This window comes from Chionomys nivalis, chromosome 4 (genome assembly GCF_950005125.1).
Source record: "Chionomys nivalis chromosome 4, mChiNiv1.1, whole genome shotgun sequence".
Classification (NCBI taxonomy): domain Eukaryota; kingdom Metazoa; phylum Chordata; class Mammalia; order Rodentia; family Cricetidae; genus Chionomys; species Chionomys nivalis.
In genome coordinates this window covers 66,054,550-66,168,339 of record NC_080089.1, presented here as the reverse complement: position 1 = coordinate 66,168,339, position 113,790 = coordinate 66,054,550, and the positions used below count along the sequence as shown (strand labels likewise).

Below are 113,790 nucleotides of genomic sequence, written 5' to 3'. Positions count from 1 at the left end.
CTGATGAAAAGTACAAGATACCCGTCTATAGCCTCCCCCCAATCTTTCCACCCCTTTGATTCTATTAGATGTCTGTGGACCAGCAGTGGGCTGGCTGAGAGCTCGGAAGAGGAACAATCTTATTTGATCCTTCCTAAGTTCATGGAGCCTCGGACTCAGACTTCCCTTCAAGCAAACAGCACTATATCAAGAGAATAGGTCACTAGGATCCTCACCTACTTGCCACTTGACAGACTCTCCACCCATCGGCTCTTCAATAAACAGAGGTTGAATGTCAGCGAGAGGATGTCACTGTCTCTAAATAACATCATGCTCCACACAGGTGCTGTCAGGAGGGAAGATGCTGGGGAGTATCTCCAGTGGGACAGTTCCAACCAGAGTTTTCCAGTTTGCCTAGCTTTTATCAGTGAGTGACCTCACCTCTTATCCTATACCAGAATGGGGGGATTTATTAAGACACAGAGGCAGCCAGCATGGTGACAAATGCCTGTAATCCTAGGATAAAACATGGGACAGAAAGAACACGATTATGAAGCCAGACCCTATCTCAACAAAACACAACAAAACCCAGCAGGATATTAACATAATGAACAGAACTGCAATAGGAAGAGTTTAGGTTCTGAACCAATTACATAGTTAACTCTCAGAGCTATGGAGTACTAATTTCAAGGTGCCCACTGGATACCAAAAGCTATGGCTCTTCTGAGACCCTGTTAAAAATGGTGCAGTGTTTTGCACATAGCTAAATACATTCTCACATATACTTAAAACACTCAATATAGCCGGGTGGTGGTGGCACATGCCTTTAATCCCAGCACTCGGGAGGCAAAGGCAGGCAGATCTCTGTGGGTTCGAGGCCAGCCTGGTCTACAAGAGCTAGTTCCGGGACAGGCACCAAAGCTACAGAGAAACCCTGTCTCGAAAAAACAAAACAAAACAAAAAAAATAAAACAAAAAAAAAACACTCAATACCTAATTCCCATGCTGGGTGACACTAATGACCCATACTGAATAAGAAATAATGACAGAAAAACTACTATTTCAGTAGGGACATAATTTGCGATCCACAGAAGCCCAATACATGGTTATAAAGGACCCATTGGACTGAACTTCCTATCGTGAGACTGGAGTTTACAGTGTGACCTTGCATAGCATTCTTTTTGTGTTAATAATTTTCTGTGTATGGTAAAATTGATATGTTATGATTTTAGCCATTTTGAGGTGCACAGTTCAGTGGAACACAACACATTCATATTATGTGTAACCATCTTCACTACAGTCTGTTTCCAAAACTTTCTCTAGGTCTATCCCATCTCTTACAGCACCACAGTCCTTCTGTCTCTGTGCAAGTAGCAAGAAAATCTCATTTTTTATTGTTAATATTAGCATGTAAAAATAAAATTAATTTGGGCACGTCCATTTTGTTGCCCTTCTAAAATTTTTAGAAATTTGAACATATAAGTTGATGTCATTGAAGACACATATTTCATTGCCTTGAAGTAACACACACACACAAACACACACAAATATACAATAAAATATATTTTATACTTTTGGAATTCTTATTATTCTGAAAAATAGTAGCCTCAAATCTCACTTCAAATGTTAGCAATTATAATCTATATTTTACCAAGTTAATCAAGATAAATGTCAATGTTATTTTTAAAACACCACCTTTTGATAAATTGATTTCTCTACTGTAATCCAGTCTCTCTTTTATATTTGTTTTATTCTTTCTTCTCCTCCTTCTACAGGGTGTTCAAGGGTGAAATGTTCTTTTATTTCTTCATCTAGAGATGGAGGGAGGATCTTACAGTGTTGTTTTAAGGATTTACTGAATCAATAAAGTAACCCTTTGGCAAAATACCGCACACACAGGAACTGTTTCGCTACTATTAGCTAAAATTAGTACTACCATTCTGTGTGGGTTTTGAAGTCAAGTTACCAGGTCCATCTCTGATTTAACATACAAATTCAGGCCTTTTCTCCACTCTAGATGGGAATTATTTCTCTGTGACACAGGCAGAAATGCATTCCCTGAGAGAACAAAGAGAGACTGCAGGTCCTGAGAGTCTGTCTCTAGGATCCTCCCCCCCCCGCCCCCCCCCCCCCCCCCCCGCTGCAGCACGCTTTGCCTTTCACTCCTGCTTCTATTTTCTTTCCCTGACAGTTGGTCCAGGACAAGGATGTTCTTGCCTCTCAGCTGGAACCTTTGCTGGCATCATTCTTGGAACTGGGGCTGGGGCGGTTCTGATGGGAGCCCTGGTGTACTTCCGGTTTTCCAGGCGAATGGCAGGTATGGCAATCTTACCAGTAAAACATGCCATGCTTAGGAGAGGGCAGTATTTATGCACCTCTGCCTGAGAACTGTGTCTCCTATCTTCCTAAACTTCTGTTTCCCTGTACTAATAGGTGTGGGCTCAACCTTCCTGTCCTTTACGGTCCCTGGATTCCATTGTCTCTTCCGTTCCCATCCAGTGTAAAGAAAGAGCTCCATCACATTCCTCTGCGCCAGAGTCAGGAAGCTGGGAGCCAAGAAAAAAGAAATAAGAAATCAAAGGACTAACAAGAGAGCAAAGCTCGCGCCCTGCTGAGCACAGGAGCAGCAGGAGGAAGGGTAAGACAGGAGAGAACCCAAGGTAACAGAATCACCAGAGTCCTCTTGGAGAAGAAAACGACGCAGAGAAAAGCAGAGTCTGCCTGTAGAAAGCACAACAGGGGCCATGTATGCAGAATGAGTATAGAAGCCTCAGAATAAAAGAGACCCACGGTGCTGGGGGTACAGCTCAAGGAGTAAATCATTTGCCCTGAGTGTAATCCCGTGTTCCAAGGAACAAATTAGACGAACACTTACCACACGGGAAAAGAGCAAACACTAGAAGGGATCATGCTTAGGTTAAGGCAGGACGTGCCATGGTATCAGAAGCATCATCGACATTAAGGAGATCCCAGGAACGATTTGGCTACATTGTCCTTCCTAGTTCAAGGAGCAGAGGTCCTGTGCTTGGGAAGTCACTAAGACTCACTAGGAGAAGTGACCAGGAGGATCTAACAATGGACAGACACTCAGTCAAGCCTCCAACCACACAAAGAAAAGCCACCCACTCAGTGAGAATTGATCCCTGCTACCTCAGGTCCTGCTCAGCCTGGGGGCCTAGCTTCACAAATCACTCCCTCCTTCCTGAATCTTTCCGAAGGGAATCTCCACTTCCCAGCCCTAAGGAGCTCATAGGTCCTAGCCACTTCCTGCCTATAGCTGAGTCCCCTGAGACAGCTGTGAAGGACCAGTCACTCCACCTAGGCTAGGCAGGCATAAGGGAACCTCGTTTCAGGGAGCCGTTCTCATCCTGACACCTTTCTTCCTGCCTCTAGTACAGATGCAGGAGATCCTCTCAGTTAAGACCTTCCTTGTTTTGTGCGTTATCTGGGCACTGGGGCCTCTGTGGTCTGCCCTATTGCTATAGCCTGTCACATTAAAGCACATCTGAGGAGAAATGCCCGCGAACTGAGGAAATCAGAGACGGCTGTCTGCTGCTCCTTCTCTGATACTAAGGCAGTGGGCCTGGAGTGAAGATTCTGAGGGAAGCTAATTCCTAATCTGATCTTGGGTCCCCTTCCCAGCAGCCCAGTCCCTCCACCTGTTACCCTTCTTCAGTCAGAAGTCGCAAAGATTCGGCCATCTTTGCTTTACTATCACTGGTAACTTTTCTCTCGCTCCTACAGACCATGACAGCTTTGACAGCTCCATTTTATTTATTTATTTTTTTGAGTTAAATATGACCAATTTCACTGCCCGTTTTCTCATGGGAATGCCTCTAGAGAAAATACGGTATTTTTATTGTCTGTTTGTTTGCTCATTTATTTGTTGAGACACGGTCTCACCATATATTCTAGACTACCTCCAAACTCACTGTGCAACCCAGGCTGGCTTTGAACTTGTGGCCATCTTCCCATCTTAGCCTTTCCAGTTCTGTGATTACAAGTGTATGCCACGACACTGTGTGTTCTCGGAGACATTTGATCATGTTTAGCAGTCTATTCCTCATTGCCACAGTAATAAACGCTCGCCTAATCTCTTTCTTCCAAGGGATTATGCAACAATGGGTTTCGTAAAACTCTGAAGGCTGAGTCAGGAGGATCTTTGTGAGTCTAAGACCAGCTTGGTCTATACAGTGAGCTCCAAACCAGCTCAGGCTATATTATGAGATCCTATCTCAGAAAAAAAAAAAAAGTGTCTTGAAATAATCTCCACCCTTTGTTCAAGTGCCTGCTTGTCTCTGTGTCCCCTGGAAGGGAACTGGATGGATCTCTTTGCTCAGTGTTGTCAGCTCTAATGGGCGTTCTCTCTACTGCACAACAAGGCTGAGAAACATTTTCTAGAGTCTACAAAAGGGAAACTACATTTAAGAGCAAAGCCTGAGGGGTGAGCTCCCGTTTGCAGGCTAGGATGTAAGTGAATACATTTAAATCAAACTCTCATGCTATACTTCATTTGATACTAGAGATCTTGGTTTATTCAGATTCTGCTTAAATACCTATGCTGCCACAAATGGGTTTGAGCCTTTTAGTTTAAGGCACTAACTCAAGCAAAGTTTTGCTGCCTGAATTTGCTACCATGATTAAAAAGTGGAACATTTGTACCCATTTTTATAAAGCTTTGCAGTCAAATAAGCTTGTTTCATGAGTGAGGACTCAGGAGCAGTCACTACATGGTTAATGAATGAATGAGGGATTGTAACTGTCAAACGGGACAAAGCCTTGCACAGCGAGAAGTCGGCCTATGGCTGCGATGCTAGCCATTTCTGACAATTTCTTAACATTTATTTTTATCCTTCGTGTATAAATGTTTTGCCTGCATGTATGTCTGTGTACCGTGTGAATGCCTGCTGTCCAAGAAGGCCGGAAGAAGACAACAGAACCCTGGACCTGAAGCTACAAACAGCTGTGAGTCACATGTGGGTTCTGGGAATAGAGCCTGGGTTCTCTGGAAGAACAGCCGACACTCTCAGCCACTGGGCATTCTCTCTACCCTTTCCACACAAGCTTTTTAAACTTTCAAGTTGTTTGCCTAAAGCCTGCCACTGCCTTAAAAACATCTCCAGTAAACTCCTGTGTTGTCTAAAACTGCTGTATGGTGCCTGAAATATACGGGAGTTATGGATTTTTAAAAAAATACTTTTGAAAAATAGCTTGCAAATTTTGCAACCTAATTCAATTTTTTTCATACTGTTGTTACAATAAACATTTTGTGATTTTAGAAAAATCTTATATTTACAGAAAAGTAAAAAGCTAAGATAATCACTACTACAGTTTTGGTGTTTTTGTTCGTGTCTGTGTTCTATCCCAAGTGTCCCCTCCACTTGCCACCCAGGGTCCTGCCACGATCTAGGCAAGAGTTCTATCACTAACCTATACTCTCATCCCTGTTTGGGTCTCTTTTTTAGAGGTGTCTTTCTGTTTTTTTAACTTTTCTGAAATGGTGTGTTAAGGGAGCTGAAGGTGTAGCCCCAGATTTAATCCCCTCTTAAACTAGGCATGGTGGTACGCCTATCATCTTAGCTACATAGCAATTTTGAAGCCAGCCTAGTTACATAGACCATCTCAAAACAACCAAGCAAACAAAGAAAAACAAAGAGCCCAGTGCAGAACATGTGCTTGGTGTGTGTGAGGCAAGGCTTTTTAGTTCCTGAACCAAAGACAAAAATTACTGCTAGAAGGGTGAGAATGGCTTCAGTTCTTCAGTGTGCAAGACAGAAGAGCGATAAGCATAAGTAGAGTCATGGTGGAAAATACAGCACAATGCCAATAATTTGAAGAGAATGATCTGAGACTTTGGGGAAAAGAAAATTCAGAGTGATATATCCCTCAGGATAAAAAAAAATATTCATTGAGCCCAGAAATTAGAGCATCGCTTTTATTACTATTAAACTCAATTTCCTACTGGTTTGTTACTGATATTTTAATTTTTTTATTTTATGGAAACATCAGCTAGATGGAGTTGGTGGAAATCTCACTTGACTTCAGTTATTGAAAATGTGCTAGAAGGGGGCTGGAGAGATGGCTCAGCAGTTAAGAGCGCGGACTGCTCTTCCAGTGGACTGGGTTCAATTCCCAGGACCCACATGGCAGCTTATAGCTGTCTGTAACTCCAGTTCAAGAGGATCCTACATCCTCACACAAACACACATGCAGGCAAAACACAAAAGTTTTTTTTTAAAAAAAAAATCTTAAAAATAGGAAAAAAAGCAAAGAAAATGTGTGAAGGCTGGATGTGGTGGCGCATGCCTGTGATCCAGTACTTGGGAGGCCAAGCAGAGGGACTTCTGTGGGTTCGAGGCCTGCCTGGTCTATATAGTGTGTTCCAGGACAGCCAGGCTATGTAGAGAGAGCCTTTCTCAAACAAAACAAAACAAAACAAAATGAAACGAAACAAGGCAGCAAAACAAGCAACAATAAAAAAGAGTGCTGGGTTTCACTTAAATGGATTCTTGATTGCAACATGGCGTGTAACCTGATCAGAAGCCTCCCTAAGCGTCTAGTTCTGAAGGGTACTGTGATCTGCTTGATAAACAGCTTTTTCTTTAAAAATAAAAAATGTGTTTTTCTTTTAGAAGAGCCAGTAAGGGTTTGAAAAGCGTAAGTGCTGAGGAGACAGCACCTTCAGTGCGCCTGCTGGCCTATGGTAAGTTAGAGCCTGTGGTGTCAGGAAGAAAAGGAATAGAAGTGCTGGAGAGATGGCTCAGCAGTTAAGAACACCTACTGCTCTTGCAGAGGACCTGAATTCAGTTCCCAGCACCCAGATGATGGCTCACAACCACCTGTAGCTCTACTTCTAGAGGAGCCAACACCTGCACAGCCTGCACATGGCACACATAAATTAATGCAGGCATGAGTGCACACACGCACACACACACACACACACACACACGATCCAGGTCTTCACAGTCTGGCTACAGTAAACCAAAGCCAGGGCCTTCAGCACATTACCCTCTTCTTCCTCTCCTTTGGTCATTGACTGTTACATCCTGTGCTTCCTTTCCTCCTCTCCTTTCTCACTTAGCCTTCCAGCTTTCTGAGGCTTCAGCAGCAGCAGGTGCACCCTGTTCCCTGCAGTGAAATAGTATTCCCCAGTCCTTGCAAATTAGATTTGAGCTGAACGCATAACAGGAAAAGGGCTTAATGGTGTTTTCCTTCCTCTTTAGTTTCTGGCTTGGGCTTTGGAATCATGAGTGGAGTGTTTTCCTTTGTGAACACCCTGTCTAACTCCTTGGGGCCAGGCACAGTGGGCATTCATGGTGATTCTCCTCAGTTCTTCCTTAATTCAGATGAGTTCATCTTTCTCTGCAAAGATGTAATAAAAAAGGACAAACTCTTTATTGATTTTCATTTACCAGCTACAAATTATGACACAATTATCACAAGTTTGATATATAGTTAGAAATAATTTAATTTCACTTTGTTTAAAAATAGAGGAGAGCCGGGCAGTGGTGGCGCACGCCTTTAATCCCAGCACTAGGGAGGCAGAGGCAGGTGGAACTCTGTGAGTTTGAGGCCAGCCTGGTCTACAAGAGTTAGATCCAGGACAGGAACCAAAAGCTACGGAGAAACCCTGTCTTGAAAATCAAAAAAAAAAAAAAAAAAAAAAGAGGAGAAATGTGTTTGTCGTTGTCTAGACCAACAGTAGTTATGTCATTGAAATACGTGAACTCACATGCCCATTTTAGCAATTAAATCAATGTTTACATCCAGACCAAACCTCATTAAGGAGCTTACCATCTTGTAGGGGAAACATGATTAAGAACTAAATATTGTTTCGATAGTTTTTTAATAGAATAAAAAAGTTATAATGAGAAATGACCAATTTAAAAAGCTGCCATAGTTTAGAGACATCATGTCCATCCCTGAACCCAGAGACAATCCTCCACCACTTTTAGTTTCTTTGTTAGTTCAAATCTTAGCCTCCCCTGTGGACACTGATGCTGTCAGCTTCTCAAGTGAATCCATCCTCTGTGAAGCCAGCAAGCTAGTCTTCCCTGTTTGAAAAGCCTTTGACTCTCTGAGGCCTACAGTATACAGTGCAGACCCTTTAACTCTGGCTGCGAGCTAAGGGAAAGTGTGTTAGTGGATCGTGCTTATTAACGTTCCCTCCAACATAGCAGATTGTCTTTGTGAATATTCCTAACTGGAACATTCTTGGCATAAATTTTAAATGTTAATAATTCCATTTTTGTAAAAAATGAAGTTTTAATGACTAATGTCTGTCAGAGTCCAGTAGAAACTAATATGACACCTTCTGAGTGGTGAATTTCCTTACAGTTTACATTGTTACAGGAGCTGTTTTCTTTCTATCCTCGTGTACTGCTGACTTTTGTCCTCTAGATGGTGCTAATTCCCTTCTGTAAACCAGGCTGTGTTCCTGGTCAGCTTAAATGAGTCCCTTGGAAGGGTAGATTTGTATCTAAAATGGTAATTAGAATAAGTAAGGAATATGAGGTAGTTAATTAGCATCTCTATCTATCTATGTCATTGTATTTCAATAATACACATATTGTATGTACACGAGTTTTTATGGTACAGACAGGCATAGTTTATGAGGTGCATATGCAAGTTAGTCTTTGTTATCTGTGGTTGTGGAGCAGGCCAGCAGTAAGTTAGACTCATTGCCATTTCTTTGAAATGCTTAGTTGAGAAGGAAGTATGAAATTGAGGTTCCAAGTTCAAGTCTTATCATTGATATAGTATTTGGGGACAAATCCTTTTGATTATTTAAATTCTAAATAATTATTAAAAATTTCTCCTTACCTTCTATCCATGATATATATAAAAACAAATATCCAACTGCACAAAATATTATATAAATATTACAGCGAGGAAGAGAAGTGTAAGGACACTTGTGGATAGTGCAGTCCTTTGCCTGTGTCCCCAGCTGTGATTAACTGACGATGAGACTATTGTTTATTTGTGTGCTGTAAGCAACAACTATAGCTGTCTTGGTTATGGTCATATCCCATCCATAGAGCCTTATGGAGTTCTCCATTACTGGAACAAATCTGATAAATATTGATTAAAAAATAGAACTCACTGTTTATAGTTATAGAGATTTACGTAAAGATAAATAATAGCTATGCTACCAAAGGAAGGGACTGAAGAGAAAGCTGTTCTAAATTCAGGAAGAGGACATCTCTCAGGCCTCCATTTCCGTATCTTTCAGTAAGGCCAGAGGTAATGACCAAAAGCCAGGCATGGTGGCGCACACCTGTAATCCCAGCACTGAGGAGGCAGAGGCAGGTGGATCTCGGTGAGTTTGAGGCCAGCCAGATCTACATAGAAAGTTCCAAGTGATACAGGGCTGCATAGTGAGGACTTATCTAACTTTAAAAAAAAAAAAGAGAGAGAGAGAGAGAGAGAGAGAGAGAAGGAGGAGAAACCCAGATTAGGGCCTATAAGAGTTAAATAAAATTAGCCAGGTTGTTTGTGGCCGAGGTGGTGACGGGAATACACACCTTTAATCTCAGCACAATAGAGGCAGGGGCAGGCAGAGCTCTGTGAGTTTGAGGCCAGCCTGGTATATAGAACTAGTTTCAGGACAGCTAGGGCTGTTACACAAAGAAATTCTGTATCAAAAGACAAATGAAGAAACAAAGAATTAAGTAAAATTAAGCACAGTATTATAAAATATAACAAGAGCTCTTAACCATGGGGCCATTTCTGTAGCCCCATGTTAGAATAAAAAAAAATTAGTGTTGCAGTCTCTGAAGGACGTCTAGGATTTTATGTATAGGACCATGAACTGAGAAAGGATTAGCAACGAAAATGGGGGACTCTACAGATGTTGTTAGCAGGTCTTCATTTCTGGTTGGAACTCAGTCCTTTTGTAATGAGGGATTCTCTTCTGTATGCTGTGAATATCAATAGTTAATAAATAAAGCTGCTTTGGGCCTATGGGAGCGCAGAATAGGGCAAGGTGGGAATTCCAAGCAGATAGAAGAGGAGAAAGTAAGTGGAGTCAGAGAGAAGCCATGTAGCTGCCAGAGGAGAAAGACACCTATGTGCTGGTACTGGTAAACCACGAGCCTCATGGTAAAATATAAAATAATGGAAATGGGTTAATTTAAGATATAAGAGTGAGCCAATAAGAAGTGTGAGCTAATAGGCCAAGCAGTGTTTTAATTAAGAGTTTGTGTGTGGTTATTTCAGGTCTGGGCGGCCAGTAAACAAACCAGTGGCCTCCGACTACACTTGTGTTAATAAGTGTCAAAGGGCATGCATGCAGTGTAACCATTTGTATGCGGTAGGATGGTTTAGATACTCAGGCCCAGTTTCTTACCAGTTGTAGATGGAATAAATGCTCTACAATGTTTGCCATAGTAAAACTTAGCTCATGGCCAGTGTTGGAATTTTGAAATAAAAGTCCCATTTCTCAGAGTCTCAAGACTAGGGCTGGCCAGCTGTCTGCTCACCAAGTCAGGAGGTGAGCAAAGTGAAAAGTTCAAGAAAGAGATCGATACTGTGCAATGGGGAGAAGATCCGTCATGGGGCCCAGTGACCCCAAAATCCATCTTGATCGCACTGACAAGAGCTTTAGGCTTGAAGAGAAGAAGAATTGAGGTGTGGGGGCAAAGGAGTGGGCAATGAAGCCATCAGTGAGTGGTCCTGGTTGGTCAGTGTCTCAGTTCTGGTCCTGCAGGGTGGTCTGAAGACATCTTATGGCTTGTAAGGGGTAGCAGGTTCTCGTGAGGTGATTGCTCCTGGCTCAGGACAGCATTAGAATTGCCCCAATCTGGGAAGTGTTCTCTCCAGCCCTGGAATCCAAGATGACTGCTTGTTTAGGATGGTGACTGGGGACACGCGAGTGCCTTCTGGGGCCTGCAGACTCTCCTTGAATGATTGTCATGCCTACTACAGTGGTAAACAGATACCCAGCAGTAAAAGCAACAGGCATGAAATGAAAGGCAGAGATGCCAGGCTATCGATCTGCTTTCAGTTACCTGAGTAAGAAGTGATTTTAACAGAAGCAGTTTTGGAATATCTGCTGTATGGTGCTATCCAGGCCAGCCAGAACGTAGGGATGTTCAGTCTTTCAGTAACATTTGAGTGATTTCTTGGATATTACAGCAGTAAAAGAGAAAACTGATGGTGGGTAGCTTCTATGAAACTGCTCCAAACATTGCAATAGCCTCAGTGCTTATAGTGCCTGGCCTGTATTGGTCACCGAGAAAATACTTGTTGGATTCTGAAAGAATGAAAGAAGAAAATCTGATAATAAAACAAAGTCAGAGGAAGAATAATCTGTACAAGAGAGAGGAATGGGTTTTAATCCATAGCCACGCGCCCAGAAATCTTGGATAAATGTGGTAACCATATGTTTTCCACTTTCCACCTGTCAGTATAACTAAGATCTACGGTATGATCTATGAGTCTGTAGAGCAGCGGCTCTCAACCTGTGGGTCACAACCCCTGTGTCAGTCAAACAACCCTTCACAGGGGTCACATAGCAGATTTTACATTATAATTCGTAGCAGTAGCAAAATTACAGCTATGAAGTAACAATGAAATAATCTTACAGTTGGGGTCACCACACATAAAGAACTGTACGAAAGGGTTGCAGCGGTAGGAGGCTGAGAGCCACTGCTGTAGAGTGTAGTGGACACTGTTTTGCTGAAAAGCTCTGCTCTTCCAGTGCTGTTCCTCCTTGCAATAGGTCTGTAAGATATTAGACATTTTAGAAGTAAAGGAAGTGTAAGCTCAGAGAGTTAAACAGCTTGACCAAATCCACACAGTGGGATTCTAATCCAGGGTTATCTGACTTCAAAGGTACACAACAAGAATATTCATACATGACTGTCACCATGCTCGGTAAATGTATATTGGGTGTAACCTGAATTGGAAGCCAGACATAGTGGTTCACACATGTAACTCCAGCACTTGAGAGACTGAGGTAGTAGGAATACCACGCGTTCAAAACCCCTGGTGTACAGAATAGGAGTCTCAACAACACATGTAATAAAACCACAGAGGAGAGCATGTGTGGGGATGCTTACTGAAGGAGTAATGCTGCATCTCTAAAAGCTTTTATTGCATTTTTGTGTCTGCGTGTGCGCACACAAACGTGTGTGCATGTTAGAGGACAACTAATGAAAATCGGTTCTTTCCTTCAACAATGTCTATCTGGGTATTTAACTTACATCATATGTTTGGCAGCAAGTACCATTACCTACTGAACCATCTTGTTGGCCCTAGGCTGTATCTTAAAGCGAGATTTGGGTGTGGTAGAATGGGGAGGGGTGAATATTCAGGTTAAAGGGACAATCTGTACATGTGTACATACACACACATACATACACACACACAGAGGGAAGAGGAGAGGAGCGGGGAAGGAAAAGGAGGAGAGGAGAAGAGAAAAATTCGAATTTTAAAGATAGTATCTCATATAGCCCAGGCTAGCCTCAAACTTAATATGTAGGTAAGGATGACCTTGAACTTCTGAGCCTCCTGCCTCTGTTAAACATCCAGGGTAGAGGTCAGGCAAAAGTTGGATGGAAAGGGGTAGCTTTGGGGAGGAGTTTGGTTGAGAAAACGTAGCTCAAAAGTTGTGGGTAAACAGAGAAGATGCTCACAGAGGCCCAGGACGCTCCATCCTTGAGATTAGACTAAAAAGGAGGAGTCAGCAAAGAAACACAAAGGGTAACTGAAAGTAGGAAATTAGGGCACCCAGAGAGCTGAGTGTCCTGGGAGCCAAGCACACTGAGGAGAGACATGGTATCTACCTGTCATTTTTTTTAAAATATTTATTTATTTATTATGTATACAATATTCTGTCTGTGTGTATGCCTACAGGCCAGAAGAGGGCACCAGACCTCATTACAGATGGTTGTGAGCCACCATGTGGTTGCTGGGAATTGAACTCAGGACCTTTGGAAGAGCAGTCAGTGCTCTTTACCGCTGAGCCATCTCTCCAGCTCTACCTGTCATTTTTTTAATGACATGCTTTTACTGCGTAGCCTTGGCTGGCCTCAAACTCACGGAGATCCATGTACTTCTGTCTCCCCAGTGCCTGGATTAAAGGCTTGCAGCACATCTGCTGCACCCAAAGCACTTCACCCACTGAGTCATAGCTTTAGTGCTCTAGTGTTTAACTGTTGTGAAGAATATGGCTCTAAGTGTTTGCACATATGTCCTTCAGCAAAGACGTGTGCACATTTCTCTTGGATACATGCCCAGAAGCACTCTGGCTGGGCTAGAGGAATCACCAAGTCAGCTGGTGGTATCACTCAGTTTTCAGCATGGTTATGGTGACTTAAACACTAACCATTTATTCATGAGCTTTAACTCCTCTATGTCCTTGCCAACACTTGTTATAACTTTCTTATCATTCCAGGAATATAGTAGACACACAGAAAACTTCGAACTTTTATTCCCTTGGTAATAAACACATCTTCATATGTCTGTTGTCAGTTGGAGAATTCTTTTCAAAGCTGTTGTTCAAATATTTTACCTACCTCCAACTGTCTTTAAATTTTAAGGAATTCTTTATATTTTCTTTAAAAGAATCTTCAGTCAGGTATATGTATATGAATGTTTGTCTTTGTTTTGTTTTTTTTTTAGATAGTCTCATTCTATAGCCCAAACTGGCTTGGAATTCGCTCTTTAGCTCTCGCCAGTCTCATTTATGGCAATCCTCCTGTCTCAGCTGCCACATCCAGCTTTTACATTGTTTTTGAAGGCTTTGTGTGTGTTGCTCTGGGGCTCCCACATGCACACAGCAAGTCTTTCATGAGTTGCATGCCCAGTCCCAGTTTTCATTTTATATTGTCTAATTAACTTGGTTTTATTATTTATTTTTATATTGTGATGAGTAAATAATCTAAATTTCAAGTTTTAAAAATTAGTTTCCTCATTTGTATGTTCTCATTTTTAATAGTAAAGTTACATTGTTTTTTTTGTGTGTGTGTGTTTGCTTAAAAGAGAAAACTGGCTCTAAAGAAAATAAACTGAAGAAAATGCAGAAGACTTCATCATTCTGAAATATAAATGAAAATTTTATGGAATTGTCTATAGGATTATTCTAGAAAAGAATCCATAAATTTCTCAACACCAGACACACCCACAGATGCCTCTAGAATGCAGCATTCTTCCTGTATGAGGTGCTGTCTGCAAAATGAACCCACTTCCCTGGCCAGAGCTGATAGGTCAAGTTCTATGCCATGTACAGGTTGAGTGGGGAAGAGAGGGAATACTTAGGGAATCTCAAAAACTTATTTTAAAATCATCTGGTAAATAACTGTATAGCACGAATTCTAATTGTTATTAAAAAAAAATCCAGAGTCAGATATTAGGGGGTGAAAGCAGAGAGCTCAGAGAAGCAGAGCGGCCGGTCACTAGAGAGACCTTTTACCCCTACTGATGTACAAACCAAAGGGGCTAGCCTGTCCTCAGACTGCACTGAGTTCCTGTCTCCTCCCGCCTTATATTCCTCTCTCTGCCCAGCCATATCACTCCTGTCTCCACCTCCCTAGTTCTGTGATTAAAGGCATGAGATACCAAGTGCTGGAATCACCTTTGTGTGAACTCTGTTTCTCTTTTAGACAGATTCAATGTTAGGTAGCCCAGGGTGGCCTTGAACTAACAGATCCCTCTGCCTCTGTCTCCTGAGTCTCAGGAATAAAGGTGTATGCCACCACTGCCTGGCCTCTAAAGGCTTAGTTCTGCACTCTGATATCCAGGCAAGCTTTATTTGTTAAAACACAAAATAAGACTACATAATTGCCATAGTCAGATTTTCTCTTTTTTTAGGAAAAAGCTGGGGCTAGATGGAAACCTAGGTTCTTTTTTTTTTTTTTGCCATCTTTACTCTTTTTTTTTATTTTTTTTTCCATTTTTTTTATTCTTTTTTAATTAAAATTTCCAACTGCTCCCCGTTTCCCATTTCCCTCCCCTCCTCCCACACATTGCCCCCTCCCCCACTCCCCTCCCCATCCCCACTCCTCTTCTCCTCCCCCCAGTCCATTCCCCCTCCCTCTCGATACTGAAGAGCAGTCCAAATTCCCTGCCCTTCAGGAAGACCAAGGTCCTCCCACTTCCATCCAGGCCCAGGAAGGTGAGCATCCAAACAGGCTAAGCTCCCACAAAGCCAGTTCATGTATTAGGATCGAAACCTAGTGCCATTGTCCTTGGCTTCTCATCAGCCTTCATTGTCCGCCATGTTCAGAGAGTCCAGTTTCAACCCATGCTTATTCAGTCCCAGTCCAGCTGGCCTTGAAGAGCTCCCAATAGATCAGTTCCACTGTCACAGTGGGTGGGTGCACCCCTCGTGGTCCTGATTTCCTTGCTCATGTTCTCCCTCCTTCTCCTCATTTGGACCTTAAGAGCTCAGACCATTGCTCCAATTTGGGTCTCTGTCTCTCTCTCGATCTATCGCCAGTTGAAAGTTCCTGTGCCATTCTCCTTGGCCTCTCGTCAGCTCTCATTGTCCGCCACATTCCGAGAGTCCGGTTTTATCCCATGTTTTTTCAGTAGCAGTCCAGCTGACCTTGGTGAGCTCCCAATAGATCGGCCCCACTGTCTCAGTGGTTGGGTGCACCCCTCATGGTCCTGACTTCCTTGTTCATGTTCTCTCTCCTTCTGCTCCTCATTATAACCTTGGGAGCTCAGTCTGGTGCTCCAGTGTGGGTCTCTGGCTCTATCTCCATCCATCGCTAGATGAAGGTTCTATGGCGATATGCAAGATATTCATCAGTATGATTATAGGATAGGTTCATTTCAGGTTCCCTATCCTCAGGTGCCCCAATGAACTAACTGGGGACATTGCCCTGGGCATCTGGTAGCCATTCCAAGTTCAAGTCTCTTGCCACCCCTTAGGTGGTTCCCTTACCTAAGGTATGAGTTTCCCTGCTCCCCTATCCAACCTTCCTTTATCCCCAATCACCCCGATTCCCCCAGTTCCCCTCATCCTCTCCTTCACACTTTTCTCTCCCCATCACCCCTCATCCCCATCCCACCCCACCCCCAAGATTCCAATTTTTTGCCCATCAGTCATGTCTATTTCCCATAGCTGGGAGGATATCTATATGTTTTTCCTTGGGTTTACCCTCTTGTTTAGCTTCTTTAGGATCACAAATTATAGACTCAGTGGCCCCTATCCATGGCTAGAAACCAATTATGAGTGAGTACATCCCATGTTCTTCTTTTTGGGTCTGGGTTACCTCACTAAGGATCGTATTTTCTATTTCCATCCATTTGCATGCAAAATTCGAGAAGTCATTGTTTTTTACCGCAGAGTAGTACTCTAATGTGTATATATTCCACACTTTCTTCATCCATTCTTCCATTGAAGGGCATCTAGGTTGCTTCCAGGTTCTGGCTATTACAAATAATGCTGCTATGAACATAGTTGGACAAATGCTTTTGTCATATGATAGGGCATCTCTTGGGTATATTCCCAAGAGTGGTATTGCTGGGTCCAGGGGTAGGTTGATCCCAATTTTTCTGAGAAACCGCCACACTGATTTCCAAAGTGGTTGCACAAGTTTGCAGTCCCACCAGCAATGGATGAGGGTACCCCTTTCTCCACAACCTCTCCAGCAAAGGCTATCCTTGGTGTTTTTGATTTTAGCCATTCTGACAGGTGTAAGATGATATCTCAAAGTTGTTTTGATTTGCATTTCTCTGATCGCTAAGGAGGTTGAGCATGACCTTAAGTATCTTTTGGCCATTTTAACTTCTTCTGTTGAGAATTCTCTGTTCAGTTCAGTGCCCCATTTTTTAATTGGGTTAATTATCCTTTTAAAGTCTAGTTTCTTGAGTTCTTTATATATTTTGGAGATCAGACCTTTGTCTGTTGCGGGGTTGGTTAAGATCTTCTCCCAGTCAGTAGGCTGCCTTTTTGTCTTAATGACAGTGTCCTTTGCTTTACAGAAGCTTCTCAGTTTCAGGAGGTCCCATTTATTCAATGTTGCCCTTAATGTCTGTGCTGCTGGGGTTATACATAGGAAGCGATCTCCAGTGCCCATATGTTGTAGGGTACTTCCCATTTTCTCTTCTATCAGGTTCAGTGTGTTCAGATTGATATTGAGGTCTTTGATCCATTTGGACTTGAGTTTTGTGCATGGTGATAGATATGGGTCTATTTTCATTCTTCTACAGGTTGACATCCCATTGTGCCAGCACCATTTGTTGAAGATGCTTTCTTTCTTCCATTGTATACTTTTAGCTCCTTTATCGAAAATCAGTTGTTCATAGGTTTGTGGGTTAAAATCCGGGTCTTCTATACGATTCCATTGGTCGACTTCTCTGTTTTTATGCCAGTACCACGCTGTTTTCATTACTGTAGCTCTGTAATAGAGTTTGAAGTCAGGGATGGTAATGCCTCCAGAAGTTCCTTTATTGTATAAGATTGTTTTGGCTATCCTGGGTTTTTTGTTTCTCCATATAAAGTTGATTATTGTCCTTTCAAGATCTGTGAAGAATTTTGATGGGATTTTAATGGGGATTGCATTGAATCTATAAATTGCCCTTGGTAGAATTGCCATTTTTACTATGTTGATTCTCCCAATCCAAGAGCAAGGGAGATCCTTCCATTTTCTGGTATCCTCTTCAATTTCTTTCTTCAATGCCTTAAAGTTTTTGTCAAATAGATCTTTCACTTCCTTGGTTAGAGTTACCCCAAGATATTTTATGCTGTTTGTGGCTATCGTGAAAGGTGATGATTCTCTTATTTCTCTCTCTGCTTCCAGATCCTTTGTGTATAAGAGGGCGACTGATTTTTTGGAGTTGATCTTGTATCCTGCCACATTACTAAAGGCGTTTATCAGCTGTAGGAGTTCTTTGGAGGAGTTTTTGGGGTCGCTCATGTACACTATCATATCATCTGCAAATAATGCAAGTTTAACTTCTTCCTTTCCAATTTGAATCCCCTTTATCCCCTTATGTTGTCTTATTGCTATTGCTAAAACTTCGAGAACTATATTGAAGAGGTATGGAGAGAGTGGACAGCCTTGGCGTGTTCCTGATTTTAGTGGGATGGCTTTAAGTTTCTCTCCATTTAATTTGATATTAGCTGTCGGCTTGCTGTATATAGCTTTAATTATATTTAGGTATGACCCTTGTATCCCTAATCTCTCCAAGACTTTTATCATAAAGGGATGTTGAATTTTGTCAAATGCTTTTTCAGCATCTAATGAAACGATCATATGGTTTTTTTCTTTCAGTTTATTTATATGATGGATTACATTGATAGATTTGCGTATGTTAAACCAGCCCTGCATCTCTGGTATGAAGCCTACTTGATCATAATGGATAATTTTTCTAATGTGTTCTTGGATTCGGTTTGCCAGAATTTTGTTGAGGATTTTTGCGTCGATGTTCATGAGTGAGATTGGCCTGTAATTCTCTTTCTTGGTTGGGTCTTTGTGTGGTTTTGGTATCAGAGTTACTGTAGCTTCATAAAAGGAATTTGGCAATGACTCTTCTGTTTCTATATTGTGAAATACATTAAGGAGAATAGGTATTAGGTCTTCTTGGAAGTTCTGGTAGAATTCCGCATTGAAACCATCTGGTCCTGGACTTTTTTTGGAAGGGAGGTTTTTGATAACAGCTTCTAATTCTTCACGACTAACAGGTCTATTTAGGTTGTTCACCTGGTCCTGGTTTAACTTTGGTAAATGGTATTTATCTAAAAAAAAGCGTCCATTTCTTTTTACATTTTCCAGTTTTGTGGCATACAGGCTTTTGTAGTAAGATCTAATGATTCTCTGAATTTCCTCTGTGTCTGTGGTTATGTCTCCCTTTTCATTTCTGATCTTATTAATTTGCAAATTCTCTCTCTGCCGTTTGATTAGTTTGGATAGGGGTTTATCAATCTTGTTGATTTTCTCCAGGAACCAGCTTTTTGATTCATTGATTCTTTCAATTGTTTTCTGTGTTTCTATTTTGTTGATTTCAGCCCTCAGTTTGATTATTTCCAGTCTTCTACCCCTTCTAGGTGAGTCTGCTTCTTTTTTTTCTAGAGCTTTCAGGTGGGCTGTTAAGTCTCCAATGTGTGCTTTCTCTGTTTTCTTTAAGTGGGCAGTTAGTGCTATGAACTTTCCTCTCAGAACTGCTTTCATAGTGTCCCATAGGTTTGAGTATGTTGTTTCTTTATTTTCATTGTCTTCAAGGAAGAGTTTAATTTCTTTCTTTATTTCTTCCTTAATCCAGGTATGGTTCAGTAGTTGACTATTCAGTTTCCATGAGTTTGTAGGCTTTCTGGGGGTAGCATTGTTGCTGAATTCTAGCTTTAATCCATGGTGATCTGATAAGATACAGGTGGTTATTAATATTTTTTTGTAACTGTGGATGTTTGCTTTGTTACCGAGTATGTGGTCGATTTTTGAGAAGGTTCCATGAGCTGCAGAGAAGAAGGTATATTCTTTCCTATTTGGGTGGAATATTCTATAGATGTCTGTTAAGTCCATTTGATTCATTACCTCCATTAATTCTCTTATTTCTCTGTTAGGTTTCTGTCTACTTGACCTGTCCATTGGTGAGAGAGGAGTATTAAAGTCTCCTACTATTAATGTGTGCGGTTTGATGGCTGCCTTGAGTTTTAACAATGTTTCTTTTACGTACGTGGGTGCTTTTATATTAGGGGCATAGATATTCAGGATTGAGACTTCATCCTGATGAATTGTTCCTGTTATGAGTAGAAAATGTCCCTCTCCATCTCTCCTGATTGATTTAAGTTTGAAGTCAACTTTGTTAGAAATTAGTATGGCCACCCCTGCTTGTTTCTTAGGTCCATTTATTTGATAAGCCTTATCCCAACCCTTTACTCTGAGTAGGTGCCTGTCTTTGTGGTTGAGGTGTGTTTCTTGTAAACAGCAGAATGTTGGATCCTGTTTTCGTATCCAATCTCTTAGTCTGTGCCTTTTTATAGGAGAGTTGAGTCCATTGACATTAAGTGATATTAATGACCAGTGGTTGTTAACTCCGGTCATTTTTTAAGTTGTAAATTTTGTGTGTTCCCCTTCTTTGTGTTGCGCTGGTGAAGGGTCTCTAGTTGTCTGAGATATTGTGGTCATTGTTGGACTCCTTGGTTAGTGATTTTCCTTCTATTACTTTCTGTAAGGCTGGATTTGTGGCTACGTATTGTTTAAATTTGTTTTTATCCTGGAAAATTTTGTTTTCTCCATTTATAGTGAACGAAAGCTTGGCTGGGTATAGTAGTCTGGGCTTGCATCCATGGTCTCTTAGTTTCTGCAGTACATCTATCCAGGACCTTCTGGCTTTCATGGTTTCCATAGAGAAGTCAGGTGTAAGTCTGATAGGTTTACCTTTATAAGTAACTTGGCCTTTTTCCTTTGCTGCTCTTAGTATTCTTTCTTTATTCTGTATGCTTTGTGTTTTGATTATTATATGGCGAGAGGATGTTTTTTTTTGATCCAGCCTATTCGGTGTTCTGTATGCTTCTTGAACCTTCATAGGTATATCTTTCTTTAGGTTGGGAAAGTTTTCTTCTATAATTTTATTAAATATATTTTCTGGACCGTTGAGCTGCGCTTCTTCTCCTTCTTCTATTCCTATTATTCTTAGGTTTGGTCTTTTTATTGTGTCCCATATTTCCTGAATGTTTTGTGATGAGAATTTGTTGGCCTTGCTGTTTTCTTTGATCAGCGTGTTTATTTTCTCTATGGTATCTTCAGAATCTGAGATTCTTTCTTCTATCTCTTGTATTCTGTTGGTTATGCTTGCTTCTGTAGTCTCTATTCGTTTACCTAGATTTCCCCTGTCCAGCTGGCCTTCTGTTTGTGTTTTCTTCTTTGCCTCCATTTCAGTTTTTAAGTCTTGAACTGTTTCCATTATCTGTTTGATTGTTTTTCCTTGGTTTCCTAGGGTATCATTCACTGATTTACTCAATTCTTCAAACTTTCTGTTATACTTCTCATCCATTTCTATAAGGGCATTTTTTACATGTTGTTTAAGGGCGTCAATCACTTTCATAAAGTCAATTTTATCTACTTCTTCATGATTAAGGTGTTCATGTCCACCTGTTGGGAGGTCGCTGGGTTCTGGTGGTTTCATATAGTTTTTCAGATTGTTAGGTGAATTCTTGCATTGGCGCCTGCCCATCTCTTTCTCCGAATGCTCCCCTCTGGATCTTCTTTTACCGGATCAGGTCTCCTTGCCTACTGATGTACCTTCCCAGTGATGGCTCTCTGCAGTGCTAGCTCTCCTGGTGTTCTAGTGATGTCTCTCCTTGCTTGTTGCAGGCAGGCCAGTGTAACAAAGGAAGTCTCGCCTGCCTACTTGCCCTGAGGATTTGCCCCCAGCGCCAGACAGACTGAGCTGGATGGTGTTATGTGCCCAAAGAGGAAAGGGGGCAGAAGGAAGAAGGGTTCTGGATGCAAGCTGGGTGGGACAAGAAGAGAGAGGCAGTATGCGGGGTATAGAGCCCCTGCAGGGAGCCCAGGGAGTATAGGGAGGGGGATGAGGAACTTCAGAGTTCCCTGTCCAGGGCTGCTTCCGCCGCCGCTGGTCACAAACTCACCGCACTGCTGTCTCTCCTGGTGCCGAGATCAGATCTCCGTGCAGGTTGGGTAGTTCGTAAACAAAGCGCCTACCTTGGTTGGTGCAGGCGGGCCAGTGAGACAAAGGAGGTCTCGCCTGCCTACTTGCCCTGAGGATTTGCCCCCAGCGCCAGACAGACTGAGCTGGATGGTGTTATGTGCCCAAAGAGGAAAGGGGACAGAGGGAAGAAGGGTTCTGGATGCAAGCTGGGTGGGACAAGAAGAGAGAGGCAGTATGGGGGGGTAGAGCCCCTGCAGGGAGCCCGGGGAGTATAGGGAGGGGGATGAGGAACTTCAGAGTTCCCTGTCCAGGGCTGCTTCCGCCGCCGCTGGTCACAAACTCACCGCCGGAAACCTAGGTTCTAACCTTAGCTCTGGTTCAGTAGAGGCAAAATCTGACTCCTAGGTTAAGACCACTCTATTTAGGCTGTAACCTTAATCCATCCTCCCTGCCCTGAGTACTTCCCTCCTTTGGGGTGCCACCATCATCTAGGTCCAGTCTGTCTCTCTCTACAGTCAGACACGTCTTACACAAAACTTGTTGATATGACTTTCCCTGCTCCTACAACATTTTCTGCTTGCATCACAACACCACACATCTCAAAGTATAGTCTCCATAAATTCTCTCTCCACTTTTTAAGAGAAATTGTTATTTGTATGTATGTATTTGTGTGTGTGTGTATGTGTGTGTAGTATGCACACACGTGCAGGTGTGTGTGCATGTTGTGGAAGTCAGAGGACAACTTGGTCTGTCCTTCCACCACGTGGTTCCAGAGAGTCAAATTGATATCATCCGGTTTGACAACAAGAACCTTTATCCGCTGAGCCATCTCACTGGTCCTGGTTCTTCTACTTTATCCCTCAGACTTCTAGTCCAGTCTGGCTTCTGCTCAAAGCACCCTTCCAAACCCTCACTTTTCCCAATCTAATGATATTGTTCTTTGTTCATCTTGGCAGTCTTTAAGATTATTTTATTTTAACTATGTGTATCTGTGTGAGTCAGTGTGTTGCGGGCTATTTGATCACACTGTGAACCCTGAGTTTGCATGTGGAATAATTAAATGAAATCAACCTTGGGCCAGGAAGCAGAGTTAGCAACTAGTTGACAGAAAATAATCATAGAGAGTCAGAGGGTGTCTGTAAGACAATAGAGAGATGCACAGGAAGGAGTACAGAGGGACTTTGTGTGGCATGGGCTTTATTTATTTATATTTATTTGGAGCAGAAGGACTCTCTCTTTCAGAGACACCTGCAAAGAGAGAAAGTCAGCTAACTGCTACTCAACCTCTCTGAGCTAACAGGATTTCACCCCCTCACACTTCCACCCAGCCAAAAAAGAAAGAAAGAAAGAAAGAAAGAAAGAAAGAAAGAAAGAAAGAAAGAAAGGAAGGAAGGAAGGAAGGAAGGAAGGAAGGAAGAAAGAAAGAAAGAAAGAAAGAAAGAAAGAAAGAAAGAAAGAAAGAAAGAAAGAAAGAAAGAAAGAAAACAGATCAGAGAAGCCAAGAAGCAAGCCAGTTGACACTTTTTGGCCATAGACCCAGCAAGAGACATGTCTCTTCACTGCTCCTGAAACCAAAAGGAAGTGCCAAACCTTGCCCTTTCTTTCCTATGTGTCTTCTCTATCAAAACTGCTCACTTCTCTATGACGAATTCCGGTCAGCTGGTTGCTAGTGCAGTCCCCTGATTCAAGGTAAACTTCATTTAACAGGCTCAGAGTGTCACAGCAATCAAAATTCCTGCAACATCAGTGTATGCACATATGCACATGTACATGGGGATGAAGAGAGGCCAGAGAGCGTCACTGGAATCCCCTGGAGCGGAGGCAGAGGCATCAGATCTGGAGCCAGAGGTACAGCTAGTTGTAAGCCGCCCTTCATGGGCGCTGGGAACCAACTCCAGTTCTCTGAAAAGAGCAGCAAGGGAGCCACCCCACTAGCTCAGCAGCCTTTAAAAATGCTCTTATTTTCTTCTTTTGTTTTCTGCTGCAACACACCGACCTGATTTTTCAGGGCTTCTTTGTTGGCTCTTAGCATCCACTACTGCTGTTATTGGATGCTTATCTAAGCCTAGACTTGAACAGTGGGAGTCCATTCATGTTGACAGAACTCTTTATTTTATATATATATATATGTACATAGAAAAGTGTGTAATATTTCTCCCCCTATGGACAACCAAGAGTTCACATCAATATCTCTAATTCTGAATCATCACCACACAGTTCATTTTTGTTCCCTGCCTTTCCATACTGGGTGCCTTGCTGTGACAGTGGCCCACCTGCTAACTATCAATTTTAATGCACTTATGCCACTAATCCCACTCTAAACAATAGCTTGCTGCCTTCTCTTCTGCAGGCACACCTGCCTGTTCCCTTTGCCTGAGCACTGTGGACGTGACAGAGGAAATGACAAACAGAGCAGGAAGGCAGGGTTGGGGAATTGTGCATGTGTGACTCAGGATTTCAGAGCGGACATGGAATGTGACTTGTTAGTACCTAAGGGTCTTAGACTGAGCTTTACAGAAAGAGAAGGAAAGAGGAACAAATAAGGAGAAAGAAAAAAGAAAGAAGGACTTAACAATGGGGGGGGGTAAAAATATGTTCTTAACAAATATACAAACAAGTTTATACTTTAAAATATCAAGCACTATATCCATAATCTGTACTAAACTATAGTCACTTTTTCTGAGGCAGGGTTTCTTTGTGTCCTGGAACTCGCTATGTAGACCAGGTTGGCCTCGAACTCAGAGAGATCCACTGGCCACTGCCTCCTGGGCTCTGGGATAAAAGGCGTGCGCCACCACAGCCTGGCACTGCATTAGTTCCTAAGCTTCCTTTAGCTTTATGGTGACATGTGGTTCTAAAATCATAAATCTTTACATTAATTGGCCAAGTCATTCTAAGTCTTAAAATCTTAAAATCTGCTACCCAGAGCCATGGTGACATCGAGGCCCAAGCTGTAGCTGGGTCCGTGGTCCTGCTGCTGGGTCTGTGTTGATGTCTGTTGTCTGTGTTAACACAGGGGCCCATGTGGACCTGCATGTTGAAGCCCAAGGGCCATGCTGAGACAGCCCCGCCCCTCGCTGGCCCCGCCCCTCGCTGGCCCCGCCCCTCACAGGAGAGCTGGTCCCAATGACCCCAGAACAGAAGAGCTGGCCTTTGCACTGGGGAAAGCTGGTCCCACCCCTCATCCACAGTTGTGGAGAAGCTGTCTCCACCCGTCACCTGAGGGGGGAGCAGCAGCCTGGACTGACCAAATCAGTTACCGCCCTGGACCCACCTCCAGGGCTTAGAGTTGGCCTGATTCAACGTTTACCCCATCTATGACCTGCTGGAGTGTGTGGAGGGTCTGACCCTACAGAACCATAGTGGCAGGACCTCCATGACTCCGGGCAACAGCAGGATATCCGGTAGGAGTTTCGCTGAGAGTCCAGTATTGGTGGTGTACCAGATGCCGGAGCCCTTGAACCAGACCAACAACTACTTACACAATGAACATTTGGAAGCAGAGCTGAGCGGACAAAGGGTCCCGTGTGTGACACACCGCAGCTCCCACCGCAGAGGTGATGGAGAGGCTGGAAAGATGGAGGAGCAAAGTGGTTTTTTCATTTGTTTTTGTTTGGCTTTTCGTTCTTGTTTTGTTTTGCATTTTTGTTTGTTTGAACTAATGTATTTTATTTTATCTTTATTCCTTTTTAAATTTTCTTTGGGGGTGGATGCTACAAGATAAAGGGTAGATATGGAGGAACTGGGGAATAAGTGGGGTTGGGGTGCATGGTGTGAAATTCTCAAAGAATAAATAAAAAACTATGTTCAATAAAAAAATAAATGTTGGAGTCTCTCAGGGCTCAGTTTTGGCATTACCTTTGCTTGTCTCTGCAGTAGCTCCTTGGGTAGCTGCACTGATGGAATAGCATTAATTACCATGTGTAGGCTATGCTTGTATTTTATAGCCTCTGTCTCTCTATGACTATCATGTTCAGAAATCCAAATAATTATTTGACTCTGCCATTTGAAATCTCATGACCTTACTCTTAAACCATGACATCTTGGGGTCTGATATGCACCATCATTGCAAGCTTGTTCCTGCCTCCGACTCCCAGTCTCTTTCAAGTCTCCATTTACCACAAGGTAGAAATATAGGAGTCAGTCTTGGCATCTGCCTCACCTTCAATCCATCAGCAAGCCCTGTGACTCTTCCTGTCCACTCGCCACCTCCACTACTACCTTCCTAAGTTACCATCCTATGCTCTCCTCACCCGGTGCAATCTCCTCCTAACTCATCTCCTCGAGTCACCAGAATCTCCTCTAATCCACTTTATGCAGTTTGAAAAATCAAAATCAGTCATTATTATCTCAACCCAAACCCTTCCCAAGCCCTTGCATTGCAGAGACTACCATTCACACAGCTGGCCCACAGGTTTCTCAGTAGCTCTACCTCACCTGCTCCTCCGTTCCTAACCTAGATCCATAGCGGCTCTAGCTTCACCTGTGTCCAGCTCTCTGCCCTCATCTTCGCTCCTCCACGGCCAGCCTCCACAGCGTGAGTTCATTCCTCCTGCTCGGTGTTACTTAGTAGTATATAAGTTTCATTATGGTGGAGACTTGTCTTCAGTAACTTCACTCACTGCACCTTTGGACACTCTGTCAGTCACACTTTGGTGCTGTGGATAGAACCCAGGGTCTTCATGCACAATAGGCTTGCATGGTACCACTGACCTGTGTTCCTCTTCGTGTTTTATAATGATTAAACTTTTGGAATCCATAGCAATTGTACAGCCAAAATGCTAACTCTATTTCCTCATGTTCCTTTGAACTAATGGTTCATCTTAAAGTAATCTAGATGTACCTGAGTTTGTTACAAGTTTTAGGGCCAATTCAATTAACACAGAAATGGCTATAAAGCAGGGCCAGGTGCTCCATGTGCTTTCTGTTCATTATCCCATTAGTTTCTGGATATCAGCTGTCTTCTGCGGTTGCGATTTGAGTCAAGCAAAGTGCAGGTTCACAGACCAGTGTCTGCTGTGCCTTCCTGAGGCTTTAACACGTGACAGTCAGCCCATATTTATGAGATGCTGTCCAGCTTTTGAAAGGTTCTGTGTTTTCCAGTATCTGTTTATTCCACAGGTTTTAAAGGCTTATGTTTTTAACCAGGCTGATTTATTTTTCCTTTGCAGACCTTCCTCAGTCCTCATTATGGAGTAAATCTGGTATCAGCATACATAATCATGGTGCTCATGGGCATCTGGGCATTTTTTGTTGCTGGGGGTAGCTGCCGAAGCCTGAGACTCTGCCTGCTCTGCCAAGACAAAGACTTTCTTCTTTACAGCCAGCGCTCCAGATAACCTCTGGCAGCCGGCACGCCAAACAGCAGCCTGTGTCTTTAGAGGAAGCACAACTGTGTCCTTTTCTAAAAAGACCCTTTGCTCCTGGCACTTGGAAGCAGCAGAACTGCCTGTGTGCTTTCATGCAGCAGCCTCTGGAAGAGCTGCTGTGTGGCCTGCAGCCTGCTGCACATTTGAGGCATCCTGAAAACAAAGACTGATGCTTCTGGACTTCCCCTCCAGATTTGATTGTCCTGAGTGTGCAGCGCAGTGAGAATCACAGATCCAATGGAAGTTCTGAGAATCCCCAAAGAGATTGAGGTTTGGTACTTAACTGTATCCTACGCTAACTTCTGCTGAGCAAGTAAATTTCTCAGTGTGGTACCCTGGGTAGCCCTGTGTTTTATGTACTGGCGTCACACAAGGCTGAAGGGCTGTTCTCTCTGTACACAGCTTTCATGTCCTTCACTAGAACCGTAGGCTGTGCCCTTAAATGCAGTAACCTACACTGACACTATTACTTAGCCAAGGCAAAGTCTGTATATTAAGTATTCAAGTTTTTTTTTTTCATTTTACATTTTTCTTCTTGTAGGATAAAATTATTCTTTTTAGTATAAATCCAGGCTCCTTAAGAGTGATGACATGCTGGCTTCCTTGGGGGAGTTTAAAATTGTTCCAAGTCAGTGAGCCTTCTCAGCTAAAAGCTGCTGCGTGTGCTGTCTGGAGCTGGGCTGGTCGAGGTAAAGCTCACTGTTCTTATCTCTGAGAAGCCAGACAGAGAGATAAATGATGTATCACTGGCAGAATGTCACTGGACCTTGTGAGAGCAGCTAAAAGCACAAAGTAGTGTGACGTTGACACCTTTCATTTGCTCCGGTGACACTAAACAGCACCATCACCCAAATGCGACAGGGAGAAATTGAGCTGCCAGATTTCAAGCTGGCATGTGACTTTTACTCTCCAGCAGGTTTGTCTCAGTTTTGGTTACAGTGAAACAGTTCCCTTTCTAAGAATACCCAGGGGCTTTGTTGGTCTTCTAAATAAGTCAGCTCACTTTCTTCTTACAATGAAATGCTACTGAATTGTGAGTGTACTAACTGGAAATTGTTCCCAATCCAAGTTTTTTTGGGACTTAGAAACTATGTCTTCCTGAAAGTGATGAACCCAGCTCACCCGTGCATCTCCTGAAAGAAACAGGAGCAGCAGTGAGAGGGCTTGGCAGTGACATGGAAGATGAGCCTGACAGCACTGTGCTGGCACCAAGAACCTGTGTGGTTTTTACCCCTGAACTAAACCTTAATTGGTTAAACATGTGAGTGTCTCAGTGCAGAGATGCGAGAGCAGTAAAGCTCCTAGGAAGACTACAGATCACTGAGGAACCCCTGTGGTTACCCCTAAAGGTTACTCCAGCACTGTCACCCCAGTGCTTCTGCGGGAGCTGGTGGGTTTGCAGCTTCATATAAGGCTTTCCCTGGACTAGAAAGGACAAGGATACAGAAACCAAACAGTGAACATCGCTGTGGAGAACCAAGGGCCAGGAGATGCCGAGAGAGCTGGAATGTGTTCCTACCGAACCATGGTATTTTCTTTTGTTTAAGTAAAAAATAATGTAGTTGATATTACTGCTGTCTTATAAGCCCTGTGTGTAGATATTCTGAGGCAGTGTGTGTTCATCTGAAGAATGGAGAACCTGAGAACTTTACTGCTAGTTCAAACTTGAACTCTAAGCAAGGACCAACACCATGATATGAGAAATGGGAAGATGGCTCAGTGCTTAAGAGCATGGAATATTCTTGCAAAGGACCCAAGTTCAGTGCCCAGCACCTACTTCGAACAGCTGCTTGTAACTCCGGCTCCTGCAGATCCGAGGAATCTGGCCTTCAGCTGCACCTGCATCCATAGCCTCACACAGACAGGAACTTAGCATATTTAACAACAGCAAAACCATCACACATGAGATGACATTTTACCCAGTGAAACTGTTGTCTTTGTGAGGAAATCATTGGCCAGTTGCCTGTGGTTGCCTGTGGGTGTTCTTACACTGTGTGTGTGGTGGTAGCTCAGGCACAGCTGTGTCAGACAGCCTGCCGTTCCTTCTCCAAGGCAGCCTCAAGGGAGGTGGAGTCTAAGCATGTGCGTGGAAATGATGTTCTTACTAATAACTGAAGAGGAGTGGGGCTTGGTGTTGTATGCAGTCCTTCAGACAGGTTTTCTCTGAAGAGAGGAAAGTGCACATAAGAGTGACCTTGGGATTGTGAGTATTGCTTTAGTGCTCCAGTAACAAGAGTCAGCAGCCACGTGAATTATAGGAATAGACATTTTTCTTCTCTAACACAAGCCACATTTCTCATCAGCTCATTTGAACTGGACGTGTGCGTCGTCACGGTCCGTTCCTCTGGCCTGCCTGCCTTGCAGTGCAGTGGCTGTGACCTCTTCAGAGCATCTCGGTGGAACGTGCTAAGGGAAGTGAGGATGCTATCTGCAGACTGCACAGAAAGTGGCTGCTGCTGTCTGTAAGCACGGTAGTGTGACAGAAGTTCTCCTACATCTGTTCTTGTTCTGTTACCTTCATCCCCATAGCCAAGCAGATGTTAGCAGGTGATGTGGGCGCAGAGTAACCGTGAAGCCTTGCTGGGGAGCATAGGCACGCAATACCCACCAAGCTGAAGGATACTATTTATTATTACAATGTTTATCTTTTAGGCTAATAATGGGCTTTACTTCAGTCTTCTTTAGTGTTTAGAGGAAATGTGTACCGTTTCTGTGCATCATACATTGGGTTTTTATGTTAATCTTTATCTCCTTCATTCTGAAGCAGCAGACCTGCCTCCCATGTCTGTAGTTTTCAAAGGACAGTAAAAAGATTGTACGCACTTCATTCTCTGCATCTCCTTTATTTAGAATAGAGCATCCTTCAGGATCTGTTACTATAGTTATTGCCTCATTTGAACCTCGGCTGTACATTCTGTTGCCTATTATCAATCAGTTATGAGACTCTTTAAAGTAAGGGCCATTTGCTTATCTAAAATTCACAAAGCTTGTCTCATATCTGTGTGTTCATAAACACTTTGGCGCTGAGATGTTCCTTGTGGCTTCTTAAACCAAGTAGAGAAAAATTATCAAAGATCTTGGAGTCTTTGAAAAATCTAAGAAATTGTCAAAGAGTAATTTTACAAAACATCACCCAGCAGTAGCTGAAGACCAGAGGCAGGTGAGAAAGAACATGATTTTAGATTCTCCTTGGTAGCTTTGGGTGGGTTCATCTTTTTATTTGCCTCCCCTTGGAGAGATAGGGCAGCTGAGAGCTCGTTGTGACCTTTATTCAGACAGGAGATTCAGGGAACTTGAGGACCAATCAAGACTCCATATGGTGGCAGCTGGCTATGTTTGAAAGGAGGCTGTTCCAGGTTCATACTGATCATGTTACTGGGTGACCCAGCCTCAGGGACAATGGCTCTGAGTTTCCAGCTTGTAATACAGGTGAAAAGGTACACATTCCTCAGGTGTCAGCCCAGAGTCAGCTACAGCTTCATTGGCCCTTTCTCAAGAAAGCTGTGAGTCTTGTTGGTTGTCATTTGTTTGACTTTAAGTTAGAGTGGAGATTTTCCAGTGACCAACCTCGACCTGTGAGAAACCTCTAGTAGAAAAATATAAAGATCTCCTTTTCATCTCATCAAAAATTTGAACTGAAGAACCACTCAGCTGACTTATGGTCCACATTTGAGCTGAACATTTGTATTCCACTCCACACACACTGACTTGTGAGTCCCAATGCGATACTTGTTATTTAAGTGTAAACCATGGTAAATCTTGTAAAACTATATTTTTATGTACTTGTGTAAAGTCAGAAATGGAGTTTATAGTGCTGTCTTCAGGTTTGCCATTCACACAGCAGTATTTAGACAGGTTTAAAGAATGGAAGAAGCAAGATAGTATAGAGATGTTTGTTATTGGAGAACTTGTAGTTAACCACATAGATTAAAACATCTAAGTTTTAGCCAGTCATGTAGCTCATACTTGTAATACCCATGCCTGGAAGGGTGAGTTAGGAAGAGCATAGTCATTCAAGGCCAGCCAGAGCTACAGTGAGACCCTGACTCAAAAGTATATAACGATTGTGTTAAAGGAAATTAGAACATATACTGCAAATTACGAGTAATACAAAAAGCTTGAATAGATGCCATTTCAGATTTGAGGAGAATGAAGGGCACTGGGCAGTTTCTATAGGCACAAAATAACAGGTGCTAGCTGAGAACTCTGGAGCAGGAACCAAAGTGGGGACTGGAAAGGGGAGGAGGAAGAATTGAGGGAGGGGAAGGAGGGAGGGAAAATCAGCGCTATGCTGGGAGCAAGAGCAAAGGCTGCCAAATGTTGCTGACTGATGAGTAAGAAGAGCAGGAGAACATGGTAGCGGGCAGGGGGTGAGACGCGCTGCTGCCCTCTATGAAAGCAGCTTTGCTGTGGAGATAAGGCTGACTGCGCCAACGGAGCGGGTTCTAGAGAATGGGAGGACTCGCCAGCCTCTGGGTACAGTATGGTAGCAGGGCGGGTCAGCCTGCGAGGATGTGGGAGCCGTGGAGGAGGCCTTTGTGTCATCATGGGGATGTAAGTGTGGTGGGAATGTATTATGATGGGAATGATTCAGCAGAAAGCAAAGAAAAAGATAATGTAGGAGAGAGGAAAACAGTTTCTCAAAGTCGCCAGGGAGTGAGCAGAGAGGGATATATTTAGCTTCAAAAGCTTGTTAGATAAATAGAGATGCTCAAAATCAGAAAACAGGAAAAGCTAAAGTTAAAGGAAGAAGAAAGTAAACAACATAGATAAGAACAAAAATAAACCAAAGAACAGCACCGAAACAGTGGAGAAAAAGAAGCATATATCTGGTTCTCTGCAATAAAATCAGTAACAGCAAAACCAGTTAGATTGATTCAGACAAAAGAAAAGTCACCAATGTCATAAATGAAACATCACCAGAGATCTTACATTAATAGATAAAAAGGAAATATGATGATCAGCCTAATGTCAATAAAATTAAATTCTCAGATGAGGGGCTGGAGAAATGGCTCTGCAGTTAAGAACAGTATACTGCTCTTCCAAGGGAACTGAGTTTTAGTTTCTAGCAACAGTGTCTGGCAGCTTTGGATCATTTGGAATGCCAACTTCAAAGGGTTCTTGCACCCCGACTTCCGTGGGTACCTTTGCTCACATGCCTATCCCCACATATAGGCATTTATACATGTGTGTAGTTAAAAATGATGATAGATTAAATGGACCAAGTCCTTTAAGAAACACTAATAAAACTTACTCAAGAAATAGAGAATTTGGGGGGTAGGAAGGCAGCTCAGTGGTTAAGAGCACTTGTTGATCTTACAAAGGACACAGAATCAGTTTCCAGCATCCATGTTGTGGTTCACAACTTTCTGTGACTTCAATTCCAGGGCTTCTAATACTCTCTTCTTTTTTCTGAGGGCACAGCATTCATGTGGTGCTTATATATGAAAGCAAACACTCATACATATTGAATAAAATAACATAATTTTGAAAAAAATGTAAGAATCTATATCTTTTCAGACTTGGCTTTTTTTCTTGACTCTTTATTTCCATGTGTGTTTGGTATGCATGCACGCACATGCATGCGTGCGTGTGTGTGCGTGATGGTATGCTTGTGGAGACTCATGCGCATGAATACTGAGGTTGATGTCATGATTCACCCTTGGTTCAGTTGTTCTCCCATCTTATTGACTGAGGCAGCATCTCTCAATCAAACTCAGCACTTGCTAACATGACTCCTCTCCATACCCAGCTTGCTCTGGGAATCCCGTCTACCCACTGAGGCTGGGATTATAAACAGGCCGCCACATCGACCTGGCACATACATGGGTTCTGCAAATCTGAACTCCTGTTCCCCCTCTTGCACAAGTGCACTAATCACCGAGCAGTAACCTCTCTCCTTGCCTCGTATCTGCTGAGAGCTAGAGATCACTTGGTAAGTAAAACAAGCCATTAGGGTGAGCTTCATGTTACACTGCATAGGATCAGACTACATTTGATGTTTGCTGGTCATTTGTACTGGAAACTTGGGGTTCTCTTGCTCTTCCATCCTCTTGGCCTTCCTTAAGAGCTTATTTAAGAGACTATCTGTGTCTCGCAGCTCATTCTGCTGTAATGCACTGTTGCATAACCGGAGTTCTACTGTTGCAGCAATAAGATGGGGATCATATCCTATAATCTTAAAATTAAGTATCAGCTTTTCAGTGAGGCTTATCCTGGACTTTCTCTTAGCTTTCTCCTTGGTGGAGGAGACAGGAAGAATCAAAGGGGAGAAAAGTTGGAGAAACCCCCTTTATCCACATAATACAAAGTTCTGATAAACATTTTTTTTTTCTGAAATCAGGAATGAGGAAGACACAAGTATCCACTCACTCTACTCTTACATGTTTCAGTAGCTGAAGTCAAAGAGCAGTAAAGGAAGAGAAAGAAAAGACAAGAAAGGAATAAATCTGGCATAAAAACAGGCGGGTGGATCAATGGAACTGAATTGAAGACCCGAATATCAACCCACACACCTGTGAACACCTGATTTTTGACAAGCAAAAAATATCAAATGGAAAAAGCATACTCAACAAATGGTGCTGGCACAACTGGATATCAACATGTAGAAGAATGAAAATAGACACATAACAAAACTCAAGTCCAAATGGATCAAAGACCTCAACATAAATCCAGCCACACTGAACCTCATAGAAGAGAAAGTAAGAAGTACGCTTGAACGCAATGGCACAGGAGACCACTTCCTAAATAAAATCCCAGTAGTACAGACACTGAGAGAAACAATTAATAAATAGGACCTCCTGAAACTGAGAAGTTTCTGTAAAGCAAAGGACATGGTCAACAAGACAAAATGACAGCCTACAGAATGGGAAAAGATCTTCACAAACCCCACATATGACAGAGGCCTGATCTTCAAAATATACAAAGAACTCAAGAAATTGGTCATCAAAAAAACAGATAACTACGGAGAAACCCTGTCTCGAAAAAAAAAAAAAAAAAAAAAAAAAACAGATAATCCAATAAAAAATGGGATACAGACCTGAACAGAGAACTCTCAACAGAGGAATCTAAAATGACTGAAGGACACTTAAGGAAATGCTCAACATCCTTAGCCATAAGAGAAATACAAATCAAAACAACTCTGAGATTGTATCTTACACCTGTAAGAATGGCCAAGATCAAAAACACTGATGACAACTTATGCTGGAGAGGATGCGGCCTAAAAGGAACACTCCTGCATTGCTCGTGGGAGTGCAAACTGGTACAGCCCCTTTGGATATCAGTATGGCGATTTCTCAGAAAATTAGGAAACAACCTTCCTCAAGACTCTGTAATACTATTTTGGGTATATACCCAAAGGGTGCTCAATCATATCACAAGGACATTTGTTAAACTATGTTCGTAGTAACATTGTCATAGCCAGTACCTGGAAACAACCTAAATACCCCTCGACTGAAGAATGGATAAGGAAAATGTGGTACACTTACACAATGGAGTACTACACAACAGAAAAAAATAATGACATCTTGAAATTTGCAGGCAAATGGATGGATCTAGAAAACATCATATTGAGTGAGGTAACCCAGACAATTATCATACGTACTCACTCATAAGTGGCTTTTAAACATAAAGCAAAGGAAAAACAACCTACAGTTCACAATCCCAGAGAACCTAGACAACAATGAGGACCCTAAGAGAGACAGACATGGATCTAATCTACATGGACAGTAGAAAAAGACAAGAACTCCTGAGTAATTGGGAGCATGGGGATCATGGGAGTGGGTAGAAGGGAAGGGGAGAGAAAAAGAGGGAAGAGTAAAAAAATATATAGCTCAATAAAAAATGTAAAAACTATTTTTTTAAAAAAAGAAAGGAATAAATCAAAATATCATGTACTTAAAGGGTTTAAGGGCTCTATCAGACGCCTTTTCAATCTGAAAACAATTTCAGTAAAGTCACATAATATAAAACCAACATACATAATCAGTTTTTCTATGTACCAATAATGAACATGCTGAAAAAGAAATCAGAAAAACAGTCTAAAATATTCCTAAACCTAACCAAGAGGATAAATAAGATCTACAATGAAAGCTTTAAAACACAGGGAGGGAGAGAGAGAGGGAGGGAAGGAGGGGAGAGAGAGAGACGGGGGGGGGCGAAGAAAGAAAGGAGAAAGAAAAAAGAAGGAAAGAATGAAGGAAGGAAGAGATAGAGAAAAGAAAGAAGAGAGAGACAGAGAAAAGAAAGAAGAGAGAGGGAGAGGGAGAAAGGAAAGAAGGAAGGAAAGAAAGAAGGGAAGGAAGGAAAGAAAAAAAGAAAGAAAGGAGAGAGAGAGAGAGAAAGAAAGAAAGAAAGAAAGAAAGAAAGAAAGAAAGAAAGAAAGAAAGAAAGAAAAGCAAGCTGATGGAGACAGTAGAGGGGAAGTCTACAATGTTCCCCAGTCAGGAAGTTATATTATGAAGCTAGGAATGGGAGCACAGAGCTATAATCCCAGCACTTTGGAGGCAGTGGCAAAAGGTCACTACAAGTTTGAGGCTAGCCTGGTCTGTCCATACAGCAAGTTCCAGTCATGGCTACAGAATAAAACACTTTTTAAAAAAGATATTATTGTAAAATGGCTATATTACTGAGAATGATCTATAAATTTAGTGATGTCAGCCAGGTGGTGGTGGCGCACGCCTTTAATCCCAGCACTCGGGAGGCAGAGGCAGGCAGATCTCTGGGAGTTCGAGGCCAGCCTGGTCTACAGAGCTAGTTCCAGGACAGGCTCCAAAGCTACAGAGAAACCCTGTCTTGGAAAACAAAAACAAAAACAAAAAAAATTAATGAAGTCATCATTACAATGCCAATTACATTCTTCACCAAATTAAAAAAAAAAAAACCTAAACTTCATATGGAAGCAAAACCCCAAATTGCTAAAGGAATCCTAAACAGAGAGCAATGTTGGGAGTTTCACAGTGCCTGGTTTCCAATTACACCACATATCCATAGTAACAGGAACAAACAAGAACAGACATATAGACAAATAGAACAGAAGAGTATTCCAGAGAGAAGTCGCAGAGCTATAGTCAGCTAAATTCTGACAAAGATGCTTTGAAAAATACATTGGAGAAAAAGCCAGCCTCTTTGAATAAAGCTGAGAAAACAATATTCACAATAAAATTAGAAGATCTCACCCTGCATAAAAATCAGTTCCAAATGAATCAAAGGCCTAGCCTCTCTTCTTGGATGCTCTCAACCACACCTCTGGGGCTTCCTTTATAGGGTTGTTCCTGAACTTTCACACCTCCATGTTTTTATTTGCTTTAGCTCCAACTTGGAAGTGCCTGATTTCAAGTCCTCAAGTGTCGTTTCCTGTGACGCCTTATTTGACACAATAAGGGGGTAATTTGCACACAATGAAATAATTTGTGCTTGAATGTATGTGCACATTGGCCCACGCACTCGTGTGTCCATCCTCTGCTGCCAAGACACAGCATCTCCTCTCCCTCAAGGGTTGCTCTTCTCCCTTTCAGGTCACCCCACACTGACACAATCAGTGGCTCTCGTTTCTATCATCAGATATAAATTCTGCTTGTTTTGGGCCATCAGGATGGCTCAATGGATAGAGGTGCTTGCCACACAAGCATGGTGGCCTGAGTTCAACCCGCAGCACCCATGTAAAAGGAGGAGAGAACTGACTCCCTCTGGCCTCCATGTGCCCACTGTGCAGTACATGCCCCTTCCCCGGATACGCACAAAGATATATATTTTTAATTTCCAAAGATATCTTGCTTATTTTTGAACTTTATATAACTAGAACAACATGAAGTATACTTCTGTCTCTGGCTTCTTTTGCCCAACAGTTTTCTGCGATTCATTTGTCTTTGCAAATATCAGTATTTACCACTTTTTATTGATGAATAGAATTCAGTTTCGTTCATGTGCCATTATTAGTTTAGCCATTCTTCTGTTGATGGACATCGCAGCATTATGTTCAGGTGATGCTGTCGTTAATGGCTTTTGTCTCCCTAAACGAGACTATGAGGTGGTTGATGTAGAAACCCTGTCTAAATCGTGCTAGGATCCCCATCATTTACTCTGCACTAAACAGACACTAGTTGCTCATCAAGTCTCTGACTTCAAATGAGATGGTCTAGGAGAAAGTCAGTTGCAAATGACTTTCATTGATAGGAAGGTTGTTACCTTCGTTTCACCTGTAGTTAAATGAGAGCGTTAAGCTCCTGAGCTGTGTTCGTTAATGCCTACATGACCCTCCATGGGAAGGATTCAAATGGGTCTGTGTGAGTCATAAGGAGAGACACTAAGCTGTGAACCCTGGTTTAATCAGATATGCTAACTGGTTGTTATATATGTCACTGAACAAGTCTTTGCTTCTCCAGGAGAAACCTGAAGATCATGCTGCTTCCCATAGTGGGAGTCCAAGGCAAGGGTGAGGCCAGCCCTGTCCAAACCTCTCCTACTTGGTGGCCAGGAGGAGCTAATGTATGGTTTGCCTAAAGTATGGTTTCCATTTCCCCCTTGTTTACTAAGCTATATAATTATAATAAGGCTTGCATTTAAAGTGTAAAATTTGAACATTCCTGACATATATGGAGAAACCAAGATAATGAACATACTCACCAGTTCAACCATTTCTCATATACTTTATATTATACTCGTATAGTCCTTACACATTCACACACAAACACACACACACGCACACACTGCTCCACCTTCTCAGGCAGCCATTGATCTGTTTCCTGTCACTATGTTTGTATTCTTTCAAATTCTCTCATATAAAATGGTATCTAAATATGGACTGAGAAGCACACACTCATACTATGTATATTTAGTCTTTTTGTCTAGACTTGCCTTAGAAAAAGAGAAAGTCCAATGAAAGTGGCCTTGGGAATTTGGTTCTACTGAAATAAATGGTAAAGATAATAACTGCTCTGGGAACTGAGCCAACTTCTCCACACAGCTATAGTTGGTGATACAGAATCAGACCATATGTAATGGAAGTCAGAATTTAATGCCACCAAGAAGGCTGGAGGCAGGAGGTTGTTGGCTTCCTGGAAATCATTTAGTGCCTTCAGGCTCTGGGATCACTGCTTGATTGAGATAAGGATGGTGAGTTGTATTATAAGAAAGTGATTCCAGACCAGCAAGATGGCTCTGTGAGGAAAAGTAGCTTCCGGGAAGCCTGAAGGCCTAAGCTAGACTCACAGGACCCACATAATGGAAGGAGAAAAAAGATTCCTGCAAGTTGTTCTCTGATCTCTGTGTGTGCCCCATGGCAGCTGCCTGGCAAGTTATTCTCTGATCTCTGTGTGTGCACACCACAGAGATGGAGATAGAAAGATAGATAGTAGATAGATAGATAGATAGATAGATAGATAGATAGATAGATAGATGATAGATAGATAGATAGATAGATAGATAGATAGATAGATAGATAGATAGAAATGAAATAAGATGCTTTCATGTGGCATGTGGAGGGGACCCCCGTTCTGAAGACAATGATGCTCTTTAGCTAGCTGGATACTTGTTTCCTACTTAAGAGATGGAGGCAGTGCTACACCTTTCCCTGGATGACTGCATCATGGAATAAAAGAACATTGAAACAGTTGGGGCTGTTTAAGGCACTACCAAATTGCTGGGTGACCTACACCAGGTGTGTCACCTGGTGACGAGTACTTTTATGGCGAATCATTCAGTACAGCAAAGGACTCTGGCCCTTATCTGTGCCAATTCATTATATAACGAAGGCGTGTAAGTGTGACAGGGTTCTCCCCCATGGCATCCAGCCTCACATCTCCCTGCAAGCTTGCAACAGCCATGCCTGAGTCATAAGAGCCACTGTGAGCCCCTGGCTGGGTGACCTTCAGAGTGGATAGCAGCTCAGTGTGACCAGACACAGATCTACTCTGCAGATGGTGACTAAGGATTGTGCCACTGTTTTTTGCAAATGGCCCAGAGGTGTCTATTCCTCCTGAGAGCGGGCCCTGTGGGATCTGTGACTCCCTGAAGGAGCACTCCTTTCTTCACATCCATAGTGCCTGACTCTTCAGCCTGGATGGCACCCAAAGCCAAGACATTCCTTGTAGGTGAAGGGCCGAACAACTTTAAGGAGATGGGAGGAGGGGAGAGGAAGGAGAGACCAGGTTCTACTGAGGATAATCAGGCACCAGCTACAGTGGGAGTTAGACGCTGGGACACCCTAGGGACAAGTCACTCCTCAGTGCCCAGGGTCAGGAAGGCTGCGAAGCTGCTGCTACTAAAGGAATAAGTAGGGGGAGGAAGTCTGGTGCCAACTTGTTCACCTTGGCTTGATTTTCCTCTTCCTCCTGTCTCCTTCCCTCTCCAGTGTCCTCTGTAATCTCTCCCATCTCCATTCTTCTAAGCCCAAATTGGTCCTCTAGACCTGCCCCTCCCTGTGTAGTAAAATATGGTGCACATGTAAAATACACAACAGATTTTTAGGATAGATGATAGTATAAACAAACTATCCCATTAAAGTGCTGATTACACACTGGAATGACACTGTCTCAGGTCCTTTAGATATATAAGATTATTAGACTGTCACTGGTTTCTTTACCCTTTTGTGTGGCATCTACAAAGTCTAAAATGTATGGCATTATATTTTATCTCTATTGGATGGTACTTTCATAATCCTTTGGTTTGGCATGCCTCCTTCTTCTCATCCATCTGTTCAAATCTACTTTTTTTTTTCTAAGATGGGGCCTCTTTATGTAGTCAAGGCTGGTGTTGAACTCTTGATCCTTCTTACATCAGTATCCTGCAAGTACTCAAGTATCCTGCGACTTTTTCTTCAAGGTCCAGCTTAGGTAGTTTTAGCTATATTTAGAGGAGGGAATGACCAGGCTGAGGGAAGAATTGAATGCTTTATGCCCCAGTAGCTCCTGCCTCCATGCTTTCCTGGCTTAACCCAGATGACCCTTGATTTATAAAATGAGGAGAAAGGCTGCAGACAGAGGATATACTCATTACCTGATTCAGGAAGTGTCTTCCTAGCTTCCTGCCTAGAGCAAGCCCAAAGCATGGGCATTTCAGGGAGCTCTGTGTCTTGCTCCCCACCTGTCTGCATCCCTGTAAATGCCTGTGACACCTGGAAGGATGTCAAGGCATAGAGATGGAGAATGATTTGGCTCTCAATAAAGCAATCATCAATACCCACGGTTTGTGGTGTTTCTAATCCAAAGCTGGGTCAGCTGCTGTGCCACCTCCCAGAGCATGTAATTCCTGGATAGTTCACTGTTAGAGTGAAAATTAGAGCTTCTCTAAATAGCTCACACAAACAATGATGGGACCTACTGCCACCTGCACGGCACCTCCTCTTTAGCAAAGGAGAATGTGAAGTCTGGATTTAGGCAAAAGGTTATTTGGAGGTGATAGCATGTTTTGCAAAAGGATCCAGACTAAGGAAATGGCAGCCAAAGAGGCCAACCACTGACTGCCTGCAGTATTCTCAGAGGAAGAAGAGGCACAGACCTGTGCCCCATAGTCATAGCCCTTTGGTTTGGGATACCTCCTCTTTTTCCATCCATTTGTTCAAATATAATATGAGTATGGGTACCCAAAAGCCCTCAGAGGGTGTCGAATAACCTGGAGCTGGAGTCACAGGTGACTGTGAGCCACTGGACATGAGTAGTAGGAACCAAACCTCAGTTCTCATCAAGTGCGCTTAACTACTTAGCCATCTCTCCCATTCCTGGCCTTGGCCTCCTGATGCTGCTGTCTCAGCCTCTCAATGGCCAGGAAAGCAAGCATCCTGTGACTTGCTCTTCATGGACCAGCTTATACCGTTTCCCTCCTAAGCCCTTCCCTAATTACTCTGGATTTCCCAGGCTTACATGATTAGCAGCTACATGACTCAGAGCTACATACACCATATATCTTTATGCCCCTCCATCCTGGGCGATTAAATCCATTTGTCTATTTTCCTTTGGCTGCAAAGGGAAAGACCATTTGTTCTAATTAGTTATTCATCACCAATAGAAATGCTTCATCCACTCTTACCTTTGGGGGAAAAATCAGTCTAATGTGAAAAACATTTTTATTATAATTTTTTATATTTTCAGTGTATGTATTCATTACAATCATTGGTACAATAAATATAGAAGTGCTAAACAAGCCATCATCACAGTGGCCTATGGGATGAGAGGCACAGGGACCCAGGGATACTATATCACCCCTGGTACTTTGTCAGGGCCAATCAGGAGGCCTTCAAAGATTATCGAGAGGAAGAGGAATAGAAATATGATTAAGACAGTCAGTGCAGCAATTTCTAGAATGTCTATTAAAGCCATGGGTACTAAAAAAGAACAGTGAGACTTGAATTCTCCTCAAGTTAGAGGCAGAGAAAAGACTGCAGAAACCAGTGCCCCCTCACGCCCCCAGTGCATGCCCCACCCCATGCCTTGTGTTGGTCTTCTTCACCTGCCCATGTGCCCAGCCCTGTGCCCACCCAGGCTCTCCTAGGCACCCACCTTACACCTCACACGACCGAGATAAGGAGTGTAAGGTAAGCTGCGCACACACCACAGCACTGGTCCCTCAGTGGCGGCCCCGTGTCCACAGAATGACGGGGAATATGAAGAAAGCTGCATCTTCAGGAGCTAAAGGTTGACGGCGCTGGTTCTCGGAGCACTCTTTCTGCCTCCCCGGCTTCGTTTCATCTCATCCATGAGGACTAAACGAGGACTGAGTGTCTGGGCCATGCTGAATGGGAAGAGGGGAGGAGAAATGCCACTGTTGTCGCCTCCTCGCGCATTTCCTTTCACGGCCAGTCTCCATGCCAGGCACGACGAGCTCGCTGCGTTCTCACACAAGCTGTTGGGGTATAGTTCTTTGGGACAGTCTTGCTGTCCTGGCGTGTTTTATGCTAGTTTCCGGCTGACAATTCTGGCCCACTAAATTGTGTTGCTGTCCTTGAGGGTTGTCCTTACTGTGGTGATACCATCAGGCACATCGGTTGCAAGGCTGTGTGTGTGGGGTGGGTATCCAGACTCCAAGGCTGTCGGAGATCTTGTGCGTATGTGCATACACTGCACACACAGCCAAGCCCCCGTCGGGTCACCTGTAACCTTGCCCAGCGAATTACGTTACAAAGACGCAGGGCTTGCCACCATGAAAAGTTGTAATGGTAGAAAAAGATTCTTTATCAAGTCAGAGGAAGGTGTAGAAGGAGAAAGATGTAAAAACAAAACAAAATAAACAAAAACCCTTGTACTTCAAGAGGACATTCCATGCTGTCAAAATGAGACGAAATGGGAGAACTTCCTGTGAACAGCAGGGAACTAGCAATTAGGGGCTGGAGGCTGAGGCTACGGTTGAGCACAGAGCCGACTGCGATCCACAGGGCTCTCACCTTTGTGGGAAGAACATGAGTAAGGAACTAAGTATTCCCAGACACGGTGTGACTGAGGGGGAAGAACAGGGAGAATCTTGGGAGCATTCTGTTGGTCTTAGTACCTAAATACCAGGACCTGGTTTGGCTCTGTGCAGATACCTTTCTGCTTTGATAGTATAAAAATACATTTTGACCAAACATCATTTTAGATTTCCCCCCAGCCAGGGGAGCAGACACTCCTGACACCGAGTCGATAGCAGGGATATCAGGAAAGGTAGAAGTGACATTAGGGCAAAGAGACAAAGTTGGACAGCTGTCTTGCTTCTGTCTGTTTCCCACGGGTTCAAAGCAGAGTAGATTATTCCATGAATCGCATCTACTCCAGGAGACAGAAAGCAGCTCACTTTCCAGCAATGGAGCGGAGTACAAAGCAAACCGTCCTCCTGAGCCTAAGCAGACAGTAGCTCAGCCTCAGTTTCTCTTACGTTGTATCTTGACTCCAGTTCTGACTCCAAAGCAAGACTCCTGGACAATGTACGCCTTTCCATTCCATCTGTTTCCCCTTTCTCTGACTCCCTTTATCTCCATTAAGAAATAGAAGTTGAGCCTTTATTTCTGTAAGATTTGGTCAATGTTCTAACCCAAAAGATAGGATTGTGGCAATGCCTTAGTATATTATAGTTTTTTTTTCTTTCTTATAATCTGATGATTCTTGTCTCAATTCTTCCCCATAGGCATTTGGTCAGGCTGGAGGGTCTGTCAGGGAAGTAGGAAATCCAAGGAAGACAGCCCCTCCCTGAGGGAGGAAGCTGAGTTTCAAAAGTATCACCTGAGCAAAGGGTACACGCTCTAGTCTGGAAGGTTAAAGAATAACTAGAATGTCCAGAGCACTGGAAATGTATCAAGATGAACCCAGGATGGAAGTGTTTTCCAAACCATAATAGCCCATCGGCAGGTTAGGTTTGTGACCCAGAATTCTAAATCTTTAGCCATCTTGTGCAGCTAGAGAAATCCACTGGAAGCTCCTGCCCCCTAGTTCAGTACATCCCACTCACAGGTCACCCTGGGGTGGCTTACAGCAGAACAGGTGAGACCCAGCCAGAAGCCTCACAAGTGTCTGGGGAAGGGGTTACAGTTGAGCTCGAGAGAACACCTTGAGGTATTTCAAGTGTCCAGAGAGCCAAAGTATGTAGTGTCCAAAGCAAGGTCCTTCCTTGGATGTCTGAGAGGGCCAGGGACCTCAGGCGTGGGCCTCAGTCTCCTTCTTGATGGCTGGTTTATAAATGACTCCCTTGTTGTCACCTTTTTTGCTACAGGAACAATAAGAACACAAGTCTTTGTTAGTCAAAAAGGAGAGAGGGAGGAGCCAGAGAGCAGTCTGGCTCAGGCATGGGATGAAGGAGGTCTAGAAGTCCAGAGTCCTCTCTGGGGACCTCATCCAGCTCTGTTGGTCTTGGGAGAGAACGGTGTCATACCAAGCAGTAACTAAGACAGAACCTTCTTGCTTTTGTTTGTGTACTAGACCTGCATTCTGAAGCAGGTCTCATTGTCAGCCCCACTTCAACTTGTGATGCCATAATTAGAAACCTTATTTTCCATACCAAGAAAAATAAAAATCTTAGGAAAAGCCAAGCATGGCAATAAAACTATGGACAAAGGCATTTATAGCTAATAGCAATGAAAGGTCAGGTTTTTCTTTTTGGATTCATAGAAGAAAAACCAGGTGGAAAGATCTCAGTCCAAAGACCCGTCTGAGGCCTCACAGCTGACTAGCCATGGCGTAAGGCGGGCAGAGTCACCTCCACACTGGAACACAGCAACCCTTAAATGACCAGTGTTTCACGCAAGGAGCTAGACACTGGTGTTTCCAGAGCAGTGATCCTAGGAGAGTGTGGGTTACACACAGGGGCTGCGCAAAGCTGCCTCCAGAGAGGCCAATCGTCACGAGTGTACACAAACCATACATCTAGAATGGGAATTCTTAATCCAAACCAACTCACCTCTTCTTCCTTCTGAAGAGCCAGATGGACACCGCCAGAACAATGGAGATGCCCAGAATGCCAGCCAGGGCCACTGAAAGGATGATACCTGGAGAGGAGGCAGGGAACACGGGTCACATTCCGCCCTTCTTCTCCTCTGATCCCATAGCACCTGAGTGTGAACGTATGTCTTCGCTACAGCTATCCTCAGAGCACTGTGATTTCCCCACCTCTGTTCCCAGATCCTGGCCTCTGGCTATGTGGGACTGACTGGCGGGAGCACTTAGAGGGACCCCAGCACATCACAGTGATTTTCCAGCGGGGTCCCCAACCTCGCACATGGATCATCTGAGGATCACGTTCACAATGTCGATTTTCCAAAAGGTCAGCCCTCAGAGAACTGGTTCCGACTATTGGACCTGGGACCCAGGAATCTGCATTTGATTTTCAAACATCTCCAGCTAATGCTGATGCTTGTGGTCTGTGAACCACACTTTGAGAAACCCTCGACTACGGAGTAAGATCTCAGTCTACTCTTGCTTGCTGGATGTGAGGTTTCTTGGGATGACTCTATCAGTGTTACTCCCAATTCACTGTAGTCCCAAACAACCAAGCCCGTGGTCAAGGTCCTGTGATCTGACCTTATTCTTACGGATGTCTTTAGGCAAGGCCCTCCAACCTTAACCAACAGAATATCGTAAATGGGATTTTTTTGCATACACATCACAAAGTGATTCGGGGTTTTCATTAGAGAAACATTTGATTGGCAGTTCATTTTTCAATTAGAAAGCAGCTTGAGTGACACCAGCAGCCAAAGCGACAGCAGAGAAGCAGAGAAGATGGGCTGAAAGTGTCACAGGCCCAGATCACACTGAAAATCATGGGGTCACCCAGCTGTAACATGCACACTCCAGAGGCCACATACCCAGACTCAGTCCTGTGTCGGTAAGGAGTCCTACTTAAAAGGGGGAGAAAAGATTGGAGGTTAATCTAGAGTCAGACCGAGATGGGTCTGACCAGTGCATAGTGGAAAACTCTTATTTTCGGTGGATTTTCCGGGTCTTGTTCAGGTTTGGGGATGGTCACCCTTGTCTTAGGTTGATGGGGTAGTGGAAATTCCCACCTAGGAATCCATACTGTTTCCTCTTTAATCCCTTGTTCTTTTACCATAGTCCCTTTCTTTGCTAGGGCGAGACTTCAGTTTTTTTGTCATAGTGGCCAAAGAAGCAAAGGGGATGGGTAAGAATCAGCCTACCTCGGCAGGCTGCTTCCTGTTTCTCTGATAGCTGCCTTCCTCAGTAAGGAAACTGCCACGCGCCTCCCCCTACTCCCCTCTACTCTAGTACCATGGTTGGGTTCTTTCTTTGCCATTTCTGCTCGGCCCTACTGGACAAACTCCTCTACTATCCCAATATATCTTCTCTGCTTCATGAGACTGGGGTATTATGACTTCCCCCAAGGAGTCTCTATTAGGAATCAGTGGGATGAGTTTAGAGTTCTGAGTGGGGCGCAGCCACCAAAGGTAAAATCCCAAAGCCTACTAGAGATCTCTAGGGGCATAGTCACCTGTGACTGTGTCTTTCTGAATAAACAGAGGACCCTAGTCATACATCCTCCCTGAGCAGCCCCTAGCCTGCCTCCTACAGGTTCTCACTACTCTGCATCTTCCTCTCAGCCAGTCCTCCATCTAAAGAAGTCTGTTTATATATACCCTCTTGTCCAGTGGTTTTCTGAAACTTCACAGTGTGTGTGTGTGTGTGTGTGTGTGTGTGTGCATGTGTGTATGCATGTCTCTCTGCCTGATTTGCTGTCTATTTATGGTGTTTGTTCTAACTCACACTAGAAGCCTGGGTGTGACAGGCTGTGGTAACCCAGTCTGACACACAGAGATAGCCTGGACCTGTAAAGCCCACCATAGGCACCAAGACTCCGGGCGACCCCTGGCCGAGTATGAGGTGCTAGCAGAGGGTAACAATTCACCCTTGGAGCTTCCATCATGCCAAGGCACAAGACCTGAGGCTGCAGGGTCAGGTTTGGCTCACCTGCCTTCTCCTGTCCTGTGGCCAGAGTCCGGCTGGTTCCCCAGGGCCCATAACACCTGAACCCGTTCTCTACTACCCTGCAATTTCACACCAAGCCTGCCAAGCCTCTGAGACAGGCCTGAACCTGAGTGGCCCCGGCTGTCATGAGATTAAGCTGAGTAAACATGAGGAGAGTGTCCCCCAGAACAGGTGGACTGTTCCTGTTCTAACTGGCCACCGCCAGTCGTTCCTAGTTCTTCAGTAACTGCCCTGGTCAGATTGCCTGGCCAGGCCTCCCTATAAACTGAACACAGGGAAGAGTGTGCGGCTCTAGATGTTCACAGGACAGGTTTTCACCCGGAGAATTTCACGCTCTACATCATATACTGTGCACTCCCCCAGCAGAGCACAACTTAGTACTTGAGTTTGCTGGCTTTTTTTTTTTAATGGAACCCAGAGACCTTGTTCATTTCTATCTTAAACAAGCTGACAGTTTCTTCTCTAGCCCTGTGATGAAACACACTTTTGTTCCTCAAGCTCCAGAAGTCCGTAGTGCTGATGCAGCCACATAAGACTCTTAGCTAGGTCGTCCAAGCTGGGCCATGTCTTTCACAGTCACCGTCAACATGCGAGAGCCACATGGGCGAAAACAGCCGAGCACACCCACCACATGTGCTGTGGTCTTGGGTTGCTAAGCAAAGCCCATAGAGAGCTAGGCCCTAGAATGACGCTTTTCTCCAGAGTGGCCCAGCTTGCTGGCTGCTCTGGTGGAAGAGTCTGGCTTTCCTTGCTTGCTCTGCAACATTTCAACAACAGCATAATTGGACCCAGCTCCCACCCAGGTTTTTTACTCCTGGGTGGACTCCTGTCAGGGACTAAATTGCCTCTCCTTGGAAACAATGATGTGAACCCAAACAACAATAAGACAAAGAAAGGTGCAGAGATTGGAATAAGTGAATTTCCAGCTAAGACTTTGATGTTGCAAAAAAACAAAGCAGCTAAGGTTCCAAGGAAAAAAAGCCCTGGCAAGGGAGTCACTGTAACGGTTCTACCTCCCCATGATGCGCAAGGCATGAAGATGTGGTTAGAATGCTACCATCCTACCCATTTCAGCAATACCAAACACAGTCTACAGAAAAAGACCTTGCTCGGTGGGTTTGAGGCCCACTGAAGATAGGGCCAAAGCATCTGCTAGCCAAATAGCCAGGGAGCTAGGAGAAATATCGATAATTTGAGAACTAGAGCCAGAAAAAGAAGACAAAGTATTTCTCAGCAGAGGCTCAGCCAGATGAGTCTAGTCTCTGGGCAACCAGAGTACAGGTATCCAAGATGGAGCAGGATGGAGAGGCTGGAGAACGTTATGTTCAGCTTAAAAAAGAAACTGGTTGTTTCCAAACAGGGACAATGACATAGAGCTACTAAAGAAGAACGATGAGACAAACGGGGAAAATGCAGACAGGCCTGTTCTCAGTGGTGGCCCATGACATCCAGCTGGTGAGAACCTAGCAGAAAAGACTCCTGAGATGGATAACTCAAGCTGAGAAGATGGGGGAGCGCTGCCTGCTCAGTGCCTCCAGAGAGCACTTGGGTACCAGCCAGGGTGGACAGAGATAGAGCGATATGACACACAAAAGGAAACTGAGCACAGGGACAGCCAGCAGCGTTGTCCAGGAAGGCAGGACACCTGTAGAAGGTCAGGAACTGCTTAACACAAAGGCCTTGCTACCTGGACAGGCCGGCTCAGGAGCTGCATCTTCCACTGCATCTGGCTGCACCGAGGATGCTGGTTAACTGCTTTGGAGGTGTTCTGAAGCCTCAAGCACAAACACAGACAAGTCCAGCCCGAAGAGCAAGCACTCATTCACACATCTTGGAGTACCTGGAACAACAGCCTAGTATTTTCTAGTTCTACTTTCAATTCTGTTTCATTGTGGGATACGATCTCTTATTTCAAAGTCCTGTCAAAGCATGAACTGTTCTCAAAGAACAACATGATATATAGGAATGATATATGCATGAGCCAGTCTTTCATGGTCTCCAGGAGAGTTTAGGTTTCCCTGGAGTTTAAATGATTAAGAACACGACATTGGCTTAGAATGGTAACATAAGCCACAGGGTTAAGTGGCTGCAGTACTAGTGTTTGCTTCAGATTGTACTTGCTTAGGAAAACGCTCTCGGTGACCAACCACACATTGCTGCTGTCTTTGGAAGGTATTTTTTAACCAGGCACTGCTTTTCATCAACCTTATACAATGCAACAAGGGAATGACTTCTATAAAGAAGCTGGCTGATAAAACTGTGATAGAAACTGAGGGCTTTGTCACCCCAGTGGCAAGCACACCTGCCACACTGCTCTGAGGCAGGTGCCATGCCAACTCTCGTTCTTTGCATTCAGTGGTCCAGGCTGCCAGGGCTGAGGTGGCGAAGGCTAATAGGATGGGGAGCTCATATCCCCGTGAGCTCGGAGCAATGAGAAGTGTGGTATCCATTGGCAGCTTGCTCTGGGCCTTTAAAACTCGGCTGCAAGCTCTAGTCTTGAATTTCCCTTACACGGGGTTTCATTTTCAGATTGTTGGCAAACTTAGAATGGAGCAAAGAAAGGCTTGAAATTTGACAATTGGCCAGGCATATGTGCAAACCATTCTAAAGGGAAGATGGTGGGGAGGAAAGGGAAAAGGAAACGTCCGTTATATTCTTTCGGCAAGCTTGTAACATGCACCGGGCATGGTGCCAGGAATAAAGAATGAATGAGACATGAGACACTGGCATCCTTTCCATAGGGATGTAAGTGTGCAGTGTATAACTCTTTCTCTCTCTCTCTCTCTCTCTCTCTCTCTCTCCCTCCCCCCATTTTACTGTATTATAATAAATAATTACTCAGTTATATGTCACATACTACAATAGAGATGAATAAGTCAGATGAAAGAGGTGGGTAAGCTCCCTCCAGGGTGGTAGGGAGGGCTTCTGCGAGAGTGTGATTAAAGTTGGGTCTTAAAAGAACTTTGAGAATGAGAGAGAGTCATTCCCGACAAAAAGACTAGTGATTAGTGCATGTGCCTTCCCTGTTTTAGGAGGCCCCGCACTTCGGGGGACTGAGGCTGAGGACAAGGATGAGGGCCACAGAGAGCTCACATGGGAGGACCAGTCAGGGGCCTCATCAGGAATGGGCCCAGCCTTATGCCTGGCCCCTTCCCCAGCTGTTGCTCCTGAACTCAGCCTGCCTGTGTCAGGAGCTTGACATCAGGAACTCAGGGGAGTGTTTGCTTGTTTGCCGGTTTGTTTTCCTGTCCCCACAGTGCACAGCTAGGGCCATGCTGGGGAAACGCGGTGTGCTGAGGGGACTGGAACTTCACTTCTTAGCACAGTGATGTTTGCTGCTGACAGTTCAGACCCCTGATCCAGGTCTAGGAATCTGAAGGTAGGAACTTCTCTGGTTTCTCATTGGATGCTCATTGATGATACTCTTCCGTCTAATAGCTTTATTTATAAATAGAAACTTGAAGAAACACAAGGTCAATAACCATGGAACATAAAGTTCTAGTCTCAAAAAAATTAATTAGCCATCTTAGCTGGGTAAAATTTCTCTCTTTTGCAAGTTTTTCTAAAGCTATGCAGGTCTCTCTGGGATAAGCAGGCTCAAGTTATATCACTCTGCAAATGGCCATTGGTTAGAGCCCTCCCCGTCTGCGTCCAGCAAGCTCAATAGTACAGCACACTCACGCATCTGAATGCCCCTCAGCCGGCTCTAGATCCATGGTGAGTGCATGCAGTTCCTCGGAGCAGCCCACTAAAGACATGATTATGGAAACGTTTTGGCCTCGTTGTGCCTCTCCAGTTTCCCTGCCCCTAACATACTTGAAAGGTGCTAGCCAATATTAGGTATTCAGGTTTGCTAGACCCTGGCCTTACTATCCACCACCATTTGGACTAGAGTTGGTGCCTTTGACTGGGAAGAAATTGTCTCACTTCTGGGCGCTGGCCTGTGCTCTTTCCAGCATTCTTGCTCAGGAAACCTGAGCTGGCTTCAGGTGAGTCTTCTCTCTAGCACCCCACCTTGAGGGCAGGCCCGAGCCTTCCTTGGAAAGAGTCCACTTTCCAGAGCTCCCTATAGGACCTGCAGCCTTCCATCTGGAGTAGGGATGTTAGGTCATCAAAATGGCCACCAGGTGAGAAAGCCTCGTACAGATGGAAGGGGACAAGGGCTTTCTCACTTGGTGGTTGACTTGACCAAGTCTCTCTCTTGCCACTTCTCATAGCCTTGCTCAATTATGAAGGATAGTTACTGAAGTTCTAAAGGGCTATGGGAACCAGGTTCCTCTTGAATTTGTTTGGAATCAGCATCACAAGACTCAGGTTTTCATGACATAATATAGTAAAGACTAGAGATGGCTCCGTGTCTGAGAAAACTAGTTGATTTTCCAGAGGAGTTGGGTTCGATTCCCAACACTCACAGTATTGAAAGTGGTGACTCACAACTGTCTGTAACTACAGTCCCATGGAGTCCAGCACCCTATTCTGATCTCCCAGGGCACCAGGCATGCACATGGTATACAGACATACATGCAGACAAAATACCTATATACATATAAAATAAAAATAAAATTTTAATTTAAAAAATAAAGATCAGCGCATGTGATATTCAACTTTAGAATCCTGTACTAAAGGGGAGAAAACCATTCCTAAGCCTACAAAGTCATTGACCATGCCCTGGGATAGTAGTTCTCAATGGGGCCATTTTGCTTCATCTCCCCTAAAGAACTGGGCAATGTCTAGAGATATTTTTTGAATGTCACAAGTGGGAACATGCTACCAGCATCTAATAGGTAAGGATAAGAAACATCTGTTAATGCTACAGGGCACAGGGAGGCTCCCACAATGAGAATTATCCTGCCCCGTGTGCCATTAGTGCCAGGGTGGATAAACCCCACTCTGGGGCTACTTTGTAGCTAAAATACAAATCCCTTACAGGAAGAAGGCACATTCTGTACATCTTTTGTAAGCATGTTCTAGGAAAATAGCAATTAAATGGTTCAATCCTATTTGTTTCAATTCAATTAAGTCTCAGAACACACACACACATGTACACACGTACATACGCGCGTGCACACATACAGTGCGCTCACCCTTGCATTTTCTCTCCTAGAGATTATCTCTACTTTGATTCCTTAGCTCTCATTAACTTCCAAAGGAAACTGCATAAAACAGACCCTAAATATAAGTGGGCTTCCATGGAAGAGGCTGCAAAGAACTGAACCCAAAACACTCAGGAGTCGTGTGGTCAGACAGACTCACGCTCCAAACCTGAAACTTCATGTTAGCCAGACCTGCTCCAGAGGGGCTGTGAGCTGCCCTTGTGGATTCAGGTACCTGTGGGCAGAGGGGGGTAGGAGCTGGAGCCTCCTAGGGGCTGCTTCTTCATCTTGCCTTGTTTGCTGCCTGTGTTTTAGGGTATGAGGAAAGGGAGTGCTTTGGCGAGGTTTCTATAATCAGTGTCTAAGTGAACAATTTTCCCTTGAACTGCTGCAGATTCTCCAAGGAGAAAGCTGAGCCTCGCCTCATGGAAGCAGCATCTCTGACCAAGCCATGCGGGAGGGGCTGTGGCAAAGCTACCTTTGGGTTTTGATCTTGATGTCCTAAGCCAGGGATTAGGCTTCAAGCTTCTGTCTAGAGCCTGCTCAATCTACTCCAGCCAGACTTGCAGGATCTACCAAAGCGCTCAGCTACAAAGCTGCCTGTATGGTCTGATCTACAAGCAGCTACTTAAGCCTGAGCCCATCTAAGAAGATGGCTAATTGGCGTCAGTGCCACAGTCCATCGGTATAAGTGGGGATTACTTTTAGTTGTCATAATCAAATTCCTGTACGGTTTCTTCTGATCCTTTGTAACTGCCCCCACACACTGACCCTGCAATGCAAAGTGAGCATCGACAGTGATTAGTATCCATTCTGAATCACAGCATGTTGGCACGGAAAGGATGTCAGAGCAGGTCTCCAGCCTGCCACCCTGTGGACAAGGAAGCCAAGGCCCAAGAAGGGTGTGCTTTGTCGACACCATGGAGCCAGGAGAACATGAAGCAGCAATGCCTTGAACCCAGGTCGCCTGACTCCAAGGAAAGTATCCATTACCCTCTTTCCAGGTACATACACAGACTAGCTCAGAGAGTGGCTCTTACAGCCCGTGGACCACAAGCAAAATTTTGCCTGATACATGTGGACTATGGTCCTCATCTCTCGGCCTTTAAATTTAAGAACTGAAGTAGTTCCACACAGAGTATGATGCCTCATGACTATAACTCCGACCTCTTGAGAGGCTAAAGGTGGGAGAACCATAAAGTCAAGGCCATCCTAGACCTACATAGTGGATTGTGAGGTAGCCTGAAATATAGGAGACCTTGTCTTGAAAACACTGAGAACTGAGAACAAAGGTTCAACTCTACATACTACATACTCCACCTAGAAGACTAGGGAAGGAGGATGCTGTGCCCATAATGGGGAGAGAATGAAAACATCCCAGGAACTCAAATCATTCACCAGAAAACAGGTGGGTTGTCCCTGTCTTACCCATTCTCAGGTCATAGGGAGGGCCAGCCTGTTCCCAGATTGTATTTCAGACTCAGAAACTGAAGAGAAGGGCAATGACCTTAACTGAGTGATACCTGGAGAGAACACAAGGCGCAAACCCTCGGGCCCGAGCATAACCCACAGAGACAGTCTACAGACACAATGCTGGCCATGTCGAGGGGTCAGTTCAGAAGGGCAGATCTCTAATGCCTTCTGGCTTCGAAACACAGTCTTCATTTGCTGGTGACTCAACAGGGCAGGTGACAAGCATAACCTCATATAGTAAAGGAACAGCAACAACAAAAAGCCTGAGATAAGATGAGGGGCATGGCTCCTCTAACAGGTGGGCTCATGTATATGTTTTAACATATGAACCCCCGACACATTTCAGCTATGTGTGACATATGGAAATGACAGGAGCATTTTTGTAGATCTGCACTGCTTCTGACCGTCTGAGATCCCCAGACTTGGCAAAGCACAGGAAGGTGTGGTGAGAAAGTTCCCTCGGAGGTGTGAAGATGGGTGCGGCTGGCAAGAGCTCTCCTCATCCCCATCACCACTAAGTGTGCCGATGGAGGCACCGAGCAAGCGGAACTTTCTCCTAGTCATCACAGTTATAGACGTAGAAGGAATAACGGGTTCTTCGCAGCTGGAATCCACCAAACTCTTCAGCTTTATCCAGCTTGGAATGTGTTTGCTGGTGCTTATGTAAGTTCCAAGATTAGACAAAAAAAAAAAAAAAAAAAAAAAAACTGAAACAGGGTGCTTTCTTACTAATGGGCCCTGCTACGTTAGACTTTGAGCAGATGTGGCCGCGAACATGGGTTATACCCTTGACCTTACAAAGAAGCGTGGATGCTTGTAGTATGTAATCACTTCCTTCAGCCTAGGGCAGGGCATATATAGCCCTTTATGCCTAGGGAGTCTAAGGTGGGAAGTTGAAGTCTCTCCTCGTGCAAAAGATTCCATGTGTCTTAGGATAAGGAATCATTCTTCAGAGCAGACAAGTCCCGGAGGACATCTTACCACCACTGGTGGGTGTAGGGATATAGCCCCACCCATTGGGGGCGTGTTCGCCTCGGGCTAATGTTTATTGATAAATCTGCCGGGGCGTGATCCCAGCAGCCCCTTTTCTCTGCTTTTCCTGTTCTCCGCGGAAACCTGTGGTCCTGTAAGTCTATTTCCCTATTAAAGCTGTATATATTTTTATAATCTGTCTACATTCGTTTACGTCGTCCAGGTGGGTGACGTAAGGGCTACCGTCCACATGCCTCAAAGTCCTGTGCTCCTCTGCAAGGACTTGAGGAAGCGAGAACACAGAAGGGAGACCACAGTAGCCCCCACACCAACGTTCCTAGATGTGTTCTGATTTCTTGGCAGTCAGGGTACTCTCAGTCAGTCTCCTGAGGGCACACTGCTACCTCCCCCTCCCGCAGCATCTTCCTCACCTTGTCGGAAGGAGATATACACCAGCCTCTCATCAAACTTCTGGACCTGCCGGAAGTTGTTGACCATTTCTCTGGGGGAAGGGTCGTCCATGTGTGTGAAATACAGAGCTGTCTCCAAAGCCAGCAGCTGAGGGGAAAAACGGAAACGGGTCTCATGAGCACAGGATGCTCGCTGGCCTGGCCTCCTGGGGAAAAGCCTCAGGAATCAGCTCATGAAGTGCTTGGCAGGAAGTATTTGAAAGCAGTGGGAAAGCCAGAGAAGATTGCTCCATCCTGAGGGTATCACTAGCTAGCTTTTGCTCAACTGGGCTGGGTCCTTCCTGCTGTCAAGATTCCCAATGACCACAGAATCTGCCCCCGAGGAAGGGAAAGCTCAAGAGAAGGACTCCTTAACCTCTCACCAAGACCACATTCCTTTCGTGATCTGAACTCTTAAAGGGGGCTGGGCTTGTTTTTTTTTTTTTTCTTTCTTTTTTTTTTTTATATAATCAAATCAGAATAAAAGACAGAGGGAGGAGGCCCCCTGGTGATCTGACTGCTGGCTCCCTGGCATTTGCAAACCCCCACGAAGATGATCCAACCTGTTTCCATGGCAGCTTCTGGGTTCGGCTGTGACTGCTTCCCCACACAGTTCACCTCTGATTCAGCTCATCCCCTCTCCTGTCCACCCACCAGATGCCATTTGCCAAGGTTTCTCCGTTCAGAAACTTGTAGTACAGAGCAGGAGTTTGACAGTGAGGGCTGGCTAGAGCGACCGGGGTGGGGTTTATCATTATTCCATTGGCCTTCTCTACACTTTTCTTCTTTGTGCCTTCAGGCTGTGGGGTATCAGGATGCGCAGTGACTCATCTCAGGAATCAGGTGATCCTGAGAACTTCTGACCCTGACTCCAACGTGAGTGGTTGCTAATGACACGGCTCCCTAACTTTCACTTCTGGATCGTGAGCTCTAAGACCTGTGACTCCCTCACCCCCGCGATCCCAGGGCCCATGTGTTATCCGGCTACGAACTTTACCCCACCAAAGAGCCAGAATCTCCCACCTGGACAGCAAATGCCACCCAGCCACTGAGGACTATGCTTGCAAACTCAGCTTTGCAGCTCTCTTTAAAGAACTGCAGGAGGTATGTCCATTTTCCCAGCTTGATGTTTAACTCCTCTTAGAGCTTAGTCTGTAATTTCTGCAGCAGTTCAGCGGCAGGTCACTGGAGAGGTTCTGAAGAGCGCTAATGAACTCAGAGGAAATCAAGTCATTGATTAGAACAGCTTGTGGCAGGGAACAAGGTGCTGTACAGTCTCTGGCTTGTTACCTGATCCTGGGAAATCTGCACAGGATTTCGGAAAACTGTCCAGAGCACAGTAGGGTAGCAAGGAGGTGTAGTCAGGGACCCTACATAACGGTAGTACTCATCAGGGCTCTCAGGCAGAAGTTCTTCAATGTTGAAGCCTGGGATGCGCACTTGTTGGCCTGGAGAGACATATTGGGAGTGAGGGTACCAGTCTACCTCCTGATAGGAGAGGCATAAGCATAGCAACCGAGCTTAAATACTCACATTCAGGCATACAGAGTATGCTCTTTCCTGGGCCACCTGGCCAGTGCCACACCACTGCCCAGTGACCTGCTGTTTTCAATGCCCCATCCCTTACGCCGTTGCTGTTCTTAAGGTGACACAGGTGCGACCACATCCTGTGTAACCGTGAATGAGAAGTAGCCAAGAACCCCTCACCTTTGTACTTAACATGTTGAAGATGACTGAAGATCTTGTCATATGACGGATTGATGGCGCCTATCTGCAACAGAGACCAGGAAAGGTGAGCTGGGGCAGAGTAAGACAGGCTCAGCCCACATCGACAGTGGCTTTCAGAGGGCTGGCTGGAGGCCTTCCCTGAGGATCTGACCCATCACCAAATGGTTGAGAGTTAGTATCGCGGTCTTGACCTTGGAATCAAATGATACCTAGTTTTCAACTGAAGACACCAGATTTGAGTACCCCAGGATGTGCTCCTGCTTGTTTGATATAAGCCCAAAGACTACATCAGTCCATTTAACCTGGAACTTAAGGGAGCTTTGAGTTCACAAAATAAGTAAGCAAGCACACTGGGAAATGGGGACACGTTGCCTCGCTGGGGGAAAGCAAGGCCAGCTGATCATTCCCCATCCCCGCTCCCAGTTTTTGAGATAAAATCTTGATATGTCTCAGCCTCCATCCTGCTAGGATTACAGACATACACCACCATACAGGCTCTATTCTTGCTTCCCAATATTAAATCATTCATTCCAGAACGGAGTTTGGATGCTAGGTGTTGAATCAGTGATGGGCACATCTGAGGGTGCAGCATAAGGATCTCTGTACCCCACAGGCCCTCCCAGCCGTGCGACCTCAGACCGTGCAACAGGACTGGAGACAGGAGCTCATATTTTCAATGTCACAAAAGCCATGTCTGTCTCAGCTGCCTAGATACAGAAAAGGCTTCCTCTGAGAAAAGAGAGAAGGAGCCTTCTGAGGAACGGCCCTGCTCTAGAGGCAATGCAAGGCCATCCAGGAGCAGCTCACTACCGACTGCTGTGCACAGCACACATGCCTGGTCCTGACACCATCTCTGCTACAGACTTCACATGAGAAACCCTTTGAACCGCATACCTCGATGAGAACCGCAAGGACAGCGAGGCCTTCTGACTTGTTGCTAGCGGCACTGAAGTCAGGGTACAGATCTGAGTTGTAATGGACGATATGAAGCTGCAATAGGAGAGAAGGGGCCCAGGAGGGGACAAGTGACTCACAGGAACCTTTGTTTCTGAGGAAGACTTGAATCCAACCAGAAAGATCGGTATCTATCTCTCCTCTCCTCCAAAAGAAACGATCCCTCACCCTTCACATCTGTCCCCAGTTTTCCCCTTTCCCTAGTCCTCTCCAACCTGTAAACCAGGACACATCCTGTCTAATTCATTGGCTTCCTAGAGTCTGATAAGGCACCTGAAAGTGGCAGAGGTATAATAGACATGAATGGATTGATGAATGAATGAATGAATGAATGAATGGATTTTTATATTAACCATGAGAAGATATTGGTACTTTGGAGCTCTTCTCCCTTCTCTCTCTCTCTCTCTCTCTCTCTCTCTCTCTCTCTCTCTCTCTCTCTCTCTCTTTTCCTCTCTCTCTCTCTCTAGAGTCTGGAGCCAAGTAGTCTGTAGTTTGACATCTTTGTACTTGCTCTGGAAGCAGTAGGGGTGGGGGCAGGAAACCAGCTGCCAGTTACAACTTCATCGTGATTGATAATGCACAAACCCCTTTATTCTTCGGGCAGACAGAATCACAGCATGGCTTTACCAGCTGCTTTCCCAGTCAGATTTTCAGAGCCTGTGAAACAAAGCGACATCCCACACATGTAGACTTTTATCTTCTCAAAATAAAATTCTGAGTGGTGGAGTTTTTAATCAGATCAGAAGTTAATTACTAAGGTAAAGAAGTTTTGAGAAATCCTAAATTTAGAAAGTGTACAAGGCACATATTATGACCCTTATTATTATAAATCCTGCTTAATCTGACTTTTAATCCTAAAGATAGTATCACCAGCAGTCTGAAAACTTTCTAGTGGATAGCTCTAAATGCAAAATGCATGCCTTCTATTCTGTGCCCTTGACTATTGCATGTGGAAATCTTTATCTTGATTTCTTTTTTCCTATTCATTTGTTATCTCTCTTTTTGGCATAAGGTCTATTTTTAATGTCATTACATAGCCCTTTTGTTGTTTTCCATTCCATTTTATTTTTTTATGTGTATGGATGTTTTGCCTGCGTGTGTATATCTGTGTACCATGTTCATGCCTGGCTCTGGAGGAAGTCAGAAGAGAGCACTGGTTAGAGTTACAGATGGTTGTAAAGTGTGAGGGAATAGGACCAGGGTCATTTGGGGGTGGTGGGGGAGAGTCTTACTTGTATAGCTTACGTCAGCCTTGGGCTTGAAAGCCCTAACTCAGCCTCTTGAGTGCTAGGGTTACAGGCTTGCACCACCACATCTGAATGTCGTGTTATTTCTTTTAAGTCATCTTCTGCTAAGGCTTCCTTAGGAGCCCTTGTTTCGCCATCTTTCCCCATGAACGATGGCCCACACCATCTTAGGATGGGAAGCAGAGTTGACATCTGTTTGTCTAAATTACCCTAGATCGCTATTGCTTGACCTTTGCCTACAGTCTGCTTCAGCTCTTACCATTTTCAGACTAATTTAAAAAGTAGGTTAAAAGCTAATCTAGGTCTATAGGCATTCCCTGGTGAGGGCTTCAGAAAGAATCTTCTGTAGTCCCCACCCAACAGAAACACTACTTCAAAGAGATTCTCTACGGAGAATTCTCTGACTAGGCTTGTCCTGATGCTTTTTCTCTCGTATTTGCAATTATGACCTTTTTTTTTTTTTACCAAGCTTGTCTAACGATTAGCTTAAGAGCAGAGGATACAATAATTAGCATTTTTTTAAGATTTTATTTTTATTTTAGCTAGACATGGTGGGCCATGCCTTCAATCCCAGCATTTCAAAGGCAGAAACAGGAGGGTTTTGGTGAGTTCAAGGCCAGCCTGGTCTACAGAGTAAGGTCCAGGCCAGTGAGGGCTACATAGCCAAAGGACCACATAGCAAAATTTTGTCTCAAATGTTAAAAAGATTTGTGTGTGTGCGTGCACACGTGCACATGTGAATACCGTATCTGAGGAGGCCAGAAGGCATCGGAACCACTGAAGGTAGAGTTATAAGCAGTTGTGAGCTCCCAAAATGGGTTCTGGAAACGAAACTCAGGTCCTTCGTAAGAGTAGTACGATGTCTTAATTGCTGAGCCATCTCTCTAGCACCCTGGAAATATTTTTAAATGTGTAAACTCTCCAAACCTACATCCTAGCTGCCACTTTATTCTCCCAGGGAGAAGCAGAAGCCTCAACATTGCAATTAGCTTGCAAGAAATTGCAGTTCCTGAGCTCCGGGGAAGGAAGGGTTTGCTCTGAAATCTGTGCGCCTCCAGTCCTACCATTCTATTGGGCCAGAATCACATCCCCCCCACACACTTGTAATAGACCTATAATTAGGTTGAGACGTTAAGCAGTTCAGCAGTTGTGAACAGAGGAGAGAATGGTTGTACCATTATTTAGCGTGGGGTCTGCTGGCTGACCATTTATCTCTTCCTATTTCCGTATATACAGTCAGAGCCACATCCCCAACTCAGAGCTTGGAGTGGAAGAATGCAAGACCCCTCACGATCCCAGCCCATCCCATGCCTGTGAGACAGCAAGAACATTCTGCCTCCCTTCTCTTTCCCTTTGATACTTTGGATTAGAATTTCAAGGCGACATGACACAGTGCTGTGCCCATCTCCCAAACCATTTTCAGAGAATCTCCACTCACAGCGATGTCCTGCACATCTTAGTGCCAGTCACCCCTTAATCTGTGGCAAACTATAAGAGCGGTCCTGAATAAGTGTTCTCATATTTCAAGTACAATTTATGACTAAGAAGACGAAGGAGGATGTGGGAAAGACATTTGTAAGCAGTATGATATATGAAGACTGAGAAGCATGGGGGAGCAATGAGCCTGGTATGATTAACAGCCAGACAAGTTGTGAGGTCTTCATGTGCACACAGCAGAGTATGTCTAGAAAAGGACCACATGCATCCACCAAGCCATCTGCAAGGCTGGCCTTCTCAACAGCATCCCACAGTAAAAGAAACAGGCAAACTCAGTATGCTCCAGCAAAGAAAGGGACAAAGACACCTGGCTAAATGCAGGGAGGTGAGACTTTGCTGTGCTGCCCACAAAGACTATGAAGGTAGCTCTATCCCAGTGACCACAAAGAGGGGACCAGCGCCAGGTACTCTCTACCAGACAGGCCATTCACTCACCTCGGCAGCGAAATGCTTCCCACTCACGGTGTGTTCAGAGCCACGGGGGTCGTTAGGGTTCCCCCAGTGCAGGTGCAGCTGCTCCGCCCTGTATTGGTAAGGCTGGAGGCCCTGAATATACATGTCCGAGTTCAGATTCAGTCTCACTGTGAAGAGTGGAGGAGCAGCCTTCAGAGCCCTGGCCAGCTGAACCCTGGCCAGACCAGCCCTGCTAGAAAGCAGGCAGGCAGGTAACCCCCTGCACGGGTACAAGTGGGTAGACCAGAGCAATATTGCCTGCGGGTCCAAGACCTGGCCTCCTTCCCCTAGTGCAACTCCAGTGGCCCCAGCACCTTCATGGACCCCCCTGGAAAGTATCAACCTACGCCGATGATGGTTGAATCTTTACTTATCCATGTATCAGGCTCCTGCCTGTGATAATAGAACCATCAGTGACGAACTTCCCAAGTTGGAAAATTATATTCCAATGACAATTGCTATTTCAGAAGCATTTACTATACAACAGACTGATGTGCCCCATCTCTTGTGTTCACCAAACAGACCAATGGGTCACTCTTCCAAATGACAATTCAAGGAAGTTAAACCTCTTATCCAGTCTGATGACTCATTAGTATCTGTGATGGCTAATCTTGGTTGTCAACTAAATTAATATCTGGAATCAACTATATCCTAAGCTGCTGGGCACTCTTCTGAAGATTTCCTTGGTTGGAAAGACTCACCCTAAACCTGGGCTCATGTGTGTGTGTGTGTCAAAGTCATGATTCAAGCCCAGTCTGTCTGACTCTAAACCCTGAGTGTCCACCCACTGAATTGCTGGTTTCACCCTGGCAGCTTAGTCAATGGACCAATGGGATCAGATCTATCCCTTCCCTCCCGCTTCCTCAAGAGATGAGATTCGGAAATGTGCTGCCAAGAAGCATCACTGGAGCCAGGACTTGCAGCACACAGCCCCATATACAAGGCAGTTGGCCGGGGAAGGCCCCACAGCCTCCTCCTAGCTCCTTCTCCTGAGTGCCTCCAGGGGGCCCCTCCCGGCAAGATACAAGAGTCAGACCAGGGAGTCAACAGGGCCTCAGATCTGCCTCTCAGGGTCTCTGAGATCTCCCCCTTACCAGAATGGCCATCATTGGTCAGGTTCAACAGCTTTTCAGCAGATGCATTGTAACCTTGGAACTGTAGGGGTGTGAGGCTGGCATCATACTGGAGGATGTCGCTATGCAGGTCTATCGGGGACTGTAGGAAGCCCCCACATGACGGGTACTTCTTGGACCAGTTCTTTTCCCCAGTAGCACCTAGAAGGAGAGATCCAATCTGAAGCTTAGTTTTCCACCAGGAATTTTCCATACTGTCTAGTCTCTGTTTATAAAATAACTCCTTTCTATTCCCTTGTCTTTCCATAGGCGACACACCATTCTGCATGAGGCAAGTATACGTACTGGTCCCTTGGCTTCAGATGTGGATGTAATCTGAGACTAGGGAGAGTCAGAAGAAATACTTGACCTCTTTGCTCATTGTAACGCTATGAGAGAGAAGAGTTGGCCCTAGTTTTAGAGGTAAGCTGTTCAAGACCTGGAGACACCAGCTTATAGAATCAGGCCCAGAAAACATCTCAGAACCATCTGCTGTTAAAGTCCTGTAGAGGTCGAGAGACTGGATTAGCCCAGGCCAGAAACTAGGGCCCCCACCCAACCTCCACTTTATTGCCTTGTTGACACAGTACATATCCTCCCTATATGAAGACTGGAGACATCCAGCAATTCACCCTCCGCTTGTTGAGCACCAATATATGCCACCTATTGACTCTAGGTCTTGATGTCACCAAGTTGGATACTCTAGGGACATGCAAGCAGGTATTCTTGTGGGGAAAACTTGATGAATCTGTCAAACTGTGTCAGGATGCACCATGGGTATCTGACTATCATCGCTCAAGTAGGTCTCTTAGGCTGGTAGGTTCACAGTGTGATGTTCCTGATGGGAAACCCTGGGGATACAGACTCCTGATACCCACATCTAGAGTGCAGGATGCAACCCGGAAACAATGCTTGGAAAATATTGAGTAATTATAGGCCTGGCATCACGAAGACAAGCACAGCAGGGTTTTAACGGAAAGGAAGCCTGGTGAGAATACAGTCTAATTATTGTGATAAAATTGACAGGTCCTCAGTGAAGAGAAACAGGCTCAGAGTGGAAACCATCCAGGGCTTACACTCCTTACTAAACACTGGCTAGCAGCCACTCCTCTGTGAATGAAAACAAGCATCCCATGTTCAGATAAACCAGTGGTTCTCAACCTGGGGGTTGGCGACCCCAGGGGTGGAACAACCCTTCCACAAGGGTCACCTAAGACCATCAGAAAACACAGATGCTTACATTACAATTCATAACAGTAGCAAAATTGCGGTTATGAAGTAGCAATGAAAATAATTTTGTGGTTGGAAGTCACCACGACATGAAGAATTATATTAAAGGGTCGCAGCATTAGGGAGCTTGAGAGCCAGTGAAAACTATGTTACTCCCACAGGGGAAAATCTTGAAAGAATATAGATCTGCCTTTAAAAGATTATCTTCCATGGTAATTAAAAGGATTTTCAGACTACTGGCAGACATTTTCCCTCTAATAGCTGAGACCTTGGGAGGCTATAAGGAGGAAACTGTGTAAATTGTGTCCTACATAGTCATTATTAGAAGTTAGAGCCACACTGGGTATTTGGGGGTGAGAGAAACAAGCATGTTAAACATAGAGTCAGTGTGGCCTAGGCTTCAGCAGAAAGCGAGGCGGGAACACGGAATGCCCAGGAAACACACCTGCACCACCACCTGTCCCCCTGTCTTGGTGAGTGGCCACAGCCAGGGCATGTTTCCCACCTTAGTGGAAATGGCAGGGTTGGATACCGTATTCTGGAAGGTCCCTCCTGGCTCCTGAGATCCAATATTTATAAAGATTACAGGACTAAGCAGCTTCACCCTCCGCACCAGGCAAGTTGGAACGACTCACGGAGGCTCGTTCATGCCAAGGCAGCTCTAGTGCGTGTGATAAAATGCCTGGTGGGAACCAGCTTCAAGAGCGAAGGTACAGGATGCTGGTGTCCCTGAGCAGCCTGGGGTGTAGACACCACCTCCCCAGTCCTGGCCTCTGTCCACAGGCAAGTTAGTCACTGGCACTAGTCACAGGCCCTCGTGGCATCAGGCTCTAAAGCCTTTCCCATCCCCCTGCTTCTTTTACCATCAGCAGCAGGATTTATTTTAGCAGTTTGGCCCTTCTAGAATCTATAACCTTGACATGGCCACAGGGAGAAGATGAAAGTGTTCTGTAGATGAAATACTGAGATGAAGCAATTTGTCCAAATTTAGACTTTGGCTTAACGCCAGAGTTACCTGGCTTGGATCATGAAGCTTTGGTGTCTTCTCTCCGGGTGTTTATCTGGGAGATTCTGTGCATTTGTTTCCTCCCCTCTCTCCTACATTCTCCTTGGAGGCGAGGAGTGTCTCCTTCATCCCATTTCCTACCATGCCTGGCACATGGCAGGTCCTCACACGCTTACTAATTCTCCCACCTGTTTCCTGCGTATTCTCTAAGGGTACTTGATTACCTGTTTGAAGTCCCCCGCATGCTTTTTTCCCTTTAAAAAAGAGTGGGAGCCAGTTATGGTGGAGCCTATCCAGAACCCAGTACTGCTTCCTACTCTACTCCCTCCCTCTACCCCTCCCCCTCTCCCTTCCTTCCTCTCTCGCTCTCTCTCTCTCTCTTCTTTCTTTCATGTCTGTGTCTATCTCTGTCTCTATCTCTCTGTCCCTGTCCCTGTCTCTGTCTCTGTGTGTGTACAGATGCATGCATACTCTTGGTTAGCTGGCCTGTGAGCTTCTGGGGAGATTAGATTCTCCTGCCTCTGCCCCCTATCTCAGGATAGGAATGCTGGGATTATAGATGTATGCCTCCGTATCTTGTTTTTTTGCATGGGTCCCAGCAATTGAATTTGGGATCCCAGGCTTTCACAGTCAACACATTTACCCACTGAGCCATCCTACTGATCCTCTGTAATCCTAGTACGTGTGTGTGGAGGCGAGGGGATCAAGAACTCAAGGCCAGCCTTGGCTACATAGTGAGTTTGAGGCCAGCTCGGTTACATGAGACCCTGCCTTTTAAAAACAGTTTAAAAATGAGATCATTTGTTCAGGTCCAGAATGTCTTTCCAAGTCCTCCTCTGCGAGGATTGGCTCTGGGCAGCTGCGGCCACTTGTTGGAAAGGAGACCTGCTCTCCATACTGCAAGTGCGGGATGCGGCCTGGTAAGCAGGGCTTCACAGAGTTCATAGACCCTCCACCACCACATCAGCACTCTTTCCCTTTGCACACCTGGGGACAGTGTCATACAGCCTCATGATGTCCTGACTCAGGAATCTAGAGAGGAAGACACATGACTAGGCACCCAGACAACCAATTTCAAACATGACAGTGGCAGATTCTTTGCCATTGTCCTCCAGCTTCTGTCTAGTCCAGGTGATCCCAGCCACAGTAGGCCTGGGAGGGTCACTGAAGGCTACAATTTCTCAAGTAAGTCTATCACAATCTCTCTCTCTCTCTCTCTCTCTCTCTCTCTCTCTCTCTCTCTCTCTCTCTCTCTCTCTCTCTCCTGAGACCTTGTACCTCTGATCCTCTGCCCACATCTCTCCATTGCTGGGATTACAGGCATGTACCACCACGCCTAGTTTAGGTGGTGCTATGTATCAATCATTCTACCAGCTGAGCTACCAACCCTGCTCCAGCTTTCAGACGCTTGCCAAGTGTTCTTTACCAGAGAGCCTGTGCTGGGAGCAAGTCTTACAAAGCAGCTCCTGTAAACACTTGCCTTTGCTCTGGGTTTCCTTGACACCTCTTCCATTGGTTGAACCCCCATGATTATGAAGGAGACCATGTACACCCCAAAGTGTGTTTTCCCAAGTAAAATCAAGACATTATTTCTTTCTAGTTCATGAATTTCCCTACTGGTGGCAAAAAGAAGTGGACAGATCTTTCTTTTAAAATATAAAGTTGATTAGCACATCACAGTTCAAAATGTCTCTCGTGACTTCTGACTGGGAATTGTCAGGCCCAGGGTACAGGACCCGCATTATCTGAGAACCAGATTATCTGTGTAGGGGAAATTTCAGCTGCATCCAACAGCAGAGGGAGATAAGCAAGGTGCACGCCACATCACCCAGCTGTGACAGCTTATGAGTTACAGCGGGTCCGTTTCATCTTCACCATCTGCCCGGATCACTCTGCAACAAGCCAGGTTTACTTCATCTGTACGTGTCTCAGTAGGCTTGCCTAAACCATGAGCCCTCAGAGCAAAAACTCAATACCACTGTCATCCCTGCAAAGCTAAGTTAGAATTTCATATTAACAAATTCGACCAGCATTCAGTTTTACAACTAGATCATAGTGTCTTTCTTTTTGAAAGAGGCAAAGTAGGAGTTTACTTAAGAAATGGTGCTAAGCTGGGCAGTGGTGATACACACTTGTAATCCCAGCACTCAGGAGGCAAAGGCAGGCAGATCTCTGAGTTTGAGACCAGCCTGGTCTACAGAGTGAGTTCCAGTATAGCCAGGGCTACACTGGATACACATTAGAGAAACTCTATCTCTAAAAAAAAGAAGGAGGAGGAGGAGGAGGAGGAGGAGGAGGAGGAAGAGGAAGAGGAAGAAGAAGAAGAAGAAGAAGAAGAAGAAGAAGAAGAAGAAGAAGAAGAAGAAGAAGAAGAAGAAGAAGAAGAAGGAAAAGAAAGGGAGGAAGAAAGGAGTGGAGAAAGGAAGAAAGAGAAAGGATGCTAACAGATGTGTTGGTGTTAGGGGACAGAAGGGCAGTCAGGAAAAGGCAGCATAGACACAAGGCAGAATTCTAGAGGACCTCTTATTTATTGTCTTAGCATTAGCCCCAGATACAGCATCGGTGACTTCAGAAGTTACACTGTTCATAAGGCTTCTAAGAGATGTTCTTCTTCCTTTTAGTAAATGTGGTCACTGGGTGGCTTCTAAAAGAACTGGGTATTACAGGCTCATAGGATTAAACCCATAGGTCACAAAGGACAACAGAGTCTTTACTAGATCTCAGTTACAAAGAAATCCAGGCATGTTTTCACTATAAGCAGGGTTCATGCTCCTGTCATGAGATTCTCAGAAAACTCCAGCTGGGGAAGAGGTCAGGTTAAATCCAAAGGTCATGAGCTGCAGGGAAAGAGCTTGATGCCCAAGCCTGATGACCTCAGTTCGATTCCTGGAACCCATGTAAAGATGGACGCAGAGAGCAGACTCTACAGGATTGTGTGTGTGTGTGTGTGTATCATACGGCACATGGTAATTTTTTAAATCCAAAAGTCATTTTTGCTTAGGCTTATGCATAATTTATTGCCCTTTTAATATTTTTATTGTGCATGTATATGCAGCTGGGCACATGGGTATATAAACATGTGCATGCCTCCAAGTTCATGCAGAACTAGAGATCACCTTGTGGGAGTCAGTTCTCTCCTCCCAGCGCGTGGGTCCCCAGGATCACACTCTGGGCAGTAAGTGACTTTGCCCACTGAGCCATCTCCCAAGTCTTTTGCTGTTGTTTTTAGCATTCTTTTATTATCATTATTGATATTAATATTATCTGCAGTACTGGTGATAGACTCTATGGCCACATGCCTGCCAGGAAAGCTCACTACCACTTTCTTCCAGCCCTCCCCTCTGCTGTTTGAACATTCTTATCTACAGTATCTCCATGGAAAAGAGAATTCTGTCTCTATGTGGGTCATACTCACAGAGAATTTTAGCTATGTTAAAATTCTTGGCTCTCAGCAGGAGAGGTTTCAGTCAGTCTCCAGAGTGAGGGTCCCCTTTCCCTTCTTTTGTCCTCTCAGCTTCCCCCATCTCTCGATCCAGGTTCAATTTTCCCCTCTTGAGATTTTCACCCCTCAATTTTACGAGTTGATGGTGACCTAAGATTTCAGTTTTTGAAACTTCCTCACTATTGAGCTGCTAGATCCTGCTTCTCCAGCATCTAAGGTCTAGACTTGCCTTCCCTGAAGGAGAGGACATGGGAAAGCCTCAGCTTGGAATCTGTCTCAGATGGGCCCCGAGGGAAGATGGCAATGGCCCTAGGGACGCAGACTTATACTGCAGCCTGACCCCTTGCAAAGACATTTGCTCAGGTGAAACAGCGATGCCCAACTGTGCAGATGAAAGTAATTTCAGTCTGAGTCAGTATGAAGCAAAGTTCAAACTGACAGAGAAACAGTTTTAACAGAGATCAAAGTGTGGACCTCAGGAGGAGAGAGGGCACGTAAAAAAAAGACATATGCATACAAGACATGCTGCAGCCTTCTGGAGAGACAGCTACCAGCTGACAAGTTGTTAATCATTTTCATTTTGTTTTGTTTGTAAAATTTAGTATTCAGTAAGGGCCACACGTTGCAACAGTCAACGCGCTGGGTCCAGGTCACGGTTTGATGGCACCGTGCAGTATCAGACAACACCTGGACCTCACTCCTGCCACACTCAAAATCTCAGCCAGATGAACCCTGCTGGCTCTCTGCCCTCAGCTGGTCAAGTCACAACTTTCCGTACCACCTCACCATCTCAGGCTAGACCCTTACCACGCCACCCTGCAAGAGCCCTCCACAGGCTGCCCTGTCTCTACCTTCCCAGTCCGCAGTGCCAGGCTTCCTCTCTTGCTTTGGTCAAGGATAATCCCATAATCCTGCTGTAACCAGATTGCTCTAGTGTGCTCTAAAGGCAGCCTTGCTTCTGTGGCCTGGTCGTTCCAAACGTGCTCTCCTCATCCCCCTCCCAGGAAGACAAAGCAGAAACTAGCCATTTTCCACATTTTAAAAATAGCTCAGACTGTCCCTGCTTGTCCAGCACCGCACTTTTCTTTCTCCTCTACCAAACCTTCCTTCCCTGATCTCTTCCGCCATCTGCATGGAGGTATATTCAGGCCTCCCCACTGAAGAACAGAACAAACCTTCTTGTAACCACTGTTCTAGTCTCATCCCTTTTTGACTGAATTTTTTAAATGAATTTAAGAGCCCATCTTTATCCATGGTTTGTAGTCACCAGTGTGTGTTCACAGGGAATGGCCTTCAGAGATCAGCAGAGGTCTTTGGAAAGAGCAGGAGTCTGGGGATAGCCTCAGGCAACTCAGGTGCAGAAAGAGTTGAGTCACTGCCCTTGTAGGAACCTCCAGCTGGCTGAGAAGTTCAGCCTTAACGAAGCAGACACTGGCTTTGGTAAGATTTGAACTGGGCTTTGAGAAATAGATGAGCTTCAGAAAGGCACAGATTTTCAACATAGGACATCTGGGAAGTGTGTGGGCACAGCATGTTTAGAAACTAGAAAAGCAGACCTGACAGACATCAGAAGCGGGAGAGGGTCCAGCCTGGAAGACCAGAATTCATCCTGGGTTGAAGAAGGCACTCAGTGGGGGTTTGCTGAATGCTGCAGACTGAACACAGCAGCCTGTCTGAAAATGACACCCAGACAATGAAAACCCCAATCAGAGATCCTGAGAGTCTGCAGGCTGCAAAAACGATGGATGTCTTGAAGAGGAGGATGAGCTTTGGGAAGACAGCCATCTGAATGGCTGGCCTTCTGAGAGGGACGCAGCCTGAGCAAGCCAGCCATCCTAAAAACAAGGACGTGATTTCTAACCCTGTACTCATCTCTGGTTCTTTTGTTTTTAATATACACTGTATCTTTGCTTTCTTGTCCTTTGGTTTCATTTGTTTTTTTGTTTGTTTTTTGTTTTGTTTTTTTGAGACAGGGTCTTACCATGCAACCTTGACTGGCCTAAAACTCAATACATAAATACCAAGCTTGCCTCAAACTTGGGGCAGGCCTCCAGTCTCTGACTCTCAACTGCTGGGATCAGAGGCATGCACAACCACATTCAACTCATTATGCATCTTATTTTGATTTTGATTACAGAAAAATTTCTAAGCATTAACAAAAGTAAGACACATAGTACGGGCTGGAGCTGAAGCAGGACAGGAAATGGTTTGCCTCGATCCTCAGCACTGCAGAGCTCCGGGAATAAAGAAGTTGTCTGTTATCTCAGCACTCAGAGGTAAAACTAGAGTTCAAGGCCAGCCTAGGTCACGTGAGGCCCTGTTTAAAGACAGAGAAAGAATGCAGCATAAAGACCACTTTGTACTGTCTTTTCACGACCTCAGTAGTTTGAGCTATCCCCAGGTTCCTTCATTTCCTCCCCCAACTATGGAAGAAAATCTGCCAGTGCTGGCTAGTTTTTTGGCAACTTGACACAAGCTACAGTCATTTGGGAAGAGGGAACTTCAAGAGGAAATGCCCCCACCAGATTGGCCTATGGGTAAGTCTGGAGGGCATTTTCTTGATTAATGATTGATGTGGGAAGGCCTGGCTCACTGTGGGCAGTGCCACCCATGATCTTCCTAATTTGTATAAAAAAAGCAGGCAGAGTCAGCCCTAGGAAGCAAGCCAGTCAGTGACTTTTCATGGCACCTTCAGTTCCTGCCTTTAGGTTTCTGTCTTGAGTTCTGGCTCTGACTTCCCTCAGTGATGGAGTGTGATCTGAGACTTGTAAGCTGAGAATAACCCTTTCCTCCCCAAGTGCTTTCTGGTCATGGTGTTTATCAGAGCAATAGAAACTCTGACCAAGACATGCTGATATTTATGTATCTTTAAAGATAAGGGTTCTTTAAACCATATGCTCATTTCATATGTAACACCTGTTTATAATTCATTACTATCATTAACTATCCAGTGACTTTTCAAATTTCCCTGGTCACCTCATAAAGTGATCTTAAGAGTTTGTAGCCCCGGTGCTCAGAAGACATTCGCACACACAGCATGAGATACATTACTGCTCTGGGCGAAGAATTTATGCAAGTGATTGAAGGATAATTTTATAGCCTGTTTGCAGACATGATGTCTGGGTAAAAAAAAAATATATGGGTCAAGTAATTTCTTAGGTTTATGTTCCTGATACATCCACATTATAGCACTTAACATAATAATAAAAGCATGACGCACGTAATTACCCTTAAGGCTTGTTTACAGTTTCTCACTGACAACCCTGTGTGCTCAAGATTAATAACGATTTTATGTTATTTTTAAGTATGTGTGTATACGTGTGTGTGCAGGTGTGTGCATATGAGTGCAGTGCCCATGGAGGCCAGAGGAATAAGCTGGATCCCCTGAAACTGGAGCTTCAGGCAGTTGTGAGCTACTTGTCATGGGTGCTGGGATCAAACTCAGGTCTCTGGCAAGGGCTCTCAATCACTGATCCATCTCTCCAGCCCCGCAGTTTTAAAGAAAATATATATTATTTTATTTGTGATTTGACAGGATTTTATGAAGTTGGACTGACAACAATAATAAAAAGTAAAGATATATTCATGGTCTCGTCTCTGATTTTGAGGTTGGCTTTTGGGGCTTTTTCCTAAAAATTGGTTGTTCAGTCTTGCCAACTACCCTGACTTTTGGTCACACTCTCTGAGGTCAGTGCTTTGGGTGTCTGCATGGATGCTTAAGGCCTTGTCTCTTCAGACTGGCTACAAAAACACATCAGATCCCAGCACTTGGGAGGCAGAGGCAGGCGGATCTCTGTGAGTTCGAGGCCAGCCTGGTCTACAAAGGAAGTTCCAGGACAGGCTCCAAAGCTACAGAGAAACCCTGTCTCAAAAAAAAAAAAAAAAAAAAAAAAAAAAAAAAAAAAAAAAAAAAAAAAAAAACACATCAGAACTGTTTGGCTATGATGCAAAGTTGACATTCTAGATGTTGGTGAGACTTTTTGCCAACTACCAGCGATATTTTCCATACAATGAAATTTGTAGGTTTTGGTTAGTCTCTCAAAGGCTCCCAGTTTGTTGTATTCAGGGATCTAGGGGAAGCAAATGCACGGCTAGTCCTAGCACATACATGTGCATGGGAATGACCAGCGATTGTAAAGCACCCATGAGTGCACACTTAACTATACAGGATGCAGTCACAATAAAACTGTGAGGGCTGGGGTGAGAGTTCACACGGGTGCTGTAGGATTCCTACTGCCAGTAGCCTTTAAGTTACCCGCCCACTTGGGTGTGGCCTCTTATACTATTTATGCCTTTTTAAAACACACATCAGCTCTCTTTTCCAGCTGCAGGATTCAATTGCTGTTCTCCCTTCCAGCAGAGAATTGTGTTTTGTGAGTCTACCCCTAAATAAATGACCCTCTATTATTCTCAGTTCTGAGCTGGTGTGGGATTTCTTTTAAGGGTCCTTCTTCATATAGTAAAGTACTTGTCACGCAAGCATGAGGGCATGAGTTTGATCCTCGGCACCCACGTAAAAAACAACGTGTGCATGCACTTGTAATCATAGCTGGAGAGGCGGACAGGAGGCTCTCTGGGCCACACTGGCCAACTAGTCTAGCTAAAGACTGAGAAGCCCTGGGTCCTACTGAGAAACCATGCATCAAAAATAAGGTGGTCAACTCCCAAGGAACAGCACCCGAGGTTGACCTCTGGCCTCCACACCCATGCATGTGCGCACGCGCGCACACATACACACACACACACACACACACACACACACACACACATCTGAGTAGCTATATATTGAATAAAGGAGAAAAAAATCTCTAATTAATTTCCTTCGTGGACTGCTATTTAATTTTGAAGTTATTCGTTTCTTTAAAAGGTGCCTTCAGTGTGCCAGGCATTAGACCCGGTGTTGAATATGACCGATGACGAAGCAGATCTACTTTCTGTCCTTGTTCAGTAACATTTCAGGGATCGAGGCCATCACAAATAAATGACCCCGACACCAGTCAAATGGCACAGTCTGCAGTTGGTGCTTCGGAGGAACCGAACCAGGGCCCTGATGGAGGAAAGGGGAAACCACTGCTGGGCAGTGGTGCAGGCAGACTTCCCGGAGGAGGAGCCATCCATGTCGAAGCTTAAAGAATGAGATGAAATGGCCCATGAACAAAGCTGGGGAGCAGTCTTCCAGATGAAGAGCCTGGGGCGCCTATGCCAAAGCCGATAGCTGGGGTCAGGTGCACAGGAGGCATGCACTCAGAGAGAACTGGGGTCCATTGGGCTTCTCGCCCAGGAATAAACCACTTTCTGTTGAGGCTGAGCAGGGATCATTCATCACCTACTCATTTATGAACCTCTACGTGTTAAAGAGATCTTCCTCTCAGGGGGCTGGTACCCACCTCTCTCTGGAGAGGTCATCCATCAGTCCTGATCCTGTGGCTGGAACCACAGAAAATGCAGCTAAGCCCCAGAATCCCATTCAGGAGGGAAGGAGAACAGTCCGTTTCCTCTAAAACCAACTCAGAACCACAGATTTCTAGGATATTCTTTGAATATAGAACTACATTTTAAGACATATTTAAAGTACACTTTATTCCTGCAGTTCACTGGGAAGTTATTTTTTTAAAAAATATATATGGTTTCTCACAATGAACCTAAGCACACCTGGCTGGACTTGGCCTACCCCTGGCCTGCCCTTCTCTATTAAGTGGCCAGACACAGCAGAAAGTCAAGAACCATCCAGAAGAAAGGAAGATGCCAGGACCACAGGTTAATCATTGATGGCTGAGGTCTCCTGGTTGTGTTATTTACTAATAGAGGTCAAGGAATCACACCGCATGGAAACTTTCCCTTTGTTAATGTTATAGATGAATCAGACCTCAGCTAGAACAGGGGAAAGACTAGAGGGCTAGGGCGACTCTTAGGGCACTTGAAGGGGCCGCTCCAAAGGCCACTCTGTCCCCTGGGTTTTACCTTATAGACTAATCAAAGTAGACAGAGTTCTCTAATGGTGCCTAAGTCATCCTTTGTATCCAGATTTTATCTTTATTGTATCTGTTTTAATTTGAGTCAATTTAAGAGGCAAAATCAGCTTAGACCTTGTAAAGTCTAACCTAGGTCACTCTGCCAACATTTCTGTATCTGCCGTGGTGGGAGGGAACGATGGTGCAGGTAGGGAGGATGAGGCGGGTTTGTCAATCAACTCTGCTAGCCAATGCAAACCTTCTCTTTCTCCTGCCCTTCCATACCCTCCTACCCTCCCCACCACACCCTGCCTATAATCCTCCAATATTGCTGGAATAAGGGACAAAAGGGCTCCATAATTATTCACACTCTGACGTCAAGGTTTTTGTTGGGTCCTTTTTGGAAGAAAGCCTTTTATAGCGAGGAGGGTGGGGTTTCCAAGATGTCAAAGGTAAATTATCTATTTGCTTTTGCTCCTCCTTCTCAGCCACCCTCTTGGCAGGCCCTCAGGACCTGCTGTCTTCTCTGCTTGTCACAGAGAAGCCACAGTTCCCTCCTGGACTGCTACCTGCTACTCTCTCACCTTGCCTTTTTATCCCAATGGGCTGAACTTCTTGGCAGCTCCCCAGAATATCTGCCTGCTCACACTCTAAGGCAGATCAAAATACTTCCTTGCTCTGTGCTGTGCGGGGCCCTTTGCGCTCTTCACCCCTGCAGCAACTACACTGAGCAAAAGAGGGCTTGGTCTTTCTACACCAGTGGTCCAGTGGTACTTAAAGTCTCCCAGAGAAACAGCATCACTCCCATCTCCCTAGAGCTCCTTCAAGATATATACTCTAGCTGGGAATGTAGCTCGGTTAGAGGATATATCTTGAAGACAGAGCACTGGCCTAGCAAGAAAAAGCCCCCGATTCCATCCCCAGCACCAAATGAAGTGTAGAGATGCACATGAGAAATTCTACCTCTCGTGAGGTAGAGACAAGGGAATCTGAAGTTCAAGGTCACCTTTGGCTAAAAATCAAGGAAACAAGAAAAGCAATCAAACAATGAAGGCTCTTAGACCCCATCCTAGACCTACTGAACCAGATCATGTGGGTGGACACGGGGCATGTTACTGAATATCACCTCTCCAAGTGATCCCAATGCCTGCCAAGGACTAAGAAAACAGTGCGCTAGATGGAAGCTTGCTTTGTGTGTGTGTGTGTTTCCTGCTAAAGAGCCTGGATATCCTGAAGTATGCAAGAAATAGTTCTTGAATTAAAAAGACTACAGAGACGACAAACTGGCACAGCAGGTGTTAACGTGGCAGTAGCCACCCTGAGAATGAAAACAAGCAGCTGCCTGTGCAAGCTGCACGCACGACGTTCTTGCTGGTCTTCTTTGACTCATGGACGAGGGAACTGCACTAGGTGTGAAACTGCTGAGTCCACAGCAGACTGTGGCCACCGGCCTGGCTAGACAGCAACGTTATTCATAAAGCCAAATAGTGGAAATAGCCCATATCTCTCAACAGAAGGATGAATAAGCAAAACCGGTGCACAGACAGCCAATGGACTCTAACCCAGCCATAAAGGGCCCATCTTATTCCAAGAACTTCACCCGCAGGGTGCCTGAGGGTTGAGTAGGCCACTGTGTTTTCACAAGAGCCATCATGAAGGCAAACACACAACAGAGGCTCCGAGACTTTTACCCAAAGGGTGAAGAATGTGCTCTCTGTTTCACAGGGTCCAGGCTCAGAAGAGTGGTTACCACACTTGTTACAACACAGACCACTGAGGCTTTCTGAAACTCCGTGTTTCTGAAGCTGTAGTTTAGAGATGGATCCGTAAACTCTGCATGTCTCATACATCCCCCTGAAGTACTGCTGTTGCTGGGCTGGGCTCCACGTTTTCAAACCACTGGCCTAAGCATTTACCAACCTTTGCAGCACATAGGAATTTCTGTGAGCTTCTAATCTTGCCTGGCCCTGGCTGTGAGGTTTTGCTACCCCAGGAGCCTGATGTTCAGCTAAAGTTGAGAGGAGCTGGTGGAGACCCTCATTTGATCAAAGGCTGTGTGGTTGGAACCACAGCTGTGTTTTTCTCTCTTGTCAAGGCAGGGTTACAGTTCTGTTTTATAACAACAACCAAGAAAATTTTTTAGCCAAGGCTATGTCTCAGGCTAGCCTCAATTCTTGTGTAGTTTAGGATGACCTTGAACTTCTGGATTCAGAGTCCATAGTGCTCACTGTCATATTATAGAATCCCTTAACTTTGAACATCTGGTGATCCTGCCTCTCCCTCCTGAGTCCTGGATTATAGATATGTACAACCACATTAACTTTTATGTGGTGCTGGGTCCGAACCCAGCACTTCATGCATGCTAGGCAAGCACTCTACCAACCTGATCCGCAACCCTAGTCCCCTTTATAAACCTTTTTTAAAAATTTACATTCATAAAGGTGGAAGGGGAGTGGGGGAAAACATACAGCATATTCCTATCCAAACTATTAAAATGAGAAGGATTTAATAAAAAAAAATAGCATGTACTTATTTGTGGAGGGATCTGAATATAACTTGCAAGAATCAGATTCTTGCCTACCATCACACTGGTCCCAGGAATTGAACTTGGGTGGTCAGCCTTGGTGGCAAGCACCTTTATCTGCTGACCCATCTCACCACCCCCTCAGTCCCATTTTGTAACTATCCTTCTTTCGTGCGACATAATAGACGAGGAATAAAACACAGTGTGTGGGAAACTATCAACTCTATTTAGTTCTAGAATATTTTCATCACCCCCAAAAGACACCCAAAACCAGTCAATGGTTACTACCCATTCTCCTCCTTCCAGGCCCTGTCAGCCACTAATCCACCTTCTCTATGGAGTTGCCTGCTCTATTTTCTATAAAGGCAGTCACATGGTATGTGATCTCAGAGTGGCTTCTTTCCTTTAGCATCATTCTCAAGGTTGTCTTTGTAGCATGGAGTCACTCTCCATTCCTTTCCACAGCTGAGTGCTGTGCCACTCTGCGTATATACTACAAGTTCTCATCCGTTCACAGGGTTGATCTTATTCTAATTTGAGCATTTGATTCTAGTTAAATTGCTTTTGCTCTTTCGTGTAAAGCAGTTGTTGGCAGCTGTAAAAGATCGTGGTTTCTCCCTTTCAGGTTTCAGCAAACAAGCTATGAATGAACCTGGGAAGCAGTAGGAAAAGGCTGGGGGTCAAGAAGGCCGTAATTCATAACACGCTCCTGGGTAGAAAGAGAAGACTTTAAATATCAGGAGGTACAAGCGGATATAACAATGCTCCTGGCACAGAAAGGACACCGTGGGAGAGTAAACACTGTGGGTGGGGTGGCCTCCCTGGCAAGCGGCTTCCCTGGCAGACAGATTTGCAAATGTCACAGGTGCTTCTCCGCCACGGTGCAGCTGCTCGCCTGCTGGCTGTCAGGTGTTCTCTGCAGTGGTGCAGCTGCTCGCCTGCTGTCAGGTGTTCTCTGCAGCGGTGCAGCTGCTTGCCTGCTGTCAGGTGTTTCCCTGCAGCGTTGCAGCTGCTCGCCTGCTGTCAGGTGTTTCCCTGCAGCGTTGCAGCTGCTCGCCTGCTGTCTGTCAGGTGTTCCCTGCAGTGGTGCAGCTGCTCGCCTGCTGTCAGGTGTTCTCTGCAGCGGTGCAGCTGCTCGCCTGCTGTCAGGTGTTCTCTGCAGCGGTGCAGCTGCTCACCTGCTGTCAGGTGTTTCTCTGCAGCATTGCAGCTGCTCACCTGCCGTCAGGCACACTGCTGTCCCTCACTCCTCCACATCCACCTTCTCAGGGCTCATCTCTTACACAGGAGAGGCTGGGGGACGGGGCCAGGACTTGATGGCATTTGCAGGAAAAGTGGAATGTCTAAACTGAATGTTACTCTGGACTGGTGACCAGCTGTGGATCTTTTATGTCTGTCCACTGGATAAGAACCACCCCTTCCTGGTCTGGCTTCTCTCTGCTCTGAATATCTTACAAGAGCTGCCTGCCTGCTCACTTCTGCATCTTCCCCTCCAATTCAGACCTTGGCTGCTCACTCTTCTCAAGTCCATGTCCACAGAGCACTGGATCCAAATACTCATTCTTCTGCCCTCTTTTTCTCCACAGCAGACTTCACCCCTGCTGTGCTCTGTCTTGCCTGGGCCACTTTTCTTTTCCCTCCCTCCTTTTTCTTTTCTTTCCCTTTTCATGTTATAAGAGGCGATCTTACTGTGTGGCCCAGCCTGGCTTCGAATTCCTCATCCTCTGGCCTCTGCCGCTCAAGTGCTGAGATTACAGACGTGCATTATTCCAAGCAGCCCCGCAGCCCCAGCTGTCTTTCAAACTTCTCCTTACTGTTTCCAGGACACGGCTTTGTCTACACTGTCACCTTAAATCTCTCGCTCTTCTGAATCTCTGTGACGTTGTGGCTGTGCACCTCACCTTTCATAGCCCAGCCATCTCTCTAGCCCAAGGCTGCCTGTCTCTCAATGTGAACAGTTTGGTGGCTTTTTCCTTGGCTTTTCTTGTTAGACATGCCTCTGGGATGATCTATCCCTTCTTAGGTCATAGGGTTCTCAGGGATCAAACTTAGGTTGTCAGGCTTGGTGGCAAGTACCTTTAGTCTCTTGCTGCAATATCTGTTTTCATGCCTGCTTCCCCTTAACCATCAATCCACTTTGGGTAAGTCTGTGGCCCTGATCCCACCTATATACCACCAAATGATAAGCCCACAGAGCAAATGGGTAATAACTGGGGGGGGGGGGATAAATGAGCCAGTGGACAAGCAAGGATCCAAAAACTCCCTCTGAAGTGGAGCTGGATATGAAAAATGAAGAAGCTGACAAACTGGCACGGGGGGTTGGATTTATAAGCATGTTCACATCCTAGGGCGGCCTTCTTGGCATTGTGGAAGGCAGCATTTTGAAAACCCTTCTGGGCTAGGGAGATGCTCAGTCAGTAAAGAACTTGGTGTTTGTCACGCAAGCATGAGGACCTGAGTTCAGATCCCTAAGGCCAATGTAAATGTCAGGCTCAGGGATGCATAGCCATAGCCCAGCGCCAAGGTGGAACCGAGAACAAGCTCCCTGAACTCCCTGGCCAGCCGGTCTAGCAAATCTGTGAGCTCCAGGTTCAGTAAGAGGCTGTCTCAAAAAAAAAAAAAAAAAAAAAAAGAAAGTTATAGAGAAAAACACCCTGCCGGGCGGTGGTGGCATACACCTTTAATCCCAGCACTCGGGAGGCAGAGGCAGGTGGATCTCTGTGAGTTCGAGACCAGCCTGGTCTACAGAGCTAGTTCCAGGACAGGCTCCAAAGCCACAGAGAAAACCTGTCTCGAAAAAAAAAACAAAACAAAAAAAAAACAAACAAAAACACCCGATGTTGGCCTCTGAGTGCACATATACCACAACAGAGAGAGAGAGAGACGGAGAAACCCTTCTCTTGGTCATCTGAAGCTGTAGCTCATGTTAGAGTGCTTGCCTAGCATACACAAGGCCTTGGTTCCAATTCCCTGGCCAGGAGAAGGGAAGAGGAAGGAAAGGGAGAGGGGGAGAGGCCTCTTAGCAACACAAGGGTCAGTAGCTACCCAGGTTCCCAGGCCATGTGCAGGCAACACTGGCTGCAGAGTGGAGCTGAGCCCCCAGCATTCTACTGAATGAAGCAGCAGGACAGCCGGATGTGTGCACAGCGCCTCTGTGCCCTTGCACAGAACCCCGCTTTTCTAAATATGAACTTATTTCGTGCTAGGCCCAGGTCTTGTTGCCTCACCTGCTGTGTTACTGGAGACTAAGCCTAGGGATTTGCAGCTGAAGCAATCTGCCCCTTGGGGAACATTTGGCAATGTGTAGAGACATTGTTAGCGACCACAAGTAGGGGCATGCTGTCAGCATCTACTGGACAGAGGCCAGGCCTGCAGGGAAATATCCTGCAAGGCACAGGACCACTCACTCCATGACAGAAATATCCCACCACAAAGCTCAGTCATGCATAAGGTCAGAAGCTCTGGACTAGAGGATTGTCCTTGTCCCACCAGGACACAGGGAAAGAGGGACGAGATAACATCCACAGAGAACATTTTCTTGAATGGAGCGGATGCTCTCACTGTCAGTCATTATGGGCAGAAACGTAGAGTGGGGGGCCTGGCCTCAGAGATGAGAGGATGTAGTCACGGGAGGCAAGGCTGATGCCTATAACAGGATGGCACAGTCCCCTGCCATCTGAAAAAGCAGGACTTGGTGGTTACCCTCGGGGAACACGGACAAGACGTGTTCTGGATTTTTCCTCCACACCTTTTCTCTGAGAGAGCGAGAGAGATTTAGAGAGGCTGAGATCATGTATATGCATGCCGAGATTTAGAGAGGCTGAGATCATGTATGTGAATGCCAAGGTTTGAGTAAGATTATCAGAAGACAATTGGCAGAAATAAGTTTTCTACTTCCACCAGGTGTTTCCTGAGAATTGAACTCAGGCTAGCAGTTTGGCAGTGCCTTTCCCCACGGAGCCACCTTGCCAGCACCAAATTTTCAATTATCTTTCTCTATTTTTCCTGGTAGTAAGAATTAAACTCAGGACCTTGTACATGCTAGACACGCATCTGACCTCGGAACTATGTCCCCAGTTTACTTTCTATCTTTTGAGACAGTCTCTTGTAGTCCAGGCTAGCCTCAAACTTGATATTCAAACCAAGGGACTTTGAATTCCTTCTTTTACCTCCCAAGTACTGGAATTAGCAGTTCTGGAGATGAACCCCAGGGCTTTGTGCATGTTAGGCAAGAAATGTATTAACTGAGCTACATCCTCAACCCCTAAATTCCCTTTGAAGACAGACTGCCTTGTGTCATTCTAGACCAGCAGTTCTCAACTTGGGGTTCAAATGACCCTTTCATAGGGGTTGCATATCAGATATTTATATTACAATTCACAGCGGTAGCAAAATTACAGTTATGATGTAGCCATAAAAACAATTTTATAGTGGGAGAGGGGTCACTACAACATGAGGAACTGTATTAAAGGGTCACAGCATTAGGAAGGTTGAGAACCACTGCTCTGCAATCACAAATAACTTTTTTTAACTCCAAAACCTAGTGGGTTTAAAGTTCTTTCTACAAAGTCATGATTCACCGAGCGTTGACTATGTCCTGAGCAACTTCCTGAGAAGGCATTGACTAACTTTTCCTACAAAAAGCTAGATCAGAAGATTTTCCAGCCTCACGGGTTTTACTGTCTCTGTCACAATCCAGTTATGCTGTCGTGGCACAAAAGCAGCCCCAGGGAACACACAGGCAAAAGACCAAGACCACACTCTTGTGCAACTGAATTCAAAAGAACAGTGGAGGGCAGGCCCGCAGTTCTGGGTTATTTCTATCTGTGTAGCTACCCTATAACCTAGGTACTTTGCTCTCATTTAGTGGATAAGGTAACTGAGCTCAGAAAGATAGAATAACATGGTGAGCGGTCTAGTTTTATGCCAGCTTGACACAAGCTAGGGTCATCTGAGAGGAGGGAGCCTCAATTAAGAAAATGCCGCCATAGGATTCAGCTGCAAGGCATTTTCTTAATTAACGATTGATGGGCAAGGTCCCAGCCCATTGTAGATAGAGCCACCCTGGGCTGGTGGTCCTGGGTTCTAGAAGAAAGAAGACTAAGTCATGAGGAACAAGCTGGTAAGCAGCACTCCTCCATGGCCTCTGCATCAGCTCTGGCCTCCAGGTTCCGGCCCTTCCTGTCTGGCTTCCTTCAGTGATCAGCAGTGATGTGGAAGTGTAAGCTCCTTTCCCCCTCAACTTGCTTTTTGGTAATGGTGTTTCATCACAGCAATAGAAACCCTAAGACATATGGCTACCCATATAGCCAGTGACCAGTAAGGCTGAGCTGGGAACTGTGGCAAGACTTGTACTCCCCTCTAGCAACCTCTCAGCACAGTCTGGGCGGTCATCGGAGGTGACTGGGAGATAAAGCCTGGGGGACAGGTGAGAGCTGATGGGACAAACGGCAATGGAGGTGGTTGTGAAATCATAAAGCACCCCCGTAAGCAGTCCCTGGGGAGCCCAGAAATGAGAAAAAGTGGGGATTGTATATAAGACATCAGTGTGGCCTGGGGTATATAGGTATATATAGTATATAGGAGTAGATAAGACATCAGTGTGGCCTGGAGTATATAAGTATATATAGTATATAGGATGTAGATAAGACATCAGTGTGGCCTGGGTGCAGCTAGGTTGATAACGTGCTTGCTTGGCTCACAGCAAGTTCTGTGTTCAGTCCCCACCACCACAGGAAACCAGGGGTAGTGGCTTACACTTGTTATCTCAGACTTGGGAAGTCAAGACAGTGGGGTCAGGAGGTCAAGGTCATCCTTGACCACCTAGTATGTTAAAGGCCACCTGGACAACTACTTGAGACCCTGCCTCAAACAAACAAACAAACAAAAAGACAACTTTCTGCCATTCCCCAGAGTGGAGTGTGAGCGAAGTTGTGAGGTTCGAATGACCTCTGAATGCGGATTCAATGCTTAGTTGTTTTCATAATGAAGAAGTCCTTTCTGATAGCTTACTTCTAGAACTATTGAGTATGTATGTGCATGCGTGCGTGCGTGCATGCGTGTGTGTGTTTATGTGTAACTACACCCTCCATTTTCCCTTTATGGGAAAAGAATTGGTGTTTTGACACTTCTCACACTTGATAATGTGCATTCATAGGCTCCCTTCAACAGTCTTTCCCAAAGGTGTGAAGTGCCGTGGGGAATGAAAGGCTTTGAAACCATCTACCAAAGCTGCGACTCACAGCTGTGAGTTCGTGGGCGCCTGTCTTCGATTCTCAGAGCATCAGTGACAGAATTCAGGAGTAAGAGTTGCCCCACAGTGTGTCATTTCAGAACAGTCTAAAGAAGGTACACTATATGAATGCAGCTCAGGTCTTTCAGGAGAATCTCAGTTCTTCCCCCTTCAAGAGTTAGGGGCAGGTTCCAACCTTTCACAGTCGGCTCTCCCTTTTACTTCACCCCAAACACATCTGGGGCTCCTTGTGTGTCTTGTTTCATGTCTAGTGCATAGCAGCATTGTGTCTCGTTCCATACTAAAGTCTCCTTTGAAACCCAACCATCCTAGATCAAATGCATGTTCTCATGGCATCTTCTGAATCATAGAGCTGCATCCACAGATGAATGTTTCCTGAGGGCCTCCCCTGAGCCCTGGATCCCACAAGATCCTGGATGCTGGGCAGCCCGCATGGAGAGGGAAGATATCTCCTTCAGCACATGGTCACACGCCCTCTGAGTAACTCTCCTCCTGGACACACATGGCCCCTTACTGACCCATGACCACTCAAAGGCCCTAGAGCACTGCCTTGTGTACAGCAAGATCCAGATCAAAAGTTGTCCTTGGGGGGAAAGGTCTCCATCACTGGTCACTGAGTTCATGAAGCAAGGACCTGTGCTTCCTGAGGCAGTTAGGGGTAAAGACTGTGCTTAAACCCTGTGGCTCTCAAGTCTTTACTAGATATCCATTTAGAAATAGGGACGTTCCCTGACTCTTCCTGGCTGCTGGGCCCATTCCACCAACAGGTCTATCAAAAGTGGAGACTCCCAGGGAATTGCCAGCAGAGGAATGACTGTAAGATGGAGCCCGGCAATGATAAGTGAAGTCCCAGACATGCAGCTGAGTAACGAACTGGGAGGCTATGGAGACTGTTGGAGATGAAGGTGACAGGAGAGGGGTAGAACTAAGAGTAGAGATCATGTGTGAACATGGGCGGGCACGCCGAGGCTCTCATCTCCCCATCTCTGCACCCAGCTCTTCTCACGCCTGAAGGACCTGCTCCTCCATCCCGATAGAGGCCAGCAGGCCAGTGCGTCACGGGTCTGCTCCTTCACGCAAGTGCATCCTGCACTCCGCTCTCATCCCAGCCCCTGCACTCCTACCGACCACTGCAGTCTGAAGGCCTCAGAAAAGGATTGTTTTGATTTGGTTCTCTTTTTAGTTTTTCGAGACAGAGTTTCTCTGTGTAACAGTACTGGCTGTCCTGGATTTGCTTTGTAGATCAGAAGGGGGCAGTGATTCAGGATTGCTCCTAGAGGAAGCTGCATTTCCGCCTCGGATTTTGAGAGTGGCGGTGGGGACTCGGAGGTGCTGGTTTCTCCTCTGAGCAGTCACACCAACTTGATCCACGTTTCCCTTGAGCATGTCACAGCGAGCTGTGCCAAATGTTTGTTTACATCAACAGGTATTCGTCCATTGTGTTTTCCTCAACCACCAAGCTTTTCAACCCGCCGAGGGGAAGAAAAGCGAATTGATTTAGCGGGATGTGTTCCTGACAAGTCTACACGGTCTACTTTTTTTTTTTTCTCAAGCCCTGCATTTCCTCTATGGCATGATGTGTCATGTAAGAGCACAATCCCTGGAGAAGTGATGCAGGTGAGAGTCAGGAGACCCGGGTCTGGATGGGCAAGGCCCCTCTGCTCCACTTAGCCCACTCGCCAACTGTTTTCTTGTTTGTAAATGGGGGTGCAGTTTGGATGGCTGCATCTGCACTCCCTCTTCCCCATCCAACCAGGCAATAGTGACCACCAGGGCCTACGTGAATACTCAGGGAAGCGGAGCTGAGGATGGCGCTCACCCCCAGGCAGGCTGCACTGTTAGCTGTCCATGGATCTGGAGAAAGCATTTCAGCAGGTCCGTGTTGCCATTCCCTTGGTCCAGAACCCACCCTCCTTTCCTCACATCCCTCTGGTCCCTGCCCAGTATTTTCCACCCAATCCATTCTTCATCCCACAGCCAAGATGGTCCTTCTCAACGTTTCCCACGATTCTTCTGCCTAGAACATTCTAGTAGCAGCTTCCTGCAGCCTTCCTAGCTGGCTGAGGGCTCCTCAGACTCTAGCCTCACTTCAGGCTCCTTCTCTCTTCATTGAAGTCCTGTGTCGTTTCCAAACTATACAGCCTCCTAGCTGACCATCATATAGGCTGTCCCTTTGTCCCCGATTTCATGATCTTTAGGACTCAGCTCATGCTGCCTCAATGAACTTGCCCTAATCCAGTGTTCTTAACCTGTGGGTTGTGACCCCTTAGAGGGTCAAACGACCCTTTCCCAGGGGTCACATATCAGATATCCTCCATATCAGTTAGTTACCTTGTGATTACAACAGTAGCAAAATTACAATGATGAAGTAGCAACAAAATAATTCTATAGCTGGGGGTCAGCACAGTGTGAGGAACTGTATTAAAGGGTCGCACCTTTAGGAAGGTTGAGAACCACTGCTCTAATCCTTTCCTTAAGACTCTAGGTGGGAGCTTTCTGCTCTGTGTTTTAAGAACCTGTACCTTGCTGACTCTCCAGATTATGCCCATTCCCATAACAGCGCTCAGCCCCGATGCCTGTCTGTTTCCTCCCCACACCCCGGTGTTTGGCATACTAGTCACTCAGTAAACATTTGTGCTGTGAAGTAAACCGATTCTCTCCGGTGTATTGAAGCCTATATGTAGTCTTTGACTAATAGATCGTGGCCAGCTCATTAATGTATTAATTTTTAAAAAGTCAAACATTAATTGACTAGGGACATGGCTCAGTTGCTCTGTGCTTGCCCATCATGCACAGAGTCCTAGGTTCAATCCCCAACACTGCATAAAACCAGGTGTGGTGGCACACGCCTGCAACCCCAGTGCTTGGGCGGTGGAAGCAGAAAGGTCAGAAATTCAAGGTTATTTTCAGTTATAGAGTCTGAGGCCAGCCTGGGATACATTAGTCCCTGCCCCAAAAAATAAATAAATAAAAATAGACATTTATTCAAGTTGAAACTACAAACTGTCTCTGATCTTCCTGGTAACCAAAGCCAAGGAGGGAAACTGGCTCACATGACTGCCTCAGACCTGCTACAAAACAGCTTTGTCACACAGCCTTGAATGTCACCTCTTTTTGTTATGTGTTTCTCATGCAGTTTCCAAAGAGGGGCGACTCAGAAAGAGCACCAGGCCTCATTAGCTAACGTCACCCTTGGGTACAATAAGCAAAGTCTGCTCTCATCATGACCGAGGCACCTCTGCTGGACCATGTGCCGTGAACGGAGCGACAGGCCTGTCTGGTGTGGAATCTGCACGTGTCCCTCTGAGAACTGCACGGGTCTTCCCTGTTCCACCCAGAGGTCCTGCAGCTGACTGAACCACACATAAATGATTGCATAAGGTATTGTAAAAGGTAAGGCAGGCTAAACAGAACCATCTGACTTAGATTTATACCAGTTCTGAGTCAACCTTTATAGACACAAGGACGTGGCAGCCAAGATTTGTTCCTTCCTGGTTGGCATAAGTCAAATGACAGGCAGGGACTCAGAAAGCTTGCTCTGTAAAGGGACACTTTTGTAAACCTAAAAGACACATCAATTACATTGCTAAAAGTACTTTCCGTACCCAGCACTACCTGAGCGTGTGAGCTGTGAACTGATGAACACTCAGTACAGCTATATTCAGAATCGAACGGCCCCTTCCAGGGCACCGTGAGCAGAGTGTGTACAAGCCATGGTCTTTCCCATTCTCCGGCCTTCCTTGTTTTCACTACTCACTGGAATTTATCATTTCTGCCTCTTCCTCCATGTTCCTAGCATCCAGAACTCTGTTTCTCTGTGAAGATTTGTGAAACAACTACCATATTTTCATGGTTCTAGAAGTCATTGATGACAAAATCCATGCCCAAAAGATCAATGGGTTGTGCATGCCTCTAATCCCAGAACTCAGCAAGTTGAGGCAGTAGAATCACGAGCTTCAGATAACAGTGAGACTCTTGTCTCAAAAAGATCTATCTTGGGAGACTGTAGAGATGGCTCAAACAGTTAAGAGCACTGGCTGCTCTTCCAAAGGACCCGGGTTCAATTCCCTGCACCCACATGGCAGTTCACAACCATCTATAAGTCCAGCTCCAGCATATCCGACACCCTCATACAGACATGCATGCAGGCAAAACCCCAATGTACATTATATAAATAAATCTTTAAAAGAGAATTTATCTTAGTTTAAGAAATGCTAAAATGTGGGGAACCAATGAAATAGGGTCTGTGGCCATGCCAGGTGCACTTGCTAAATCCTCATCCCATGGTGCTGCCCTGGGAAAGTCTGCCTGGGACTTCAGGGCTCCTTCACTGCAGGGCTGCCTGGCAGGGGGAAGTTAGAAAATGGTCAGGAAAGAGGGCTCTTCTCCCTCGCAGACTGTGGGTTTCCCTAAAGCATTCTGTGCCCCATTTTCTTCCTTGCTACTGAGGTTTGGATTTGATGTGTCCTCCGAAGGCTCATGTATTGAAGGTCTGTCCCCCCAGTGGGTGGTACTGTGGAGAGGTGAGCATCTCACCAGAACAATAACCCCATGAATTGAGGGATCCATCGGTGTGTTCATGGCTTAACGAGCTCTCAGTGGGAAGACTGATTGGAGAAAGACTAGTGAAGGTCTGAGAAGGCCATATGTGATGCTCCCTGGCAGCAAGGAGGGGAGCCGCCTGCCCCAACACACCGTCTCTACTGTGATAACATGACGTCATGCCTCACTCAGGCCCAGAGGAATGAAGACAGCTCCTGGAAGCTGTGAAACCAGGAGGGAAAACACTTTGCTCCAGTAGTGTTTGCCTCACCAGGTGTGGTGGTATATGCCCTTAATCTTGGTACATGGGAGGCAGAGGCGAGGGGATCCCTGTGAGTCCAAGACCAGTGTGGTTGACACAGCAAGTTCAGTGCCAACCAGAACTACGCAGTGAGATCTTTTCTGTAAAAAAGTGTTTTTCTTAGTCATTGTCACAGTGACACACTCATAGGAACCAGACCTATTAGTGCCTGCCTGGAACTGAGACACACACACACATGCACACAGACACACACAGAAAGACAGACACAGACATACAACAGTTTTGATTCAGTCCTTTGCCAAGTTAAGGCTCTCTTTTAGTCAAGTTCATAGGAAACCATGCAAGGCTCTTCTCTAGCTATGAAGATTCTGCATGGATCTAGGCATATGCAGCTCAGAGCCCCATCAGCCCTAGATCAAGTTCATTTTCATTCTTAGGCTCAGGCACCCAAGTTGGACTTGCTTTCTGGAAAATTGGTGCTTGGCTGAAGTGACCTTTGATGTGCAACCAGATACATGGTATCTAGGTGCCAAGAAAGCACCGGATAAGATCCACCTTCACCCTGGTCTGAAGGACAAAGCCAGAAAGAACATTCTGGGAGGAGAGGTTCTTATATGTTTTTGTCTAATTCTTCTCTTCTCGAAAAAATATCCTTTGTTCAATCAGAATACAAGGTATCTACTGACTATTAAAAAAACACAGTTCAGAGAGAGAGAGAAAGAGGGGGGGAGGAAGAGGGAGGGAGGGAGAGAGAGAAAGAGAGAACACACCGGGCGCTCTGGTGTTATCAGGTATTAGAATAGACAAGGACATGGCTTTCAGGTTTAAGCCAATTTCTTTCCGTTATCTTATTTGATCTTCACCACAACCCTGCGAAGCCCAGGGTACTTCTCAAATCTGAGTACACACCAGACTCATACAAAGGGTTTCTAAAATGATAGCTGAACCTACCCAGCAGAGTTCCTGATTTAGTGGGGTAGGCCTGGGGCAGGGCCAAGAACCTGCATATCTAATGGTCACATTAATGCTGATGATATTGGCTCAAGGACCATGTTTTGCGACACGCTGAGTTAGCTCCTATCACTCCCGGTGCTACAGCGAAGGAACTGAGGCACAGAGCACCCAAATTACTTTCCTGCACCAGCCAGCCAGAAAGTGACCCAGTGGATACGTCGAAGGTCTGCCAGCTTCTGGAATCTCCAGACTTCTACACCCCAGTTTTCTGCCAAACAACCCACTCAGTCATCACACCCAACTGGAGGGATGAATACTGCCATCTCTGTCCTCTCTACGGCCAGCGGTAGTCATTAAGGTGCAGGAATTTGGGGAGAAGCAGACCAAAAGCCTCCAGGATACACTCAAGCCCCAATTCTGCAACCCGGGAAAGATGAGGCTCATTGCGAGTGGGCAGACCACACCACATCCCAACAGACCCTGCATGCCACGGCTTTAATTAGCAGTAACTGGGACTGGAGCCCAGATTTAATAAACGAGAGCAGGTCAGACTGCTGGTCTCTAGAAAATCCCCCAATACAGGGACAAGGTTAGGTTCTCCAATCGAAAAACATGCCTGGCCTTTTCCAGCTCTCCAAAGAGTACTTTGGGTCTCTTCTACACGCTTAGGTTGGCAGCTGCGGGACACGGGAGAAAGACATGTACCCCCTTAATTAAATCTGCCTTGTAATTGTGCGTGCCCCCAGCTGCCATTTTCGGCCCTTCCTTTGGCATCTTCAGGCCTGCTCTTATTACTCATTTTGAGGGTAGGCCTGCTTTAGGGTAAAAAGAAAAGTTTGCTTTCAAGACTGCTTTCCTGTGTTCCATTTCTGGGTCTTAAAGGCTAAGAAGGGCTTAGAGAGAGTGTGCAGGGCCCCAGGGCACATGCGTTGGCAGGAGCTTTGTATGCCAGCAGAGGCAGGCAGAGGGCAGGTGGAGGCAGGGCCTGAAGGACGTGAAGGATGTGAACACGATGTCTGCTGCTATGGAGGATCCCAGCCTGATTGCCAAAGGGAATTCTCTATGTGGGTTCGTGTTCATGTGTGTGCAAGATGAGCGTGCACACATGTGTGCACATGGATGTAAAAGCTAGGGTCAGTCCCAGTGGTTCCTCTTTAGACTCTGTTAAGTTTGTTTTTTGAGTCTCTCGATGGGACCTGGGGTTAAGCAGCTGGACTAGGCTAGCTGTCCAGTAAGCCCCAGGGATCTGCCTGTCTCTGTCTTCCCAGCACTTGGATTACAAATGTCGCCACTCCCAGCTAGGGATGGAACTCAGGTCTTCATGTTCGCATGGTAAGCACTTGACTAAATGAGCCATCTCCCCTGCCTAAGGAGAAAACCCTTTAGTACAAAGATTCCATTGTGTGCAGGAGGAACGGAGGCATGGAGAAAGAAAGCGGTATTGGAAACGCATGCCAGTGCCTGGGACACACCATATCTTCCCCAAGCCAACTGTCCAAGCGATCACTGAGCTGAGCAGGAAGGCTTGTGTTCTACTGCAGCCCACTATGGCCCCCAACACAGTCAAGCCCCATTGATCCCAAATCCCACACGTCAAGATGGAGAGACAAGAAGCACAGAGGCTCTATGGGGTGATGACTTGGAGAGAAGTGGAATTCTCCAGGGGAGGCCTTGGTGTCCACATACCCCAACATTATGGTGTCTTTAAGTGTCATCTTATTTGCCCAAATCGCTTTCCAAAATAGCCTAAATCTGTAGACAACGCACCAAGGTCTGGTACCACCAGATGTCAACACCGTGACCATTCTGTGCTCTTGGCTCATTTCCAGCACTGACATTCCTTTTGGTTGCTCCATTGTTTCAAAACACACTGGATGTGTGTGTGTGTGCGTGTGTGTGTGTGTGTGCGTGTGTGTATGCGTGTGCATACCTGTACATGTGCCATGGTGCATATATAGAAATCAGAAGACCACTTGCAGGAGTTGGTTCTCTTGTTCCACCATGTGGATCCCACCTGAGCAAACTCAGAGATGGTCAGGCTTAGCTGTAGACACCTTCGCCTGCTGAGCCATCTCGCTGGCCCACAATGGGATTTTTGTTGTTTTCTTGACATAAGACTATTAAAACCTGACTATCTGGGGAAAACGACTCTACCAGCTCGCTGGAAATTTTCACTCCTTGCATTGAACCTAAGGTCCAATACAAGCAAGTGCATGCATCATAAGCCAACAGATTGGCAAATTTTTATAAACCAAACACAGTACCCAGGTCAAGGAACTGAATACACCCAGCTACCCCTGATATCACTTCCCAGTCACCTCACCACTTCAGAACACCCCCTCTTCTGACTTTCAGCCTCAGAGATGCTTTCCTGGGCTGGAGTTTGTCCTCTGCTCACATGACAGCCTAACTTGCAAGTCAGTACTCAGCAGTTGAGCAGGTCAGGTGCTTGCTCAGCTCTACAGGGCTGGTGGGTAGGGGGGCAGGCTCTAGCACCTTTCCTCTCTCATAACTGAGCCTCAAAATTCTAAAGCCAGCCCAGGAACAGGGCAGGACTTGGTCCATCTTGGCTGGAAGATGGTCCCGTGTCTTGGAGATCCACCATGAGGTCAGCCATGAGGCTGAGCGCCAGGGACAGGAGGCGAATTCTTTTTCCACATACTTCTACAAGTTCCACCATGTGCAGTAGTCAACCCGAAGCCTGGAGCGAGGTGATTCAGTGTAGCTATGTGCTCGGTTCTAGACCCTGGGAAGTCAGCTCACAGTGCTGGCTGGGCCTGCCCTGTTCAGTTCAACCCTTACTGATGGGAAACCACTTCCCTCCAGCACCAATGCTGGGCCTACTCTCTACCCATGTGCTTCTGGGCACAGGTGCCAACTGCCAGCTGCAGCCTGGACCTGCTGCCTCCTGAGCTATCCTCCTTCTGTCCTTTGCGTTCATGCCCTCTGAGGGATGACTGTGCACCACTACTGGAAACCATGTTTGGGCTGGGTTTGTAGCCCAGTTGGTAAAGTACATGCACAAAGGCCCACATTTAATCCCCAGTGCCACATAAATTGGACATAGTGGCACAGGCCTGCAATCTCACCTCTCCGGGGACAGAGGCAAGAGGATCAGAATTCAAACTCATCCTTGGCCACATAATGAGGTCATAAGCCATCCTGGGCTAACAAGAGACCCTGTCTCAAAGCAACAAAAACAAAAGCCAAGGCTGGGTTTATCAGGGTTCTTGGCCATGTGTTATCAGATTTTGCTTTTGTCCTCATCACAGAGCCACTCTGACTGCACAGTGCAGCAGGCAGAGAGGGCTGTCCAGGGATAGCGATCAGGAAGAGCAGTCCTGGGCCAGGCCTCATGGCTACGCAAAGAAGCCCTTTCTGGAACAAGGCTGTTGGCCACTGCAAGTGATGTGACTGCTCCCGCCTCACTCAGCCTGAAGCTGGGGGACTGCGGCAGAGGTGCAGGGAGCCTTGCAGAGACTTGACTTGTGTTTCCACTGTGTTTGAAATGCTAGCAGAATTGGTGGGGGAAGTCAGCACTAACTCTTGGCCAAGAAGACTCCTGAGAAATGTCTGCACAGGGTCCTTTAGTGGTATGCATGAGACTCTCTCAGGCCTAGAGTTTCTCAGTGGGCAATGCTCATCTAGATTCTAGAAGTCTTGAGAGTTAGATCCTCAGCACATCACAGAGAGAGAGAGAGAGAGAGAGAGAGAGAGAGAGAGAGAGAGAGAGAGAGAGACACCTTTTGGGGAATGTTTTTAAAAATGCAGGTTTCTCAGGTCCCTCCTTACATAAGGCTGAAACCCAGAAACTTGCATTTTCAGAGGGAACCCCAGAAGATTCTAATGTAGTTGATACCAAGATGTAGTCTAAGGAACACTGGTCTAGATAACTCCACCCTCAGGGTTGCAGATGGAGCAGGTGATGCCCAGAGAGCCCAAATGGCTTACTGAGAAACACAGAATCCAAGTACCTATCTTCTATTGTGCTGCACACACACACACACACACACACACACGCACACACACACACATGAGTGCACGCGCGCGCGCACACACACACGCACGCACACACACACACACTTCTGTCTGATGGGCCCTGCAGCCAAGCTCTGTATACTCTTTCTTTGGTGGATTCTCACCCTGCCCTTTGTAAGGTAGGATGTGAAGACAGGGAACAGAACAGAGTTTCCACAAAGACCCAGCACTTTCCTGTATCCCTTCCATCTGCCCAGTGCCTTCTCCTAACACCCAGATCTGCTCCCTGTCCTGCCCCACTGCACGCAGAACAAGCTGGAATATCCTGACCTCTCCTGGACTCTTTCTGACCTGCAAAGCCATGACTCTTCTAGAACCCTGTCTCCACGAACTTCCTTCAAATCTCAGCTTGCTCAGCCTGCCCTCTGTCCATGGGGTGCCCTTGGCACCTGGGCCGATGGTACATCTGCCACCTTCCCCAATCCTCCCATTCTTTTAAGGCCTAGATAGAAGCCTGCCTGGTTCCTTCAGGAAGTCTCTGGAACTTCCCAGCTCTGGCTCTCTCCTCTGACAATCAGCACTGGACCATTCATTAGCAATCTGCTGTTACTACCTATTATGTTCTGCTTTGAATTATGAACTTTAGTAATTCCAAGCTAGAGCGCTCAGCATACCCTTCTAATTACCCAGCTACCTAGTAACGTTCCTCGCACATAATAAGCACATAAAAGGACGTTAGTAACAGTGGAGCTATGCAGTGCTGTGGTGGGGAGCAGAGTGCTTGCAGCCTGGGCCTGGGAGAACGTGCCTTTTGATTCAGTGACTTCCTGGGCTCCCAGGAGTGTCCAGGCTAATCTTTGCACATGAAGGTCAGACTTCTCTGCAGTATGCGTCTTCTCTCATAATCAATATCCCTGACTGTCACTGCCCAGAGCTGTTGCATTTCCTGGCTTTAACGTTAGCAGAACACCTCTGCTTTCTTCACCTCCCAGGGCCAGTAAGGTCACTTCTATGCTGTATCGTGTGCAGTGTCCATAACCCTGTCCCTATCAAAATATCATGAACATTCCTGCACTCGCCAGAGGGCCAACCAAGTGCCCTGCCTTCCAGTTCTCACTCCAGCCAGTGGCGACATTGCCTGTTCACTGCAACAATGTAGCCCCAGCAACTGTCTTGCAGGCTAGCCAGGCTGACTAACACATTCTTGACCCAGGCCCACAGAAACCCTGGACCATATTTAACGTTAGTCAAGCCTCCTCTTCACTCAGGACTGCCCATCATCTCTGCATCCGTGGCTTGCTGACAACATGGCCACAAGAAGTTAATTTCAGATCCACTGACAGCTTAAGTTCTAGGGCCTGAGCCAAACTTTCCAAAAGGAGCCCTTTCTTCTTTGTTTGTTGTAGGAAAGACATCTAGAGAGGAGGAAGGGTTCTCTCCTGCCAGGGCCCCTGCAACGGGAGGTCTGGGAGAAATTCTTACTGGAATTTGGAAATCTCAGTGCTGAGTCTCACAGTTCAAGCGCCCCCTGGAGCAGGCTTTCTGCTTGGGGAGAATACACAACGTAACTCTCATGAGGAGCCACTCTCTGATGATGCAGCTTCCCCCAAGCACCCCATGCTCCCAACAACCTCTACCAAGCCTCTAATTTAATTATGGTTATCGCCTAATAAATATATTTAAAATCTCTACTTACCAACATAGGTCCACTTGGATCCTGTAAAGAACAGAGGGAAACGAGTAAGTACAATACAGTGGAGCTGACAGAGCCAGGAAGACCCTGCATGTTTAGTTTTCAAGTGGGCGAGACTGAGAAGGAAGCCAGTGTCCTGTCCCCAAATACAAACTTCTGACGTGGAGCCAGAACCATGACTCCTCAGAGCTGTGCTCCACACAGAGCTGTGCTCCACACAGAGCTGTGCTCCACACAGAGCTGTGCTCCACACAGAGCTCAGGATGGGGAGTTTGTAGGGGTGTTTGTGGACTCAGCAGGGGGCATCTGGAATAGATGCCACCCCAGACAGCTTAGAAAAGTCAAACATTATTAACCGGGCAGGGAATTCCATTCCATGTGAATTGAAACCCAGAAGCAATTGAAGTATTCATTCAGTGAAAGAATTCTCTCCCACTGTCCCTGCCCTCTTCCAGTAGACACCTTGTCTGTGGGGTGATGGTGGGTCAGACACCCATGCATTCTCCCGCCTCCCCTACTAGACACACTATTTAACGTCTTGGTTTTTTCCACTCAAAAACATATTGTGGAGAACTTCTCACATCAGTATCCAGAAAGCAGAAAACTACCTGCGAATGGAAGATGCCCCCCCCCCTACCACCAAGAGAGCTGCCATCCTCATCTGAGCTGTACTGCTGGCAGTGCCAGGAATGTGGGGGAGAAATTCTGCCAGGAACATAACCCAAGCCACCCACCACCTCCCAGCCCTCTCACCCCTCACACGGGTCTTTCATTCCCCCATCCAGTGACATTTTTAAACAGTTGTTGCAGGACTCTGCCCCTGTCACCCAGCCTGCCCACTTCCACCTTCCTTGTGAAAGAAGACTGGTACCCCAAGCTGAGATGCATCTCTCTATACACTAGGGGAGACACATCCAGCTAGGGAACAGTGCAAGTCCTGGGCACCTCTCTTGGCATATCTGAGTGTCTGTGGTTGGGAGAAGCAGCTGGGAGACTAAGAACTGGCCTCACCTTTGTCTCTCAATAAAATGTAGTGTCAAGGACCTGACCACTCCCCATGAGCAACAATTTCCTACTCAAGCCAATGGTGGTTTCTAAAAGCTGAAAGAGAACCTTGCTTTTTCTTTCTTTCTTTTCAATGTTGATTTTTATCTCCTTTTGCCTCATTGCTGCTATTATTGCCTTGTCTGGTGTCTTTGCCTCCATGTTAATTTTATTTTTAATTTTCAGAGTTAATTGATGATTTTGATCAAATGAGGCATCTATACATAGTTTAGAGTCAGATGGCTCTACAAGGCCTTTTAGCAAATGTCAGCCCACTAAAAGTCACTAGTCATTTATTTGCTTCCTAGGACAACCGTTTTGGATTCTTTTAAGTAATTCTTTGAGTTTCTCCATACCTTTAGAAAACATGTTTATATTGTCCCCTTTGGGCTTTGTAGAATCAAGCATTCTTTATTGGCATCTGACCATGAAAGAGAAGAGTTTCATTTTTGCAGGTGATGTAAGTGACCTGTCTCGGACCATGTGTCTACTAAGAGTCTCCACGTGCCATGTTCCTGTGAATTTCAGTAGCTTCTTAGGGGGGTCAAACTCCCCCATTTCCTTTCCAAAAATGGCTGGGTTTGGGCAGCTCAGTAGTGCCTGTTGGAACCTGCAAACCCAGCTGGCACTGGGCAGGGAGATGCCCCGAGGAATGGGTATTTAGCAAAGTCCAGACCAGGTAGGTGTTCAGGGTCCTGCCCTACCTGCTTTCTGCCTTGAGTGCCAGCAGCTTCCAAGGGCTATGGCACTGCATCCAGACAGTGTGAGCCTGTCCCATGCTCTACCTTCAGGTAACTGAAATGGCCCTCAGCCATAGAAACAAAAAGCTCTTCACTGTCCCCAGAAGACCTTCAGCTCTACCTTATGCTCCGCCCACCCCTGGACCGAGGGCTTTTCTTGGGCAGTGATTTGTGCCAACTGTGAGGAATTTCAGTCCCCCAAGGACCAGGCAGAGCACACTTTGACCCTCTTACTCAGCTAACTCTCCAGTCCCAACCTGGTGGTAACTGACCTTCTGAACACCCCAGTAAGTTTTGTTTGACTTCTCCCCTGAGGCGGTTAAGAAGCAGACCAGATGAATAGCAGAACAAAATCTTAGAACCTAGAGGCAGGTAAGACTGCTCAGTGTACCATGGAAGTGGGGTTTCACTGCAAGCTCCCCCAAGGCAGTTTGGAGAATGAGGAGGGAAGGGCGCAACAAGGAGGAGAATAAGGAGTAACTGCCCCAAGATCAATAGACAGCTCTCCTCTCCTTTGGGGGAGGTGCTCAGTACTAAGAAGATTTCTGGTGAACTTCAGTCTCTTTGGATTTCTGGAGAGTTAGCAGTTAGTCAAAGCTGGCCATTTTCAAAACTGATCCCCATTTTCGGAGATTTCTCCCACCTCCTGCCTCTTCCTGACTGAATGGAAGTAGGTGACAGTAGGCAGAGCTTGCCAGCCAGTAGATGAAGATCCAGCAAAGGAGTGGTTTGTTGCCCACAGGTCCAGCCTTCCCCACAGGTACAGTGACCTCCCAGGAGGTGGAGGACCGAGAGGAGAGCTCTGATCCTACTGGGCAGGACCGATGCTCTCTCCCTGCTTCCTACCGGTGGATGGGGGTGGGGTTCAGCCATTAGGGTCACTCTTGGTCCTTTCTATAAATGTTGCAACCCAGGATCTGGACACCCAAAGTATCTCCACAATGTGGAGATTGTCATTAGCAGGACCTAGTCACCGACCTCTCCCTGAGAAAAGCAGCTGAGAGAGAGGCAGGCTAAAGCTTGCTTTCCCTGTCTTGTTCCAAAGGAGTTAATTAACCAGGCTTTGGACACGAGCCCACAGCTCAGGTTCCTCTTCCCACCTCAGCCGGACACCCCACGCAGCACCCTCAGCACCCTTGCCCTCTGGAGTTCAGCACCTTTTTACAATTAGAAATAGGGGGTGCACGTGCACACACGTGTAGGTTCCGGGTAATGGAGTCCTAGGGGAAAGACAGTGACTAAGGATGGGCTGCTACCTTGTCCCTTTAACATAGAGGTGGAGTCTGTTGGTTAACTGCCTCTGAGGGTTCTGAAGAGCAGCCTGACTCCCGCTTCTTGCGGATCGCACCACTCAGGAAGCCAGTCATTTCTCAGCGCTCTGCAGGTGGTTCCGGGATTCTGCCTAGCAAGTTTCCAAGCCCCATCTCCAAAGCTAGTGGCGCTCAGAAAAAAAGGCAAACGAGTAATGCCAACAGTGCACAAAACACCATAAAAAAGGCAACGTGTCTCCAACCTCAGTAGACCGTGCATCCTATACGAAAAGTGGGCATTTCTTCCCTGAAAATGTGCTACCCACACAGCTCCTTCCCTGCTCCTTCGTTAGTGATTTTATCTTGCAAGAGCCTGGCAGGAGATCCTTCTGCCCAGGCATGGTTGAGTGTCTGACTGTGCGCGACTCTTAAAAAAAAAGAAAAGAAAAAAGAAACTTTACCGTTGAGTGGGGCAGAGCTGGAAGGCTGTTCCTTTAGGATCACGAGAAAGAGGACGGCCGCTGCGCGCAGGTTGCAGTGGGGCATCTTTGCCGGGCGACTCAAAGCTGCCACTCGCTCTGGGGCTGCCAGGCGCTTGGAGCTGACTGGGGCGCACCAGCACCGCGTGCGTGCAACCTGGAACCACGCCGCGCTCGCAGTGTAGGCTGCTGGCTGCCCCCAAGCTGCTTTTTAAGCCGCAACTCAACCCCAAACATGATGTCATCAACAGGAGGGCGGGAGCAAGACGCCCAGCCTACCGGAGGGCTGGAGTCCCCGGTCCAAGGTGAATTGCAATCCTGACTTAAGTGGTCCACAGTGGCCGGCCTGCGTGGCCGTTCCTCTGGACACCTGGGGAGCCAGATCTCCCAGAGAGCTGTGGGAAGTCAGAGAACCAAGTGTCACTTCACTGGATGTGGCCGTGGTCTGTCACTGACCTTACTTGAAAGTCTCCATAGGATGCCGTTTGAGCCAAGTCCTCCTTCAGGGACCGAATGCTTCTGCCTGGTCTGGACAGGGGTTAGCTAAGTAGCTGTGAATTGCACAGCACATCCAGAGTAAACTCCTTTCAATGAAACCACATTGTTTCCTGTGAACAGGAAAATGGTATAATGGGATTTCACACGAATGAGCAGCTTTACTCAGCGATTAGAATTTCTCCTGGGAAGAGGCTTGCTCCTTGTGCAAATCCACGTTTTATCTGTCCATCCTCAGTAGGAAGCTGGGGAAAAGGTGCCCTCCCTGGAGTAGTCATGAAAGAAAAGGACTTGCATCATTACTTAGTGTCTAAAAGCATCAGAGACCGGTCTAGGCGTTCGTGTCTCAGTCTAGATCAGTGGCCAAGCTCTTTCCAGTGCAGTAGTAACCACCTGTTGCTACTTCTCTGCACTTTTCTCGTATATTTGCCTGCTTTGCAATATGCACACTTGTGCTACATGACAGCATGTGGCTCTGATCGCCTTCATGTTTAGCCCATGTCTAGCTAGGTCTTATCGAGCAGCTGCCCTGTTGTCCCCCACCCTTCCTATATCTTCGGTTTGTTATTTCTGCTTCCCTGGGTCTTCCAGTGTCTTTGTAACACTCCAGTTACCTTTCCTGGATACCTTTCCCCTAGTAACTCTGACCCCTCTACTGCCTATACACATGGCTCAGTATATAATCCCCCAAGTTTGTAACCCGGTCCATCCCTCTCCAGTCTCTGTTGCTACTCAGCCTACACAGACTCAAGCTGGCCTTGGTAACCAATGAAGCCACTTGTTCACCCAGAACTTGGAGGAGCTAAGCAGCTGAGAGCCACCAGGAAGCAGGCACTACCTGCATTTCAAGAGGTGTTACTGTTCTGTCCCTAACAGCTCAGCTATTGTATGGGCAATAAAGGGCTTGAAATCTCTTCAAGGAAGTTGTTACAATGACAATTGTGTCACAAGCATTTCTAGACCACGGTAAGCTTAAGGGTGACTCTTCTCCATGATAAAGAGCCTTGAGTGAGCTCTGGAGTGGCCTAGGCAGTATTATTAGAAGCTGAAATGGCCGAGGGAGCTGAAGAATGAGGGAGACCCCTGCAGGTTCAGAAATGCACATTCCGGGGCCCAGTGAAACCATGACTATTCCCAGGCAAACGAGCAAGCCCACACACCTGCCCCAGGCACGGACATGCCAGGTGTTTTTTCGGAATGTCTGAAAATGTTCAGTTGAGCTCCTCCTGAAACATTCACTTTGAAAGGACCCCCAAAGTTGGAGAGGCACGAGAAAAGGGTGAATGTAAAAAACAAGATGACCCGAACATAGACAGGTGTCACAGAGAGAAAGTTTGTGGTGCTTATTGCACGTCTCTACCAGAAATCTGGCTAATTGGTAAAGAATGGTTAACAGAAGAGAACCAAGATTATAAGCTGAAGCTAGCTGTGGTGGGTTATCTCTGAAGTCTTGGCATGAGAGAGGCTGAGGCAGGAGGATCTCTGAGCTATGTGGTGAAACTCTGTGTTAAGGAAAAAAAGGGGGGAGGATAATATGGGAGGGGTAATGAGGAGGAGATGGCTCACAGGGTAAAGTTGATTGGAAAACCTAACCTGAGTTCATCCTTAGAGTCCCACAGTGGAAGGAGAGAACTGCCTCCTTTAAGTTGTTTGTGTGCCAAGCAAGCTTGTCTCTTAGCCCTACAAAATAATAATAATAATAATATCTTTAAAAAGAAAGGGCCAGGTGTAATGGCACATGCCCTTAATCCCAGCACACATGAAGCAGAGGTAAGTAGATCTCTATGAGTTCAAAACAAAACTGGTCTACAAAATAAGCTTCAGGCCAGCCAAGGCTATATACTGAGACCTTGTCTCAAAAGAAAGAGGTGAAGAGAATTTCCATAAGGACTTAGAGTCAATTTGATGGGGGTGGGGAAATATTTTCAAAGGATCAGAAGTGGGGAAAGCAGATTGAAATGGGTGGAGTGACCAAACTTCAAAAGCAAGTGGAGCTGAGCAATGCGCTCTCAACCAGTTTGCATCCCCAATCCTTGGTATCTTTTCCCTGTTTGCTAGAACTTTGTAGCTATGCAAGTAAGGACCAGCTTTGGCATCTTTAGATGGGCTGTTGTCTGCCAATGGAAGCCTATCCCTCACTGATTCAGAGTAGGGTTTCTGTGAACAGAATGTGGTAACTGGCCTTCAAACGGATCCAGGGAGCAGACCCAAGGGCCAGAATGGAGAGTGACAGGCAAGGGAGAGAGAAGGAGAAAGCACCCACCAGCTGTCCAGAAGTCTGTGTCACCCACTTCATGCCATGGTCCTGTCTGTAAAAGAAGTAAGCCCTGCCCCCTGGTTGCCTAACAGAACCCATATATATGGCTAGAAGGAGGAACAAGACAGAGAAAACATTTCTGTCGTTTAATTCATTAATTCAGTGAAAACATTTTATCCATTCATTCATTCATTTTCTATGTGGCTGAAATGCTGCCTGGCAAGGCCTTGTTCTTGGAGGGCACACAAGCAGAAAGCAAATGATCACGTGACTGAGATAGGTTTGTAATTGGAGTGGTGCCGTGGAAGGTAGGTGTCTAACCCAGAAGGCCTCATTCTGTCCTAGGGTACTGACAGGAGACATCATCAGTGTGAAATCAGATTCCATGACTTCATGAATCCTCCGAAATAATGGCTATTGCCAGGCTTCTCTTCCCAACACAGCTGCCATTGTGCATTTGCCTGTTCCATAAGCCGTCACAGGGAATGGCCAGCTATTGAGAACTCCATTTCTTCTATTAAAATTATACATTGGCTCCAGGGGAGGAGGGTCTTGGATGGTCCTGGAGCTGGAGCTGTGCCATGTGGGTGCTGGGCACAGAATCCAGTCCTCTTTCTGAGCAGCACATGATTTTAACCACTGAACTTTCTCTCCCGCCCCAAGAATTTCATTTCTTATGGTAGGGATAAGCTCCATAAATAGTGTCACTTAGCTGGGAGGATTCGCCATTGTACAGAGCCAAAGAAAAAAGCACACGGAGGAAAATGGTTTGCTGATTGTCTGCTGGTCATGTGACAGTGTGGCATTCCATTCTGCAAACCTCCTGTGGGGTAGCGTTAGGCTTTAGGAATCCGAGGCTTGGAGAAGCTCCATCCTTTCTTGGCACAGATTCACAATGCTTCTGAAAAGGCAAAAACTATATTCTCAACCCAAATAATTCTATCTCCAAGACCAGGACAGGCTTCTTCCGTGGCTACCCTACCAAGGCTTCAGATGGGGTTGTTTTATTTTTTGATTCCTCTGAGATGTGGATTCTCTAATTTTCTAGATATCATCGTTCTGTATTCGCTGATCAGAGGCAAGGTGTGCCAATTCCAGCAATCCAGTCTCATCAGGGGACATGACTGTGTCCTCCTCTCCAAGCCCCAGATGGCAGAGATGGAGATGGGGTGTCCCCCTGATCAGCACAGCATCTGAGGAAATGTGTTAGAAGGAACTCGAGACCTCGGAGCTCTGATTCCACAGCTCTCCAATGAAGAACATGAGTCCTTCTGCACAGCTCCTTGTTCCATGAATGAGTTGTGCTCTGACCAGGGAAAGGGGTGGGGGCAGAGGAGGGAGAATCAGAAGAGGGAGAGGGCAGTGGGATCAGGGAGAGAAGAAGGAAAAGGCTAGGTCTCCTTTAACTAGGCAGGAGCTGAAGCAACTTCTGTGTCAAAATTCATGCAGACTCACCGATCTGGATGCAAAAATACAGTGAGCTTTATAGCTTCGTTCACACCGTGCAGCGGTGGCATGACTTTGTAACCTCTGCGCGAACTGCAGCTACTCAGCTCAGTTTCAGGCAGGATCAATAAGAGGACAGTGTGACCTAGGGAAAACAGTGCCAAACTCCTGGCTCTGCCAGGAACTAGCACTGGAACCCTCATGAGCCTCCTGCCCTGCTGTGCCTCTGTTTTCTGATCTCTTAGCTGGAATAGGAATGTCTAATTCCATACAGGTTTAAGACCATATGTGAAAGTGCTTTGAAGAAAACAAACTCTCTCTCTCTCTCTCTCCTCTCTCTCTCTTTCTTCTCTCTCTCTGTCTCTCTCTGTCTCTCTTTCTCTCTCTGTCTCTGTCTCTGTCTCTCTGTCTCTCTCTCTCTCTCTCACACACACACACACACACACACACACACACTACTCCTAAGAGTGAACTTGAAATAAAAGAAAGCTGGTAGAATCTCAACTTTATTTTTCCAATCTAAGAAAAATGAAACTGGGTTTCAATGTGGGAATTCTCACCCCATTCCTGCCTCCGGTTACCATGGAATTGTTGGTCCAGTTACTTGTCCACAGAATCCTTCAGCTGTTGAATGTGGACAGAATACTACTCTTGTTGAATGTGGAATGACGGTTGTTAATCAGGGTCTTTATAAAATGCTGTGCATAATAATTTAAAAGCTATAAAGTTCACAATTCTACATACAAAATAATTCATTATTCTAGAAGAAAAAACCTTGATGTAGTATTTCTTTCTAAGTATCTAAAAAAAAAACCAAGGTCAGCTGGCATGAAGATAGCTTGTTTGGGAAATATAACTTTTAACAATCGGAATTTGGGTTTCTTGCAGCCCCCTCTGCCTACACACCTGCTGGCTGCACCCACTCTCCTCTGACCTCAGGAGTCTCTGAACCTGTTCATGGACTCCACCCAAAGCATGTCTTCCCTTCATGGTGACAGCTTGCCCTCCAGCAAGCATGTAAGAGTACACAGAGCAAACAGTCCTAGCCTCAAATGTGACAACTTCCTAGCCGCACAGACAGAAATGCCCAGGGGAGACAGCTCGCATCTCAGTGGTGTTCACCATCCTGCACGACCTTGGGCAAGAAATCTCCATCTGGGGTCAGGTTGAAGGGGTGGGGACAGGATGCCTGTAATCCCAGTACTCGGGAGGCTGAGGTGGGAAGAGCACAGGTTGGCCGCTAGCCTGGGCTTCACAGATAAACTCGATTTCAAAAATTCAAAATGATGGCAAGGCCCATAGTCACTATACCTCACAAGGTCAGAGAGGAAGTAATGTAATAAACGAGGCATATCTAAGTGTAGTACAGGCGCACATTTAACACTGCCTAATTGTAGCTCTCTTAGAAGAGCCTTGCGTGTCTGAAGGAGGAAGAAGCCAGCCCTTTTGTTTCATAATTCCAAACTTGGTATGGGCAACCTCACCAACTTTATAGGTCCTCGGGGACGAATAGGCACTAGTTTTCCATATGCAGCTTTCCCCATAGCTCCATACATTGGCGCCTCCAAAAATATAGCTGATGTCATCACAAAACCAGTCTTTCTACTGAAGTAAGATGCCTTCTAAGCCAGTAGACTCAACCACTGTACCACAGGGAATGTGAGAGGGGGACCTTTGGACTTGGGAGATAGTTCTGAACCCAGAGCTGTCACATACTCTAAGAAAGGCTGGAGATCACTACATGCTGTCTACAACTTCAGGAGTTTGTGATATAGCCCCTCACTTCGGGTGCTTCCAAAGAAAACTGGCAAGCAACCCCCAGCTGCCTGCATGTCAGTGTGCATCCATCTGTACCAGGTGGAAATAAGAGGAATAGGCATGGGATTTTTCTACTTCCCCTCCAGCTGGAGTTGACATGTGGAGCTGGGCCACCTTACGTAGGCTCTAAGGCCTCACAGTGCTCAGGGCTGGGAGTCTGGGGCAGCGGTTTATATGGTTGGCTTTGAGACACAGATAGGCGAAGGTCCGTACAGTGAGCTTCTCCCTGGACCTTTCAAATTGCTCACTAACCAGTATCCAGCCTTGCCTAGCATCCAATTTCCTCCCAGACCCTGAGAAAGGCTAAAGATTTAGCTGGGGGGCTGGAGAGATGGCTCAGCGGTTAAGAGCACTGGCTGTTCTTCCAGAGGTCCGGAGTTCAATCCCCAGCAACCACATGGTGGCTCACAACCATCTGTAATGAGATCTGGTGCCCTCTTCTGGCCTGCAGATGCACATGCAGACAGAACGCTGTATACATAATAAATGAATAAATAATTTAAAAAAAAAAAAAAAGATTTAGCTGGTTAGCTGGCCAACCCGTTTGGTAGGACATCACAGTTCCTTCACGTGAGATGGCCTGACCAGCGAATTAAGAACCTCCCAAGGAGAGAGGACTTATCAAGACCACCGAGATGGTTAGATATATCACGGAGTAACTGCCTGAAGATTTGAGGATTCCGTGGCAGTAATTGAATAACTAAAACTGAATTACTGGCTGAGAATCATGGCACAAGTCTGTACTCCTCATACACGGGAGGTAGAGGCAGGAAAATCAGACGTTCAAAGCAAATGTTGGCTACACAGAGAGTTTGAGACCAATCTGGGCTCCAGGAGCTCCAGCCTCAAAGACAAACAACAAATAACTGAATTACTAATGACTACACTGTTTTTAACAGTGAAATGCAAAACTTGGTTCAGATATTATACATTTTTTACTGTCCAGGATTTTGAATAGTAGAAATAATGGTAGCTATAGTTAGAATTCTTTTAAAAATGTTAAAAGAACCAGAAATTTTGAGTCCTACAAACTTGGACTCTGTCTGCAAGTTCTATTTCCTCTGGGGGCTGGGATGACTTAAGTCACACTCTCTTTATGATAGGAACCGTGACATTTAATCCCAGTGAAAATGCATAAGGATTCTCTTACAATACTAAAAAGCAAAGACCACCATAAACCCTAGTCATAAAGTTAACTGACCCCTGCAACCAGAGAGTTGCTAGTGGGGGCATCAGGCATGCTTTGGGAACAAGACTGCCTAGACCCATTGCACCTCTGAAAACCAAACTAAACCAAATGAACGCAGCTCCAACACAGAATAAATAATCAGTTAGACATAGTGAAGTATGACAATCCCAACATAATAGCTTGTTGTTGTTTTCTTGTTGCTGCTTGTTTGTGAAACAGTCTTGCTATGCAGCCCAGACTTGCCTTGAGAGCATTGTCGTCCTGGTTCCTGAGTGTTAGATCACAGGTGTGCACCATTGTCCCAGGCTCATAACAGTCCTATGTGCCCAGCTGCCCCTAAAAGGCAAATGGTAGAGGAAGAGGGCAGAGAAGAGCTGTGGAAGGGACAGTCCTTATTTGCAGCAGGTGCAGGGAAATGAAAGCTAATTCCAGAGTTGTCCACTGGAGGGGAGCGGTGAGCAGCACCCTGATGGGCAAAGTGTCTCGGTAAGAGGCAGAAAACAGAGCTGTGTATGCTCAACTCCAACAATGAAACAAAGTTATTTAGCTGTCATCTTTTAGAAAAGAAAAAAAAAACCAATAATCCATCCTACTTATCAATCATTCTTCCTTTTTCTGCATCTTGTTCTCTTTATTGTCCATATCAACACAAAAACTTGTCTGGTAATCTTGAAGCAAATATATCATCTTACATGTATTACATTGCCACAAGAACTAACACTGGGGACTGGAGACATGGTTCAGCAGCAGCAGCTAAGAGCATTTACTGCTCTTGAAAAGTGCCCAATTTGGTTCACAGCAACCACGTGACTGCTCATAACTGCCTATAGCTCCAGCTACAGGGATCTGTCTTAGGGTTCCTAGTGCTGTGAAGAGACACCACGACCAGGGCAGCTCTTATAAAGGAAAATATTTAATTGGGGTGACAAGTTACAGTTCAGAGGTTCAGTCCATTCTCATCATGGCAGAAAACATAGTGGCATGCAGCAGACACGGTGCTGGCTACATCTTTATTAGAAGGAAACAGGAAGGGGTCTCAGTGTCGCACTGAGGGATGTTTGAGCAAAAGAGACCCCAAAGCCTGCCCCCACAGTGATACCCTTTCTCCAAAAAGGCCATACGTACTCCAACAATGCCACACCTCCTAACAGTGCTACTCCTTATGAGTTTATGGGCCAATTACATTCAAACTACCACAAGTTCCAATGCCTTCATGTGGCCTGTGAGGGCACTGTATGCATATGAAACACATACATCCATACAGCCAAACATTTGTACACATAAAATAAAAACAAGCCTCACTTGGTAGACAAGGGCAGGTGAATGTCTGTTAGTAGCTAGGCTGATATACATAGCAAAATCCAGGCCAACAGGGTTACTGTAATGAGACCTAAAATAAAATCTTTAAAAAAAAATAACCTTTTCTCAGAATATAGCCTAACATATATATCATATGTGTGTGTATATATATATTTATATATTCTGATATAGACATGTTCTGTGTATGTTTATATGTACACATTTGTTTTGTAGGGTTACCTTTTACATTGGATTCTTTAATTTGTCTGAAGTTAATGTTTATTTATAGTATTGTTAGGTATCAAATATAATTTTTCCATGTAGTGAGCCAGTTTCCCTACACTATCTATGAAACAGCCTATCCTTTATTGATTTGCTTGCTACACGTAACGTGTACCAGTACACGTGGGAGCACACACATACACACATACATACCTTTTGAGCACCTTCTTAAATGCCTCTGTCCCGGAGTTCTAATATGTAGCTCTGCTAGTCAGGGTCACTATTGCTACAATGAAACACTATGACTGAAATCAATTAGGGAAAGAATGCTTTGTTTGACTTAAGCTTCTACATCCCTGCTCATCGTTGAAGGAAGTCAGGGCAGGCACTCAGGAACTCATGGAGGCAGGAGCTGATGCAGAGGCAGTGGAGAGAGGGGCTGCTTACTGGCTTGCTCACCAAGACTTGCTCAGTCTGCTTTCTTATAAAACCCACCACCAGCCCAGGGTAGCACCACCCACAGTTGGCTAGACTTTCCCACATCAGTTACTACTTAAGAAAATGCTCTACAGGCTTGCCTACAGCCGGATAATACAAAGGCATTTTCTCAGTTGGGGTTCCTGCCTTTTGATGTCTTTAGTTTGTGTCAAGTTGACATAAAACTAGCCAGCACAGTAACATTGAGATAACCTGAGGTGAATGTTTCCGCTTTGCTATTTTTTTATTAGTCCATCATAATGGACTAATAAAGCTGGGTATGTTGACGTGGGCCTTTATTCCCACACTCGGGAGGCAGAAGCAGACATATCTGTGTGAGTTTGAGGCCAGCCTGGTCTACAGAGTGAGTTCCAGGACAACCAGAGGTACATAGTAAGATGCTGTCTCAAGAGAGAGAGAAAAAAAAAAACTAATGAATTGTGAGTCTTGTTTTGTTGTTGTTTGGTTGGTTTGGTTTGATTTTCTAAGTTTTAACTTTTATTCCCTCAAATAGTTGTATTGTGAATATCTTGAAATTACTTTGAATTTTCAAATTAATTTGAGAACTGATCACTTTTTATTAAATAGCTTTGCCCACAAACATGGCATATCTCTTTGCTTATTCAGTTTTATGTCCTTTACTAATCTACAGTTTTCTCCAAAAAATTATCTTGTATCTTAAAATTTTAGTGCATTTATTTACTCTATTATTAATGTATGTGGTAGGATAAGGAATGCGGATGCCTCAGCACCCCATGGAGGTCAGAAGACAACTTGTAGAAATTGGTTCTCTCCTTCTACCACGTCCTGAAAGGGATTGAACGCAGGTCTTCAAGCTTGGCAGCAAGTGCAGTTACCTGCTGAGCCATCTTTCCAGTCCTGTCCTGGGATTTTTAATTAAGTTTATTTTAGGTTCTTTGTGGTTCTGTTGCTCATGTAAAAGTTGTTTCATTTTCTGTTATACATTTTTTAGATAAAGAAGAATATGACTGATTTCCCCCCATTTTAGTTAAACTATAATTACATTACTTGCCCTCTTCCTTTCCCTCCCTCCAACCCCTCCCATACTCCCCTTCTCAAATTGACAGCCTCTTTTTTTCGACTATTATTGTTTTACACACACACGGATGGATGGATAGACAAATATATAAACACGGTATGCTGAGTCTATTTCCGGTGTCTGATAGTGATTTTGGAGCTGGCCACTTTGTATTGGATATGCCTAGAAGAAGTTAATATCCCTTCTCTCTGCAGCCGTCATATGCCTGTAGTTTTCTCTCGGTACTGAACCCCATGAGATTCCCATGAGATCCCCCCTGTTCTACATTAGCATGTCTATTGATGACATCATTGGTCGGGTCTTGTTGATGCAGCCATTTCTAAGAGAAGCAATCTCGCAGTGAACTTCCTGGTATTCTGGCTCTTGACAGTCTTTCCACCCTCTGTTCCACGGTGTTCCCTGAGCCATACATAGACCTAGGAGCTGTGCTACAAATCTGTCCATTGGGGCTGGGCTTCCCCATTCATTGATCTTTGCAATGCATCTGGTTGTGGTTTTCTTCGACTGTGCCCATTTGCTGTAGAGAGAAGCGTCTTTGGTGATGGTTAACAGAATGCTACTGCTTTGCGTGAGCAGATCTGTTCCTGACATCCTTGTTGAACATGAATAATCCAACGTTTACCTGTTTCTTCTGTGATCTGTGGCGAGCTGGAGTGTCTATTAACTTATCAAAGCTGATGATGGATGTCACATTCAAAGAGATTATCAGAGCATCTGTAAAATAAGAACACTTTGTCATTCCCTCTTAAATTCATATACCTGCTGCCTCTTTTTCTTCTTTTATAACTTTGCCCAGGGCCTCTGGTGCTACACTAGGTAGGAGCAGTTTCCACCTCTATAATAGGCCTGAGTTCACAAGACCTGGGTGGTAGACACCAGCTGTGCACGTGACCCTCTTTCTCTTTACATGTTTACATGCTCCATACATGTTAGACCTTCCCAGAAAAGGATGGAGCTGGCTAATCACAGGAGAAAGAAGTTGTAAGTAGGCATAAATCCATCCCTGGGCTAACCCCGGCTTCAGGGAGACCGTGGGCTCATAAAACTGGTGCTTCCTTCACATTCAGTAACAGGCAAACAGGGGTGAGAACACACACCGTACCTCCCGAATCACTCTTACCTGATGAGGGTCTTCAGCTGCCATGGCAACAGCTATTTAGCCTGGGCAGCAGTGAGCAGTATTTTCAGTAATGTATCTGAGGAGGCTGACACACGGGTGCAATTATTAAATGTTAGCAGGTAGCCAGACATCCCTGGGCCTCTAGTCTTGAGGGTCTCTCTTAGTGTGCGGACATCACTGGGCCTCTAGTCTTGAGTATCTCTCTTAGTGTGCACACATCCCTGGGCCTCTAGTCTTGAGTATGTCTCTTGGTATGTCTTTTTATACACAGCCCCATCTAATGGACCTATTTATAAGTGAAAACTGTGAAGCCAAGAGGCATGTCTTTTGAAATTCTTACCCTTCATTTTCTTCCCCTTTGTGTATCGCGGGGTGGAGACATGCATGTGTCAGGCATGCATATGATGCCCAGAAGTCAACTTTCCAGAGTTGTTTATCTCCTTCCACCATGTGGGTCCTGAGTGTCAGGTCCTCAGGCTTGGTGGCAAGTGCCTTATCCACTAAGTCATCTCGCCAGGCCACAAGAAGAAATTAATGTATTTTGTATATTAACACTTGCCCCCTTCTTGTTGTTCTTCTGTGCCCTGAGACACCATGGTGAGGCCACTATGTGAAGCTTACCAGACGATGAGATGCCCCTTGCTCAGGAACGCCTTCTCAACTGTCTTCACAACCATCCAGCAGTGCCCAGGTACAGGGGTGAGGCCAGCTGAACAGGGATATGCCTCTCCAGCCTAGACTGGAGCTGTTCAGTGACCCACAAAATCAAGACAAATGACAAGTGCTTGTTACTTGAAGTCGCTGAGCTTCAGGGTGAGACCTAACTAATTTATACCCCCTCCCCCAGGAAAGCCTAGCCAAGTCCTGACTCTAGGATCCTGGTTCCCAAGTTTATGCAGTTACTGCCAGCTACCCCTTTTCAAAAGTTGAGACCTGCATAATTTAAGAATACTGTTTTGGATCTTAGGTCTGACCAAGCAACACTTTGAATCTTTCAAGGGCAAAGATGTCAACAAGAATTCCTGGAAAGAAGCTGTGTAGCAAAGACTGACGGACTGATTAGGACTGCAATGCTGTGGCCAGGTTGAAATGTTGTGGGTTCAGAAGCTAATTACCTTATCTCAGCCTGACTAGCCATTCTTGCCAGAGGTAACATCCTATCGCTAATAGAAACAACAACAAAACCCTTTGGGAGTCCATTAATTTAGCAACCCCCTAGTTTCTACCAACTCAAAAGCAAAGACTGTCACCAGATAGTGTCTAAGGGCTGTAGGGGAGCTTCCCCCATCTTGCTGTAACCCTCTCTCCAAAGTTACCACCAAAGTATTTTTAAATTGACTTATTTACGACTTTCTTTGTTCTGCTACCGTGAAACTTCAGGAAACTGCTTCCAAGTTGGGAACATGGAACCTGGGGTAACCTCCCTCCATGTTTCCTGGCCTCGCTCACTCAAATTCAGCTACAGAATAAACTATCTTATTCCCTTTGAGGCGAAAGCTTTGTTTTGTTTTTGTGTGTCGTCAAATGTCATGAGTTAATTTTTCTAGCAGGCTTAGTACATAGCTTTATTTTTAGATTTATGCAGTGAAAGGTATTTTCTGATAAGAACTAAAATTTAGTTTTTCTTACAAAACTGGAAGGGAAAATTACACTGTGGTCTGTAGACCTCTCAAAAAGAGTGCAGGGCACCCGTGTTTCTAGTCACAAAGAAGGTTTTAGATGAACAAACTTCCCTAAAACAGAACAGAGCAAGGGTGGGAGAGTACTTGCCTGCATGTTTGAGGCCCTGGGTCCAGCACCTCACATGGTGCATGTTGGCTCCTGCTAATAATCCCAAGGCAGGAACACATATAGGCCAGAACAGGGACAAACAGGACAAATGAGGCAGAGAGAGAGGGGGAGAGAGAGGAAGAGAAAAATAGAGAGGGATAGCAGGAGGGAAGGAGAGGAGAAAGAGAGAGAATGAGAACAGACGGACTGTACCTCAAGCTTTGGTCCCCACCGCCCAGAGTCCTGCGGATCTATTCAGCTACTGCACTGTGGGGAGCGCCAGCCACACAGAGGTCCATGTGACTCACCAGTGATCTCCTGTCATTGTGCAGCGTGTAACTCCTGCACTGTGTGCCCGCCAGCGCCTGGCACATGGTAGATAGTTAATAATGAGCGTGTGTCTGAACCCCCATAGTTTTACCCGGAAATAACATAAAACCAAATTAGACTATCCCCATTGATGGGTTCCCAGATTACAAGCCACCTTGCTTTCAGCAAGACAAAACAAAAAACATACCCCAAGTCTACTGTATAGACAGACAAACGACCAACGCAAATAAACAAACACTCATTTTGGTTAATGGTGACATCTAGTGGTGTGTGAAGCTGTGGGGTTTCCTTGCAAGAGTGCTTTGAATCAGTGCAGGTCGCTAAGGTAACAGGCTTGGTAGTTGAGGCCTGAGACTTTTAGACACAGATGGATCCATGCCCCCATAGGAACTCTTCAGAAAAATCCAGCGGAGTACTAGCGGTGAAGGACGCTCCCTTGGGATCACCCAAGGCAAACAAATGCTCTTCACCTCTGTCCCACCACCGCACACGCGCACTTCTTTCCTTTCCTCTGGGTCCTTTAGCCCTTTCCCACTCTCCGCTGCCTCCTGTGTTCATGATGTCTCCCTCCTCAGCGAACATGGCAAGCCCACAACTACACTACCCAGTATGGGAACCACTGTCCCACACCCAGCTATGTAGAAATTCGAATTAGTTGAAACGAAATGAAATTTAAAATCCAGTCCCTCTATCTCACTAGGCACTTCTCAAGTGCGCATAGCGGCACTCCTGTTGGAGTGCAGACGGGACAATCGTGTCCAGCATGTCCTCTTTGGACCAACTCCACTTGGGAAGAACTCCCTGCTCCTGATGGCTTCCTTCACAGCTCCTGTCGTCAAGTGGCGACTCTTGAGGCCACCTGCCCCCTCCACCCCTTTCCTCCCTGCCCTGCTCTCTCCAGTTTATTGGGTAGCTTTCTGCTTGCTGTATATTATTATGTAAACTGATTAAGGTGACCTCCCCACTGAGCACAAACTATATAATCATATCGGACAGTTTATCCAAGGCTGTGATTCACAGCTTCATGTTTTCCAAGCATCGGAACACATCAAAATATTTTTAAACCCAACACATGAGCACAGCATTTAAAACAATTATATCTCAGGCAATTTTCTTTTTTAATCCACAGGTTTCTGCTGTTTTACCTTGCTTTGTGCTAAAGTAGCTTTAAAAATAAAACAATGCTCCTTTTTATTTAAATATAAATATATATATATAATCTGCAGAATAACTTTGAAATGGTACGCAGGAAACCTATAACAGATTGGTGTTTGACTAGAAGGGACAGTCATTTGGGTTTTTTGTTGAGCAGCTTTTAAAAGTATTTGAGTTTGAACTGAATGTGTGTAACTTTTTAAATTAATAAATTAAAAATTAATTAAAATGAAGATAAATACATAAAAATGAAACTCACAACTCTGAAAGGATCAAATAAAAAATGTTCTAGGAAATTGAACTCTCAAAAAAAAAGGTGTTCTTTTTTTTTGCACTGTTTATTTCTTTGTTTGTTTGTTTGTTGTATTGAAAGACAGAATCTCACTTGTATCACCCAGTCTGGCATTCAGCTCTGGGACTCAATGGAGGTACAAAGGAGCCTGCCTTGTTTGAGAGGTGATGTGTCTAAGGACATGTAGCTCCGAAAGAACTTTGCCTATGTATGTGATGACTTTTACCAATGGAGGAAAAAGAAAAAAACCTGATTAGCCACAATTGAGTGTTTATAGAAAGTTTTCTTAGGAAGAGAGCCTGCCTGTGAACCCACTGATGGTCCCCACCTTAGAAAGGACCCTGGAAGATGCCAAGAGCCCAGTAAGTCTTCCTTTTGAAGGGTACACTGAGTCCCCTTTTCAAACAAGGACTTGAGGAACAAAACTTTTCCTCAGTGCTCCAGAGACACTTCAAGAATCTTCAGGGAAGACAAGACAGCAAACTGGGGTTCACTCAACCCTTTGATTTACATTCTCCTGAGAGTGTTCCCTAAGAAGGGACGGGGGGGCCAGGATAGAGTCATCATACAAGGTCAGTACTAGTTGTACTGCTGGAGCGAGAAAAAGAGAAACTGAGTCAAGGAACAGTAGTACACTTGGTGTGGTCCAGGACTTACTGTCAGTGCTCCTGACTTCTCGTAAGACTACATGGCATGAAAACCATATAATCATGTCCAGACCAAACTGTAGCATCTCTGTGTGGATTCATCTAAATAAAGAGCTGCCTGGACCATGCAGGGAGTTGGCTTGTGGTTCTTCCCACTGTGGACTTCAATGGTGCCAGTCTGGCCTTGGGCGGAATCACGGTCCTCCTCAAAGAACAAAGGTTCACACTCAGTCTCCTTGGACCACATAGGAGTCAGCTCCCAATGAAGGGCTCTCTGGAGCTCTATGTTGGGAAGGCAAACAGCAGTTCATTCCTTAGCAGGGTACCAGTCAGTGTCCTTCATCCCGAGGAAGGTTGGCCATGGATGGTGGAACAGTCAGTACTGTTAGTGCCCTAAGGGTTCTTGAAATGTATGTAGTCCATCCCCACATACAGAGACATAAACCACTGGAGCCTTCACCAGGGTCACCAACAAACACAGTGGCTACTACTTCCACTGAGAGACCCCTGTCCACATACTCCACACACATACCCCACTAGCCTCATAGGAGAATAGAACAGCTCACAGTGTTTGCTCGTTAATTTGGTGATGGGTTTGCCAATGACTGTTTTGTGTGTGGTTTTAAAGGCCGATCTGTGCTAAAATTGAGCGACTAGCTGTGAGTGACTGCTGAGCTCTTGAAATAGAGCTAATCCAAATTAACCTGTGCTATAATTGTAAAATCTGCATCTAATTTTGAGTACTTCACATGAAAAAATGTAGACTGGCTCACAATAATTTTTATCCTAGTTATATGTTAAACATACAGTGTGTGAGCACGCTATTATAGACATCCTGGCTTAAGAGAAATGTATTATTAAAATTAACTTCTCTGAAGTTGGGCTTGGTGACCGACACCAGCACTCTGGAGGATAGGGCAGGAAGATCTCAAGCTTGAGGCCAGTTTGGGCTATAGAGTGAATCCTGTTTCTACCGAAAATCCCCTTTATCTTTCGTTTTGTATAATGTGAAGGGTACAGCACTTCAGATGACTGCTGAGGCTGACGTTAGATTTGCACTGGAAAGAAGACTCTGACTTCTGATTTGTAATCCATGATGACGCTAGCAGAACCAAGTCACAAGTAGACATTAAGAAACGGTTGAGACGCCAGCAGACCAGCAGAGTTTGACCCACCCTGAGTGAATACACAATGACATAGAGTGGCCCTGCTGTCCTTTCAATCATCCTGACATAGCCAAGGATGGCCTTGGACTCACTATATAGCCAAGGATGGCCTTGGACTCACCATATAGCCAAGGCTAGCCTTGGACTCACTATATAGCCAAGGATGGCCTAGACTTCGGATCCTCCTGCCACTACTTCCTGAGTGCTAGGATTAAGACATGTGCCACCATGGCACGCAGTGGTGGGGAGGGAACCAGGGCTCCACTCATGCTAGGCAAATGCTCTACCAACAGAGCTTCATCCCCAAGTCAGCACGCCCCTCTTCAGAGCTGAGTTCTTTGTTCTGCCACTCTCCCTATGAGTAAACCTCAAAAATCTGATATTAAATAAAGTAAATTGTAGATATCAGCAATGA

General features: G+C 45.5%; 1 protein-coding gene across 4 annotated transcripts; it reads right to left on the bottom strand.

The window, feature by feature from the left end:
- Nucleotides 1–43,480: 43,480 nt before the first annotated feature.
- Nucleotides 43,481–96,742, bottom strand: Ca12 (carbonic anhydrase 12). Of its 4 annotated transcripts, none has more exons than XM_057768300.1 (11): nucleotides 96,615–96,742; nucleotides 93,123–93,143; nucleotides 61,267–61,446; nucleotides 60,155–60,300; nucleotides 56,916–57,011; nucleotides 56,001–56,064; nucleotides 55,584–55,741; nucleotides 54,276–54,402; nucleotides 45,172–45,204; nucleotides 44,268–44,355; nucleotides 43,481–43,577 (listed from the first exon to the last, which is right to left on the bottom strand). In XM_057768300.1, the coding sequence occupies exons 1-11, from the start codon at nucleotides 96,697–96,699 to the stop codon at nucleotides 43,508–43,510; spliced, it is 1,068 nt and encodes a 355-aa protein (XP_057624283.1). In that variant the 5' UTR covers nucleotides 96,700–96,742; the 3' UTR covers nucleotides 43,481–43,507. The 4 variants fall into 4 exon arrangements, with proteins under 4 accessions (XP_057624283.1, XP_057624284.1, XP_057624285.1 ...); XM_057768301.1 differs by having other exon boundaries at nucleotides 45,172–45,201; XM_057768302.1 differs by lacking the exon at nucleotides 45,172–45,204.
- Between the last annotated feature and the right edge of the window lie 17,048 nt (nucleotides 96,743–113,790).

Excerpts from the sequence above, each read along its gene's own strand:
- Ca12 (XM_057768300.1), bottom strand. The coding sequence starts at position 96,699 with ATGCCCCACTGCAACCTGCGCGCAGCGGCCGTCCTCTTTCTCGTGATC. Across the intron at positions 61,447-93,122 it reads ATCCAAGTGGACCTATGTTG|GTGCTACTGGGGAAAAGAAC; the intron begins GTAAGTAGAGAT and ends CTCTCCTTCTAG. Across the intron at positions 54,403-55,583 it reads TGCAGATTTCCCAGGATCAG|CTGCTGGCTTTGGAGACAGC; the intron begins GTAACAAGCCAG and ends TTTTCCCCTCAG.